The sequence below is a fragment of the Loxodonta africana genome, chromosome 14, assembly GCF_030014295.1.
Source record: "Loxodonta africana isolate mLoxAfr1 chromosome 14, mLoxAfr1.hap2, whole genome shotgun sequence".
In the NCBI taxonomy this organism is placed as follows: Eukaryota; Metazoa; Chordata; class Mammalia; order Proboscidea; family Elephantidae; genus Loxodonta; species Loxodonta africana.
This window is the reverse complement of record NC_087355.1, coordinates 59,574,411-59,696,306: the sequence shown is the minus strand read 5'-3', so window position 1 is coordinate 59,696,306 and position 121,896 is coordinate 59,574,411. Positions and strand designations below refer to the sequence as shown.

Below are 121,896 nucleotides of genomic sequence, written 5' to 3'. Positions count from 1 at the left end.
CCTTAGAGGCAAGGATGGTGAGACTGTGTCTTACATACTTTGGACATGTTGTCAGGAGGGATCAGTCCCTGGAGAAGGACATCATGCTTGGCAGAGTACAGGGTCAGTGGAAAAGAGGAAGACTCCCAACAAGGTGGATTCAAACAGTGGCTACAACAATGGGCTGAAGCGTAACGATTGTAAAGATGGCGCAGGACTGGGCAGTGTTTCGTTCTGTTGTGCACAGGGTTGCTATGAGTCAGAACTGACTCGACGGCACCTAACAACAACAACAACAAGCTGAGTACAAGACAGAGGCTTCTGGAATAATGCTTTGGCAATAATCTAGTTCTTGATAGGAGTGCTCATTATACAGGTGTGCTCATTTACCAAAACCTTGACTTAACCTGTCAAGAGGAGTGCTCAGAATTTTTTTTTTTTTTTTAATATTCCAGGAATTACTGGGTGAGGCAGTTAACTCACTCAATTGCTACCACAAAGCTTGGTGGTTCGAGTCCACCCAGAAGGGCATTGAAAGAAAGGCTTGGTGATCTACTTTTGAAAAATCAACTACTGAAAACCCTATGGAGCACAATTCTGCTCTGACACACATGGGGTCACCATGAGTTGGAATCAACTTGATGGCAACTGGTTTATTTTTTGATTTTTACTTAATGGCTCTAATCTTGTCAAAGCCCGACTTTGATACAAGTAGTTGCCCAGAAGAACAAATTCTCAAAAGTATCCCCACAGCAAAAAATTTTAGTGTAAGAAGGTGTACAGTAATTGAAAAGCCATTTATTATCACTTAATTCTAAAAAAAAAAAATTTTTTTTTTTTTTTTTTTTTAATTCTACTGATCCCAGGAACAGGGCCCAAACACTTGGATATGGTAAGAATGGCACCAGCTCCTGTACTCAGAACTATTTTATGAGCAGCATTGCACCATGAGTGTGGATTCTACCTGCCTTCATTCATAGTCTTTCTTCATCATTGTCATCATAAGCCAACATTCATTGAATGTCCACAGGGGTTTGGCACTACATAATGCTCTTTTTATACTTTTTTTTTTTAAAACAAAGTGACATAACAATATGGAAAACAAAAATATGAGTATTATTTCCTTTTTAAAATGCTCTTGATGAGAAAGGAACATAATGACAGGTGAACACTGAGAATTATTTTTTTCTTTCACTCTTTATTAAGAATTTACTGTGCTTTTTTTTTATAATAAAGTAGTTTAAGTAGAACTATTTCAGTAATTGTCTATGATATTTAAATGAATTCATTGGTGAATTACTGAACTGGCTTCAGAAAATGATCCCCGCAAAACAGCATCTACATCTTACTGTAGCTTCCTCTTAATTTATACCAGAAGCATTATGAAGTTACATTTTTTTTACATTGTTTTAAATAAATAACACTTTCATTTTAAAAAGCATGGTTAGCCTTAATTAGAATTGGGCATATCAAAATGTTACACAATTCAGTTACAGAAGGCCCCAGAGAGGACCAAAATACAGGCTTCAAGCGCACCCTGGTGGTGGGTAACCAGAATACCAAAAATAATTATAAAGTCTGGAATAAGTAGGCACATTCCAAATTTTTCTGTTGCTTTTTATTCATTCGTTTAAAAGTAATTTATCAAGTACTTACTGTGTTAGGCATTGAGGATCAAAAGATGAATGTCATGGAGTTCATAGAGTGAGGGCAAAAATATCTACCGATAACCTCAAACCTACCTGCTAAATGCTGTTATAGTGACATTAATTCTACTCAAATCCTGATCATCTTTATTTTTGTAGATATTCTTATGATAATTGATATTACTTAGAAACTCCTGAAGGAGCAGCCATTTTCCATATAAGTGTAATTCATGATAATTTATGTATAATCTAGAAAATACTCAGTGACTGTTCTTTCAAGCAATGACAGGAATCCATTTATATACAATCTGTATTGCTTTTGCAGATTACCGTGTTAATAGTGTTTATAGTTTTACTTATTCTAATTCCTGCTAGCTCAGCATTATTTGCTCTATTATGCAAATGAGGAAACTGACGCAGAAGAAAATCTTACCTGGTAATTCAGTGTAATAGATTGTCTCATTCGCCTCTGTTGGTTTTCTTGGTAGACTCATCCAATGAGTTTTGTGTGGCTTCTAATGGTAAATATGAGGGATTTGATGAAGTCACTAAGTAATACGAGATAACCACTTTCAAGAAGGGTTAACACACAGACACACACACACAGGATCATTTCTAACATTAGCTACTAGGCAGCTGTCACAATTCTCTTCAGGTGGATGGAGCCTTTTATCAAGTTATGAAAAGATCCATATCCAGTTCCCAATCTTCATCATCACCCAGGCCCTGGCTTGGCACTGCTCAACCAAACGATACACTTGTAATGCCAAAGCAAAGTGATTACATAAATGATTTAGTTGGATCTTCTTTAATTCTATACAAGAGCTTACATTAATCCTAATTAGTATTTTACTCACCTAGCAGTCTTGTAACAGTAATCTCTTACTGAATTTCCAACATTAAGTATGAAAAGTGCAAAATATTTTAAAATATGTATCCCTAGTTCACATAAATCAAAGCTGTGAGTCATTATGTTCATAAAGGTGGTTTATTTGAAAGATATTAATGGTTCTATATGCAAACTCCAAGACATTTCCATGATGTCAAAAAAACTTAAAGGTGATGGGGGGAGGTGTGAGTTCCAAGCACTATCATTTTTACTTTAAATTGCTATGCAGTATTTTCAATTCATCTATTTTTTGTTGCATTTCAAAATAGGTTCATCAATAACTCAATTTTTCATTTTCTTTTCTTTTGAGGTATTAAACTATCATCTCCACAAGCAACTTGTTGGTTTGCTTCCATGTATGGTACCATGAAATAAGAACTACCAATTTCTAACACTATCATGTAAAATTGTTTCCTTTTTGATAATGAGCAGAATTAGGTCATTGCTTAATATTAGATGAAGTGAAACACAGTCTTTTGGTAGGTTTTGTGATTGTGTCTACTTCAGGTTCAAAACTTCAATTAAGCCCATGGCACAAACACTACTTAAAAAATTTAAATTCAGCAGAAAGATAAAACAGTGACCAAAAAATTAATGTTAAGGCCTTCACTCAACTACATCAAACTACTGTTACTTTTGTGCTCCCATAGCTTATTCACTGGTTTATCCATGCATTCCCTTACCCATTTATCCACAAAGTATTTCTCAGCGAATACTGAGAGACTAGATGGAGTACTGGGAATATAAAGTCTAAAAAGTCATTTCCTGTCCTCTCCAGGAGATGCAGGAAAGTTTAAGAACCACTGTGCTAGTCAAATTAGGCACAGGTGCTTCTTAATGAAAACCCAAAGAGGGGACTCTAAACCAGACAGAGGAGTGTCACGATGTTTTAGTAACTCTAGCTGAGTTTTGAAGAGTTAAACAGGCATTAGACAAATGGGCATAAAGGGTTTTCTAAGTTGGATTTTCAAAGGTATTTAGGGAACAATCTGATACTTTTGGGCCCTTTAAACTAACTGAAAAAATAAAGTCAGATCAAGAGGGGCCTAGTTGTTCAGTTTGAGTTTTATCCTTTGAACTAAGAAGAGTCATTGAGAAACTTCAAGTAGGGAACACAATGACCTGATTTGAATTTTAGTGAGGTCACTTAGGCAATAGTATGGAAGAGGTATGGGATTAGAGTAAGGAAATATTAGGAGCATAATGCAATCATCCAGGCTGGAACTAAGGCAATTAAGGAAGGTAGTGGACAATTTATAGCCTTTCTACATTCAAAGTGATTCTCAACCAGCAGTAATCAACTAGAAGCTTGTCAGAAATGCAGAATCCTGTGCCACAGAACTTACCTTCAGAATCAGCATTTTAACAAGCTTCTCCGGTAATCTGTATGCATGTCTAGGAGGTATCATTCACCGATAAGGAATACAGCAGGGGCAGATGTTGGGGAGAAAAATCACTATTTTAGGTATATTCAGTTTGAAGTGCTCGTGGGACATCCAAGGAAGCAGATCCATAACAGTTGGGTATATGGGTTTGGAGGTTGGGTTGAAGTTTGGTTTGGAGACGTAGTTTAGCTTTTGTCAACCTGCTGGTATTTGAAGCCATGGTGTGACCCAAGTCTCCCGGGATTTATCCAGGAAAAGTGTATCCAGTTAAGTCTGTTGAAGGCCCAGGTGGGAGCCCTAGAAACACCATTATTTAAGTCCCATATGGAAAAGGTGCTCCATAAGACACAGAAGGAACTTGTAGTGGCAGAAGAAATAATGCGAAGAGTGAGAAGTTCCAAGTGTCAGGATGGTCACATTCTTTTTCCAGCAGAGGTCACATAAGGATAGGAGTCCATCAGATTTGACAATCTTGATGTTAGAGTAATGCTAATGCGAGAATAATGGAGATTATTTTCCACTAACTTCTTTCTTGACCATAGGATGCCCATGGGGATGGAATGGAAAGATTGTGCTTTCAAAGTTCATTTCAGAGTAGAATACATGGGAGGAGCCTGGTGTGGAGCCGATGTGCAAATGTTCAGTCTTCTATTAGATGGTAAATTCTTTGAGGCACAAATGGAAGGCACATAAAGATGAGGAGGACCCAGTCCTAACCCTCAGAGTTTATAACAAAATAAGAAATAAGACAAATGACTGTAGTACAAGATGTGGCATTATGTTATAAAATTATGGGAATTCAAAGGAGAAATAAACCATATCCAGACAATTAGAAAAGGCTGCTTATTTGTTTGTGTTCTCCTAAGTTTTTAACACAGACTTACACATACTAAATATATACTTAAACTCTACTGTTGACTTCTTCTGTCAAGAAATCTGGTGAATTAGTAATAAAGACAAAGTCCTGTTTATTCCAAAATCCAGGCAACTTCAAACTCATTCATGAGATATTTATTAAAATAATACATTTAGGGAAAAAAATCAATACAATGTATACATCATTACTGAAAACTGTATACCATCATACAAAAAAGGATTTTATTTTGGGAAACTGATTTCTAATTTATGGCAAGTTTCACTTTCAGAAATAAAACCACAGAACAACATGATCTAATTCAATCTTAAAGGCTGGCATGCTGAGCAAGGAATGTTCTTATTCTTTGTAGGAGCTCCTTCTTTACACTGTCAGGTACCAGGGCTGAAATATAAAAAATAAAAATAGACGAGTAAGAAGATTCCAAAGAATAGATGTCAATTTGAGATTTGAAATTTTATTCAGGATTACCAATGAAAAAATTTCATAAATAACTCTCATGCTTCAATAAAAAATAGGTAAACATATCTGGAAAAAATTGTATATATGTAATACATTATTATAATGACTTATCCAATACCTAAAGATACTGCACTTTGGTGAGAAGAAAGGCATGGAAAAATTCATTAAACTAAGAGTGAAGAAGGCCTTTTTAAACACAGGGGTTGGAACAAATTGCTTTAAATTTGACTCAAACTCAACAACTTAACCTTGGTCTAAATCACGATACAAAAGTCAAAAGACAAAAACTGGGGAAAAGCTCTTATAAAAAAGAGTCATCTCTCTACTATACAATACAGTTTCTTGAAATTGATAGAAAAAGACCAGCAGGCCAATAGAAAACCGAGCAACAGATATGAAGACAATTCAAAGATTAAAAAAAAAAAATGTTCTTGAACATATGAGACAGTCAACCTCAAATGAGAAATGAAAATTGAAACCACACCAAGATAGCATATTTTACCAATCACATTAGCTAAAATCTGAGGGGTTTGATAATATACTGTCATCAAGACTCAGGGAAAACAGGCACTCACATACTAGCCTGTGGGAGTGTTAAGTTGGCACAATATTTTTTGGAAGGTAATTTGGCAATATTTTATTGAAATAACAAATACACATACTCTGTGACTGGCAAAGATGCACAGCCAACTGTAACAGTAGTTATATTTGCTTTATTTTTACTTTTCGAATTTTGAACCAACCATGCGATTATATTCTCTATTCGGAATATACCCGTTGCCATCGAGTTGATTCCGACTCACAGTGACCCTACAGGATAGAGAACTACCCCATAGGGTTTCCAAGGAGCGGCTGGTGGGTTGGAAATGCTGACTTTTTGGTTAGCAGCTGAGCTCTTAACCACTGTGCCACGAGGGATCCCTATTCAGAACAGTAAACTAAAAATGTAAAAACAACAAAAACCCCAAAACCCCTGCATTTTGAAATTTTAATTAACAATGAATGTCAATTAAAAGATCTATACTATTGTTTCTCTTTTTCTGGCTACTAAAAAATAAAACAATGGGGGATTAACTAAAATTCTAATGCATTTGCTTATATATTCATGGGGGAAATGGAGCATTTCAGATGTATTTCAACACTTTTATAAAGAATTACATGTTAAGTACACAAATTAAACAATATGGATACCCTCCTTTATAAATGTTTAGTTAAAGCCTGTCTAGAAATTAAGACTTCATACCCAATTTAAACCCTCTGGAAATGTCATCAATTCACACATTAAAAATACTTTTAATCAAAACTATGGTGATGGAGAACAGATCAGTTGCCTTGGAGTTGGCAGCAGGGTATTACTATAAACAGATATCTTAGAGGGAGTTTTTTGTTTTTTTCTGGAGTGATAGAACTCTCCTGTACCTTGATTGTAGTGGTAACTTCATGAATCTATACCTGTTGCCATTTAGTTGAGAGACCTTATAGGACAGGATAGAACTCCCCCATAGGGTTTCCAAAGAGCAGCTTTTGGTTAGCAGCCCAGCTCTTAACCACTGCACGACCAGGGGTCCTGAATCTATACAGGTGCTAAAATTCATACAATTGTCCGTTAAAAAAAAAAAAAGTTTTACTCTACTGAAATTAATAAAAAAAAATATGGCTACTCTTGACAATTAAAAGACTAAAAACACAAAGAAACATATTTATTTTTACTTCTTTTTCATTTACCCATGTTATGGATTGAACTTAATCCCCTAAAAATATGTGTTGTGAATCCCAACTCTTATAAGGAATGGGTTTTCTTTTCCAGGTTAATAAGGCAGTATTAGTGCAGTGAGTGGTTTAAGTTAATCTCCTTTTGAGATAGAAAAGAGCAGATTAAGCAGGCAAAGAAGCAAGCAGAAATAGGGGGAGACAGATACTACACCACATAAAGATCACTGAGTACCTCTTATGCAAAAACTAAAATCACAGCCAAGGAAAAGCCGCTGAAAAAAGACCAAGACCCTCCCACAGTCTCTACAGAAACGGAAAGCCTTCTCCTAGCGCCAGTACCTTGAATTCAGACTTCTAGCTACCTAACTGTGAGAAAGTAAATTTGTTCGTTAAAGTCAACCACTTGCGGTATTTCTGTTGTAAGAGCACTAGATAACTAAGACAGCCCATTCTCTAGCAGGGTAGTTATGAGACTGAAATATCTAAGATATAAGTGTTGAAGGAGAAGCAAAGAAAAATTCCTAACTTGAATAACCAGTTCCCGAATATTGTTACCTGGTTAAGTATAATTTACAAAAGAAAACTACAAAAAGAAATTAGAGGTAATTATTTTTAAACGTAAATTCTTAAGGGGAACAAGAAATACAAAGTTTTGTTTATTCTCCTTAGACATACCTGAAGTCTTGTTTTCCAGCTATAATAACCTCCATTGCCAACAGGCCTAACCAGATGGTTGAAAAGACCATGGGATTCTGTAGCTTCTTCCCAGCTGGTAGCAGTTCAAGGATCACAAGTGTTCTACAGTAATAATTTTCAAATTTACTTGAAACTGAAAACTCATTGTACCATTTCTGAAGGAGCCCTGGTGGTGTAGTTGTCAAGCACTTGGCTATCAACCTAAAGGTGGGCAGTTCGAAACCACCAGCTGCTCTGAGGGAGAAAGATGTGGCATTCTGCTTCCATAAAGATCACAGCCTTGGAAATCCTATGGGGCAGTTCTATTGTCCTACAGGATGGCTATGAGTTGGGATCGACTTGACAGCAGTGGGTTGGTTTATCATTTCTGTGCAAGAAAACAATTTAATTTACTTGCTTCTACTTACAACTACATGAAAGAACTTACCAAAACAAATGGAAATAATGGCTATCAAATTCTTCATTAGACATTCAAGAAGAGGGTTTGTTTTATTCCGAATAAGGAAAGAGATAGCAGAGGAAACGCTCTGGAATTGGAGTAAAACTTTGAACTATTAAATATTCAAATGGTTTGGAGTCAGGCTGTATCTGATAAAGTTAATCCTAGCTTCAGATAATATCTGCCTCTACAAAATTGTGTATTTAAAAAATTTTCCATCTTAACAACAATATCAACTTGTATTTGCATAGTGTTTTACGGAACAAAAATATACCTATTATTTCATTTGTTACTCAAGACCATGCTACAGAAGCAGGCTGGCAATTACAACTCTTCCTAAAAAAAAAAAAATTTTCTTCCTATATGAGGAAATACAAGTACCCAAATAATTCTGGAAAGGGGCTTTTACTTAAAGAAAATCTGAACAAGGAAAAAAAAAAAAAAAAATCACATCTTTAGCCCATGTTTCCTTTAACGCAATTTACATTCCGTACCTCTGCCTTTTGGAGTGATTTCAGCCACCAAGTCATCAACAGTAACGTGCTCTAGTCCTTTTTCTTTAATTACCTCTTATGCAAAAGCAAAAAACAAATCATATCATTTAAAATCATTATCTGTAAGAAAGATTTTCATAGAGGAAGGGTTAAGATCATGTTTTTAGAGTATAGACTGGTCCTCAAAAAAAAAGAGGATGCTTTTGTTACTTTCTAATGAAGATTATTTCATTCAATCTTATAAACACATTTCATATTCTCCAGATCAAACAAATAAAAGCCCATTAATTTCTCAGCTAAATAATGTGTAACTTAACAAATAATTGTAATGCTTAGAATGAATTTGAACTGTAATGTTCAAATTTAACATTTGGAAATGCTATAATAGGGCAGATCTTATTTCACTATAATCTTACTAGGTCTCAACTGTATTAAGGGACAAAAAGCTATTATTTGAGTCTAACATAATTTCATAGGCAAAAATTAAAATGTGGAACAATTCCTTTGTTCTTTTCTCTAGGCTAGGCCAAAAGACTAGAAGAGAGAAGGAAATTAACATTTACTGGACATCTATTATGTGCAGGGTCTTTTACATAATTTAACCTTCACAATAACCTAATGGACTATGTATTTTTCCCACTTCACAGGGAAAATGAGGTGACAAGCTTAAAGATCAAATAACTTATCCAAACGCCAGTTGAAATTAGCTCTAGTTCTTTACCAGTTAAGGTTGGCATGACTCCAAAGTCTGTGCTTTTACTCATTTACCACATTAACTCCTCAAGGTCAATGTCAGAAGCCGTCTTTATCATCATTTTTATTTGCAAACACCATTACAATACAATGAAAATCCATGAAAAATATCCAGAATTCTATCATGCCAAGCAAGAGCTGAGCCAGAAAGTAAGGAGGCTCATTCTATCATTCTACATTTTAAAAAATTAATGTAATTCTCAGAGTTTTTAATGAAATTTTCAAAGCAACACTTTTAAAGACAAGAGAGATAAAATCTGCCAACCGTAAAGTGCTCGATTTGTTATTACGTTAAAACATATTAAAAATACCAATGTTTCACTGTGAGTAGGCACACTGAAAAATATGGGATTCCATATATTGAGACAGAAAATCATATGCAAGCACTCTTGCCTCATTTATTTTAAGAAACATACAAAGGAAATAATTAACTAATAATTAGGAATTAGATAAATATATCACAGAAGAAAGAAAACCATTACTACAAAATTCAATTTCCTACTTGTTTAAATTTATGCTTGCGCACTGGATAGGAGATAAAAAACTATTATTATTATTATTTTGAGTGAACCCCAAACCAACCCAGTTTAGAGCAATGGAACTAGTTTTTTAGCTTCTCAATTAAAGTGATTACCTTTACAGTGTGCTTTCAATTGATCCTTCCAGCCACATTCAATTAATTTTGCTCTCAGCAATTCTTTGAGGCTGTTGAAAAAGAAGTTTTCAAATTAGACTACAATAATGTACATCTTAGAGATGTATGGAGCAGAAGTTTCAACTGTTTAACTAAAAATCCTGTGCCTTCCAGTCACAAAACTTTAACTTGATTCTATCACAAAACAGTGTTTTGACCTATGTTCTGGGCCTCATTTTCATCATCAGTAAAACTAAATGAATTGGACGGGCTACAGTAATTCTCAAGAAGCTCTACTTTTTGATCTTCTGACCCACTTGTCTACTTCCCTTCACCAACAGAAATATATAATCGTGGGTCTTCTACAACTTTTATAGGGTATTAGTTGAGGCTGGAAGAGTTGGACCTCTGAAATATTCAAAGTCCAAAACATATTCTTTGACCACAAATTCTTACCCTCTTAGTTCTATTACTTTCTCACTGTATCTCTCTCTAACCTCACAGGCATGCCCCTGGCTTTATTCCAGGCCATCAAGTCCTTCTAAATTATACACTGTGGTATTTCATTGGTTCTAAGACTGTTTTTTCCCACATTTTAACAATTCACTAGTTGGCATGCCTATAATAATTTAACTGGACTGTCTTCTCTTTTTCTGAGTGGCAAATAGTGGTTTATTACACCTGATGGCATCATGAATGCAATCAAATATTTTCTTGTCAGTACTTTATCCTTTTGCCTTATCCACCCTTATAAAGCCCCAATTCTCAATCTTAAGCTACCCAGTTTCTTTGCTTACACACACCACGTCCCAAACCGAACTAATTCTCTTTCCCTGCAAAGCTGCTTCTCTTCTGATATTCTTAGACATACACTATGTGTTATTTCCATCTCCGTTATTTAAATTGGTCTTCCCATCTTAGGATCAAAACCCAACTCTTGATTCTTTTTCAATCTCAGAATGGAAACTCCTGTCTTCTGGTTCCTGGGGCTAGAAACCTTGACAGCATCCTTCCCTCTTGTGTTAATATCACATATCCAATCCAACAGTAAATCCTACTGACTCCAGTTTTAAAATATATACCTAGAATCCAAATGGAAACTCTGGTGGCATACTGGTTAAGAGCTACGGCTGCTAACCAAAAGGTCAGCAGTTCGAATCCACCAGGTGCTCCTCGGAAACCGTATAAGGCAGTTCTACCCTGTCCTATAGGGTCGCTATGAGTTGGAATCGACTCGTTGACAATGGGTTAGAATCCAAATGTTTCCCGCCACATATGCCATTACTACCTTAGTTCATGCCACCATCTTCTCTTGCCTGGACTGTTCCCACAGCCTCCCAGTTTGTCACCTTATTTCCTCCCCTGTACACTCAATGCTCTCTCCATTGCCTGAAAACCTCTAGTGATTTCCGATCTACACAGAATAAAATTCCAAGTTTTTACTACAGCCTCAAAGACCCTACATGATCTGCTCCTGCATCAGCTATGCCTGTAACTTTGCCTCCTCTTCCCTTTTAACCCAGTCTCATTAGCTTTCATCTGTTCCTCAAAAATGCCAGGTAAGCTCCTGCCTCAGGCACGATTTTGACTCTTGCAGGGGTCCTACTACTCCCTCACATCCCCTCATTTCTCATCACTGAAGCCTTCCTATCCAAAATAACACTCCATCATTCTCTGCTTAATTTTTACTCTAGCACTTAACATTACCTGACATATTACACATTTATTGTTTCCTCCCATTCGAATGTAAGCTCTATTAAAGCACAGACTTCATTTTGTTCACTACTATATATCTTTTTTTTTTTTTTTTTTTAAATATATCTAGCACTTCGATAAGACAAGCCATATGGTAGCTCAGTAACTATGAGCTGCATGAATGAAAAAAACAAACAAAAACTGGGAAACAAATGATCTCCTATACTCATCACTATCGGCAGTATTATCAATACCCGAGACAATTGTTCTAGATGTTTTCTTCCTCATATGGAGGGCTGCTGCTCCTACTTTTTTTTCTTCTTTTTAGGTCTCCATTCTACTTTTGCTCATCTTTAACCTGATAATCTTCTTATTTCTCGGCCACCTATCTTGGCCCCTTCAAGTCTGTTCTCCATACTGCCAGAATTAGATTTCTAAGGTGTAAATATGACCTAGACATCCCTTTTCTTAAAATCTTTTAAAGACTCCCACCACTGAAAGATAAAGTCTGCAGCATTTTTTTTTTTTTTTTGATTGGGCTTTTTTTTTTTTTAGGTGAAAGTTTACAGAGCAAATTAGTTTCCCGTATGATAGTTTGTACACGAGGTATTTCATGACCTTGGTTTCATTTCCCACAATGTATCAGCACTCTCCCCATTTCCCCCCTGGTTTCCCCATTTTCTTTTGCCCTCATTATCTACCCCTTCCTACCTTCTCTTCTTATAACTGATTGTTCTAAGGAGTATTTGCCTGTCTGGTGTTATTGTTTACCTTAAGTGCCTGTCTACTGTTTGGCTGGGGGATGGTCTCTGAGAAAGGCTTCATTTCCAGGTCAGAAGGGTGTCTTAGGGCCATACTCTTGGGGGTTCCTCCAGTCTCTGTCAGACCAGCAAGCCTGGCATTTTTTTGAGTTTGGTTTTTTGTTTTAAAATTTTCTCCTGCCCTGTCCAGGACCCCCTGTTGTGATCTCAGCAGAGCAGTTGGTAGTGGTAGCCAGGCACCATCTAGTTCTCTGGTCTTGGGGTCATGTAGCCTGTGGTTCATGTGGTCCATTGGTCCTTTGGGCTAATTGCTCCCTTGGGTCTTTGGTCTCCTTCACTCCCCCTCACTCCAGATGGGAAGAGACCCATAGTTGTATCTTAGATGGCTGCTCGCAAGCTTTTAAGACTCCAGATGCTCCTCACGAAAGTAGGATGCAAAACACTGATTTTATGTACTGTGTTCTGTCAACTGACATAGACTCCCCTGAATCTACAGTCCTTTGTCTTCTAGCCTAGAACTTCATTCTGAGAGGCGTTTGGTCATGTCTAAGAGGTTTCCGATTTCACCCCTGCGTGTTCTGTATGAGCCACACCTACAATCATGTACATAAAAATATCTACCATCAAACCTATATTTGCTGCTGGGTGTGCTCCCTTACATTCCACACCTCTTAGCATATCTATCTACCCATTTGTCCATTCATAAATTATCGTTTGTTATTACTATTGCTGCAGGATCGTCTAAGTTATAAAAAAAAGTTATGGTAGTTATCCTTTATTCTTATGTTCCCCTCTGTGTCAGCAACATACGTTTTTGAAAATCCCATCACCCACTTTCCTGCTCCTTCTTTGAGGGGAAGGGAACTCCACCATTCTAGTGTAATCTGGGTAGGGTTCTAAGGATGGAAATGTGACCCAGGCAGGGCTAACCATAGCTGACCTATTACCTAAGTGGAATGGCAGTCAGGCTAGTCCTTTGCTGAAGCTACTGGGAAGACGTTACTCTGAGACGGGAGTACATAAATTTTGAACTGCCGTTGGCCATCTCTGCCGCTTTGTGGGTAGAGTCTGATTGAGAATAAAGTCAACACAGAGAAAAGCAGAGCTGAGAGAGAAAAAGAAACACATTCTTGGCCACAATTTTTGTGTGCCTGAATCCGGTGGCATCTTCAGTATTTTCAGGCCCTGAACTTTTCAGTTACATTTTTTTTTTTTTTTTTTTCAGTTACATTAGCTTAAACATTTCTGTTGGTTAAGCCAGTTTCTGTCAGAATTTAAGTTGTTTCTGTCACTTTGAGTTAAAGAATATGGACTCATACAAAATTCATACTCCTTTACATGGTACCAAAAAACCTCTCTAAAATCTGACCCTGTCCACTGTTCTAGCCAGTTTCCCAGAATATTACCCTGTTGTTACCTAACCTCTGTGGCTGTGCAGATTCTGTTCCACCTGCCTAGAATGTCTTCTCCTCTTTATTGGCCCAGAGAACTGTTAATCCTCCTGCCCCAGCTGAATTGTCTCTTTTACTATACTATGACACCATGCCTCATCATCCTAACTACCAGATAGAGTTGAAGGATCCCTCCTGTCCCTTTCTTGATTCCCTAGTCTCTCCTTTGTACTTCCCAACTTCCTTATTCTTCAAATATCTACTTGGCCAAATATGTGCCAGGCATAGCATTAGATGCTGGATATACAATGGTGTTTCTAATCTCAGGAATATGTTCTACTGGAGAATGCAAACTAGCAAAATAGGTGATTACAATATAATGTGATTAAAAGCTATGACAGATCGAATAATGAATAGATTCCTAGAAGAGGTGATATCTGAATTAAGATATGAAAGATGAACTGGAGGAAACAAAAGATGAAGGGAAAAAACAAAAGTGCTTCAGAGAGTACGATTAGTGCATGCTGGCTGCTCAGAGGCTAAGAGTATGCGGTTATCGAAACTGAATCTGTCATGTCTCCATTAAACCTAGGTAATATTCTCTCTTCAGAATGTTATTTGAATATGTACTTTTCATCTCCATTAGATTATACATTTTTTGAGGGAGAGTAATCTCTTTCTACACAATTCTCTCTCTTTCAAATCCTACAATACTGAACAGACCTAAATTCTCTTTTATAGATGTGAGGAATGGAAGAGTTCGGTAATCTCAATTATCTGTTATTATTTCTGCTGACATTAGTTTCTTTGCTTGATATTTAGAGTCCTAGATTACTATAATTTAAAGATGGTAAAATATAATTTATTAACACAGTCTATTACTTACCGTTCTCGTTCTCCAGTTTCTATCAACTTTTGGTTAATTGCTGCTCTCATCTGCGCATCTTTGTTCATCTTGCTAACCTGGACATCAACATTTATTTTCAGATATAGAACACTTACACAGGATTTTGTTCTAAATCCACTAGGCAAGCATCCTAACAAATTCAACATTCTGTCTACCAACTGAAGGGGGCTACATTTCAACAATACGTGTCAATATCATTACTCTTAATATTATTTACTGCATCCCAGGAAGTCATACTGATGAACCCCCGTTACAATTTTCTCCCCATGTACCCTCTGTTAATGAGTCTTTGGATAATAATAATAACATCTATTAAGAACTTACACGCCTGATACTGGGCTAAGCACTTTGAGTTTTTTAATCTCATTTAACTCCCAGAATGACTGTTAGGTAAGTATTACTAACAATTCGTATTTTACAGATGAGGAAACTGAGGCGCAGAGTTAGAAAGTGGTGAAGGCAGGATCTGAATTCAGGCACTTTGACCCTGGAAGCCCCAAAACACTTTAACTGCACATCACAAGGGACAGCTAATCATTTATGCACCTTAACTGCATTCGAAATTTTGGGAAAGCCAGACAACTTTTTTTGTGCCATACAACTTGCAAATCAATAAAAGATCACTGTTAGTGGAAAATGAAATTGCCAGGTAAGGCTCTAAAAGCTTTCCTTTTTGCTAGGATGCATCCAGATTTAGATTTAACTAACTGCTAAACTAGCTGGAGATGATAGGGGGAAAACAAATCCCAAACGAATTCCTAACTTAGAAAATGTTTAATTTTCAATTAATACAAAACCAAAGCAAAACAGACAACCAAAAACAAAATGATATAGAAAGGAGAAGATCAGATTTTGAAAAAATTCAAGACGTTGAAAAGTTTGGATTAAAAAAACCTAAAATAAGCTAACATTTCCCCACTTAATCTGTCACTAACTTGAGACTACTTTTGTTTTGTCTCTCACTTCACCTATGTGAAAACTCAGACTGGCAAGGAATTTTCAGAGCTGAATTTTTTTTTTTTTTTCCAGGAGGGCGGCGAAACGGAGGAGTTAAGAAAGAACCAGGGAATGTTTACTGTTGTAGGAGGCTAACGTTTTCAAAACACTAAGGTCTAGTCAGTGCCACTGCTAGAATACTGTACTTATTTCGCCCTAGCCCCTTAAACACGGAGAGTGACCTTGGACAAGTCACTTAATTCTTAAAGGCCTCAGTTTTCTCACTGGTAAAACGAGGGCGCTAGTGGATACCTCTGATCCCTCCCAGTTCAGACATTCTTTGGAAAAACAGAATAGGGCGGAGACAGCGGGAGAGGCGGGAGGGGAGGAGCCAGAAAACAAAGCGGGGACTGGCTTCAGGCCAACTCCGGTAGCACGCCCTATCGGAGAGCCCTACAGGCCCGCAAGCGCGGGTCGGGGAAGCTAACGAAAGACAGCACATCGAAAGGAGCCTGGGCTGGGCCCGGGTCCCGGCCCTGAGGACCACGGGCATAGCTCACCACCATCACCGCGGGCGAGGGCCGTCCCTTCCCAGCGACGAAATGACCCTTGCGCTGACGACCGTTACCTACCACACTCTTCGGCTGCCCAGACTTAGACCCTCAGTAGCTCGGGCACCTAAGCACACAGAAAGCTAGAACACGCATTTCCGGGGAGGAGCCTAACCTCCCTGCCTATAATATGAAAATTGAACCAGCGCGGGCCGCCTCCTGGTCGCTCAGCCCTCTGGTTAAGCGAGTCCAGACCTTTTTGTCGCGCAGGCGTTAGGCCCCTTAAAAACTACATAGGCCAGCATGCAACAGGGTCAACTTTCTCATGGGCACTACATTTCCCAGAAGTCACTCTGCACCGCAGTGTTTTCTGGGGTGGGAGCCACGCTGTATAGCAGCCTCGGTGAGACGAGTGAAGCGCGGAGCTTTCGACAAGATCTTTATTAATTTTTACGCTGGGTACTTGGCAGGGGATGGAAGTGGCGGCTAATTGCTCTCTGCGGGTGAAGAGACCTTTGTTGGATCCCCGCTTCGAGGGTTACAAGCTCTCCCTCGAACCGTTGCCTTGTTACCAGCTGGAACTCGACGCAGGTGGGAAGCGACGGCACCCCCTTGCATTCCGTTCCTCTCCCCTTTCGGCTGCCATCTACTCGACCCTTTCTGCATTTTCTTCTTTTCCTGAAGTCTGATCCGGGCGATTAATGCGACCGTGGCTTTTCTTACGACCTGTCTGGCCGGGGGTAGATCCAGGGTGGCCGCCCCTGGAAAAGGACGTCCATCCCGGAACTCCGTGAGATCCGACTTCCCGCGGCCCTTGAGGAGAGGGACTCTGGGTCGCCCTCTGCTCGGCCGCTCGGGTTCCGCTGCCCAGCACGCGGGCGCTGCCTGGGCTTCGGTTGCTTCTCGGTCCCTGGTCCGGCCCTTGCTACGGGGAAAGCTGAGGACATGCCATCCTCCGGGAGCATCCTCTGTAGACGTGTGTGTTGAGGGACCACACTTCCTTGGAGAACCCCCAGCTCCTGTTTCCTCTGACGGAGACCCCTGACTTAGAAACTCCATTCCATTTCAGAGCGTTTTCACTTACGTGGGTCCTGTCAGACTAAGGACTCCGTCGTAGAGAACGTGTATAGAAAAATTTGAGGAAAAGTTAATTTAGTACCCACTTTCTACGACTTGTTTTGTTTGTCTGAATATCTTGTTTGCCAGGATATTCTCACCCTTTTCCTTACCTTTACGGTGTAGAAAACAGGGCACTTTGGTTAATGATAATGGCCCGTAGAACTGCATTTTTAATACTCCTGTCCCCTGGTGATTCTGATGCATGTGGTCGGTGGATCACAGCTTGGGAAATACTGATCTAGAGCTTATTAGTAGACATTAGGGTAGAGTATTAAATGAGTGTTTGATTATTAATTAATTTATTAAACTCAGAAACATTTATCAAAGCCTTGTTTTGTGGTTCCATATTGATATCAAAATGAGTAAGGCACAGCCTATATATAAAAGTGCTATTGGAAGAAAAGTGTGTGAGTAATTTTAAAACGTATAGAAAGGCAGTGTAGGGATATGTACAAAATGGTAACACCTGAGAATCTTTGCTAAACCAGCAGAAGAATCTGGGAAAGCTTCCTGGAGGAGTTAATATCTAAGTTGAGCTTTAATTGATAACATCGGGTCCCCATGAGTCGGAATCAACTTGAGGGCAATTAACAACAGCAGGGGTTGACCAGATTAAGATAAGATGGGCTTGATTTTTCTTTTCAATCCCCTCTTCCATTCTCTCTCCCCTATCTGTATTTTTTCCAGTCTCCCCATCTCACTAAATGGTACCACCATGTTTAGTGAGCCAATGCTGCAGTAAAAAAAGTCCCCAAAACTCAGTGGCTCAAAACAATAAGCAGTCAGCTACATGGTTCTTCTGGTTTTGGCTGGGCACATCCATGCATCGTTGGTCAGTCGTGAGTCTGGTAAGCAGTTTGGTACATCTTAGCTGACCTTCTCATATCATTGGGAGATGACTGGCTATAGGCTTGTTTAAGATTATCTCTGATGGTGTCTGCATGATTCTTTTCCATGTGGTCTCTCATTCTTCAATAAGCTAGCGCAGGCTTGTTTTCCTGATGGTAGTAGGATTCCAGGAGTTAAGTGGCCAGTTTTCAGGTTGCTGTATCAGACAAGTTTATTATTGTCTCGTTGACCAAAGGAAGTTATTTACATAATGAAACCTAGAGGCAGTGTGGGAAGGTCATACCAAGTGGCATAGATCCAGAAAGGCATCAAAATTGGGACTATTAGTGCAAGTCTGTGTGGTTACTCAAGCTGTAGTCATCTTGGGACGTTTCTTCTTTTTAGCCTCCATCTAATCTGTCAACAAGTCCAGTCAATTCTAGACTGACTTCTCCATGCCTTCACTCTAGTCCAAATCATGGCTGTTTTTTTTTACCTGAAGATAGCCTCCTGAATAGTCTTCCTGCTTTCACCTTTGGGTTCCATCATTTGGTTATCCCTAAGACAGCACTTACACAGTTTTTAATTCTATATTTATTTGATATTTTTCCTTCGCTAAACTGTCAGCTCCATGAAGACAGTGATGTTTTTCTTTTGCTCACTAAGCCCCTGGTGCCTGGCACATAGTAAAAATCACCAGTTGCCATCAAGTCATTTTTGATTCATGGCAGCCCCGTGTATCGGTATGCAATAAATTAAGTGAATAAGGTCAAGGAAAAGAAGGAGTGTTATTATCGTAGAGGTCACTTCATTCATGGTAAAGCATGAGCAAAGGGGGAAAGGGAAAGAATTAGCAAGTTGTGTGCAGGACCCTATTCGAGTCCTGTATTGCTGGAGCAAAAAATCTGAAGAAGGTGAGAGATGAGTGAGGGCCTGGTTGTCATTTGGACTTTATCCTCTAAGTCAGTGTTTCCCGGGCTTTTTCATTGACTGTTACAATAAAAAAATAAAACTCATCTATCGGATATGGGGCCACCATGGGTCAGAATCCACTTGATGGCAACAGGTTTGGTATCTTTTGTCATAGATTTGCCAACTGGTTTAATTTGCTAAATGGAGATGTTTCTTAAAACTTTAATATACTCACTTATCCTTTCGTAAAAGGATATTTCAACACCAAAAAAGGAGGAAGTGAAATCTCAAAATAAACAACAGTTCCCTAAATTGAATATATTAACTTTACAAAAATTCACTAACTTTTCCTTTGCGCCCCTCATTTCATCAGTGTTGGTCTTAGAGTTTGTGTTTGGGATGCACAACTGGAAGTGATTGGGTGCCATTTAAAAGTTTTAAGTATTAAAAGGAAATGAACAGATTTACTCTCATGTCTGGTTTGGGTCTGAAAGATGAGGGGAATGGAGACAAGACAGGTTTGGAGACTTTTGTGATAGTTCATGTAAGGTGTATTCATTAACAATTACTTGAGGATGAAAAATTAATAGGTTAATTATTTTTAAAACTCATTTCTAAAGATTTCATACCATACCAGTTGCCATTAAGTCGTTTCCAGCTCACGGTGACCCCATGTATGCCAGAGTAGAACTATGCTCCCTAGGGTTTTCGCCGCTGTGACCTTTAGGCCGCCAGGCCTTTCTTCCAATTTCTAAAGATAATGAGGTATAATTGAGGAGTTCTTCCTGAAAATTTGATTTCTTTTTCCCTAACCCAAGGAGTTTGCTTTAATTTAGCCAACTGTTAGTGGTCACCTCTGGTGTGTGAAGCACTTAACGCTTATTATTTGAAACTTAGGTTGTGATGATGAATATATGATCTCCGGTTGCAAAGAACTTGGAGCACTGAGGTTTATTCTGTTGCCTTAAACGTTGTCTTTAGTCGCCATTGAGTCTGCTCCATCTCATGGTCACCTTTTGTGTAAAAGAATGAGATGTTTGCCAGTCCCGTGCCATCTTCATGATTGTTGGTATGTTTGAGTCTATTGTTGTGGCTGTTTTGTCAGTCCATTTCATGGAGGGTTTTTCTCACTTTTGTTGACCCTGTACTTTACTTTAAATAACGTTATTCACTTGCTCTGCCCAGGTGGTGCAATGGTCAAGCACTTGGCTGCTAATGCAAAGGTCAACAGTTCGATAGCACCAGTGATTTACAGGAGACCTGGTGATCTGCTTCTGTAAAGATTACAGTCTAAAGAACTCTGCGGGGCAGTTCTACTCTGTCATATAAGGTTGCTATGAATTGGAATTGACTGAGGGCACACAACAACTTTTCTTTTTGCTTGTATTGTTTCCAAGAAATCTGATGTCATTCTCATCTTTGTTCCTTTGTACATAGCATAACTTTTTCCTCTGGCTGCTTTTAAGAGTTTTTTCTTTTATATTGGTTTTATGCAGTTTGATTATGTTGTGCCTTGGTGTGGTTTTCATCTTGTGCTTGAGGTTTATTGAGTTTCTTGGATCTGTGAGTTTATAGTTTTCATTAAGTTTGCAAAGTTCTTCACCAGTACTTTTTCTAACATATATTTTCTCTCTATCCTTTGAGGACTCCAAGTACTCATTTTTAGATCACAGGAAGTTGTCCATCTCACCAATGTTCTTTTAATATATTTTTTCATTTTTTTTCCCCCTGTTTTATGTTGGATAGTTTCTGTTTTCATGCCTTTAGTTTCATTAATCTTCCTTTGCAGTGTCTAATGTACTGTTAAGCACATCCAGTGTTTTTTTAATCTTAGACATTGTAGTTTTCATCTCTGCAAGTTTGATTTCAATCTTTTTTTACATCGCTCACGTCTCTACTTATCATTTCCTCCTCCCTGTGCTGTGACCTGAAACTCGCTCAAGGCAGTAAGTTGGGGCAGTGGTAGGGTTCGCCTTGTTTTTTTCTCATTTCTTGAGGACTGCTATCCTTTGTTGTCTGGTGTCTAGTGTTTTGAACTGTTGTTTCATGTAATTTTGTCTAGCTTATTATATATATATATATATATATATATATATACGTTTTTTGGTTGTTTCAGGTAAGAGGATGAATCTGGCCCCTTTTACTCCATCTTGGCTAGAAGCCGAAGTTGTTCATTATATATTTTTCAGTGAAAAATAAACTAATTTTTATAGAACAGTAAAACTAAAAACAAAATTGAAGTGGATACAGGAGGGGATGAATGGTGAGAAAATAGGAGTGTGGACTGCTTTTTAGAGAAGTTTGAGAAGTACAAGGTAGGAGAAGGCTCTGCTTTGAGTGCAGGGCAGAGAGGAGGAATCATTTTTTCCTTTATTTGCTTTGTGAGTGGGGAGATTCTCATCATACTTAAGTGGAAGAGAAAGGGCAAGTACGCAGGATATCTTAGATGGGTGTTTGCAAGCTTTTAAGACCACAGACACTGTTCTCCTCACTAGGATGTAGACATGAACTTTGTGAACTATATTATGCCAATTGAGTTGTCCATGAGACTAAGGTCCTAAGCCTTCAATCCCTGAAAACCAATATCCCAGGCGTTTGGTTATGCCTGAGAAGTATTTGTAACTGTGTCCTCTGGGGATATATATGCGTGTACACACATACCTGTATGTACATACAGATACTTCTGTCTTTTCACACACATCTGTATCTGTACCTTCCTGTATGCATGTATGCCTGTATGTAGACATATGTCACCACACACTCGTTTTTTGTTTGTTACCAGTGTTGCCAAATTATATATGTCGTATTCTTTAGCACAGGCATACTTTTCTTTTTTGCATTTCTTAGTGATCTTTTACAGGTAGTCCCTGCCTTAGAATGTAATCAAGTTACGACAAGCTGCATTTACAACTCTGTGTTTTGTTTTGTGCATCATACAATTGGTAAGTCTGCCTTTGTCTGGCAGCTCCGTTGAAACCTGTCCACTGTGGGTGACCCTGTTGGTATTTGAAATACTGGTGGCATAGCTTCCTCTGCCTTTCTCAAGCTTAAAGAACTGAAGAAAAATTCAAGCCTAGAGTTGCAGTATTGAAAAAAATTGAATAATGCAGGAAACATCAAAAGAACATGGAAGGATATACAGAGTTACTGTACCAAAAAGAATTGGTCAGCGTTCAACCAAGCGTATGATCAAGAACTGATGGTACTGAAGGAAGAAGTCCAAGCTGCACTGAAGGCTTTGGTGAAAAACAAGGCTTCAGGAATTGATGGAATACCAGTTGAGATATTTCAACAAACAAATGAAATGCCGGAAGTGTTCACTCATCCGTGCCAAGAAATTTGGAAGACAGCTCCCTGGGCATCCAACTGAAAGAGATCCATATGTGTGCCCATTCCAAAGAAAGATGATCCAATGGAATGAGGAAATTATTGAACAATATCATTAATACCACATGCACGTAAAATTATTCTAAAGATAATTAAAAAATGGTTGCAGCAGTATATCGACAGTGAACTATCAGAAATTCAAGCTGGATTCAGAAGAGGACGTGGAATGAAGGATATTACTGATGTCAGATGGATCTTGGCTGAAAGTTGAGAATATGAGAAAGATGTTTGCCTGTGTTATATTGATTATGCAATGGCATTTAACTGTGTGGATCATAACAAATTATGGATACAATTGTGAAGAATGGGAATTCTAGAACACTTAATTGTGCTCATGTGGAACTTGTACATGGAGCAAGAGGCAGTTGTTTGAACACAACAAAGGGGTACTGCATGGTTTAAAATCAGGAAAGGTGTGTGTTAGGGTTGTAGCTGGTGAAAATTTAGGCTGTAGTTAAGAGTTGAGGGAGGGATGAACCACGTAACTATGTTACATAGAGTTTACCATAAAACTCATATCTACTCTTATGGAGGAAAATATGGGAAATGTGTTACAGATCCTGAAAAGTGCTTCCAGAGGCATTGTATAAAAGAGTTTAGTGGGGGCAGCGCTCCAAACTCTCTGGCCTTGTCTCTGTTCCACATGTCCTGCTTCAGGACTTGTTATGCAAACTTGTACTCTTATTTTTTAACATCTTCATTTGCAAATAGCAAGCTCAGCAACTAGATGAAAAGAAGACAACTTCTAGAAAATACCTGGTAAAGTTAATGTTCTTTACCTCCGTCTCCCTTTTTTCTTACTAGAGTACTTTGCATACATAAGTATTAGAATGAACCATATTTAAGTCCTGTCAGAAGAGTTTTCTATGATCAATTTCACATGGTTTAACATAACAGTGTATTTTGAAAGGACAGGAAGCAGTAATGAATACCTTTGTTAGCACCTTTAGTACAGAGACCGTGCCTCTCAACCAACGCCAAGTACAGTATCTGGCACATAGTAGACTTGCTAAAAATATTTTGTGAATGAAAAAAACTAGGTTTCTGAGGTTGCGTATGTGTTTGGAAGGATTTTAGGTAACACTTAGGAAGATTCCCTTTTAGTCAAGTCCTAAGTTCTTTTTAAAAGACTAAGAAGGATCTTTCAGTAAAGCTCTTTTATTTTCAATGCAAGATAACATTAAATAATAAAATATCAACTGCACCAGTTTCTCAGACCTCTTTACGTTCCTCTTCTTCAACTGTCCCAGTGAGTCAGGCAGAGATTTGAGCTCCTCTGTCCTCAACCCCCTTTCTTAGTGGTTAACCCTCCATTAGACAGTGTTCCGCTGCTATTTATAAGGTTTTCACTGGCTAATGCTTTTCAGAAGTAGACTGCCAGGTCCTTTGTCCTAATCTCTCTTAGTCTGGAAGCTCACCTGAAACCTGTCCTCCATGGATGACCCTGCTGGTATCTGAATACTGGTGGCATAGTTTCCAGCATCACAGCAACATGTAAGCCCCCACAGTATGACAAACTGGCAGACACGTGGGGTTGTCTGTCATACGCCTACAAGGAAGACTGGTTAATACGACTGTTATTCAAATTGACACACCAACCACTAAGGCCAAAGATGAAGAAATACAAGATTTTTATCAGATGCTGCAGTCTGAAATTGATTGAATGTGCAGTCAGGATGCGTTGGCAATTACTAGTGATTGGAATGTGAAAGTTGGAAGCAAAGAAGAAGGATCAGTAGTTGGAAAATATGGCCTTGGTGATTGAAACAATGCTGGAGATCGAATGATAAAATTTTGCAAGACCAACGACTTCTTCATTGCAAATACCTTTTTTCACCAACATAAACGGCGACTATACATATGGACCTCGCCCGATGGAACACACATGAATCAAACTGACTACATCTGTGGAAAGAAACAATGGAAAAGCTCAATATCATCAGTCAGAACAAGGCCAGGGGCTGACTGTGGAACAGACCATCAATTGCTCATATGCAAGTTAAAGCTGAAACTGAAGAAAATCCGAGCAAGTCCACGAGAGCCAAAATACGACCTTGAATATATGCCACCTGAATTTAGAGACCGTCTCAAGAATAGATTTGATGCATTGAACACTAGTGACTGAAGACCAGACAAGTTGTGGAATGACATCAAGGGCATCATACATGAAGAAAGCAAGAGGTCGTTGAAAAGACAGGAAAGAAAGAAAAGACCAAGATGGATGTCAGAGGAGACTCTGAAACTTGCTCTTGAACGTCAAGCAACTAAAGCGAAAGGGAGAAATGATGAAGTAAAAGAATTGCACAGAAGATTTCAAAGGGTGGCTCAAGAAGACAGAGAATTACAATGACGTGTGCAAAGAGCTGGAGATAGAAAACCAAAAGGGAAGAGCACACTCGTCATTTCTCAAGCTGAAAGAACTGAGGAAGAAATTCAAGCCTTGAGTTGCCATAGTGAAGGATTCTCTGGGGAATATATTAAACGACACAGGAAGCATTGAAAGAAGATGGAAGGAATACACAGAGTCATTATTCCAAAAAGAATTAGCCAGTGTTCAACCATTTCAAGATCAGGAACTGATGGTACTAAAGGAAGAAGTCCCGGCTGCTCTAAAGGGATTGGTGGAAAACAAGGCTCCAGGAATTGATGGAATATCAATTGAGATGTTTCCACAAACAGATGCAGCGCTGGAGGTGCTTACTCGTCTATGCCAAGAAATATGGAAGACAGCTTCCTGGCCAGCTGACTGGAGGAGATCCATATTTACGCCTATTCCCAAGAAAGGTGATCCAACCAAATGAGGAAATTATGGAACATTATCATTAATATCGCATGCAAGCAAAATTTTGCTGAAGATCATTCGAAAACGGCTGCAGCAGTGTATCGACAGGGAACTGCCAAAAATTCAGGCTGGTTTCAGAAGAGGACATGGAACCAGGGATATCATTGCTGATGTCAGATGCATCCTGGCTGAAAGCAGCGAATACCAGAAGGATGTTTACCTGTGTTTCATTGACTGTGCAAAGGCATTCGACTGTGTGCATCATAACAAATTATGAATAATTTGAAAGAATGAGAATTCCAGAACACCTGATTGTGCTCATGAGAAACCTTTACATAGATCAAGAGGCAGTTGTTCGGACAGAACAAGGGGATACTGATTGGTTTAAAGTCAGGAAAGTTGCGCATCAGGTTGCATCATTTGACCATACCTATTCAATCTGTATGCTGAGCAAATTCGAGAAGCTGGACTATATGAAGAAGAATGGGGCGTCAGGATTGGAAGAAGACTCATTAACAACCTGCGTTATGCAGATGATACAACCTTGCTTGCTGAAAGTGAGGATGACTTGAAGCACTTACTAATGAAGATCAAAGACCACAGCCTTCAGTATGGATTGCACCTTAACATAAAGAAAACAAAAATCCTCACAATTGGACCAATAAGCAATATCATGATAAATAGAGAAAAGATCGAAGTTGTCAAGGATTTCATTTTACTTGGATCCACAATCAACAGCCATGGAAGCAGCAGTCAAGAGATCAAACAATGCATTGCATTTGGGTAAATCTGCCACACAGGACCTCTTTAAAGTGTTGAAAAGCAAAGACGTCACTTTGAAGACTAAGGTATGCCTGACCCAAGCCATGTTATTTTCAATTGCATCATGTGCATGTGAAAGCTGGACAATGAGTAAGGAAGACTGAAGAAGAATTGATGCCTTTGAATTGTGGTGTTGGCAAAGAATAATCGAATATACCATGGACTGCCAAAAGAACGAACAAATCAGTCTTGAAAGAAGTGCAACCAGAATGCTTCTTAGGAGCAGGGATGGCGAGACTGCACCGTACACACTTTGGACATGTTGTCAGGAGGAATCAGTCCTTGGAGAGGGACATCATGCTTGGCAAAGTAGAGGGCCAGTGGAAAGGAGGAAGACCCTCAACAAGGTGGATTGACACGGTGGCTACAATAATAAGCTCGAGCATAACTATGATTGTAAGGGTGGTGCAGGACCGGGCAGTGTTTTGTTCTGTTTTGCACAGGGTGTCTATGAGTCGGAACCAACTTGACAGCACCTAACAACAACAACAACCTTTGTCAAATTCTGGACACTGCTTTTCTCCTTTAAGTTGCTCTGCCTCCCCCTTTTGTACTCAAAATGATTGACATGGTAAAACAATTATAACTTTTCCTTTCTTGTTTGAAGCCAGAGAGAAAGCCTTTTTTTGTTCACTTAAACAGAGCTATTGCAAAATAGTAAGCGTGCAAAACACCTTATGTGCATTTATGTGTTCTGATAACATATACATATACATTATCTTGTGGGAATGCAACGTCCTAAGCCCTACTATGGAAACCCTGGTGGTGTAGTGGTTAAGTGCTACGGCTGCTAACCAAAGGATTGGCGGTTCAAATCCACCAGGCGCTCCTTGGAAACCCTATGGGGGCAGTTCTACTCTGTCCTGTAGGGTCGCTATGAGTCGGAATTGACTCGACGGCACTGGGTTTTTTCTGGGTAAGTCCTACTATATCGTGGTCTCCTAAGTAGAGTTTTCTAGATTCATTTGTTCAGAGGTAAGGCGTAATAAGGCAAATGGCTAAGAAGTCTCTGGCTGGTTCACCATTGCCCAGGAATCATTGGCACAAATATGAAGAAAGTAGGTTTGTTGTATCTGTTTGAATATTGGAGTCGTGGTGGTACAGTGGTAAAGAGGTTGGCTGCTAACCAAAAGGTTGGCAGTTTGAATCTACCAGCCACTCCTTGGAACCCCTATGGGGCAGTTCTGCTCTGCCCTGTAGGGTTGCTGTGAGTCGGAATTGACTCCACAGCCGTGGGCTTGTCCAAATATTACACGTTGCGTTATGATGTGACCATGTGTATTTCCTGCAGTGTATAATTTCATCCACACAGTGGTGCTAGAAAACCAAGAGTTGATCGTTGTTTTTCTCCTGAATAGTGGAGTGTGTAAAACTGCTCATTTATAAACACTTTCTGGAGTTATATTTTGACAATTTCAACTTCCATGAAATCCACTGTAAAATTACAATGATTTTACATTTAAAATGTCTTCAGACTTCAGTCATCCTTTACCTAGGACTGCGGCTTCCTAATGGATCTTCGTGGATTTTGCCCTGCTCTGCTTTACTCTGTTTCCATGGTATAAAATAGTCATAAGAATTATTTTATAAGTTTAAATCTGAGTTTTACCCTCCTGCTTAAAACTCTTAAATGGTTTCTTACTGCTTTATCAGCAAAGAAAATAAAAACAAGGCTTTTAATGACCCAACTCCTGCCCCATTCTCTTAGCCACATTTTTCTACAGCTTTTTCTTATACAATTCTCCTTACTCTGCATTTCAGCCAGACTGGCCTTGTTTTGGTTTCTTGAACATGAGTTTTTCTTCCTACTTTTGCCTGCTTTTCCTTCTGCCTGGAATAGGTAGGGGAGTTTAGGTATATTTCTTCTTAACTCTTCCTTATCCTTTGTATATTGGATGAAACTTTGAAAAGCTTTCCTTAATCCCTGTAAGTAGACCAGCTCCCTAAGTTATGTGTTCTCATGGTACCCATAGTTTTTCTTTATAGCACTTACCACAATTTTTAATTATATATTTGTGTGATTATTTGGCTAATGTCCATGTCCTCACTGGATTATAAGCACCAGGAAAGTATTTCTGTGTTCTTTGTTCACTGTTGTATCTTTGGTGCCTGTTGAAATATTTGTTGAATAAATGAATGAATATCAAGTCAGCCAGGACTTATGGAGGCAGGCAATGGAGGCAGGAACAGGGAATTCTCCTGGGAAAAGGAGAAAATAGTTGTGATCAGAATACAGTAAGGTGAGCTTTATATTAAGGCAAGGTATTGGTCCAGTGTGATTCACATATATATTTCCTGTTAGGGTAGAAATTAATTCTACTTCATGGCAGTCCTGACCTATGTTGTTGTTGTTAGGTGCCGTCGAGTCGGTTCCAACTCATAGTGACCCTGTGCACAACAGAACGAAACACTGCCCTGTCCTGAGCCATCCTTAAAATCGTTGTTATGCTTGAGCTCATTGTTGCAGCCACTGTGTCAGTCCACCTTGTTGAGGGTCTTCCTCTTTTCCGCTGACCCAGTACTCTGCCAAGCATGATGTCCTTCTCCAGGGACTGATTCCTCCTGACAACATGTCCAAAGTATGTACAGACGCAGTCTAGCCAGCCTTGCCTCTAAGGAGCATTCTTGCCGCACTTCTTCCAAGACAGATTTGTTCGTTCTTTTGGCAGTCCATGGTATATTCAATATTCTTCGCCAGCACCACAATTCAAAGGCTTCAAGCCTTCTTCGGTCTTCCTTATTCATTGTCCAGCTTTCACATGCATATGATGCGATTGAAAATACCATGGCTTGGGTCAGGCACACCTTAGTCTTCAAGGTGACATCTTTGCTCTTCAACACTTTGAAGAGGTCCTTTGTAGCAGATTTCCCCAATGCAGTGCATCTTTTGATTTCTTGACTGCTGCTTCCATGGCTGTTGATTGTGGATCTAAGTAAAATGAAATCCTTGACAACTTCAGTCTTTTCTCCATTTATCAGGATGTTGCTCATTGGTCCAGTTGTGAGGATTTTTGTTTTCTTTATGTTGAGTCTTAATCCATACTGAAGGCTGTGGTCTTTGATCTTCATTAATAAGTGCTTCCAGTCCTCTTCACTTTCAGCAAGCAAGGTTGTGTCATCTGCATAACGTAGGTTCTTAAGGAGTCTTCCACCAATCCTGATGCCCTGTTCTTCTTCCACCTTCTCGTATTATTCGTTCAGCATACAGATTAAAAGGAATGGTGAAAGAACACAACCCTGACGCATACCTTTCCTGACTTTAAACCAGTCAGTATTCCCTTGTTCTGTCCAAACAGCTGCCTCTTGATCTATGTTAAGGTTCCTCACGAGCACAATGAAGTGTTCTGGAATTCCCATTCTTCGCAGTGTTATCCATAGTTTGTTATGATCCACACAGTCGAATGCCTTTGCATGGTCAATAAAACACAGGTAAACATCATTCTGGTATTCTCTGCTTTTAGCCAGGATCCATCTGACACAGCAATAATATCCTTGGTTCCACATCCTCTTCTGAAACTGGCCTGAATTTCTGGCAGTTCCCTGTCGATATACTGCTGCAGCCGTTTTTGAATGATCTTCAGCAAAATTTTGCTTGCATGTGATATTAGTGATATTGTTCTATAATTTCCACATTTGGTTGGATCACCTTTCTTGGGAATAGGCATAAATATGGGTCTTTTCCAGTCAGCTGACCAGGAAGCTGTCTTCCATATTTCTTGGCATAGACGAGTGAGCACCTCCAGTGCTGCATCTGTTTGTGGAAACATCTCAATTGATATTCCATCAATTCCTGGAGCCTTGTTTTTCGCCAATGCCTTCAGAGCAGCTTGGACTTCTTCCTTCAGTACCATCGGTTCTTAATATACCACCTCGTGAAATGGTTGAATAGCGACTAATTCTTTTTGGTATAATGACTGTATTCCTTCCATCTTCTTTTGATGCTTCTTGTATCATTTAATATTTTCCCCATAGAATCCTTCACTATTGCAACTCGAGGCTTGAGTTTTTTCTTCAGTTCTTTCAGCTTGAGAAACGCCAAGTGTGTTCTTCCCTTTTGGTTTTTCATCTCCAGCACTTTGCACGTGTCAGTATAATACTTTTCTTGAGAGGCCCTTTGAAATCTTCTGTTCAATTCTTTTACTTCATCAGTTCTTCCTTTTGCTTTAGCTGCTCAATGCTCAAGAGCAAGTTTCAGAGTCTCCTCTGACATCCATCTTGGTCTTTTCTTTCTTTTCTGTCTTTTCAATGACCTCTTGCTTTCTTCATGTATGATGCCCTTGATGTCATTCCACAACTTGTCTGGTCTTCAGTCACTAGTGTTCAATGCATCAAATCTATTCTTGAGATGGTCTCTAAATTCATTTGGGATATATTCAAGGTCATATTTTGGCTCTCGTGGACTTGGTCTGATTTTCTTCAGTTTCAGCTTGAACTTGCATATGAGCAGTTGACGGTCATGTTCTGACTGATGATATTGAGCTTTTCCATTGTCTTTTTCCATAGATGTAGTCAATTTGATTCATGTGTGTTCCATCGGGCGAGGTCCATGTGTATAGTCGCCGTTTATGTTGGTGAAAGAAGGTATTTGCCATGAAGAAGTCGTTGGTCTTGCGAAATCCTATCTTTCGATCTCCAGCATTGTTTCTATCACCAAGGCCATATTTTCCAACTACTGATCCTTCTTCTTTGCTTCCAACTTTCACATTCTAATTGCCAGTAATTATCAATACATCTTGATTGCATGTTCGATCAATTTCAGACTGCAGCAGCTGATCAAAATCTTCTATTTCTTCAGCTCTGGCCCTAGTGGTTGATGCGTAAATTTGAATAATAGTTGTATTAACTTGTCTTCCTTTTAAAAAAAAAAATCAAAATCTTCTATTTCTTCAGCTCTGGCCCTAGTGGTTGATGCGTAAATTTGAATAATAGTTGTATTAACTTGTCTTCCTTTTAGGCGTATGGATATTATCCTATCACTGACAGCGTTGTACTTCACAATAGATCTTGAAATGAATGCAACACGATTCCTCTTCAAGTTGTCATTCCCAGCATAGTAGACTATATGATTGTCTGATTCAGAATGGCCAATACCAGTCCATTTCAGCTCACTAATGCCTAGGATATCGATGTTTATACGTTCCATTTTCATTTTTGATGATTTCCAGTTTTCCTAGATTCATACTTTGTACATTCCAGGTTCCGATTATTAATGGATATTTGCAGCTGTTTTTTCTCACTTTGAGTCTGTTGGTTTGTCATAGTGTGGGGGCTTGTGTTTTGCTGTGATGCTGGAAGCTATGCCACCGGTATTCAGATACTATCTGGGTCGCCCATAGAGGACAGGTTTCAGCTGAGCTTCCAGACTAAGACAGACTAGGAAGAAGGACCCAGCAGTCTACTTCTGAAAAGAATTAGCCAGTGAAAACCTTATGAATAGCAGTTCTGAGCTATAAGGGTTGCTATCTGAATGGAACCAAAACCAAACCAAACCCATTGCCATCAAGTCAATTTGAACTCATAGTGACCCCGTGGGTCAGAATAGAGCTGCCCCATAGAGTTTCCAAGGAGTGCCTCATGGATTCAAACTGCCGACCTTTTGGTTAGCAGCCATAGCTCTTAACCACTACACCACCAGGATTTCCTCTGAGTGGAAGGACAGGAAAAATAGAAGGCAGGGAACACATTTGGCAGATGAGAAGCAACTTGCTATAGTAGAAGGGGTACTGTTCTGTAAGTCAGACCAAACTACCAAACCCATTGCCACTGAGTCGATTTTATAGGACAGAACGGAACTGCCCTATAGGGTTTCCAAGACTGTAATCTTTATGGAAGCAGACTTCCACATCTTTCTACCTTGGACTGGCTGGTGGGTTCAAACAGCCAACCTTTCAGAGACCTTTCCTATTCTAGCTATGATATTACTTTGTTCTGTATCCTTGAGAAAGATGTGCTGTAACATTGGAGAAGTCACCATTTGGATTAACAAGACAATAAACCACATCCTCTGTTTCTTAATATGTGAGAAGAATGAATGAGATACGAAAAACCCGTTGAGTCGATTCCGACTTGTAGCAACCTTATAGGACAGAGTAGAACTGCCCCATAGAGTTCCCAAGGAGCGCCTGGTGGATTTGAACTGCCGACCTTTTGGTTAGCAGCTGAAACACTTAACCACTACGCCACCAGGGTTTCCAAGAATGAGATAGTAGAGGTAAAATTCTTAAGAAATACAAAAAGCCCCCAAACCCATTGCCATTGAGTTGATTCCGACCTGTAGTGACCCTGTAGGACGGAGCAGAACTGCCCCACAGGATTCCCAGGGAGCTCCTGGTGAATTTGAACTGCCAGCCTTTTGGTTAGTGGCTGTAGCACTTAACCACTATGCCATCAGGGCTTCCACTAAGAAGTATAAAGACCCTTTATAAAGTGGGCTTTATTTTTGCCCAGAAGAAAAGAAATCCTTCATTCTAAGAGTTATTGTGTTTATTCATAATTTTAGGGAAAGCTTAACTAAAAGGGAAAAGAAGGTTATGACCTGAAAAGTCCTATCTCCTATGGCCATTAGAGTTTAAGCTCTATAAGGGCAGACCCATATCAGTTTTACTCAGTTTATCCTCCACACAGTGCCTGCTAGGTACCCAGAAATGATTGTTGAGTGCGTGATAAAATGAATGCACTGAAGGCTTTTGTGTGTTGGCGTTCTGTGGTTTCTTTAGCCTTGTAGGTAATTCTGCAGAAACAACCTGAGGTAAAACTCTTGATGTTTATTTTTCTTACATTTCAGCTGTGGCAGAAGTAAAACTTCGAGATGATCAGTATACACTGGAACACATGCATGCTTTTGGGATGTATAATTACCTACACTGTGATTCCTGGCACCAAGACAGCGTCTACTACATTGATAACCTTGGAAGAATTATGAATTTAAAAGTGATGCTGGTAAGAAAAAATAGAGCAATAGAATTTTCCTGTAAAATTGATCTTTAATTTTTCCCTTTGAATCTGAGGTTCAGAGAGTTGAGTATACAGCTAGGATATGGAATGCTATCATTAGTCTATATTAAGGCTCTATTTTTGTTTAGTTTAATTTTAATTATTCCTTTTTTTTCCTGTTATTTACACTTAGTTTATTTTCCTCCACTTCCACTAATGGGCAACCACTGTAATGTGTTTTATGTCAGTAGTGATATAACTCTTCAGGTTGGCTTTTCCTGTGTGAGTCTTATTCCCAACTATGATAGTGGATTTGTCTATTTTTTCTTCTAATTTTTGCTTCGTGTGTTTTTAACTGTGTTAATTAGATGCAAACATTTAGGATTGTTTTGTCTGCCATAGTTGATCCTTTTAACATTATGAAATGTCCCTCTTTATCTCTGGGAATACTTTTTGTCTTGAAATATACTTTGCCTGATATAAATCTAGTCATACTGGCTTTTTAAAAAATTAGCGTTTGTTTTTTTCCATCCTTTTCCTTTCAGCCACCACTCAGTGATGTTATGTGTTTAGTGTGTTTCTCTTGTAAAGAGCATATATTTGGGTCTTGTTTTTAATCCAGTGTGACAATCTTTTGTCTTTTAATTGAAGGGCATAAATCATTTATCTTTAATGTAATTACTGATATCATTGGATTTATATTACCATCTTAATCTTCTCAATTTGTTCCATCTATTCCGTGTTCCTTTGTGTCTCAGTTCCTGCTTTTTTTTTTTTTTTAAGATTCCATTTAGTTTTCTTTTTTGACTTTTTATCTAAACTTGTTTATATTCTTTTTAAATATAAATGTGTAGATCGTAGCATCCATTCTTAATTTATCACGCCCTAATTTTAATTACTATTATACTACCTATCAGTATAAGAACCTTACCTTGTAAAATTTCTTTTATCTCCCCTCTTGGCTTTTGAGCTATTTTTTAAAATGTATTTCACTTCTTCATATATTGTAAACTCCACAATACATTGTTAATATTTGCTTTAAACAGTCAGTAGTCTGTTAATAGCATCCTAACTACTCTCTGCTCCTGCCAGACCTCTTCTACATTGTATCTACTGAGCATTCTGTCTAATTTGCCTGTCTAATCTTCCTCCTTTCTGCTTAAATTTCTTTAACATTTCCTTTTTGAAAAAATCCAAACTTTTTAATATGTAATTTTTAGAATAGGCAATACATTCATGTGCTGTATAATCAATTTGCATCGTGAGCTTATGAAGTCAGTATTTTTTAAAAAAATTCCTGTCTAGTATTTTGTAATGCAAACATTTCTCTTGCATTTTGAGCGTATTTCAATTTATATATTTATATTGTAATAGTGCTCCTCAGAAGGAGCCCTGGTGGTGCGATGGTTAAGCGCTTGGCTGCTAACTGAAAGGTTGGTGGTTCATAAAGACTGCTGCCTGGGAAAACAAATGGGGCAGTTATCTTCTGTCCTATGGGTCACCATGAGTTAGAATCGACACAACAACACACACACACACACACACACACACACACACTAAAGAAGGTATTGAGAGAAATCTCCTGAACCCCATCCTCTGCCTGTCCAGTGTCCAGTACTCATACTCTCTGCAGTTTATTTGTTCCTTTTTTCCTTCCAGAGGCTGTTTTTTCCTTTCATTCTTTCTTTTTTGGCAAGTGTATGAAGAAAATGACATATATTGTTAAAATACAAGCTTCATCTTGGCATATACAGTTTATAATGTCTCTCTTTCCAACCTTTTCTTTCATTTCTTTCCGTACTTGGACACTATAGTACAGCAATTCCAAAGTGTTGATGGCTCCTGACGCGTGCCCTGTACCCTGTTGCCTTTGGGCCTTTTCCCAGGTGATTAATTTAACCTGGAACGCACTCCCTCTTTCTGTCACTTCAGGCCCACTTAACCATTTCTTCATCTAGGATGTTTGCCTTGACATCTTTCTGCTCCCCCTCCAAAAAAGAAAAAACCAAACCTGTTGCAGTTGGGTCTTTTCCGACTCATAGCAACCCTATTCTATAGGACAGAGTAGAACTGCCCCATAGAGTTTCCAAGGAGCACTTGGTGGATTTGAACTGCAGACCTTTTGGTTAGCAGCTGTAGCTCTTAACTACTAGGCCACTTTTGTTCTTTGTTTGATTCTCAATTCTGTATGGGCTGTGAATTTTTTCTACATAGGGTTAGAGAGCACATATTTTATGCTTTGCTGACTAGATGTCAAACTACTCAGTTTTGCTTTTGTAGTGTGAAAGTAGCCGTAGATATAATACATAGACAAATGGTCATAACTGTGTTCCAATAAACTATTTACAAAAATTGATGATGTTGTTAGGCACCATTGAGCCTGTTCCGAATCATAGTGACCCTGTGTACAACAGAACGAAGCACTGCACAGTCCTGCGCCATCCTCACAATCGTTATGTTTGAGCCCAGTGTTGTGGCCACCTTGTCAGTCCATCTCATGGAGGGCCTTCCTCTTTTTCTCTGACCCTCTACCAAGCATGATGTCCTTCTCCAGGAACTGACCCCTCCTGATAACATGTCCAAAGTATGTGAGATGAAGTCTTGCCATCCTTGCTTCTACGGAGCATTCTGCCTATACTGCTTCCAAGACAGATTTGTCAGTTCTTCTGGCAGTCCCCGATATATATATTCAGTATTCATCACCAACACCATAATTCAAAGGCGTCAGTTCTTCTTCAGTCTTTCTTTTTCATTGCCCAGCTTTAGCATGCATATGAGGTGATTGAAACACCATGGCTTGGGTCAGGTGCCCTTTAGTCTTCAGGGTGACATCTTTGCATTTTAACACTTTAAAGTTTAACTTTAAAGTTCTCTTGCATCAGATTTACAAAACCTGATAGTGGGTTGGATTTGGCTCATGGGCTGTAGATTGTCAATCTCTGCTCTAGGCTACGTTTTTCTTAAATTTTAGCATCCAGCAGAAGGCTTGATCAGTATGTTTGTTGAATGGATAAGAGCTTGTTCTTACTCTCTGGAGTTAACCTTGCATTCTTGATAGGATCTTCCTCTTATTATCTCTTTTTCCTGGTAATGATAAATCTTTCTCCAGGTGGCTCCAAACACCTAAGCAAATCAGTGGGCAAATTCTTTTTCTTGCTGGAATAGAGGCAATTGGACCTGATCTTTCGTCCCCTTAAGTCTCAGTTTCTTTTTTGTTGTCGTTAAAAGGATGCACTACTTTAAATTACCATTTGATCCAAAGATGTGTATAAGCCAGCTAAAGTAATAGAACATACATGTTTATTTTTGGCTATGCTCTTTACTAAAATGGAACCCTGATGGCACAGTGTTTAAGAGCTAATCGAATGTTGTGCGGTTCGAATCCACCAGCGGCTCCTTGGAAACCCTTTGGGACAGGTCTACTCTGTCCTTCAGGGTCGCTATGAATCGAAATGGACTTGAAAGCGTTGGATTTTAGATTTATGCTCTTTTTGCTCTTACCAAATAGATTTTGATGTATACTGTGTGTGTGGATGAAAGTTTTCCTTTAATTAATCTTTATTATTTAATGAGGCTATTAACAGCATGTGTTGTACCGTAAAGTTTGCTAGTAAAATTTCTCTGACTCAGGAAAACAGAAGACATTATGGTAGATCTGAAATTTTTAGTTTTCGTAGTACCACGTTCATAATCTCATTTTGCTCACCCATGGATTATCTTGTGGCAAATGTGATGCGGTTCCAGTGCCCATTGTTAGGGAGAATATGTCATTAGTAGAAGGGGCACTGGGCATTTTAGTTAGACCTGCCAGGTAAGTTCATTTTAGCATGTTTATTATTGTAGGGCACTGTGACATACACTGTAGCACTTATCATATGTTATACGTTTTAGATGCCTAGATGAGTATATAGATCACTGTTTCATGGTAATATTTGAAAGCTGTCAAACAAGATACAGTGAACTCTCCATGTATCCTTGACTTTAGTTCCCTCATGTAAAATAAGAATATAATGATAACATTTTTGGAAAGTTAAAGTTCTGTGAAGATGCCTTGAAAAGTAGAAGGCTTTATGCTAGTATATAGAGATACTATTAGTATAAGCCTTGTCACCTTATGAAAGACAAATGCTGGCTGACCGTTGCCACACTTACCCCTTCTTTAAGAGCAGTTGAACTATACAAGAATAAATCATAGTTATACCAGCCAGCCTTTATTGAGTGCTGCATAGGCCATATCAAGAAATATTCTAAATGCTTTATATGTATTTACTATTCAATCTTCACAACAACCCTATGGGGCATATGGTATTATTATCTGCATTTCACAGATGAGGAAACTGAGGCACAGAGATGTTAGTAACTTATCTAAGTCAAACAGCTAGTAAGTGGTGATACCTGCACTTGAACTGGCCTAGTTCCAGAGTGCCACAATATCCTCCTGATTCACCTTGTTACTGGCTGATAGAGACAGACAACTTAGTAGGATAAAAAATGCTATGTAGTATTCTCCTAGCAGACCAAAGTACCATTTGGACCGAACACACATTTTTAAAAAATCAGCTTAAATTTTTATTCTGAGTGTTAAATGTTGTATCTTCCTTTAAGATTAAAATTAAACTGAGTTAGTTTATATTTGAAACTTTTGCTGTTATACAGCAAAAGGTATGGACTAAGTAGCATACAAACGAAGATTTATTTCCTCAGTGGTATGCTGATAAATGTTGAAAAACAAGCTCTCTAGGATTAAAAAAAAAGCCCTGATTTGTAGAATTTGCCAATTTCTATGGTTTAAATGCTCCCACCATGGTCATTTTGAAGAAACTACTTGCAAAATTCCTGCAAATTTAACTTTTGACTTTCACACGTGTATAGGAATTGGTTTTAGCACATCTCTTTGTTTGGTAAAAGTAAATAATACAAAGTCTGAGAAAGGAGAACCTAAAGAAGGAAAGGTGCCTTTTATCTCATTTGGTGAAGGATGGTCAGTTTTTTGTTTTAGTGCTTTTTTTTTTTTTAAGTCTCCTCCCCCATTTCTTTAAGAAGAAAAAATGAAATAAAGTTAAGAATAGGGAGATAGAAATTCTTTCTCACCAGGAATTCTTTTCTAGAGAAAATAGAATCCTTTGGTCTTAAACATTAAAAAAAAAAAAAAAAAATTAGAGGCAATCTAATAGTCAATCAACTAAATATCTTTTATGATAAACCCAATTGTCTTGGTTATCTAGTGCTGCTATAACAGAAATACCACAAGTGGATGGCTTCAGAAAAAAGTCGTTTATTCTCTCACAGTAAGGTAGGCTAGAAGTCCAAATTCAGGGTGTTAGCTCCAGGGGAAGGCTTTCTCTGTCGGCTCTGGAGGAAGGTCCTTGTCATCAGTCTTCCCCTGGTCGAGGAGCTTCTCTGCGCAGGAACCTTGGGTCCAAAGGACCGCTTTGCTACCAGCTTTGCGTTCTTGGTACAAGGTCCTCCCTCTCAGCTGGCTTCTCTTTCTTTTTATCTTTTGTAAGGTAAAAGGTGGTGCAGGCCACACACCAGGGAAACTCCCTTTATATTGGATCAGGGATGTAACCTGAGCAAGGGTATTACATTCTACCCTAATCCTCTTTAACATAATCTGATCTTGCCTCATTAACCACAGGCAGAGATTAGGATTTACAACATATAGGAAAATTATATTAATCACAAAATGGAGGATAACCACACAACGCTGGGAATCATGGCCTAAGTTGTCACATATTCTGGGGGGACACAATTCAAGTTGTCACATATTCTGGGGGGACACAATTCAATCTTTGACACCAGTGTCTGCAATTAAAAATTTGAACACTAACGGAAGATTTGATGCTATTAAGGAATTACTATTCCTTTTAAATAGGAAGGAAACCCTGGTGGCGTAGTGGTTAAGTGCTACGGCTGCTAACCAAGAGGTGGGCAGTTCGAATCCGCCAGGTGCTCATTGGAAACTTTATGGGGTAGTTCTACTCTGCCCTGTAGGATCGCCGAGTTGGAATCAACTCGTCGGCAGTGGGTTTGGTTTGGTTAAATAGGAAAATGGCATTGTGGGTTTCGAAAAAGTTCTTTTAGAGGTATATACCAAAATATTTACAAATGGAATGACTGGGATTTGCTTCATAATGTAGGTTTGAGTATAGATATGACAAGATTGATCCTGACTTGATAATTGTTAAAACTGTTGTTGGTTATATGGGGCTTGATTGTATTATTCTCTCTACTTTGCTATGTATCTGAGATTTTTCATATAAAAAAAAAAAACTGCAAAAGAAAAACTAGCCCAATCTCCTCCCTCAGGGGCATTCCAGTCTCTTGAATCGACAGAAGTGTTTGTTTTAGTAGCAGTTCTTTATGGTGTACTTTTATGTCTATATAGTTTTAGACCTCACTGTGTCATGAACAGACTAGTTAAGTGACCTTGGGCAAATGACTTCCTCTTTTTGGGCCCCATGTCTTCATAAGAAACTCAAGAGTGATGTCTGTAAAACCCCTAGGCCCTAGAGGATTCCTTGGAGCTGAACTCAGAGGCCACTGCACAGGCAGAGAAGGTCTACCCTCCACCCGCTAACTTCAGTAGAATTCAGCTCTACAGCAGTATGAAATTTCTTTTACAAGAAGGGCTCCTTGGCAAAAATAAGCTTGACAGTTGGATAAGAATATGTCTAAGACTCCTTCTAGCACTTTATTATGCTATTACCTAAATTTCTGTGTTATTCTATGAATGGTGATATTAATTTGAATTTTTTATAACAGTTCTTTTGCTATTTCTTCTAACTAGTTGTAGCATTTCCCCAATTCCAGCCTTTGAATTAGCTGGCAGATAACGTTTACAGACTAGAGGCCAAGGACTTGGTCAATCTACAGGTTGTGTTGTTTTTCTGAAATAAACATTTTGACCCTAAGATATAAATTGTATAATTGTTTGCCATCAGAGTTGCCCAAAGTTTTTATGTAGTGATCTTTAGAATCGTACTCTTACTTAGTTAATTTCAGTGGGGAAGAAGAAAATAAAGTTGTCTTGACAAAATTAAAGAGAGAAATAAGTAGCTAATGCGTGTATTGTGCTTCCTTTATCTTTCTTATAACCCTGCTGCTTTTTGAATAGATGATTCAGACTACTTAAATTAACTGCCTCATTTGGTCTTTGTTCTCTGAATAATTTCAAAGCATTTTATATCATGTACTTACAACAATTTGGCTTATTAGTGGCATCTACGTATCCTTTAAAAATTTTCACCCTTATTCATCAATGAAATCTCATTTCTTTGACCATTTTCTTTTTTCTTTAAAAAATTTTCAGTAAAATGGAAATAATTTGCTTTTATGGAAACATTTTCAGTAAAGCCTGGTAGTAGTAGTTTCAATAAATGTCTTGTTTTTTCTTCTTTGGGAGGAATGTTTGATTAGATGTCTCTTGAAAGTGCATCAACAAAAGTTTTATTTGTTTTAATTTACTGTTTTTTCTACAAGTTGCCTTCTTTCCTAGTTCTAATAATTCTTATCCCTGAACTCTTTTGGTACTTCATAATATTATGTATTTAGCAATTAGATTATAAAGTCCTTCAATTTAGTTGAAAAGACATAGTCTAAACCAAAACCAAACCCATTGTCATCGAGTTGATTCTGACTCATAGCGACCCCTATAGCACACAGTAGAGCTGCCCCATAGAGTTTCTAAGGAGCGCCTGGTAGGTTTCAAACCACTGACCTTTTGGTTAGCACCTGTAGCACTTAACCACAAAAATGTATTAGACTCTAGGAAAAAAGACCTACCATATACTTTTTTTTTTCTCCAAATGATAGTCGACACTGTATGGTTGAGTGAGGATCCCTGGCCTTAGAATATTGGTTTTTGTAGGTCTTGTCTCCTGGGCTGCCAAAGGTCACCAGAGAGAAATCCTTCAGTTTCTTCTCTGAGAGGTATAAAGCCTGACTCCTGCTGTCTGGGATCTAAGCAGGGGAAGAGTTTGTGGTCTCAATATGTGGGCTTTCACTGAATCCCTATTTTCTTTTAATACAGTTCGTTACCCCTGTGCTCAGCAGAACCTAATGTCCCCAAATCCAAAGTTAGCCTGCTTCAAACTTTCAAGACAGTAGTCTCCAGTTTGTTGCTAGGATGGTGAATTTGTATTAATTTTGGGAAAATTGGCATTTTTATGCCTTTTTTCGCCACCAGTAGCCATGCTATGTCTTCCCATTTATTCAGATCTTCTTTAGTCCTTAAGTAAATTTTTAAGTTTTCTGGTGATCTTATGCTCTTTTTCTTAAATTTATTTTTGGGTATTTTATAGTTTCCGTCTCTGTTATAGAAGAAGTAATAGTTTTTGCTCTTCCTTTATCTAGGTGCTTATTGATCAAAGAAAAGCTCTTCTATAAATAGCTGTTCTATAAAATTATCAAATTATCATTTGATAATTCAGTGGTTTCTTTAGATAGACTCTGACTCATGACAACTCTGTACAACAGAATGAAATATTGCCTGGTCTTGCTTTATCTGCAAAATATTTATGAAAAATGGAAATAACATTCCCCCATCATTTCATTTTTGTCTTTTTGAAATTACTAGATAGACGCTCTGAGACAGTGCCTAATAATAATTGGAATTGTAGACATGCCTGTTTAGTTCTTGATTTTAATTATAATGGCTATTAAATTTTACTTAAAATATTTTTGGCTTTTGGTAAGTAGCTTTTATTATTTTAAAGTTGTTTCCTTCTGTTCCTGTTTCTACTTAATTTATCACTGTCATAAGTTAGATTGATATAGTTCTTAAATTCCTTAATTTCATAAATTCTTAGGTAAGCTCTTTTTGATGAAAGTATATTATTCTTTTGATATAGTGCCGGATTCCATTTGCTGACATTTTATTTAGTATATTTGCATTTGTGTTCACAAAATGAGATCAGTCTATAATAGTTTTGTTTTTGGTATCTATTAGATTTTGGCTAAAGTTTTGCTGACTTCCTTAAGTGAATCGGGGAGCTTATTTTTCTGCGGGCTGGAATAATTTAAATAAGATTGGAATGATCTTTTCTTTATATGTTAGATAAAGCTCTTTTTTGTGGTGGTGGTGTTAGCTGCCACTGAGTTGGTTCCAACTCATAGCCACCCTATAGAACAGAGTAGAACTACCTTATAGGGTTTCCAAGGAGCTGCTGGTGAATTTAACTGCTGATCTTTATGTTAGCAGCTGAGCTCTTAACCACTACGCCACCAGGGCTATTAACTCTTTTAGATGGTAGTTCTCTAATCACCTATTTATTCTATGGTAACTAGTTTATTCATACTGTTTCTTGGATAATTTTGTAATATATATATTTTGCTAGGAAATCATTTCCTGTTAAGCTGTAAAATTTGTTGCAGTAAAGCTACATGTATTATGCTGTTAAGATTGTTGACTTTTACCTTGTATCTTTTTCCTTAATCAGTTTTTGGAGGGTTCTATTTATATATTTTTTAAGAACTGTGTTTGGAGTTTTTTTAGTGTATTTTCTGTTTAGTTCAGATTTTGTCTTTGGTTTTCAAACTGTTTGTACGTCAGAATCCTTTGGCGTTCTTCATTAAAACAAAAGCAAGTTATAGGGTAACCAGTCTCAAAGATTGATTCAGTCTGTCAGGGTTGGTCATAGCCCAGAATCTTCCATATTATCAATCACCACAGATGATCTTGCTTGTTGTACAGTGACCAAGTTTTGAGAAGCTCTGCACCTGTGATACAGAAGAAAATGACACTTCTTTTAATACCTTTTTTTCTGATCAGCAACCAAGGAAATCAGCCTACTCTTTGAGCTTCTGTGTTGGGGTAGGTGGAGAGTCTTGGCTACTAACTAGACATTGACTTTTTGGTAGCAGAAAACAGCTGTTCTGTATCCATTTGACTGTCTGAATTTTTCTTTGAGTAAATGCAAACATGCACAGATCCCAGAGAGGCACTTTCCTGTGCCTGGTGTACAACCAAATCTTGTGCCTGGTGTACAACCCTTATTGTATCAAGTGCTCTAACCATTGCACCACCAGGGCTCCACATACCTAAATATTATCTGTGGACAAAGTAAAGGCTGTAGGGCCCAAGTCCCTAAGTCACTTGGCCTTCAGATTTTGTCAGGAGCCAGCAGGTGGCAGCAGTTCAGCATGCAATTTTATAGAGGCTTTTTACTTTTTTTTTTTGCACTTAATGTTTATTGCGTTATTAATTATATTGTTGAGTTAGTTGTATTCTTGAGTTAATATTTTAAAATGGGTATTTTTAAAAGAAACATTTAATATAGTGCCCAAAAAAGAGTTACTGGAAAATATGTATTTTGTGTGCGAGTGTCTACCACTAAAGAGGGTCTAGAGTAGAATGACCTATAAAAATATATTAACAAAAGGTCTGATCTCTAAAATCTACAAGAAAATCCAACACCTCTACAACAAAAAGACAAATTATCCAATTAAAAAAGGGCAAAGGAAATGAACAGACACTTCACCAAAGAAGACGTTCAGTTGTCCAACAGACACGTGAAGAAGTACTCACGATCTCTAGCCACTAGTGAAATGCAAATCAAAACCACAGTGAGATACCATTTCACCCCAGTATTACTGGCATGAATCAATAAAACAGGAAATAACAAATGTTGGAGAGACTGTAGAGAGACCGGAAATCCTATGCACTGCTGGTGTGAATGCAAAATGATACAACCATTTTGGAAATCAACATGGCGTTTCCTTAGAAAGCTAGAAATGGAAATACCATATGATACAGCAATCCCATTCCTAGGAGTATATCCTTCAGAGTCATCACACGAATAGACATATGCATACCCATGTTCAGTGTAGCATTGTTCACAGTAGCAAAAAGATGGAAACAACCTAGATGCCCATCGACAGATGAATGGATAAATAAACTGTGAAACATACACAGTGGAGTATTATGCAACGATAAAGAATAATGATGAATCTGTGAAGCATCTCATAACATGGATGAATCTGAAGGCCATTATGCTGAGTGAAATAAGACAATCACAAAAAGACAAATATTGTATGAGACCACAACTGTAAAAACTCATGAGAAAGTTTACATGCAAAAAGAAACAATCTTTGATGGTTACCAGGGAGGGGAAGGGTAGGGATGGAAAAATACCGTCAATAAGGGGAAACTTTGGTGAAGAGTAAGACTGTACACAGTACAGGGGAAGTGAGCACAACCTGTACAAGGCAAGATCATGGTAGTTCCATAGACACAGCCAAACTCCCTGAGGGACCAAATTGCTGGGCTGAAGGCTGTGGGGACCATGGTCTCAGGGAACATCTAGCTCAATTGGCATAACATAGTTTATAAAGAATATGTTCTACATTCTACTTTGGTGAGTAGCATTTGTGGCCTTAAAAGCCTGTGAGCAGCCATCTAAGATACTCCACTGGCCTCACACCTTCGGGAGCAAAGAATGAAGAAAACTAAAGATGGAAGGGAAAGATTAGTCCAAAAGACTAATGGACTACATCTACCACAGCCTCCACCAGACCGAGTACAGTAATACTAGGTGGTGCCCAGCTACCATCACTGACTGTTCTGACAGGGATCACAATAGAGAATCCTGGACAGAGCTGGAGAAAAATGTAGAACAAAATTCTAACTCAAAAAGAAAGACCAGACTTGATGACCTGACAGAGACTGGAGAAACCTGAGAGTATGGCCCCTGGACACCCTTTCAGCTCAGTAATGAGGTCACTCCTGAGGGTTATCCTTCAACCGCAGATTGAACAGGCCTGTGGAACAAAACAAGACTAAAGTGGCACACTAGCCCTGGGGCAGGGACTGAAAGGCAGGAAGGAACAGGAAAGCTGGTAATAGGGAACCCAGGGTTGAGATAGGAGAGTGTTGACATGTCATGGAGTTGTTAACCAGTGTCATAGAACAGTGTGTGCTAACTGATGAGAAACTAGTTTGTTCTGTAAACTTTCATCTGAAGTACAATAAAATCTTTCTATATATATGCATAAACATAGTCATATCCAAGTACTACAGTAAGAATATGTTTTTTTAATCTTTTTATACTTGTGTGTTTTTTAATTTATCCATGAACTCTTATTCCGTTCTTTTTTTTTTTTTTTAATTGTGCTTTAGGTGAAAGTTTACAGAGCAAGTTAGTTTCTTGTTAAACAATTAATACACATATGTTTTGTGACATTGTTTGCCAACCCCAGGACGTGTCAACACTCTTCCCTTCTTGACCTTGAATTCCCCATTTTCATTCATCCAGTTTTCCTTTTTCCTCCTGCCTTCTCGTCCTTGCCCCTGGGCTGGTGTGCCCATTTAGTCTCATATACGTGGTTGAGCTACATGTGTTACTGTTTGTTTTATACGCCTGTCTAATCTTAGGCAAAAGGGAGAACCTCAGGAGTGTCTTCAGTACTGAGTTAAAAGGGTCTCCGGGGGCCATACTCTTGGGGTTTCTCTCATCTGTGTCAGACCGGTAAGTCTGGTCTTTTTTTGTCAGATAGAATTTTGTTTTACATTTTTCTCTTCCTCAAACCGGGACTCTCTATTGTGATCCCTGTCAGAGCAGTTGGTGGTAGTAGCTGGGCATCATCTAGTTGTTCTGGACTCAGTCTGGTGGAGGTTGTGGTAGTTGTGGTTCCTTAGTCCTTTGGACTAATCTTTCCCTTATGTCTTTGGTTTATTCATTCTTCTTTGCTCCAAATGGGGTGGGATCAGTAGATGTATCTTAGATGGCCATTCACAAGCTTTTAAGACCCCAGACCCTATTCACCCAAGTAGCATGTAGAACATTTTTTTTATAAACTGTTAAGTCAGTTGAGCTAGATGTCCCCCAAGACCATGATGCCCAGCCCTCAGCCCAGTAATTCGGTCCCTCAGAGAGTTTGCATGTGTCTATGAATCTTCTATGACTTTTTCTTGGTCAAGTTGTACTGATTTCCTTCTTATTGTGTACTCTCTTATCCTTCGCCAAAGTCGCCACTTGGCTCTTGTCTAGTTAGTGTTTTTCCCTCACCACTGCTTTCCTCCCTCATACCCGTCAAAGATCCTTTCTTCTGTGTGTAAACCTTTTCCTGAATTTTTATAATAGTGGTCTCATACAGTATTTATCATTTTGTGACTTATTTCACTCAGCATAGTGCCCTCCAGATTTATCCACATTGTGAGGTGTTTCACAGATGCATCGTTGTTCTTTATTGTTGCGTAGTATTCCATTGTGTGTATGTACCATAGCTTGTTTATGCATTCATCTGTTGATGGGCATCTAGGTTGTTTCCATCTTTTTGCTATTGTGAATAATGCTGCAATGAACAGGGGTGTGCGTATGCTTAGTCCTGTGATGGCTTTTATTTCTCCAGGGTATATTCCTAGGAGTGGGATTGCTGGATCGTATGGTATTTCTACTTCTAGCTTTTTAAGGAAGCGCTGTATCATTTTCCAAAGTGGTTGTACCATTTTACATTCCCATCAGCAGTGCATAAGGGTTCCAATTTCCCTGCAGCCTCTCCAACATGTGTTTTTTTCTTCTTTTTTTTTTTTTTTTGATTAGTGCTAGTGATGTTGGGGTGAGATGGTATCTCGTTGTAGTTTTGACTTGCATTTGTCTGATGACTAGTAATCTCGAGCATTTCCTCATGTGTCTGTTAGCCACCTGAATGGCTTTGGTGAAGTGTCTGTTCATATCCTTTGTGCATTTCTTAATTAGATTATTTTGTCGTAGAAGTGTTAGATTTTCCTATAGATTTTAGAGATTAGACCTTTGTCAGATATGTCATAGCCAAAATTTTTTTCTCAGTATGTAGATTTTCTTTTTACCCTTTTGTTGAAGTCTTTTGATGAGCATAAGTGTTTAGTTTTTAGGAGATCCCATTTATTTAGCTTAACTGCTAGTGTTTGTGTATTGTTAGTTATGGTTTGTATCCTGTTTATGCCATATATCAGCATTTTTTTCTTCCATGATCTTTGTAGTTTTTGGTTTTATATTTAGGTCTTTGATCCATTTTGAATTGGTTTATGTATACGGTGTGGGCATTCTATTTTTAAGTAAATTTAGCTTGTGGGCTTATCAGCTCTAATTTTAGGGAAATGTCATTTGGGAGGAAGAGTGCTTAGGAAGTAGAAAATACCTAAGGAAAGCAAAAATATGGTTTTATATAATTTTATGGCTAATCTTTAAAATAATGTGTTTAACTTTTTAATATTCCCTAATTTTTAAAATTATTCCCTGGTTATTTCTATCATGCTTTTTTTTTTTTTTTTTTCATTTACCTGAAAAATTAGTTTGTTTCAGAGGGTCATCTCGTGATGCCTCTGTAATTTGTAGATGAACATCCAAAGTGGGAGTGGGATGGGGAGGTGGTATTGTATTCCACTTGTAAGCATATTTGGGAGACTGTGTTATGGAGTGGCAGGTTACAACTGCTTTTTAGTCCAGCTCAGTCGTATGCCATTATGTCCATCTGTAGGCCAAAATCTAACTTATTTTTTTACAGGTAAGGGTTTATTAATAGGAAGTAAATTACTTATCTAGTTAAAGAAAAAACAAGGGCAGGGCCAAGATGGCGGACTAGGTGGACGCTACCGCGGATCCCTCTTGCAACAAAGACTCGGAAAAACAAGTGAATCGATCACATACATAACAATCTACGAACTCTGAACAACAAACACAGACTTAGAGACAGAACAAACAAATACGGGCAGACAGCGATCGTTTTCAGAACTAGGAGCCAGCGTACCAGGCAGGTGACCTTTGGAGCCCGAGCTGGGGCAGAGCCCAGGGGGGGCAGACGGCACAGACAAGGGGCCCAGCCCTACCCCCCCGAACCCATCCCGGGAGGGAGTCTAGCTGGTTGGCGCAGGCGGTGTAGCGGCGCAGCCGGTGGGAGAAGCACCCGGGAGGCAGTGACTGATCTTGGAACGGGGAGAGCAGCGTCCCAGCCGGGGAGCCGTCCCGCCGGGAGTTTGGCAGGAAGCGGGCGTGGCGCGAGCATGGGGATCAGCTATACTTCCCTAAAGCAATGCCGGAGGGGGGCCCAGACGTTCGTGCGGGGGGCGCCCACCCACTTTGCGCGTGGGGCGTGGCGCACCGGAGGGAGAAATCCCCGGGAGGAAGTGACAGGTCTTGGAGCGGGGAGAGCAGCGTCCCAGCTGGGGAGCCGTCCCGCTGGGAATTTGGCGAGAGCGGGCGGGGCGTGAGCATGGGGATCAGTTATATTCCCCTGAATTGACCCAGGGGGCGGGCCCACCAGGTCGTGCGGGCGACGCCCACCCAGTTCACGGGATCGGCGTGGCGCACCGGAGGGAGAAGTCCCTGGGAGGAAGTGACTGGTCTCGGAGCGGGGAGAACAGCGTCCCAGCCGGGGAGCCATCCTGCTGGGACTTTGGCACGCGCGGGCGGGGCGTGAGCGCGGGGTCCAGTTATATTCCCCTGAATAGACCCCGGGGGCGGACCCAGCCGTTCCTGCGGGAGACGCCCACCCAGTTCGCGCGAGCGGTGCGGCGCACCGGAGGGAGAAGTCCCCGGGAGGAAGTGACTGGTCTTGGAGCGGGGAGAGCAGCATCCCAGCCGGGGAGCCGTACCGCTGGGAATTTGGCGAGAGCGGGCGGGTTGTGAGCACGGGGATCAGTTATATTCCCCTGAATAGACCCCGGGGGCGGACCCAGCCGTTCCTGCGGGCAACGCCCACCCAGTTCGCGCGAGCGGTGCGGCGCACCGGAGGGAGGAGTCCCCGGGAGGAAGTGACTGGTCTCGGAGCGGAGAGAGTAGCGTCCCAGCCGGGGAGACGTCCCGCCGGGATTTTGGCGGACGGGGGCGGAGCGTGAACGCGGGGATCAGCTCTATATTCTGTGGTGCTACACTCCTAGCTCTCTGATCCCTCCCCCACCCTCCCCAGGCGGCTCCATTAATATCCGAATACCCTGAGCCAGAGGGAGAATTCAGATAGGGATCTGACTGCATTTTTTTTTAGCTGATTACCTGGAAAATCTAGTTTCCCAGTGATGCCTCGGAGACAGCAGTCCATATCAAACCACATAAAGAAACAGACCATGACAGCTTCTACAACCCCCCAAACAAAAGAATCAAAATCTTTCCCAAATGAAGATACAATCCTGGAATTATCAGATACAGAATATAAAAAACTAATTTACAGAATGCTTAATGATATCACAAATGAAATTAGGATAACTGCAGAAAAAGCCAAGGAACACACTGATAAAACTGTTGAAGAACTCAAGAAGATTATTCAAGAACATAGTGGAAAAATTAATAAGTTGCAAGAATCCATAGAGAGACAGCATGTAGAAATCCAAAAGATTAACAATAAAATTACAGAATTAGACAACGCGGTAGAAAGTCAGAGGAGCAGACTCGAGCAATTAGAATGTAGACTGGGACTTCTGGAGGACCAGGGAATCAACACCAACATAGCTGAAAAAAAAATCAGATAAAAGAATTAAAAAAAATGAAGAAACCCTAAGAATCATGTGGGACTCTATCAAGAAGGATAACTTGCGAGTGATTGGAGTCCCAGAACAGGGAGGGGGGACAGAAAAGACAGAGAAAATAGTTGAAGAACTCCTGACACAAAACTTCCCTGACATCATGAAAGACGAAAGGATATCTATCCAAGATGCTCATCGAACCCCATTTAAGATTGATCCAAAAAGAAAAACACCAAGACATATTATCATCAAACTCACCAAAACCAAAGACAAACAGAAAATTTTAAAAGCAGCCAGGGAGAAAAGAAAGGTTTCCTTCAAGGGAGAATCAATAAGAATAAGTTCAGACTACTCAGCAGAAACCATGCAGGCAGGAAGGGAATGGGACGATGTATACAGAGCACCGAAGGAGAAAAACTGCCAACCAAGGATCATATATCCAGCAAAACTCTCTCTGAAATATGAAGGAGAAATTAAGATATTTACAGATAAACACAAGTTTAGAGAATTTGCAAAAACTAAACCAAGACTGCAAGAAATGCTAAAGGAGATTGTTTGGCCTGATGACCAATAATATCAGGTACCAGCACAATACAAGGTTACGAAACAGAACATCCTGATATCAACACAACTCAAATAGGGAAAGCACAAAAACAAACAAATTAAAATTAATTCTAAAAAATAAATAAATAAACAATATAATACACATAACAGGAAATCATGGAAATCAATAGATAAACGATCACAATAATCAAAAAGAGGGACTAAATATAGGAGGCATTGAACTGCCAGATGGAGAGTCAGTGATACAAGGCGATATAGAACGATACAAGTTAGGTTTTTACTTAGAAAAATAGGGGTAAATAATAAGGTAACCACAAAAAGGAATATCAATTCTATAACTCAAGAAAAAAGCCAAGAAAAACGTAACGACTCAACAAACATAAAGTTAAACATTATGAAAATGAGGATCTCACAATCTACTAAGGAAAATGTCTCAGCACAAAAAAGTATGTGGAAAAATGAAATGGCCAGCAACACACATGAAAAGGCATCAAAATGACAGCACTAAAAACTTATTTATCTATAATTACGCTGAATATAAATGGACTAAATGCACCAATAAAGAGACAGAGAGTCACGGACTGGATAAAGAAACACGATCCATCTATATGCTGCCTACAAGAGACACACCTTAGACTTAGAGACACAAATAAACTAAAACTCAAAGGATGGAAAAAAATATATCAAGCAAATAATAAGCAAAAAAGAAGAGGAGTAGCAATATTAATTTCTGACAAAATAGACTTTAGACTTAAATCGGCCACAAAGGATAAAGAAGGACACTATATAATGATAAAAGGGACAATTGATCAGGAAGACATAACCATATTAAATATTTACGCACCCAATGACAGGGCTGCAAGATACATTAATCAAATTTTAACAGAATTGAAAAGTGAGATAGACACTTCCACATTTATAGTAGGAGACTTCAACACACCACTTTCGGAGAAGGACAGGACATCCAGTAAGAAGCTCAATAGAGACACGGAAGACCTACTTAAAACAATCAAGCAACTTGACCTCATAGACTTATACAGAACTCTCCACCCAACTGCTGCAAAATATACTTTTTTTTCTAGTGCACATGGAACATTCTCTAGAATAGACCACATATTAGGTCACAAAACAAATCTGTGCAGAATCCAAAACATCGAAATATTACAAAGCATCTTCTCAGACCACAAGGCAATGAAGCTAGAAATCAATAACAGAAAAACTAGGGAAAAGAAATCAAATACTTGGAAAATGAACAATACCCTCCTGAAAAAAGACTGGGTTATAGAAGACATCAAGGAGGGAATAAGGAAATTCTTAGAAAGCAACGAGAATGAAAATACTTGCCTATCAAAACCTCTGGGACACAGCAAAAGCAGTGCTCAGAGGCCAATTTATATTGATAAATGCACACATACAAAAAGAAGAAAGAGCCAAAATTAGAGAACTGTCCCGACAACTTGAACAAATAGAAAGTGAGCAACAAAAGAACCCATCAGGCACCAGAAGAAAACAAATAATAAAAATTAGAGCTGAACTAAATGAATTAGAGAACAGAAAAACAATTGAAAGAATTAACAAAGCCAAAAGCTGGTTCTTGGAAAAAATTAACAAAATTGATAAACCATTGGCTAGACTGACTAAAGAAAAACAGGAAAGGAAACAAATAACCCAAATAAGAAATGAGAAGGACCACATCACAACAGAGCCAAATGAAATTAAAAGAATCATTTCAGATTACTACGTAAAATTATACTCTAACAAATTTGAAAACCTAGAAGAAATGGATAAATTCTTGGAAAATTACTACCTACCTAAACTAACACATTCAGAAGTAGAACAACTAAATAGACCCATAACAAAAAAAGAGATTGAAATGGTAATCAAAAAACTTCCAACAAAAAAAAGTCCTGGCCCAGATGGCTTCACTGCAGAGTTCTACCAAACCTTCAGAGAAGACCTAACACCACTACTATTGAAGGTATTTCAAAGCATAGAAAAAGACGGAATACTACCCAACTCATTCTATGAAGCTACCATCTCCCTGATACCAAAACCAGGTAAAGACATTACAAAAAAAGAAAATTTGAGACCTATATCCCTCATGAACATAGATGCAAAAATCCTCAACAAAATTCTAACCAATAGAATCCAACAACACATCAAAAAAATAATTCACCCTGATCAAGTGGGATTTATACCAGGTATGCAAGGCTGGTTTAATATCAGAAAAACCATTAATGTAATCCATCACATAAATAAAACAAAAGATAAAAACCATATGATCTTATCAATAGGTGCAGAAAAGGCATTTGACAAAGTTCAACACCTATTTATGATAAAAACTCTTACCAAAATAGGAATTGAAGGAAAATTCCTCAACATAATAAAGGGCATCTATGCAAAGCCAACAGCCAATATCACTCTAAATGGAGAGAACCTGAAAGCATTTCCCTTGAGAACGGGAACCAGACAAGGATGCCCTTTATCACCACTCTTATTCAACATCATACTTGAAGTCCTAGCCAGGGCAATTGGGCTAGACAAAGAAATAAAGGGTATCCAGATTGGCAAGGAGGAAGTAAAGCTATCGGTATTTGCAGATGACATGATCGTATACACAGAAAACCCTAAGGAATCCTCCAGAAAACTACTGAAACTAATAGAAGAGTTTGGAAGAGTCTCAGGTTATAAAATAAACATACAAAAATCACTTGGATTCCTCTACATCAACTAAAAAGAACACCGAAGAGGAAATCACCAAATCAATACCATTCACAGTAGCCCCCAAGAAGATAAAATACTTAGGAATAAATCTTACCAAGGATGTAAAAGACCTATACAAAGAAAACTATAAAACTCTGCTACAAGAAATTCAAAAGGACATACTTAAGTGGAAAAACATACCCTGCTCATGGATAGGAAGACTTAACATAGTAAAAATGTCTATTCTACCAAAAGCCATCTATACATATAACGCACTTCCAATTCAAATACCAATGTCATATTTTAAGGGTATAGAGAAACAAATCACTAATTTCATATGGAAGGGAAAGAACCCCCGGATAAGCAAAGCATTACTGAAAAAGAAGAAGAAAGTGGGAGGCCTCACTCTACCTGATTTCAGAACCTGTTATACAGCCACAGTAGTCAAAACAGCCTGGTACTGGTACAACAACAGGTACATAGACCAATGGAACAGAATTGAGAACCCAGATATAAATCCATCCATGTATGAGCAGCTGATATTTGACAAAGGACCAGTGTCAGTCAATTGGGGAAATGATAGTCTTTTTAACAAATGATGCTGGCATAACTGGATATCCATTTGCAAAAGAATGAAACAGGACCCATATCTCACCCCATGCACAAAAACTAACTCCAAGTGGATCAAAGACCTAAACATAAAGACTAAAACGATAAAGATCATGGAAGAAAAAATAGGGACAACCCTAGGAGCCCTAATACAGGGCATAAACAGAATACAAAACATTACCAAAAACGATGAAGAGAAACCAGGTAACTGGGAGCTCCTAAAAATCAAACACCTATGCTCATCTAAAGACTTCACCAAAAGAGTAAAAAGACCACCTACAGACTGGGAAAGAATATTCAGCTATGACATCTCAGACCAGCGCCTGATCTGTAAAATCTACATGATTCTGTCAAAACTCAACCACAAAAAGACAAACAACCCAATCAAGAAGTGGGCAAAGGATATGAACACACATTTCACTAAAGAAGATATTCAGGCAGCCAACAGATACATGAGAAAATGCTCCCGTTCATTAGCCATTAGAGAAATGCAAATTAAAACTACGATGAGATTCCATCTCACACCAACTAGACTGGCATTAATCCAAAAAACACAAAATAATAAATGTTGGAGAGGCTGCGGAGAGATTGGAACTCTCATACACTGCTGGTGGGATTGTAAAATGGTACAACCACTTTGGAAATCCATCTGGCGTTATCTTAAACAGTTAGAAATAGAACTACCATACAACCCAGAAATCCCATTCCTCGGAATATACCCTAGAGATACAAGAGCCTTCACACAAACAGATATATGCACACCCATGTTTTTTGCAGCTCTGTTTACAATAGCAAAAAGCTGGAAGCAACCAAGATGTCCGTCAACGGATGAATGGGTAAATAAATTGTGGTATATTCACACAATGGAATACTACGCATCAATAAAGAACAGTGACGAATCTCTGAAACATTTCATAACATGGAGGAATCTGGAAGGCATTATGCTGAGTGAAATGAGTCAGAGGCAAAAGGACAAATATTGTATAAGATCAGTATTATAAGATCTTGAGAAATAGAAAAAACGGAGAACAACACATACTTTTGTGGTTACAAAGGGGGGAGGGAGGGAGGGAGGGAGGGAGGGAGAGGGTTTTTTATTGATCAATCAGTAGATAAGAACTGCTTTGGGCGAAGGGAAAGACAACACTCAATACAAGGAAGGTCAGCCTAATTGGACTGGACTAAAAGCAAAGAGATTTCCGGGATAAAATGAAAGCTTCAAAGGTCAGCGGAGCAGGGGCTGGGGTCTGGGGAACATGGTTTGAGGGGACTTCTAAGTCAATGGGCAAAATAATTCTATTATGAAAACATTCTGCATCCCACTTTGAAATGTGGCGTCTGGGGTCCTAAATGCCAACAAGCGGCCATCTAAGATACATCAATTGGTCTCAACCCACCTGGAGCAAGGGCAAAGGAAGAACACCAAGGTCACACGACAACTAAGAACCCAAGAGACAGAAAGGGCCACGTGAACCAGAGACCTACATTATCCTGAGACCGGAAGAACTAGTTGGTGCCCGGCCACAATCGATGTCTGCCCTGTTAGGGAGCACAACAGACAACTCCTGAGGGAGCAGGAGACCAATGGGATACAGACCCCAAATTCTCATAAAAAGACCATACCTAATGGTATGACTGCGACTAGAGGAATCCCAGAGACAATGCTCCCCAGAACTTCTGATGGCACAGGACAGGAACCATCCCCGAAGACAACTCATCAGGCGTGAAAAGGACTGGTCAGCGGGGGGGAGAGAGATGCTGATGAAGAGTGAGCTAATTAAATCAGGTGGACACTGGAGAGTGTGTTGGCAACTCTTGACGGGAGGGAGGATGGGAAGATAGAGAGAGAGGGAAGATGGCAAAATTGGCACGAAACGAGAGACTGAAAGGGCTGACTGAATAGGGGGAGAGCAAGTGGGAAAAGGGAGTAAGATGTATGTAAACCTACATGTGACAGACTGATTGGAATGGTAAATGTTCACTTGAAGCTTAATAAAAATTAATTAAAAAAAAAAAAGAGAAAACAAAAGGGAAGTATACATTCTTAGAACTGTGTGTGCATTATTGAAAGCTTTATGTTACATGGAGACATGACTCAAACTACAATGAACTAAAACTTTTTTTCTAAAAGCTTTGGCAAAAAAAAGGAAAAGGAAGGTTTTTATATTGTCTTTTTATAGGGTCGCTATGAGTTGCAATCGACTTGACAGCACTGGGTTGGTTTCCAGATAAAGTTATTGGTTATTAGTGATAAAAGCCTTTCTCAGGAAAAAGATCAGATCCTTTTAAAAGGACAAAAATTTTGTACTTCAGTGTTTAATAAATTGGTAAATGGTATGCTTATCTAATATTGTTTGAAACTTTTTTTAACTAGAGTAGCCCTTTCTATAAATGTATGTGTATTAGAAATCTACTCTGTTAATTTTAAGCTTGTCTGCTAGTAGCTGCTGCTAAAAGGCCCCAAAACCACTGTTCAGAGATTTTTTTCATGAATATACAGTTTATGTATTAGTATTTGTTTATGATTTATTTATAATGTCATTTATATACAATACGTTAACATTATAATTTTTATATTACATTTTATTGATCAGAAAACCAAAATCGAATCCACTGCATTTGAGTTGATCCAAACTCATAATAATCCTATAGGACAGAGTAGAACTGCCCCCTAGGGTTTCCAAGGCTGTAAATCTTTATGAAAACTGACTGCTATATCTTTTTCTAGAGGCAGGAGCAGCTGATAGGTTCGAACCACTCATTGACTTTTCAGTTAGTGGCCGGACACTTTAACCACTGTGCCACCCACTGTAGAATATGTTAGCCTGAAGAAAAACTGGATATGGTAGTTGAGTTCATAGTCTTTTTTAGTGTGTTCTAGAAATTACAATGAAATCTGAGGTACATTTGTTTAGAAAAACTTGGGAAGTGGTCTGTTTTTAAGAAAATGTGGAATAGGAGAAAGAAGATCAACTTTTAAGAGTGAGGTTGACCAGGATTTAAATCTTGCCTCTTCCACTTTCTAGCAGTGGCATTTCAGGCAAATTATATTACATTCTTGAGCCTCTCTATCTTGTTAAAGTGGGCATAATAATTTCACCTTCATAGAGTTTGGTGACAATTAGATGGTAAAATGTCAAAGCAGTTTATTTAATGCAATACTTGTAGATTATAGTCATTCAGTAACTGTTCCATTCATCAATGAAGTTTTAATTCTTTGCAAACCAGCTTTGAAATGTTACCTCAGAATGGTTTTCAACAGCCTTGAACATAGTTACATTAATCTTTCTTGTGAGGAAGAAGAAAATGATTGGGTGAGACCTGAATATTATAAATGCTAGTAATATAAGGCAGTATTATGATAGAAAACCATCAGTGGAGTTTATTCAAAAATAATTTAATGCTCTAATTTAGGATTTATGGAATAAAGTATTTTATTGCCTATTTTATGAGTCAGAATCTACTCGACGGCAATGGATTTGGTTTGATATACCAAAAAGAGCCCCTAACCCTTTGCCGTCGAGTGGATTTCGAATCATAGCGGCTCTGTAGGACAGAGTTGAACTGCCTGTAGGGCTTCCAAGGAGTACCTGGTATATTCAAACTCCTGAATTTTTGGTTAGCAGCCAAACTCTTAACCACTGCCACCAGGGTTTCCAGGACATTGTATAGAGTTTATTTGAATTTTATTAACATGTGCATAGGTCTAAAGAACTCCAAAAGGAGCCCTGGTAACTCAGTGGTTAAGTGATCTGGCTGTTAACCTGAAAGGTTGGCAGTTTGAACCCACCAGCCACTCTGCAGGAGAAAAGACCTGGTGATCTGCTCCCATAAACATTAGAACCTAGGAAAACTTACAGGGCAGTTCTGCTCTGTCCTATAGGATCCCTATGAGTCGGATTCTGCTCAACGGCACACAGCAACAACTAACAGTCCAGGAGTGGGGGATGAAATGCGTGTGTCAAGGATTATGCTTTTCCAGTAGGAAAGCCTGTTAAACTGAAAACTAACATTTAAATTAAAAAAATGTTGAATTTATTGTACTTTAGTACATGAGTTTATTTCCTGAATTTTAGGTATTTTATATATTTTCCTCTAAAACATTTTAAATGATGCAAACTAGATTATAACTTTAAGTTATAAGGACATAGACATAAAAATTTGTTCTCAAAAACACAAGTTAGCAGTAATCTTTATGCAACAAAAGAATGAAAACTAGATTACTACATGTATTAGCTAGTTATTTCTGTGTCACAAATTACTCCACAAATTGGAGACTTGAAACAATAAACATTATCTCATACCATTTCTATGGGTCAGAAATCTGGGAGTGGCTCAGCTGGGTGGTACTTGCTCGGGGTTGCTCATGAGGTTTTAATCAGTGTGTCAACCAAGACTGCAGTCATCTGAAGGCTTAACTAGGGCTGAAGGATACACTTCCAAAATAATTCCCTCACAAGGTGCCGATTATTGGCAGAGGCCTCAGTTCTTTCCCATATGGGCCTCTCCATGGTCTCCGTAAGTGTCCTCACACATGATACAGAGCATGCAATCCAAGAGAGAGGGCAGTGTGAAACATAAAATGTGTTTTAATGACCTAGTCTTACAAGTCACATACCGTCATTTCTGCCATATTTTGTTAGACGTGAGTCAGAGTACAGCCCACACTGAAAGGGAGGGGGATTAGCCTCCATCTCTTGAAAAGAGGATTGTCAAAGAATTTGTGGACATATTTTCAAACCAGTACACTGCATGTATTTTTTTATGTGTGTTTGGAGCCAGGAAAGGGAAGGATTAATTCGTAATGTTTGGCTTCTTTATAGGACACTGCCTTAGGAAAACCACGGGAGGTGTTTCGACTTCCTGCAGATTTGACTGTGTACGACAGTCGCCTTTGTGCATCTATTCATTTTACGTCTTCTACCTGGGTCACCTTATCAGATGGGACTGGAAGATTGTATCTCATTGCAACAGATGAACGTGGAAATAACACTTCTGAAAAATGGGAGGTGAGGATGTTTTAAAAATTGTTTTAGACGTCTTAAGCAAAGTCCAGAAAGTATATATAAGTTAGAACTCACTTATTTTTAAATAGGAGCCCTGGTGGCACAATGGTTAAGCGCCTGCCTGCTAATCGAAAGGTCGATGGTTTGAAGCCACCAGCTGCCCCACGGAGAAAGATGTGACAGTCTGCTTCCGTAAAGATTTACAGCACTGGAAACCCCATTGAGCAGTTCTGCCATGTTCTATGGGGTCACTCTGAGTCGAAATCCACGCAACGGCAATGGATTTGGTTTGGCTTTTGGTATTTTGAAATAACACTTTTCAAGGATAGATTAAGTGTGATCTCTTGGTTTTCATGATATATGAAGTTTTAAATCTCTTTTTCTTTAGTTAAATTATATATATATGTATCTTTTACAAGACTGATATGTTGATTGTGGATCCATTCCTGTTTTGATCTGTGATCGTCGCAGTTACCAAGAATTGCATTCATTTATTTAGCAAATACTTGCTGAGTGGTTTTTATGTTAAAACAATGCCCGAAGCATTGACATTGACTTCCTGAAGAGCTGACCAAAGAATTACATTGGGATAGTTTTTCTCTTCTACCTTCATGCTAGATTTGCTAGTGTGTTTACATTAGTCAGATGGTTTACCAGAATATTCTCTACTTAGAAAAATGTATTAAATGTAAATATAGTTATATACCAAAGTCTAAGATGACATTTTTTTTTTTAATTAAATTTAAATCTGGAGAGGAGGTTAGGATTTTAAGAGTAATAAGAAATTGCTTTCTTCATGAGCTACAGTTTTTGAAAGTAGAAAATAATACTGGGTTGATAATTGAAGAATTTATTTCTTTCAGCTTTGAATTATACTATTAAGTATATTTTTATACTGCTACATTCTAAATTTCAGCAGGTAGCCTTTAGCTCTGGGTGTATAAAGCGTTAAAGACTAAATAGATTTACATCTCATAAAATATTTTTTCCAGATCAACAAATGTCCGTAAAAACAGGCTTAAATTATTTGAGAAAAACCAGTAAGGCCTTAGGAGCAAATGGTTTACCTATCTTACTAAAATTACACTGAGTGGGTTACCTATCCTACTCAATTGTAGTATGTTCAAAAAACTGAGCAGAAAAAACCTACAGTAAACCAGAACAACAATAACTTGTGTACAGAAGCTGTTTGCACTCCTAGCTTCCAATAAGTATTATCTGGACACTGATATTTTCTGCTGTGGCCTCTAGTAATAACTTTATTTTTTTTAGTAAGGCAATGTGGTCATAACACAGCTACCTGAAAAGGTTGGAAGAGGTTTTGAGATTGACTGGGAGAAGAGAGATGAATAAGAATTTACCTATTATCAAGCTGAGTGGATTCTCTTGGCTTTACAGGTAGAATAGCAAAGACAGACTGACCCAGGTCACCTTCAGCGTAAAAGTAATACCACACATTCCACCAGAAGGAGATTCATGTGGGTTTATAATTCTTTTTGCTTCTCCTGTATGTATCTCCTTGTCACTTATTAGGTCTCCAATATATATTTTTTTATTCAGTGAAAAGTTTAAGTCTACTTTATGCTGTCCTCATTATACACTGCAGTAATGAAATAAGCGTGTCTCTGGTGTTTTCAGTTAGCAATTTTGACTGGACATTGGGGTTAGTGAGGTGAGAAGAATATTGCAGAATATTGATCGCTTTAGGAGAAACAACTTAGGTGAGTTTCTGGAGTTTTGGAGGAATTGGTCTTTTTTTTTTTTTGATCTAATAGAGAGAGCTAGAGGTGGGAGTAATTGGGGGACATGATAGGTTAAAAGGGGGCCAAGGGTGGTGGCGATGACCGAAATGTAGAAATGTGCTTTCCAAATATGTTGCCTCTAATGTGATGGTGCTGTATATTAACAGTATCACAGTTCAGATACTGACCTTGTTCAGAAGACTGGAAAATTCAGCATAATAAGTTTTATAAGTCCAGGCATCTACTCGGATTTCATTCCAGTCTCTCTTATTCAGGTGAGAGAGAAGGAAAAAGAGGAAACAAACCTGGCAATACTTTTTGATTCTCACTTGCCCTTCCTCTTCTTTGTCTCTCATAACCCATTGGTGTAGAGTTGATTCAGACTCGTCATGACACTATTAGACAGAATAGAACTGCCCCATACGATTTCCAAGGCCATAATCTTTATGGAAGCAGACTGCCGTATCTTTCTCCCATGGAGTAACTGGTGGGTTCGAACCACCGACCTTTTGGTTCACAGTTGGGCACTTAACCACTGCACCACCAGGGCTCGGCTCCTTTTTATCTCCCATAGTCTCCCCAAAAGCAAAACCCAATCAACCAACCGAAAACCTGTCTTCGTCTGTCATCCCTGTTATCAGTAGTGGAGGGTTGTTTATTTTTTCTTTCTGCTTATGGAAACCTTTAGAATAGATTCCAGAGATTTACTATTTGAATAATTTTGGCAGAAGTTCCCAAACACATAGGCAAATAGATGACTTTAAAGTAAACTTTTCATTACAAGTCTTTCAAGAGGGAGCAGGTAAGAGGGAATTTAAATACACATTTAAAAAAGAGAGAGATGCTGTTTCTAATAAGGTGTTTTTTCAACTATTCATTTTTCTCTAGTTATTTATTTGAAAAATCTTGTTTACAAGTCTCAAAAATCCTATTTAGCATTCATGCTAATGAAATATCTATTGCTTTAGATTGTGTTCTTGGTATAAAAAAGAATTTTATAGGATTTTGTGTAACTGTGTGTATGCTACTTAGATTTACTTTTTTTAAAGCAACTTCAGGATTGTGTTCTAAATAGCATGTGTTGAGTTATGTCTTTTGAAGGCAAATGGGCCCTTTTGTTTTTGAGAAAATAAAGTTTAACAGTGATTTGCTCTGCAGTTCCTTTGACTCTTAATTCTGTAAACAAGTCAAAAAACAACATAAAACCAATAGAGAAAAAGCATGTACATAAGCATGCACACATAAACACCCACACAGTTTCCAGAAAGGAAGAGGGAGAAAGCAGAACTAGATCATATATGAGTCAGGGGAAGAGTTGGAGAATGAATGTTGACCAGCTCCTGTGTCTTCACTTCTACTTCTCATTCTCCTTTAGATACTTTTTCATGCCCTGGTGTTTTCTTTGTTTTTAAGCCAAGAGTACTGATCATTTTTCTGTTATCCAAATAGATATTTTTTAAAAGCTTTCTTAAGGGACATTACTCAGTGTTGCCACCTTTATCCAAAGGCTTTTTTTTTTTCTTTTTTTAATTTTTGTATTCCTTATATATTCACATTGATTGTTGGATTGTTAGAATTCTGTTGTATTCCCTCTACATTCATGCAATATGTACATTTTTGTGTTTGTAATCTTTTTTTGTAGATCATGTTTAATGAAGAACTTGGGAGTCCTTTTATCATAATTCACAGTATCTCATTGCTAAAAGATGAAGAACATTCAATAGCTACCCTTCTTCTTCGAATAGAAAAGGAGGAATTGGATATGAAAGGAAGTGGTTTCTATGTTTCTTTGGAATGGGTCACTATCAGTAGGAAAAATAAAGGTAAAATATAAAAGAATTCTGACTCTTTCTGTGGTGGTTGTCCTCATTTCATAGGTTTTAAAATGCAAGGCTGTCTCTAAATGTTGTTGGCACTTTCTTGGTCATTATATTATGATTCTAGGACCTGCCAGCTGATGAACTGAGTGATTTCTGTAGTTAAGTTCTCAGGTATGGATAACAGAAAAAAATAGTAGTGTGCCTTCATAGTCAGTTGTATGTTTTGTATAAAAAGAGATATTATTACATAGTTTTTGAAGAATTTAAAATGTATATATTAATATATACAAATATTCTTACACAAGAATTTATATATATATAAATTAAATTAACCATAAATTACAGTTCAATTTAATATAAATACTTAGTTGGAAATGAGTACCTTTATTTCATTAAATCACAACTGTGATTTTTTTAAAGTCGAACTGAACTTTGTTGTTTACTTCTACCCTCAGGAAGATTGTTATTTTTTCTCATTCAGAGTGCTTCCAGGTGTAGAAAAGTCCTGACCTGCAGAAAAGTCTGTTTGAAGCTGTCTGTCTAGCTTCTAACTTGGGCACTTTTCTCCTCTATTAATTAGGATTCCCTTAATAGTGTGGACTTGTTCTTTGCCAGTGCTTAGTTCTTACTGACTCACTATGTGTATTTTTTCTGTAGTCAAGAACTAAGGGAGCTTGTTTCCATGATGGCTTTTCTCTTTGTCTCAGCAATTTTTATTAACTTATTTATTACTTTATTTGTTTATTACTTATTTGACTTGACAATTTTAAATTATTATTTATCCCTATGGAAAAATATTTTATTTACACTAGCTGCAAGTTTACAATCTGACAAAGGCTCTTAGTAGATGTTTCCTAATAGACCTCTCTATGTTATTTTAAAACTGTCCTTCCCTCCCTTTCTGTCTCTCTATATGGCAGAATAGTTTTTAACTAAGCTGAACAAATCTCTCATATTTGTTCTTTGAAGTATTTAATATGATTTGTTTGTTCTTTTTCCCCCAGTGTAGATGTTTTATCTCTTGAGGAGCAGAGTAACAAACTTTTAGATTAGGGGTTGGCAAACTTTTTCTGTAAAAGGCCAGATGGTAAATACTTCAGGCTTTGTGGACTATATGATCTCTGTCACAACTACTCAACTGTGCCAGTGTGGCACAAAAGCAGCCATTGATGACACAAAAATGAGTGAGCATCACTGTGTTTCAATAATGCTGTATTTGTAGACACTGAAATTGGAATTTCATATCATTTTACATGTAATTAAGTATTTATTCTTTGGATTTTTTTTCCAACCATTTAAAAATGTAAAATTCATTCTTAGTTTTCAGGCCGTACAAAAAAAGGCAGAGATTCTGATTGGGGCCACAGGCCATAATTTGTTGAACCCTGCTTTAGATAATATAAGGAGTCCCTGGGTGGTACAAACAGTTAAGGACTTGACTTCGAGTTGAAAGGTTGGCAGTTCGAACCCACCCAGAGGTGCCTTGAAAGATGGGCGTAGTGATCTTCCGAAAGGTCACAGCTTTGAAAACCCTGCACACATGGGGTCGCTATAAGGGAATTGACTCAACAGCAACTAACAATAAAAAAATACGCTTTAGCTAATAGAAACTTTAATCTTTTTGTTAAGGTGTGCACTGTAACATCTTAAAAAGAGAAATCTTCGTGCACATTCCTCCTCTCTTTCTCCAGGACACTTGACCTCAGTCCACAATAACTTTCATTAGATTACCTCAGAACACAAAGACTCTGTTGTAGCTCCGTCACCTCCATTCTCTTCATCTTCGCTTCCTTGGTTCAACTGGTTTCTCCCAAGGTTATAACTGTAGAAACATTAATTTTCTGTGGATAACATTATCTTTCTTTACTCAATGTCTAGTTTTTCCCTGCCACGCTCCTGTATTACTAATATAGTTGTTCTACTCTTCCTTTTTCAAATTAACCTAACAGAGCAGTGTTTTCTAAGCTATGTTTAGTGGAACACTTGACAAATTATATTTTGTGATAAAGTAAGTTTGAAATGTGGAATACAAGGTTCCCATTAAACATTATGCATATTGAAATTTCTGAGCCCCCCCCCCCAAAAAAAATTGCAGCATCTCACAGCCTTATTTTACAATGGAATTCATTTTTTGAGACGCATCTGTTATTTTTTGTTCCACACATGTTGGCAATAGCCACGCTAGAAAATAAAAGTGTCAAATTTTGGGCTCTTTAAAGATAGATAGGACTGTTTGCCCTGCATGTACGGTCTCTTACGTAGGGAGAAAGTATGGGAGTTTTTAGTTCAGTCATGAAATTCCAAGCCTATTCTTAAATATTTATGAAATGAATGAATGTAGGTGAGGATTTAGAGTTAAAAGAATGATAGAGACGAACAGGCTGTATTATTACTGTATTATTATATAGAACTCATATGACACTGAGTTGTAATTTTTGACTATTCAATATGAAATTTACAAGTCAGTCCACTTTAACAGAGTAACAGAGTGTAAGTAAAGGTATGAATGGACTCACCTGAAATGTTTGAGTATTTTTTAAAAGAAAAAATAACCAATTTTCACAGGAGAATAAAATCATTTAATGTACCTAATCAGCTGAAATATGTGAATACTTTTAAGGAAAAAGTAACCTATTTTCATAGGAGAATAAATTCAGTTAATGTACCTAAAACTTTTAGGATCCAATTAATTGTTTATATCTCTAAATGTTTAAGTGCCATTATTTGATGACAATAGGCATGTAGATTTCTGAGTGTGTATGAAACTCATTTTTATTATGAACATATTTCATTTTAAGAAAACACCTAATCAATGCCTAGAACAGGCAGAAAAGTAGTCCACAGCACACTTTTCCCTTTATGTTCAATTTGTGGCTTTTGCCAGAAGATGTATCTTCTATACATACCTGCTGGGAAGCTGGATAGGCTGTTGTCAAGGAAAAGCTGATACTCCAGTTCAGCCCATCACTTTCAAAGCCTAGAGTACTGCTGTTCAATAGAACCTTCTGGAGATGGATGTGTTTTCTAAGTGTGCCGTTCAGTACGGTAGCTGCTAGCCATTTGTGGCTTTTGAGCATTTGAATTGTGGCTAGTGTGATTGAGGAACTGAATTCTTAATTTTACTTAAATACGTACTTACAGCTGCTAGTTCCTACAGTATTGGATGGCACAACTTAAAGCAAGCAAATTTCATCAGACCCAATATTTAAAAATAAGAACTTATTTTCACAGTTCAAGTTGTAAAGTTTTTATTCTTATGAAAAGATTATAAATAGTGTGCCTTTTAATGCTAAATTTAAAGTATTTCATTTTAATTAACATGAATATACAGATATTTTCATAATAAAGTTATTTCTAATATTTTGTTCAAAAATGCTTTATTTTCCCGCAGATAATAAAAAATATGAAATAATTAAGCGTGACGTTCTCCGTGGAAAGTCAGTGCCACATTATGCTGCTCTTGAGCCCAGTGGAAATGGTCTAATGATTGTTTCTTACAAGTCCTTCCAGTTTGTTCAAACTGGTCAGGATCTTGAAGAAAATAAGGATGAAAACATGTCAGAAAAAATCAAAGGTAATATTACTTATCATCTTCATAGAGCTTGTGTATATGTATGTGCATACATATTTATGTCTGTTTTATCTTCCCGGTTAGGTTATGGGTTCTACCAGGGCAAGATTTAGATGCTTCTTTTTTTTTCCTTTATGTTTCCCAGAAGAGTGTTTTGTAAACTATACCAAGTACATAGTGTGACCGATTTAATAATTTTGTAATTGCAAAAATGTTTTTTAAAAATCTGCACATTAACTTACCTAGTTCTATGTTTAATAAATGTTTATTGAATAAATAATGTCTGTGTGCTGAAGGTGTTTATTTGAGAAGCCAGTATGTTATTGGTATTGATGGGAAGTTTATGATTTTTAATTCTTTAAAATAAGCTAAACTTGACTTATTATTGGTATATACTAAGGGAGATGTTCTACCTCTCATATTAAAAGAAGTTAGAATCACTAGTTTTTCACTTTGTTGAATGAACGAATGGAGATCGTGTTTTACGATGAAAAGAATAACAAATGTCTTTTAAAAGAAATTTTTATTTGTAAAGAAAGAATATATTTTACTTAAAGCTGTTCAAGAAGAGAATATCCCTCCTTAATCATTATTGTTCATATTTATGATGTTTATAGGCAGAGAAAAGTATACTTAACTGCAATTTTTACAATATTTAACAATTGTACATATTACTCATTGAATCAACTTTTTTCTTAAACTATTTGTTTAACATTTAATTTCTATATTTTTATAGATTTTTTAAATAAATTATTTGAAAAATATTGCAAATGTTAATATAATAACACTTGAAAAGTATTTTCCCTAGGCTTATAAATATATACACCTCTGAATACAAAGGAGTTGTGCTTGGCAGTCTTTTATTTAGTCTCTCAACACCTGTTTCTTCCTCATATGTGATGTGTTTTTGATTAGATTATCTCTAAGATTCCTTTCTGAAAAAATGCCAGGATTCTCTTAATTATAATGTTAAACTCTCCTAAGAATAGCTGTTCATGATTCTAGATCACTTGCCCTTTAGAACACCTTTGGTGAGCAACTATGAAAGAATGTCTTAATCCTTAGAATTGTTCTGCTAGTGTAGGACTGTGTAATTCTAAGACATACTAGGTAGGATACAACGTGTGTTTAAAACACTAAGTACCAGTGCAGGTGTTGTCTTTCCTTGTTGAACTCTAACATTATATCTTGCATCCTTCTTGAATTCATTATTATGACCATTCTCTTGATATAAAGTCCTAATGCCCTACAGTTTTGTTTTCCCGCCACTGAACAGCCCTCGCTTGATTTCTTTTACCCAGTTTCTATTGGGGAGTTTCTTTTATCTTTTGTTTTGTTGTAGGATTTTCACAAAAATAATGGCAAAAAGTTGTAATTTTAAAAAATTATGGATAGTTTGTTAATAAGTATGCTTTTTTAAAACACTCATTCTAAGTATATATTAGTTTCATTTTCTGTAAACCTCAAGAAACTGTATTGTCTATTAGCTATTTGGTATTGTCGTAATAATAAAAACAAAAACAAAAAAACAATGCGTTGCTGTCGAGTCAGTTCTGACTCATAGCGACCCTATAGGACAGAGTAGAACTGCCCCATAGAATTTCCAGTGAAAGCCTGGTAGATTTGAACTGCTGACCTTTTGGTTAGCACTTAACCACTACGCCACCAGGGTTTCCAATAATAATATAATTAGTAATACTTTCTTTAAAGACCAAAATCTATTTCTAAAGGCATAGGAAGGAACTCAAATCAACCAACAGTCGAGAAAATTGTTTAAGGCATTTGTATACTTCTGAAGGAGCCCTGGTTGTGCAATGGCTAAGCGCTCGGCTGCCAACCAGATCAGCACTTTGAACTCACCGAGTTCTCCATGGGAGAAAGATGTGGCAATCTGTTTCCGTAAAGAGTACAGCCTTGAAACTCTGTGGGGCAGTTCTGCTCTCTCCTATAAGGTCGCTATGAGTCGGAATCAACTTGGCAGTAATGAGTTTGAATTTTTTGGGTTTACTTTTGGGGGAAGGATTAAAAAAACAAAATCTCTTTAGTGCTTCCATGGCTTTTAGTTTATACTAAAAGCTTATGAGATATTTCCGACTCCTCCCACTTCCATTATTTGACAAAAGTTATTATATTTAAACTGCTCTGCTATCTGTTACAGAAGAAAGATGAATAAACCAAATCACTTGCCCATATGGAGCTTATAGTTGTCAATCTTCTGAGCTGTTTTTCAAACTTTTACTCTTAAGTTTACATTAAAAGTACTTGTAATGGCAGTGGAGAAAGGATCTGATAGGCCATTCAATCAGTGTGATACCCCCAAAATAACAATTTTATCCTAAAAATTTATGTAGATTTTATATTCATTTTTATACTGGGATCATGTTTGTTAAAGTAATTTTTTTTTTTTTAACTTCAAGTAAAAGTGACCATTCAGGAAAATACATTATAGTTATATCTTTGAGAATATCAAGAACCCCCGAAGTTTCTATATAAAACAGCATGCAAATGATTTTAAAAAATAACAAACAAAGCCACATTTAGCGAGAGTTTATAATATATTTAAGTATCAGGATTAGTATTAAATGTTTTATATGCATTTGCTCACTTAAATGTCAACAATTCTATGAGATGTGAATATCCTACTATCCTATTTTATAGGTTAGGAAAATGAGGCTCAGAGATTAAAGCTGCTTATCAAAGTTAATAAATAGTTAAGCCAGGATTCAGCTCAAGACTGGCAAACCCTGGAGCCTTTATCCCTAGCCACTATGTTTTATTTTTACCCAAGAAGAGGGTAGACAAACCAATGTTTATGGATGCTATTTAGCAAATATTTATTTCTTTTACATTTTAAACCTTGTTTCCTTATTGCCATAGTTACAGTATGATGAATTAAAAAATATTTCTTTAGTAGCTTGCTTTCTGAGAGATAGGCCAAGGAGATACAGAGATGAAGGGAGATTATTTTACTTAGGAGTTAGACTGAATATGCTGACAGCCGTTGAATTTCCTGCGATATTGCTTACATGCAGCAAACTTGTTGGGTGGGATAGTCAACAGCTATATGTTACAAGGAAAATGCGTCTTTGTGTGTGTATGTATATCCTACCAAATATATCATCTCCTGTATCACAGTTACATTGCCTTAATGGTGGCAAATCAAAATGGTGAAAGTTTTGTTATCAGACAGTTTACGACATATTTGGTATTCTTTCAAATTTGGAATCCACTGTGTGGGTGTGGGTGTGTGTGTGTGTGTACAGGAGAAGGAGAAGAACAGAAGGATGAAGATTAGGGAGGAAGGAGAAGAATGAGAGTAAAGGATTGCTGTCAGTATTTTTTGGGTGCTTTATCTTGTGGAGCATTAGCTAAGACAGGAAGAGGAAAACGTTGAATGCAGTTGCTACAACTCTTAAAGTGAAAATTCACTGGAAAGATCTGTGTGTATTTATTATTATTATTTATTAGCTGATTACTAGAAAATATGCTAATATTCTTTGAGATAAGTGTTCGTATGTTAGGTTTTTGTGTTCCAGTCTCATTTCTTGCTACATAAAGCGTTTTTCTTTTCCCAGTAGAACCTCTGTATTACTGGCAACAGACTGAAGATGATTTGACAGTAACAACCCAGCTTCCAGAAGGCACTTCCAAGGAGGACATTCAAGTCCAGTTTTTGCCTGATCACATGAGCATTGTGCTGAAGGGTCAGCTGTTTTTGGAAGGAAAGCTCTATTCATCTATTGATCGTGAAAGTAGTACATATATAATTAAAGAAAATAACGGGTATTTTTATAGTTTTATTTATATTTAAATTTTTGTTTATTTTTTTTCCTCCTTTCCACAGTGATTACATCAAAGGTGAATTACAGTAGTTTTGTTTTTTTGTATTGCTGATTATTTCTTTAAGATAGATGCTTAAATGTGGAATTATTGGGTCAAAGGAGACATGGTAGTATAGTGGTTAAGCACTATGGCTGCTAACCAAAAGGTCAGCGGTTCAAATCCACTAGCTGTTCCTTAGAAACTGTATAGGGGAAGTTCTGCTCTGTCCTAACGGGTCACTGTGATTCAGAATCGACTCAAAGGCAACAGATTATTGGATCAAAGAGCATAATTGTGGTAAAGGTTAAAGTTACCATTATAATGATTGCTTTTGGTATATAATAGTGCTTTGTATTACCCACTCTGAATATAATAGTAACAATAATGGTAATAATAATTGCAAATTTGATAGGTAAAAAATATATATCTTAATTTTTAAGCTTTTTAGTTAGAATATCTTTTTTCTTTAATTTGCTGACTAGATAATACCTTCTCATTATTGAAAGATTTTAAAATATATAAAAGTATACACTGAGAAGCCTCCCTCCAGTCACGCATCCTCTCACCCTCCACAACCATTATTATTACTTTCCTTCCAGAGGTATTTTATGCATATCAAATAGTATATATAGTCCTTTTTGCATTTAAGACATACTGTCCACAGTTATACAGCTTGCTTTTGTTTACTTCCAACAATAAATTTTAGAGATTTTTCCATAAAGAATACATGAAGATTAAAATTTTTTATAGCTTCATAGCATTTTGCTGTATCAACTGCACTATTATTTAAAAAATCAGTTCTCTATTATACATTTAGATGTTTTCAGTCTTTTAGTACAGTAACTTTATATCAGTATAATTTCAAATGTGTTGGAATATATTTGAAGAAAAAATTCCTAGAGGTGGAATAATTGAAATGTCTTTGAAAATTGTGGAGGATAGATACTTTTTCTTCTGTATATGGCCATTTATGTATTTTTTGTGAATTCTGTGTTCAGGACACACACACATAAAACAGTAAACATAAAAGAAAAAATTATGAAGTTTATCAAAACAAAAAATTTCTGCACATCAAACCTGAATGCTACTCTGCAATAAAAAAGAATGAACTACTGGTATATAGACAACAATGTAAATGAATGAAACACGTGGGGTGAAAAAGGCCAGATCCCAAAAAAAAAAAGAAATTATGTGGTTTATGATTCCACATGTATAAAATTCTAAAGCTGGTAGAGCTCATCTATGGTGATACAAATCAGAATAGTAGGGACTATCTCCCTACACTATCTCCCTACTTCTAGGGTGCAGGGAATTGACTGTAAAAGGGCACAAAGGAACTTTCTGGAGTAGTGAAAATGTTCAGTAGCTTCATTGGGTTACACAGGTATGCATTTGTGATTCTTAGTGAGTTCTGCCTTTAAAATCTGAGAATTTTATCATTTGTAAGTTATAACTCAGTAAACGGAGTGTATAAAAAAAGGTAAACAAAAGTTTTCTCTTAAAGTTACTTCACAAAAAATATTATCTTCCACTCTCACTGCTATGCCCCTTTGTAAATCTGTTGTCCCAGATACTTTGCTTCCCAATCATTGGTATTAATGAGATGAGTTTCTTTCATAATAGATCAAGCCTAAGTAATTATTGATTAATTGATGGGTTTATTAATAGTATTAGGCACTCAATTTAAAAATGATCAAATTTGGTCAGAAAATGGGTGTTTGGTTGATTTATAATAATAGAATAAAGATCTTCTGACCACCAGGTTAATGTTGCATGAAGGAAAACAGATATTTTTTATGCTGACTATAGTTCTTGAGTAGTAGTAGTATGACCCATGTGAGTCTTTAATAAAAGTCTAAATTGTAGGTGTCTAAGAAATGTATGTCTAGTTCAAAAAAAATTTTAAGCTTTAAAAGCTGGTATCCTGAATTCATTTTATTATTGGAGATGTGTCATGACTTAGTTACATTTTTAAATATATCAGGTTAAAAACTCAGTTATTTGAAAGAATCTTTAAAAAATATATCTGCACATATTTAATCATATTTTAGAAATGTGTGAGATTTGAGGGCATCTAGAACATATTGTTAAATGGAAGTTATCAAGCAGTAATCCAGAAAAAGTTGAGGGAAATAGATGGACCTCATGAAAATACTTTCAGCATTTAAAACATGAACCTAGACCAGAATTATTTTCCCACGAAATCTGAGGTGCTTGATTAGTACTTTATGTTACAGAAGATAATTACAGTGATGTGTAGGTGGTATTGTTAGTTTAAAAACACATGATTTTCTGTACTTGATTGTTCAGGTCTCTATTTTTCCAATAATTAATGTTTCCTTTTTTTTTTTATCTAACTTTAGAATGATTTCTTAACGAATCTGAAGTTTATTGTGTATGACGTTATGTGTTCCTTTTTGCTTGGGTGTTGTTGTTGTTAGATGCTGTCAAGTCGGTTCCGACTCATAGGGGCCCCATGCAAAACAGAACAATCCTGCGACATCCTCGCAATCATTGCCACGTTTGAGCCCACCATTGCAGCCACTGTGTCAGTCCACCTTGTTGAGAGTCTTTCTCTTTTCTGCTAACCCTGTACTTTACCAGTCATGATGTCCTTCTCCAGGGACTGGTACCTTCTGACAACATGTCCAAAGTATGTAAGATGTAATCGTGCCATCCTTGCTTCTAAGGAACGTTCTGGTTGTACTTCTTCCAAAACAGATTTGTTCGTTCTTTTGGCAGTCCATGGTATATTCAGTATTCTTCGCCAACATCATAATTCAAAGGTGTCAGTTCTTCAGTCTTCCTTATTCATTGTCCAACTTTCACATGCATGTGATGCAATTGAAAATACCATGGCTTGGGTCAGGTGCACCTTAGTCTTCAAGGTGACATCTTTGCCTTTCAGCACTTTAAAGAAGTCCTTTGCGGCAGATTTGCCCAGTGCAATGTGTCTTTGGATTTCTTGACTGCGGCTTCCATGGGTGTTGAGTCCGTGTGGATCCAAGTAAAATTAAACCCTTGACAACTTCAGTCTTTTCTCTGTTTATCATGGTATTGCTTATTTGTCCAGTTGTGAGGATTTTTTGTTTTCTTTATGTTGAGGTGTAATCCATACTGAAGGTTGTGGTCTCTGATCTTCATCAGTAAGTGCTTCAAGTCCTTTTCACTTTCAGCAAGCAACACTGAGTCATCTATATAATGCAGGTTGTAAATGAGTCTTCCTCCAATCCTGATGTCCCATTCTTCTTCATATAGTTCAGCTTCTCGGATTATTTGCTCAGCATACAGGTTGAATAGGTATGGTGAAAGGATACAACCCTGACGCATACCTTTTCTGACTTTAAACCAAGCAGTATCCCCTCATTCTGTCTGAATAACTGCCCCTTGATCTATGTACAGGTTCCTCATCAGCACAGGTGTTCTGGAATTCCCATTCTTAACAACGTTATCCATAATTTGTTATCATGCACACAGTGGAATACCTTTGCATAGTCAATAAAACACAGGTAAACATCCTTCTGGTCTTCTCTGCTTTCAGCCAGGATCCGTCTGACATCAGGAATGATATCCCTGGTACCACGTCCTCTTCTGAATTTGGCCTGAATTTCTGGCAGTTCCCTATTGATATACTGCTGCAGCCGCTTTTGAAAGATCTTCAGCAAAATTTTGCTTGCGTGTGATATTAATGATATTGTTCTATAATTTCCGCATTCGGTTGGATCCCCTTTCTTGGGAATAGGCATAAATATGGATCTTTTCCAGTCAGTTGGCCAGGAAGCTGTCTTCCATATTTCTTGGCATAGACGAATGAGCACGTCCAGCACTGCATCCGTTTGTTGAAGCAGATAGTAGGACAATATTTTTAAAATGTGGAAATGCAGTCATGCTAAAAGGATTGTATAACTGAAATCATATGAACTCTTTCTAACCTTTTTAGTTAGCAACTGACTAAAGATAGTATTTTTACCGTCTGGTCACTAGGTAAAAATTCCTTAATAGCTGTTTACGTATACATTTACAGAGGGACAGAGTAGTGCAGTACTTGGAACCAGACTGCCTTACTAGCTTGTGACCTTGAAAAGTTTCTTAACCTCTCAGTGCCTTTTTTTCTTACCTGTATAATGGAGATAATGTTGTTGTTACGTGTCGTTGAGTTGGTTCCGACTCATCGTGACCCTGTGTATGATAGAACAAAACACTGCCTGGTCCTGTGCCATTCTCACAGTCATTATTCTTAAGCCCATGTTGCAGCCACTGTGTTGAGGGTCTTCCTCTTTTTTGCTGACCCTCTACTTTACCAACCATGGTGTCCTTCTCCAGGGACTGGTCCCTCCTGATAATATGTCCAAAGTATATGAGACGAAGTCTCGCCATCCTTGCTTTTAAGGAGCGTTCTGGGTATACTTCTTCCAAGACAGATTTGTTCCTTCTTCTGACAGTCCATGGTATATTCATTGTTCTTTGCCAACACCATAATTCAAAGGCATCATAATAGTACATACCTTATTTGGTTTTGGTGAACATTAAATGAGTTAGAACAGGTAAAGTACTTAAGAGAGCATCTGGCATATAGTTAGTATTAGGCAAATATAAGCTGCCTTTGTTGTCATTATCACCTACTATTGTTACTGTTGTTATCATCAAGATTAAATTTTTCCTTAATAAATATAACTGAATTTGAGCGTTATCAATTGTGGTGACAATTTTCAATGCTAATGATAGGACCTCATATTACCTAAGATTTTATTCTGTATAGTCTCTTAAAATAAGTAGTTTTCAGGAAATTTTAAAATAGTATAATTAATTCATGAGGTGGTGAAAATAACAGCCTTGAAAAAGAATAGCTGATAAGTTTGAATGTTCTATTTGATAATTATGATTATGATAATTATAATAGTTATTATTATATTCTTGCAATTGTTTGCTTGCAGTTGTGTTTCAGGGCATGGGCTAGTATGGTTCATGTGTAGAGAATGGCACACGGACAAGTTTGCTTCGCTCTGTAGAGCACTTACCCCTACCACCACCCCACTTTTCTTTGTGTCACAGCGAGGGCTGCTTCTGAAAACAGCTTGGTTGGGTTTGGCTTCCGATTCAAGGGGAACATGGGCCCAACTTTTTATTCTCCTATGTCCATAGTCGGCCCTGGCTCAGCGCTCTCCCTTTCCTGCTGCATCAGTTCTTGATGGCCGTTCCTTGACAGGCCGTTTTTAGTGCAATTTGTAATTTGTGTTTAACAGCTTAAATGCACAGCCTTAGGTTTTAAATAAATTAGTAGAGACCACATTTAATTTCTTTTTTCAGTTCTTTTAAAGTGTATAATTTAAAACTTTGTATTGCTTTAACCTGCCTGCTCTTTAGATTAATAATCAAATAGTATGGCTACTCGTCTGTGAAAATAAAGTTAATTGTTTGTCCCCTACAGGAACAGGTACCCTTAGCTACAGGTCCATTCCAGTTAACTTTGTATGACCCCTCTTACCTGACCCACTCCCCTAAAATGTCTCATAGATCTGTGATGCTTGCATTTCCATATTACTTAAATTCTGCAACACAGCACACACCTGGGCTACACAATACTTTTTCTGGTTGGTATCACTTTTTCCAGTCATTACCCTCTTCAAGTCATCCTTCACATTCATACTAAAAGATTTTTCAAAAACTATATTTATAATGGTCTTTTGAAAAATTTCTGGTGGTAGCTTCCTTGTTTACTTATTAAATACAAGTTCTTTAGCCTTGGATTAAAGGTTTTCTATCACATGCAAAGGTAAAATAAACAAGATGTTTAGTAAAACATCCTCTGGGACAACAGAGGGGCAGTTCCTGTGGAAGATATTTTTTGTATATTAGATTGTATAATTTGCATATTTGCTTAATGTAACATCACTTTTTTCATTTAAACTTCTAGCTTGGAAATTTCTTTGATTAAGAAGAATGAAGGCCAGACATGGCCAGAGCTAATAGTTGGAGATAAACAAGGGGAATTCATAAGGGACTCAGCCCAGTGTGCTGCAATAGCTGAACGTTTAATGCATTTGACCTCTGAAGAACTGGTAAGCAATCAAAGTAGTTGTGCGACTTTCCAAGGGTCCTGAAGTATGGTGTATGAGGATTATGCCATGTTTTTCAAACTTTAGTTTGCTTGTTTTAAAAGTCATAGGTACTACTGACCTGATGTTTGAACATGGCTTAAAGTATTCATTCCTTACACCCTGAGATTATATACATAAATGTGTGGGTATGTGTGTATGTATATATGTATGTATATGTCAGTCAGCACATGTATAGTATTTGTTTTATTGCTATCTTGAATTATAGTAATGAGGAAGACTGTATGAAGAATTAGTATACAGTAGAATTAATTGCATCCTAAGATAGAAAAGATTAGAATATTGAAAGTAAATGTCTGCCAAAATAAAACGTGACCAAAATTGAGAAACCAAGTTTCATGTTTGCCAGCGACAATTGGAAATTTCAGCAATAACTGGAATTCATTGATTTTATAGCCCTGTTGTCACAGCAAACCATGCAGGCTACCTTGCCCTTAAGCATTCATTTAGCAAATTGCAGTAGGCTCTGGGGATATAATAATAGTGTATTAATGGGGTCTGTTTTGTGGTTGTAGATAATTGCTGCTAATTACCTTTTAAACGTGATGGTTTCAAATGAATATTGATACTTTTGAAAAAGTTATATATACTAGAATACCCGTGTGTCTGTTACATTTTGAAAAAACATAATCATGTCATCTGCACATAAAGGCAATTTTTTTTTCTGAAAAGTGCACAAATCATAACTATACACCTTTGCATATTTAAAAAAAAAAAAAAACACTCTACTACACAGATCAAGAAATAAAATATTACTAGCACCCCAGAAGTCTGTCATTTCTGCTTCTAGGTTTCTCCCTACCTCCAAAGGTAACCACTATTACCTTTCATCACCGTGGATTAGTTTTGCCTGTTTTTTTTTTTTTATATAAGTAATATCATACTAATAGAGTCCTGGTGGCACAGTGGTTAAGAGCTTGACTGCTAACCAAAAAGGTCGGCAGTTCGAATCTACCAGCTGCTCCTTGGAAACCATATGGGACAGTTCTGCTCTGTCCTGTAGGGTCGCTATGACTCGGAATTGACTCTGTGGCAGTAGGTTTGTTTTTTTGTTTGTTTAATATCATACTTTGTACTTACGGTAGACTGCTGCTTTGGTGGCCCCTGAGGAGCCATGCTTCCTGGAGTGTTTGTGTAAGATCGGTATTTTCTCTGTCACAATGTCTCGGGGCTTGGCCATGTGACCAGCTTTGTCTGATGAGACATTAGCAAGCATGATAGAAATGGAGAAGTCTTGATAAACACTTGTACATTGTGGCTTGATACCTTCACTGTTCCTTCATGCTATGCCATCATGCTATGGAGAAGCCCAAGTCCACTTGGAGAGACCCATATGGAAGAAAATTGGGTCCCTGGACAACAGTCGCAGCTAAGCTCTGAGCTGGAGACCTGCATGAACTGCGGCCCTTTGAGTGAAGCCATTTGAACCTTCCAGCTGTTCATGTGCCCCATTTCATATCACATGAAGCAGAGGAACTGGCTGGTCAAACCTCAAAATTATAAGAAATAATAAATCGTCATTGTTTTAAGCTATTAAGTTGTGGGGTGACTTTACACAGCAAAGAATAACTGAAACAAATGGTACCAAGAGATGGGATGGGGGTGCTGTAATGGAAAACTGAAATGTACCATTGACTTTTGGGACTGGGCATAGGTGGTAGCTAGAAGGGCTGTATTAGCTTCCCATTGCTGCTGTAACATTACCACACAGAGGCTTAGACAACACAGTTTAAATGAATTCAAACCCATTGTGTTATTAAAGAATAGAAAAAGTCTAATTAGAGATCAGAGCCATAAATATTTTTTCCTTAACTTTAAGGGATTATCTGCTAGGGCTAAAGCAAATTATACTTTTAAAGGATACATGTGAAATTCAAATTAAAGCATAATTTCTGTAATAAAACTAGTATGTTTCTTCAAAGAAATTTGACAAGATTATACTGTATCAACTATAAAAATGATAATAAACTCAGTCTTCATGATAGCACAACCTGTGATAACACAAATCCTGGATAATTTGTCTCTTGATTCCTCTTCTCTGCCCAGCCCCCATTCTCAAATGGGGAAAGGTTAAAATTTTTTTCTGAGTAGAGTATGTGTATGTATGTGAGGGGAGGATGGCTAGGATCATGGAGGAATAGGCGTGACTGAGGTGAAAGCCTTTCAGAGAACTGTGTCTCTGGGAAAGGGGAATGTGGAGGGTGTGTTCTTTATTCACCTGGACATATCTCCTTGATGAATCTGACAAATGGGCACCAATTAACTGGGAGATGGTTAGAATTGTTTTCTCTTCCAGCCACAGCAACAAAAATTGTCCCCATTGATACTTAAGCTGTAACGGTCAGCAGCACCAGGTGGCTCCATATCCCAGCTGAGGCATGGACAGATTTTTGATTACAAAGATGTCCCAGAAATCCCAACCATTTAGTTTCACAGACTCTCTGAGGTCATTTCATTCAATTCCCAGTAACATGACTCTATTTTGCCAAACTAGATATGTGGACATTTGGTCAATTGTTTTACGATTGTATTTCTGGCATATACACGTATGTGTATAATTTATTAATTGTGATCTTTTTTCTCTGTGAGGCATATATATCCTTGTATTTAAGCAGTGGAGCATATTGAAATTGCTTTTATGATTCTATTTTATTGCCACTTTTGGTGTATTAGCTATATCTCTATGTTTTTTGTTTGTGTGAATGTGTGTATGTTTATATTTATGTTTAGTGGTTCTTGAGTTTACAGTAATGTTTTCAACTTATCACTTGCTAGGCTTCAAATAATATATCACTTCAATTATAATTTAAGAACTGATTTGCTTGAGATTCTTTGGGTTTCTTAGATCTGTGGGGTTACAGTTGCATCAAATGTGAAAAATTTTCAGCCGTTACTTCTTGAAATTTTTTTTCTGTTTTCTCTTTCAATTACCAACTTGTTAGACCATTTAATATTGCTGTGCAGTTAACTAGGTTTTTTTTTTTTATTGTTGTTGTTTTTTGTTTTCAGTCTCCATTGCTGTGCAGTTAACTAGGTTTTTTTTTTTTATTGTTGTTGTTTTTTGTTTTCAGTCTCCATTGCTGTGCAGTTAACTAGGTTTTTTTTTTATTGTTGTTGTTTTTTGTTTTCAGTCTCCACTTCTTTTTGGATAGTCTATTGCTGTGTCTTCAAGCTCACTGTCTTCTGCAATGTCTAATCAGCTGTCAAGTCCCATCTTTTTTGATTTTCATTTGAAATATTATGTTTTCATATCTCGAAGCTTAATTTTATATATGTATTTTCTATTTTATCATCATGTTCATGGTTTATATCTTTGAGCATATGAAAATGCATTGATAATAGCTATTTTAATGTCCATTTTTGCCATTTCTGCTGTTTTTGATGATGTTTTCACTGGCTGTGGGTCTGAAATTAGTTTTTAATTATTGTTGTAATCTCAACATTTCTAATATAAAAACCCATTTCTTTATCATCATTTATTAACTCATTTATTTTCTGGTTTAAGAATCCAAATCCAGATAAAGAAAAGCCTCCCTGTAACGCTCAAGAGCTAGAAGAATGTGATATTTTCTTTGAAGAGAGTTCCAGTTTATGCCGATTTGATGGCAATACATTAAAAACTACTCATGTGGTAAGTTCTTGTTAATGGTATTTCTAAAAAAAGTTTTTAAATAAATTTAAGCTACTCAGATGAGATAACTGAAAGACCAAATACATGTTTCGTGAAGATACCTTGGATTGTAGTGTGGTGGCTTGATTGACAGTTATTTACTCTGTAAGGCCCTTGGGTAGCACAAACAATTTGTGCTTGTCTCATAACCTAAATGTTGGAGGTTCAAACCCACCCAGTGGTACCATGGCAGAAAAGCCTGGCAATCTGCCTCTGTCAATATTACAACCAAGAAAACCCTATGGAGCAGTTCTACTCTGTAACACATGCGGTCTCCATGAGTTGAAATCAACTCAATGGCAATGAGTTCTGTTTTTTGATACTCAGTAAAGTAGCATATTTCTCTAACCCCTCCCTCCAGTAAACCAATACTGGTATTGAATTGTTACTACTGCATATTAATACCTTTCAATTGGCTTCTTTTCATGCCGTTTTCTTTTTGTATATAATTGTGATCTTGCAATTTGTATGATTTTAAAATCAGCTTTTTTCATTCAACATTAAAACATAAACATTTTCTCGTTATTCGATTATGTTTTAGTAATTGGATAATACTATGAAGTTATTACTGTGTATGTGTCTGTGTATGTGTTTAGTGGTTATTGTAGAGATTACAGTATATATTTTTAACAAGTTTTTTTTAAATTGCTTCATTCATGACAATGTTTTGTAAAAAATCCCTTTGTTATAGGAATCCTTTTCTCTATTCAGGGGTATTTATGAAATAAAGAGTTATAGAAGTCAAATTAATGAGTCATAAAGTAAAAGTCTTTTTGTTTGATCTTTTCTTCCTTGAAGCCACTGGAAGGGTTCAAACTGCCAACCTTTCCATTAGCAGCTTAGTGCTTAACGGTTTACGCCACTAGGGCTCCTTTTTGTCATTCATACAGATGTTTTTTTTTCCCCCTCAATTGTTGTTGATCTTTTTTGAAAAATAAGGCTGCTTGGAGTTGAGAGCTAGGAGTCTGAGGTGAGTTTGAATTCCAGCTTTACCACTTTTAATTTCTGTGAGTTTGAGCAAGTCACTTGACTGCCCTAAGCCTCAGGCTCCTCAGCTGTAAGACAGCAACGGTAATATCCATCTGCAGGCACTTGTTGGGAAGATTATTGAGTTACTGCATTTGCCTGATAGTAACAGCTCAGTAAATAGTAATTATTAAGGATTTCTTATGTATATTTTTGCACATACTGAAGGTTTTAATTTTTACATAACCAGGAGCCAGTAAGTACTCTAAGGAGTAGCAGAAGGGGACCAAAATAAAACCCTTATAATTGATAAATTACAGTATGAGAGCCAAGTGCACCTGTTCACAAAACCCTAGAATTTGACAGATTTAGCCACAGTCAAAGGCAATGCTGAACCAGTTTAGCATTCGCTTAGGACTCTAGCTCCTTGGAAGAAAAAGTGATAGAACTGAGCAGAATACGCCCAGTTAGATACCAACCCTTACAAACCAGTGGTCGCTTTATTCCCTAGGGATATATAGAAGCTGGAGTATCATACCAGTGCATCTTTTCTGCATAGTGTCATAGATGGAGATATCGGAGCGAGGGAGAAATACAATATAGTGAACAAGGACATCCTGCCAACTTTGAAGAAACTCTGGATCTATAGAACTGTCTGTGTTTCATTTTCCTCATGTTATAGGTAGATTAGACCAGGATCAGGTAGATGAAGGTTAGATGAGATCAGAGAAAGAGCCAGCAGTAGAAACTAGATCTGCAGATTTCTAGTATTCTTTTCCATACTTTTCCCTGAACCACCAGGATCATAAGCTGCAGTTTGGAAGTCCAAAGCCAGTACAGTCAGTTCTCTGCTTCTGAAAAAAATGTGTTCCTAAGAAACATTAATGGTAGACTTCTATCTTATAAGCAGTTTCTAGCCTCAGAGTTAAGAAATATATAAGCAACTCCTCACTGCACCATAGTTTTTAGAGACAGTATTTATGAAACATTTCCATCATTTTGTACATATTTTTTTTTAACCACAGTTGAATGTTCAATCTGGTGTAAGTCTAAATAGTATGTGATTAAAACTAATGATTCTTATCTTTGTCTCAGTTGGATTAAATTTGAGACCAAGTTTCTTTTTCAGAATTAATAGCACTTTCTTTTTTATTATTAGTTGTTTTCGTAAATATTGGCAAGATACAGTAAAATAAAAATGCACCAACATTGCTGTTCTGGTATAAATGGAGTGGGTGAAAATGGAACAGCTTCCAACAGATAAGTAAATAAGCCCATCTGCTTTTTAAAGGCAGATTTGGTGTTTCAGAATAGTATGTGAAAGTCAAGGTCTGCTTGATCAAAATAGCTTTTTTAGTCAAAAGTAGCCAACTTGTCATTGGAGGGAGAAGATGGAGAGGACTGTAATTTGGCTGTTTCATTGATACTTTCACTTTAGGAACCAAACCAAACTTCTTTATTACCTGTCTTGTTCTCTAAATCTTACCTTTTAAGTATTTCTAAAATACTAACTTCAAGTTCCTTCTTCTTTTTGATTTTATCTTTCATGACAAATTGAAATTTACCTGTACACGGAAAGGTCAGTATATGTCCTTGTAGTTTGGGAAAAAGTAGTATAACACAAAGGTCAAAACTCTATATTGTAATTGACAGATTTTCTAAAATATAAAATTCTCTGAAAGAAATGGAAATTGGGGTTAGACTTTGGCCTTTGGAAAATAAAATGTTAAATGAATATATGAAGCAGCACAATAAAAGAGAGAAATATTAAATATCAGCCTTGAAGAAAAAATAGTAAGATGTGGTCCCTGGGTTGTAAATCTCAGATCAGAAGGCAGATACAATTGTAGAGTAATTATTTTTGTCTCTACCTAGAGCTGTGCTGTCCAGAACAGCCAGTAGGCACGTTTGGTAGTTATCGATTGCTTAAAACTGTGACTGGTCTGAATGGAGATGTGCTGTAAGTGGAAAATACACATCTAGATTTAAAGACAATATGAAAAAATGTATATAAATTATTAATAAATGTTTATATTGATTTTATGTTGAAATGATAATTGTTTAGATATGATTGGATTAAATAAAATATATTAAGTTTTCCTGTTTCTTTTTAGATTTTAATGTGGCTACTAAATATTTAATATTTTGTATGAGGCTGGCATTATATTTTTGTTGTGCAACAGTGACCTGTAGTGTTCAAATGAAATAGAAAAAGACTTCAGCAATCACAAAGTGACAGGATAATTAAAAATATCAAATTGCAGTAGATTTCTCAGATCAGATGATATTCATCAGATGCTGCTCCAGTGACTGAAACAGCTAAAAAGAATATTTGCAACTTATAAATAAGCTCATTGAGATGAGAAGCAGATGAGTTACAAACAGATAATTTTGAGTTAATATTATCAAAGGTAGAAAAGGCATGTACTGTACATACTAATTTTTGCAAAAAAATGATAAGGACAGGATCAGAAATTATATTGGAAGAAAATATAGTTAGAAAGTATCTAAACCAGTGCTTCTTAACTTTTTGGTCTCAGTACTGTATACTTTTAAGCTCCTTGGGGTCCTTCATATGTGTGTGTGTGTGTGTATAATTTACCATATGATAACTTTAGTGAAGGGTAAGACAGTACACAATACTGGGGAAGCCAGCACAACTTGACCAAGGCAAGGTCACGGAAGCTTCATAGATACATCCAGATTCCTGGACGGACTGAATTACTGGGCTGAGGGCTGAGGACTATGGTCTCAGAGGACATCTAGCTTAATTGGCATAACATAGTTTATAAAGAAAATGTTCTACATCCCACTTTTGTAAGTAGCATCTGGAGTCTTAAATGTTTGTGAGCAACCATCAAAGATACTCCACTGGTCCCACCCTGTCTGGAGCAAAGAAGAAGGAAGAAGACCAAAGACACAAGGGAAAGATTAGTTCAAAGAACTAATGGACCACAACTACCACAACCTCCACCAGACTGAGTCCAGCACAACTAGATGGTGCCTGGCTACCACCACCAACTGTTCTGACAGGGATCACAATAGAGGGTCCTGGACAGAATGGGGGAAAAAATGTAGAACAAAATTCTAACTCACAGAAAAAGACCAGACTTAACTGGTCTGACAGAGACTGGAGAACCCCCAAGAGTATGGCCCCTGGACACCCTTTTAACTCAGTAAAACAGAAAAAAAAAAAAAAAGAAAAATTTTTTTACCATATTAGAATTAAAACTAAGAAATTAAAAAAATACTAAAAAAAAACAAAAAAAAAAAAAACCAGTTTCATAGAGTCGATTCCGACTCGTAGCGACACTAGTTTATTTAAAAATAACCTAATATGTATTAACATAAATAACAAGTGCATTTTCCAAAGCAAAAAAAAAAAAAAAAAAAAAAACTGGCAACTAAAGTGACAATGTTTTACATTTTTGCAAATTCCTTAAATGTCTGGATTAATAGAATACAGTTAAAGTCTCATATCTGGTTCTGTGTTTAATCTGTTGTAATATGGTATTTTGGTTGAAGTATATGAAAAATTTTCAGCCTCATTTAGATGTATAATTGGAAAATGGAGAAATATTTAAATATTGTTTTCAGATATGGTGTTTTGATATTATACCAAAATTGAACAAGTGGTAATTTCTTAAACATGAGTTGCAATGTGGAATGTGAGACCATATCAGCAAATTTATCATACTATTCCTTTAAAATCCATTGGTCTTTCAGACTCTTTGTTGTTGTGTGCTGTTGAGATGGTTGCAACTCATAGCAGCCCTGTAGGACAGAGTAGAACTGTTCCATAAGGCTTCCTAGGCTGAAATCTTTATGGGGCAGATTGTCATGTCTTTTCTCCCATGGAGACACTGGTGGGTTTGAACTGCTGACCTTTTGGTTAGCAGCTGAGTGTTTAACCATTGTGCCACCAGAACATCTCAGACACTTTGAATGGGTATTTTATCCATGCGTGATGTTGGTCATTTGGAAATGTTAAATGTTAGTTCTCTGAGTTATGCAGATTTGCTAAATGTTGATTCATTTTATTATTCAATATTTAAAACCACATTTGTTAGTATTGCCACCCATCTCACAAGAAACAGCTTTAAGGATCAGGAAGCTGCCGTCCTCACAGTGATGGATACACATTTTCCAGAATTCAGAAGCTCATATTTTATCATTGGCAACAAATACCCTTAAGTTCTCTTGAATTGACAGGCTCGCTTCATTAACTTTTGAGAAAATGTTTGCAAAATACAGAATTTTGAATAACCATAGTTTGTCAGTTGTTGTTTTAAGATGATATTCCAAGTTTAGGAAGTGACTGTTTTAGTGCTTACACCTCAAACAATTTCAAAAAGCGCTTTACGTTGAGACAACCACGGTACTTCAAGATGCTGCACAGGTGCTTTGTGCGTGCTTCCCAGTTAGTCGCACAGAGTAGTAAAAAGACAGACACTCAAGAGTCAAGATTTAATCAAAATAATACTGCTTTCTTAAGGATATTTTTAAAGTGAAACTGGCATTGCCTTTACTGCTAGTATGTAGCAGGGAAGAATCCAATGACTATTGTTAGTATAGCGTGGTTTGGGGCTGCTGCCATGGTTTGAACTATGACTTAACAATTTTACCTTCTCTTGTTTTTGTACTACCTATACAAATTTATACACAGTAAAAAAGGCAAATTAAGTCCTTGCATGTCACCCTTAAGAATGGCTCATCTAAAACATGAGTTCAGCTATTGCACATGCCATTAACTGTTTACATAGCGTGGCACTAATTTACCTGTTTACAAATTACAGAAGAACACGTGTCCATACTTCTTGAAATACTAATATATTCCACCGAATGAATAATTTAAAAGAATCAGCACAAAGCTAGTTCCTATGAGGCAGAGAGAGATTAAAGATGTCCCAAATGTCCAGCTTTTCCAGATTGCTGTACCACTCCATCATCTCTTAACATCAATTCCTCCTCCCCTCCTCAGTAGCCTCCCTTCCATCTTTAGGTTCTGTAATTCACTGCAGTGTCTCACAGAACTCATGAACCATGTCAAGGAAATGGCTCACACGGTTGTGGAGGCTGGCAAGTCCCGCATCCATGGGTCAGGCTTAGGCTTATCCTGACTCACATGGCTGCAGGGGCCGATGAACCCAAATCAGCAAGCTAGATGACAGGCTGCTGACTCACAAAGCTGCAGAAGCAGGTGTATCAGGTGAGTTGGTAGTCTGGCCCATGGGGCAGTAGAAGCTGGCGAATCCCAGAATCTACAGGTCAGATGGCATGCCACTGGGTCAAGTTCCAAGAACCAGAGGTCAAACAATGCGTTGAACACAGCATCCAGATGCCGAGAGAGAGCCCCACCAGAGCAGACACATATAAGAGAGCCCCACCAGAGCAGACACATATGTACCTTGAATGCAGGCCCAGGGAAGGGCGTGACTTGAGTAAGAGTGGGACTCAAGTCCTGCAAGGTTGTAACTCAGGATAGTACCCAACATTAATCCTGCCTCATTAACTCACAGAGATTAGGATTTGCAACACATAAAATAGGGGATGATTAGATCACAAAATGGAGGACAGCCACACAATACTGAGAATCATGGCCTAGCCAAACCAACAGATAACCCCAACCATCACAAGTTTCATATACCCTATTTGTATAAAAAAAAAAATAGGTCCTCTCAATCATTGTGTGTGAGTCAAAGGGCCATATTAAGTAATTCATTGCACCATATTCACCAAATACGATTACCCCTAATGGATTTCTATTTCCCATAATTTTGGAAATTATAAATAGCAGCATTAAATATATTCTTGCATATTTTCTTCATTATGTTGAATTTTTGACCTCGGACTAAAGTGCCTGATTTATTGGAGCAGTTCATCGGTCACCACTTTTACTGCAGCTGAACTAAAATTGAGCAAATATATATTGAGTACTTTAAATATGGAGATATGTTGGTAATCAAAACAGTCTCTATTTTTAAAGATTGTACAGCTAAATGTGGAAAACAGGCAAGTAAATACATGTTTATAATTTTAATTATTGTGTGTGTTAGGTACGGAGAGAGGGTTGTATCAGACAAGTTGAAACTTGTGTAATAACCCAGAGATTATGGTTCTTTTTGAAATATTACAGCTAATTTGGCATGGCTAGAGTATAGAGCCCTTAAAGCAGGGAAGTGAAGGTATATACTTAATATTTTTTGTGTTTCCAGTTTAATGTGTGTGAATTGATATGTGAGATATGTGAGTTTTATATTGAGCATCTTTGACTCGTTTTGATGTATGTATGTTGACAAATTTTATCTGCTTGTGTAGGAGTCCTTCCTGCTGGCACAAGTGGTTAAGCGGTTGGCTGCTGGCCAAAAAGGTTGAGAGTTCGAATCCACCATCTGCTCCTGGGAAACCCTGTGGGGCAGTTCTGCTCTATCTTAGAGGGTTGCTGTGAGTCAGGATTGACTCGATGGCAATGGGTTTGGGTTTTTTGGTAGGAGCTTCTGTTTTATTCATAACCTGCTTTTCAGTTCCTTACATAGCATGTGATTTGATTGTGGTTCATATTGTAGACATTTCCCATTAACTCTCTCGTTACCATTTGCTTTTTTCCTCCTATTTTAATGACATTTTAAATGTTTATATATTTGAGTTGGTCGACGTTTAACTTTCTTCTGTTTCTTTTGAGCTTAATGTTCTTAGAGTATTATTACCCTTGTAGAGACTTGATAAGTATTCATACTATTTTCTGTTTATATCTGTAATCTATTTTTTGTATGACTAATTTATTTGAGATTTATTTGTCCATTTCATCTATATTAAGAACTTTGTTGATGAATGGATACTCAAACAAAAATGCAAGTCAGGATTTGATAAGACTTCTTTTTAGTTACTTCAGACATCAATTTTAAACACACTGTGCATGAACAGCTTATCGACACAACTGATCAAAAAAGAATATGGACTGTGTTTTATAATATCTGGATTACCAGATCTGATGTAATGCCCAACCAGGGACGTGCTCTTGTGGTACATAATAACTAGTATAAAATGGAGTTTGGGAGAGCATGCAGTGTGGTGATTAATGTGTGGGCTTTGGAGGCAAAACTGAATTTAAATCCCAGCCACCACTTACTAGCTTTTTAACTGAAATTCCTTAACCTGTTGAGTTTTAGTGTTCTCGTCTATAAAATGGGATTGTATTCCTACTTCTCAGGTAGTGAAAGTTAAACAAGGTAGTAGATATAACTTAGCTCAGTACTTTATGCATAGTAAACATGGAGAAAATCATTCTAGCAATTAACTGTGTGTGTTCAGAATATTAATTTGGAATGAAAGTTTCTTGTCAAAGTTTCTTTTCAACCTGGCTTCCTTAGATTCACTTTATTTCTGAATAGATAGAACCTGTTTTTAATGTTATTTTTTAATTTAATTTGGTAATTGCAGTGATTAAAGTACTTAAATATCTTTACTTTGACATTTAATCTTTATAAGTCTTTAATTGCTAAAGCTCTACAAAAAGAAAAAAAAAACGCTGCCGTTGAGTCGATTCTGACTCATAACAACCCTGTAGGACAGAATAGAATGGCCCCAGAGTTTCCAAGGCTATAAATCTTTAAGGAAGCAGACTGCCACATCTTTCGCACACGGAGTGCTGGTAGATTTGAACCGCTGACCTTTTCAGTTAGCAGCCTACCACTTAACCGCTGCGCCACCAGGGCCCCTAAAATTCTACAAAGAAAATCAGTTAACTACTTGAAATTCATGTTTAAAGTTTTTCTCTAAAGAATATTTTACTCTAAACGTAGCCTTTATTAGTACTTCAAAGATAAATATAACCTTTTCTGTAATAAACACGGCAGTGAAAGGAATGTGGAATTATATTTTATTGTCCAAAGGGTTTATGGGTTCAAGAGGTTTTTTTTTTGCAAAGCAGTAAGATACTTATTTGGCATTAACAAGGAATGAGTTTTCCAAATAAGTGAACTGTCTAAATAATTCTTTCCCTTTTATGTGCCAAAATTATATTTAAGGCCCTCTTTTTTTTTTTTTTTGGTAGAACCTTGCTAAAATTTATTGTTTCCCCAACGTCTTATATAGAGCATTCTGAAGAGAAAGTAACATTTTATTGAAGGTCATTGGTGTGAACATTAATAACTATGTCGTACATTTCTGTGTGAATACCGTTAGGGACATTTGAAGTTAAGTGGGGCTCTTTGCTCCTACGCTAAGTTAAAAATTTCTGGTTTTCTGTGGTTTGTTTCTGTTCTTTCCAGTGCTGATAGCTACTGTCTGCCATTTCTCTCCTTTGGCAGTGTGTGTGCCCCAAGCAACCATTCTTTTCCTCCTTTATTATTTGCTGCTCCATTTGGCTTTCGTCTACCAAGTTGTAGCCAAAACCGATTATTTTACTTTGTAACTAAATTCCACCTTTTTTCGTGATCTTAATTTTGACTTTCTTTTCTTTTAGACAGAATCCTCTGATGTGTGAACTTTTAGAGGAAACAGATATTTAGTCTTGTGAGGTAGGCAGTGTGTTAGTTTTCTACTACTGCAACAAGTTACCACCAGCTTAGTTGCTTAAAACAACATAAAATTATCTTCTTACAGTTCTGGAGGTTGGAAGTCCTAAAATTAGGTTGTCAGGGCAGCATTCCTTCTGGAGACTCTAGGGGAGAATCCATTTCCTTGCCTTTCTGGTTTCTAGAGTCTGCCCACATTTCTTGACTGTGACCCCATCATCCATCTTCAATGCCGACACTGTAGCATCTTCTAGTTTGTCTCTCTGCCCTTCTACTTTCGTTGTCACATCATCTTCTGTGTCTGTGGCCCACCTGTCTCCCCCTTATAAAGGCTCTGTTATTACTTTAGGATAATCTTCCCATTTCAAGATTCTTAATTTAATCATATCTACGAAGTCCCTTTTGCCATTTAAGCTAACATATTCACAGTTTCCAGGAGATAAGGACATGGACGTCTTTGAAGGTCTTTATTCAGCCTACCATAGGTGCTTTACATGTATGGTAATAATCCTAATATAGTATGACAGTTTAATAGTAGTAATATACATGGTGCTGGGAGTTCTCAGAGTTCAGACATCTCATGTAACTATATGAAAGTAGGATATCTGGAGCAACTGATGGTTGAACTGGGTGTTAGAGGATGAGTAGGAATAAATCAGGCAAAGAAAGACACGAGGATTTCAGGCAGAAAGAATGTCACGTTGAAGGTATAGCAAAGGCAAACCATGTGATGTTGCTGTTTTTATAATTAATAGTACTTTGACATAATCACAGTAATGGGTGTGAATGTACAGTGCAAAGAGAAGGAACATCTAAGGTGGAGTAAGGGGTTCATATTAAGAGACTTCTCTTCCATCTTCTTATTTTAATGGCTGATTTCCCTTGGTAGTTAGCCTTTCACTTGGCACAGGATCCTGTTGTTCTTTTCACAACGACTGTCTACTCAAGGTGGGAGGATCAGAGATCAGCCAGTTTCATTATTAATACTTTAGAAGACACTTGGTTTTTGAGAATGAATGAGTAAATTAATTTTTAGCTACATATTATTTCAACTTGTATTTCAGGTTTCGTTTCTTTTTTTGGTGAAAGCTCTTGGTAAGCAAATGAGAGTATTGGGTTGGGGGTACAGGGAAGAGGGCTGAAGCAATTTTGAGTCCATCAAACTTATAATAAAAGGCCACCTGGCTAGTTGTGACTCTGAAACTAAACTTCATGTAGCTGGTGATAATCAGGAGAAAGGGAAGAGCAGAAATAGTTGGTGATCTTTGTGTGCCTACCTGTTCCCATTCTGTAGGGGACAAGTAGGGGACTGGTCCTAACAGAAGCCCCATTCCCAGGTATTGCTGGGGTAGTAGAAACTGGATTCTTCTGTCACTGACCTGTCCTGTGGCCAGTAGTTTATGCTGGCACATCTGAACCAACAAATAATTATGCTGGAGAGCCACTTCACAGCTTTCCCTGTTGAATATAGGTCAAGTCCTCACCTCTTAACCCAACATTTTATGATTTTCCACTGTGCTCTGAAACTCTTGGAATCAGTTCAGTATTTGTCAAGTACTATACACATTTTGTTTTCTACAACATTTGATGGATTTGTGTTGATATTTAGCAAGACTTTTGTAGCTGTGATAATATTTCTAATGAGGAATATCATTGCAGCCTGCCTTCACTGAAAGGGGTATTTCAATAGATGGAATCCAATTATGAGTCTCAATGATTTTACTTTAAAATAAATTCCTTTAGCTATCAATATTGCAATAACAATTATTGACGTACTCATTACTGACATAGATAATTTAATTAAACAATATACCAATGTGACAACTAACTGGTAAACATCTGGGTTTGAATCTCAGCACTCTGATTTTTCTAACTGTATAGCCTAGAACAAGTTACTCAAGCTTTCCAAGTCTGCTTGTTCATTTATTAAATAAAGATAATAACAACCTCATAGGGTTATTGAGATTAATATTTATAACATTATGTACTTGGCATATGTAATGTGCTCATAAATCTTAGTAGTGTTTATTTTTCTTGATAATTGTTAGTGTAAGTTAACATTAAAACCAAAACACCACACACATTGCCATCAAGTCGGTTCTGACTCATAGCAACCCTATAGGACAGAGTAGAACTGCCCCATAGGGTTTCCACGGAGCTGCTGGTGGATTTGAACAGCTGACCTTTTGGTTCACAGCTGAGCTCTTAACCACTGCGTCACCAGGGCTCTAAGTCAACATTAGCAAACTTTATATTTGTATTCTGTGGTTTAAAAAAGTTTTGCTTATAAAATTGATGGCTCATATTATGTTCTAGACTGGTTACTAACAATTGAGAGGTAGCATAGCATAGTGGTTAAGAATGTGGACTTTGGGTTTGAGTCCCAGCTCCACCAGGCTGAAATCAGGTAAGTTACTTAAATGCTTTGTGCATCACTTCCCTTATCTGTAAACTGAACATAACAATAGCATATTCCTCCCAGGAGTGTTAATCAGATAAGGTATAGATATATAAAGAGTTTAGAACAGTGGCTGAAACGTAGTACCATATGTCACTAATATTAATTCATTGTTGAGTAAGTTACTAATTTTTTATTTTTTACTTTTTAGGTGAACCTTGGAAGTAATGAGTACCTTTTCTCCGTTGTAGTGGATCCTAAAGAAATGCCCTGCTTCTGTTTGCGCCATGATGTTGATGCCCTTCTCTGGCAGCCGCACTCTAGCAAACAAGATGACATGTGGGAGCACATTGCAACTTTCAATGCTTTAGGTACAAAGCAAGCTCTTTGACAGTGTTTTTCTATTATATCAGAAATTGCAGTCATCATTTTTTTAAAGTTCATTTCTTTTTTTTTAATTTGATCTGTCCTGATTTCATTTAAATTGATTTGCACTATAATTTGGTTGCTACTACTATAGTAGATGAATGGTGCACTGTTGGAATAATCGGACTGATCTGTTAGTACTTATCAACTCAGTAGAAATCAAAATGTTCCTCTAATCACATGACTCATTTTAATCACTCATTTGCTTATTCTAATTTAGCTATAAAAAACCAAAAACAAAACCCATTGCCCTTGAGTCGATTCTGACTCATAGCCACCCTAAAGAACAGAGTAGAACTGCCCCATAGGGTTTCCAAGATTGTAATCTTTATGGGAGCAGACTGTCACATCTTTCTCCTGTGGAGCAGCTGGTGGATTCAAACTGCCAATCTTTTGGTTAGCAGCTGAGCAATTAACCACTGCGCCACCAGGGCTCGTGGTAATTTACCTATACAGTGTTAGAATATGAACAAGGGATTCGACAATACCCTACATGGAACTTGTATTCAGATTTTTTCAGAATAATCTTCAAAAACATCAAAGAATAAGCTATAAGGTAATGCACTTTTGGAAACATCTTTCATGGAAGTTTAGTGTGGAGAGCTATTATAAGAAAACAGTGGAAAGTGGTGATAAGCAGAAATTTATTCTCTAAGATATGAGGGGAAATACCAATGTTAAAATTAGGGCTTGAAAATGTTTTAAACTACATAATTGTAGACTTATACAATAATTGATTTTATGTCAAAATACATTAACGTGTGGGAGAATTTTTTTTACATGAATTAGCCACAGTTACAGCATTCCTCAAAAAGGTTATTTTAAACCAGCTGCAGGAAGTAAAATTTTGTATTTTAATGGCTTTATACGCACAACCCTAATTGAAGAGTAGCTTTGTCAGTTTATCCCCTATAGTTGAATAATACAGGTTTGTTAAACTGGTTAATTCAGAACCCAAATGGATTTTTATGACCTGAAATAGAAAGTTTGATTGAAGAATTTAACCACATAATTTCCAGCCTCTTGACTGCAATTCCTATTTTTTTATTGTTTCCTCTTTGTTTAGTAAGAGGAAAGTTGTACCATGTAATTTTTATATACTCAGATCCTCCATTTGTATCCTCCAGTTCCCCACTGTAGAGGAGTTTACTATACTTGAGATTAAATTAAGTCAGCATTGCATTAAATATGTAATCTTAAGATATCATATACGTTATTAATTTTGTCAAAATCATCCTGGAGAGCTAATTCTGAGCTGCTCAAATAACTGTCTACACCCTCTTCACTTTCCCCTCCTCAAACCCTGCTTAACATTAAAACACCAGTATTGATCTGCCTGGGCTGTGGTTCCTTTGCTCATTCATTGTTTGGTGAGCTCTCAATTGATATTATTTTATATGTATTTATATATTTTTTTTAATCTCACATGTTATAGCCTTCAGTAACTGTGTCCCAGTTTGAAAATCCTAATTTATATTTCAGAAGATAAATGTCCTCTTATCTGTAAACATACTTTAAAACATGTACATGAATAAAAAGACAAGATTAGAATATTTTTCAAAGTTTGGTTTTCAAGAGGTATTCTAATTCAGTTTTTAAAATTAGGTACTTGAATTTTCTTTTGAGCTTGTGGTAATTTCAGGGTTCTACTTCTGGAAGCATACAACAAAATCCTGTTGCTGTATTGTTATTGGTGTATAAAAATACTACTAACTTTATAGGAATAATGAGAGATTGCGTTGTAAATATTGGTTCCTTCAAAAGGATGGGGCCTGCATTACGAGCACATTCCTGAAATAGCTGTGATGGTATTCTATAAACATTTTCCCATTTATTTGATAGGAGAAAGGAAAAAAGATTATGTAATGTCATATCATCATCATCATCATGAAACAAAAAACCATTTACACAGTCAACTAGTGAAAATCTTTTTTGTATGAAAGTAGATTTAAATTTTCTTTAAAAGTTTTCCCAAAGATCATAAATACCCCCTTAGGGAAATACAGATTAACGTGGTGCTTAATTAACTATATGACCATGTATAGATGCACATTTTCATGTGAACTTAAATATTAAATTGACGTTTAAAGATATTTTGGCATGTTCTTAGCGTTTTTACTTAAAATATTTAGTGTTTTAAGTATTCATAGAAATTAAGTGGAGGTATATTGTGCTTTCCTTGGGAGATCGAAGCCGTCCCTCTATTTTGTACTTTAGGGATTGAAGCTGCATTTTTGGACCATTTGGGAGAGGTGCATTGTGGCTAATCATTAATAGTTCAGAACTCAACCATTGTGAATTTATGGCATTTATTTGAATCAAGCATTTTAATTTGTAATAAAAATTAGGAAATGTTAATTTAGTATTTTTCACCTTCTGTTCAATATATATATATTTTTTCCTTTGTCTTGTATTTCTTGGTAGGCTACGTCCAAGCATCAAAGAGAGACAAGAAGTTTTTTGCCTGTGCTCCAAATTACTCCTATTCGGCACTCTGCGAGTGCCTTCGTCGAGTATTCATCTATCGTCAGCCCACTCCCATGTCCACTGTACTTTACAACAGAAAGGAAGGCAGGCAAGTAGGGCAGGTTGCTAAGCAGCAAGTAGCAAGCCTGGAGACCAGCGATCCTATTTTAGGCTTTCAAGCAACGAACGAGAGATTATTTGTTCTCACTACCAAAAACCTCTTTTTAATAAAGATAAATACAGAGAATTAGTTACTCCAACATGTTAGCTTCTCTGTACTGAAAAAGTATTCAGTGGTAGCTAGAAGGCTGGGCAGTAATACTGTAATCTGTTAAACTTTGATGTATTAAATAAAAATATCCCGTATAATCTTTTTATTTTTTTAAAGCACATTGGAAATCTGTTCAAGGGATTCTGATTCTGTAAAAGCTGCACTAGGCTGTGGAATGAAGATGCAGATTTAGAGAAAATTTGCTTCCGTAAAAATGTAAAGATAATATTAACGAGTATAATTATTTTTAAAAAAACAGAGGCTAAAATCTCATCTTTTATATGAAAGATATATTCATTGTTTTAAAAAATAAAAATATTTATTGTTTATTCCTTCTGTATTGGTATAGGGCTGCATTCTATACCCATGGACTGTATAGGATTACAGTTAAAATAAAGCTAATTAAAAGACTTGAATATTTCAAGTCAAGAAAAAAAAAATACCGTACCTATTAATCATTGTAACTTTGTTCACTTTATTTTCTGTATGAAATAATTTCTTTGGATATGGTGCATCAGTATCTTTACTGTTACATGTTTTTAAAAATCTTATAAATATTTACTTAAATGGATTGAATGGCTGAGGTAGAGGGGAAACTACAAGAGGCGTACAGCAGGTCTAATAGCCTTAAAGTTTGCTGAGAAACCTTAATTGTTTCTCAGATTAACTGTTGCTTTACTTAATTTTTATCCATTTGCTCCGCCAAAGACAGAGAGGGGGAGAGAGCAATAACTAAGGTTTCATAAAGTGTTGCTGTTTATTGCTGCAAAACTCAGTGGTTTGAAACAACGGCATTTTATTATTTCTCACAATTTAATGGATTGGCTGGCCAGTTCTGGGTTGAATGACAGCTTGTCTCTGCTCTACATGACCTCACATCCTCCAATAGGCTAGACTGGGCTTCTTACCAAGATAGAGGAAATACTCCAAGAGGGCAAGCCCTAGTGTGCAAGAGCTTTACAAGCCTCTGTTTCCACCATATTTGCTAATGTCCCATTGGACAAAGCAATCACATGGCCAAGCCATTGAGGAAGGGGACTGTGTTAATAGGAGGTCTGATTCATTGAGGAACATTAGTATGGCAGGATACCACACAAAGGATTATGGTTCATCTTTACAGTTTGAACAAAATAATCCTGTAAATTAAGTAAATGATACATTAAGTATTTTTTGTGCCGAATGTTAGCTTCTCATATTACCTCCCCAGATTTCTTTTGGGTTGCGTTTACCTGGAAAATGCTTTACTTTTTATGTCATTTTTAGTCAGTATAAACCTTAAGTTGGATTTTGTGTTTGAATAAGATAGTTAAGACCTTAATTTAAGAGGCAGAAAATGTAGAAAAGAGATACAGGTTAGAGACTGTTTATTCCCAGCATATCTCTCTCACCTCTCAGGGCAAGTATTTGACTGAATTAAATTTAGGAAAAGAAGGAAAAATAAATTTGAGAGTCAGAAGAAGAGGAAAAAGATGGGGGATATCTGCATGTTCCAAACCCTTTGTCAGAATGCAACTAGAAGTAACTAGGATGCAAGAGGAAAAGGTGGGAAAGATGATCCTGAGATATGATAGTGACAACTGGAAGTACTGCATTACTACTAGGAAGGAGATAGACTTAAATATTGAGCATCATGAGGTCACGAGTATAGAAAAAAAGATATTTGGTTGAACCAAAAAACAGTGATATTTCCAGAACTTTTTAGTGTCATTGTAAAAGAAGCATCATGAAAAAGAAGAACATTTACCCAGCCAACTAGTGAAAATCTTTTTTGTGTGAAAGCAGATTTAAATTTTCTTAAAAAGTTTTCCCAAAGATTGTAAATACCCCCTTAGGGAAATGCAAATTAATGTGGTGCTTAATTAACTATGTTACTACATATATATATGCACATTTTCAGACAGTATCAGTTTTCTTTATATATGGTGACTCTTAATATGATTAATGTTGAACTGAAAACTCTCAGGAGAATTAGTCTTAAATATTGTTTCATATTGACCTATGGTAAGAAAGTCCTAACGAGTCTTGAGCAATCATTTTAAGCTGTGCTTTCTTGAGATGCTTCCAGAATTCCACAGATGTTTAATTCAGTTTAAACAATGTTCTAAACTATTGTTAAAGAATAAGCACACATTTAGTATACTTCTGTAAGAGCTATGAGTGTAGTTACTTGTATTTTCGTTGATTTTTGCAATGAGTTATAAAGAGGAACTTATAAAATATTTGATAGTAATGAAGTGTTATATGTCCTGCATATTAAAATTTATTTAACAATATTCTTTCAGCATGTTTATTAAGCATCAGTTCCTGTTGACCAAACAAAACCCATTGCCATCGAGTTGATTCCAACTCATAGTGACCCTATAGCATGAGTTATATACCGTAATATAATGTTTTCCATGCTAAGGATTATGCAGTTGAGACAGATAGGGTTAACTGCTGGCAAAACAAAAGAGCTGTTAAAAGATTACCATCTAGAAGTTGGGAAAACAAGAACCACACCCTGTCAACATAAGTTTTAAACAACCTATGAATTATTACTTCCTTCTTAGTGTTTTTCTAGTCCCTTCCCCCTTTACAGGCTCCGTGTGCTCAGAAGAACAAAGTGTGACTGCTGTTTAACCTTTCATAGCCCACCAAAGAGGGCAGTGAGTGCAGTGCTGAAGATCAGTGCACTTGCGCCGTATCCTATAATAAGTGATATCAAAGGCTGCAGAGAGGACTCCATCTTGAATATCAGCGGGTTCCATCTTGGATTCCAGATATGTGTGCCACCTAATTAGTATGCACTGCCATTCTGAGAAGTACCTGTCCCTTGAAGGAAATCCACTAAATACTGTTGTCTCCACCGAACCCATATAAGCCCTAGCCTTGCTTCCCTTTTGAAGTCAGTCTTTTGGAGAGGCATAAGCCCCCACTGTCTCCTTTTACTTGTCTCAAGTAAAACCTGTTAGAGCTGAACCCAAAATTGTCTCCTCTGTGTATTCTTAACAAGAGAAAGACAAGGATCCATTGAGTCCAGAGAGCCTCTGTTCCCTCGGCAGTAACACAATGGATAGGAAACATTCTAATGAGTTTCAGGTATATTTTCCTTTTGTGAAATACAAAGGGGTAGGTGGAGTCACTGGTTCTATTGCTAAAAAGGAAGTTTAATCAAGAATGGAACCTTGGAGAAAACTATATGCAATAGGCAGGTAGAAGAGTTGCCAATTAGAAGGGTCAAAAGAGGATAAGAGCATTTTAAGAAATTAAGAATGGTGAGTCGGAATTGACTCGACGGTAATGGGGAAACAGTATTAATGTTCTGAAATAATAACAAGTAACATTCCCACATGGAAAGGAAATTACCATACAGGTTAAACCATCATTGTGCAGGTATGCTTTATTTGTGATTGTCTACAGAGATAGGAAAAAGGACAAATGGTAAGTTTACCTATGACCAGTAATACAGTAAAACTAGTATCGTACTAGTCATTGGTGATTACTGGAAGAATATTTTAATTCTTAGTACTAATCATGTCTTAAAAAAAAAATACAATAAAACTAGTATCGTACTAGTCATTGGTGATTACTGGAAGAGTATTTTAATTCTTAGTACTAATCATGTCTTACTTAGCATATAATAGTAGTTGAACCAGTAAAAATTAAACCTAGTGAAGGTTAGAGTAATTATAAGGAAACCTAGTGGTGCAGTGTTAAGTGCTCGGCTGCTATCCCAGACTTTGGCAATTCAAACCCACCACTTGCTCTGTGGGAGAAAGATGGGGCAGCCTGCTTTTGAAAAGATTTACAGCCTTGGAAGTGCTGTGGGGTGATTCTCTGTCCTATAGGATTGCTATGAGTCAGAATCCACGGCAACAGGTTTGTTTTGGTTTTAGAGGAAATATACCAGTTAGAAGTGAGCCTTTCTAAAATCAGCATAAAAGAATAAATGTACAAAAACAGCTCAAGTCAGAGGTACCCAAACCATCAAGATATATTAGGAAGCACTAATTAAAAGTATGAAATACACATTTTAGTTCTATTTACTTTTTAGAAGAAAATGTTTTCTAATCTCAAAGTTGAAAAATCTTCTTAAAAAACAAAAATATAAGGGAAAAGACTAATGAATTTGGCCATATCAAAATGTAAAATAATCTTTATGACCTAGTTCCATTAATAATGCTAAAAGATAACAGATTGGAAGAAAATATTTGTTGCATACATAGTAGATGAGGTTTAAAATCTGTAATATAAAAAGAACCCCTAGGATTTAATTTAAAAAAAAGAAAAATGGGTAAGAGATATAACAGTCAATTCATAGATAAGGAAATACAGATGGTCAATACACCTTTGAAAAGATGCTCAATCTCCCAGGTAATCAGGGAAATTGGTAAACATTTCAAAGTTTTATTATGAATCTTGGCCAGAGTATGGAAATACCATAAATTACTGTTTATAAGAAGGCTTTGGTCAATTGTTTTTTATAAAAGGCCTGGAAACCCCACTGACATTATTATGTAAGTAATACTTTGTTCCTTTCTCATGAGAAAGATGGAGTTAATAAACTGTAACACTTCAAGTTACATCAAGATTTGTGTGGCCTTTTCAAAATAGATACTCCTATGAAAAGTCTTTTGTTCATAAAATATTTTCTGCTGTTTAAGTTCTCTATTAAAAAAGAAGAGGGAAATACCCCTTAGTGCCTCAAATGAAATAAGAAAGTTAAGATTGGATATCACCTAGGATCCTCAGTTTTTGTCTTGGGGAGGAAATAAAAGAAGCTAACCCTTTGACTTTGTTTTGAACAAGCATCTTAGGTTTAGGTGCAGGCAGGCAATGTTCCCAGAGAGGTCACTTAGGTTGGATTCATTGTTGGCCACATCATTCTGAAACTATTCCACTTGTCTTTTCCTCCACCTGACTAGCCCAGGCATATTTTTACGATGGTCAGAACGGTAGAGGGCAAGCTCAATTGTGGCACAAGCATTTTTCAAGCTTCTGCTGTCACATTTTCTAATACCATATTGGCCAAAGCAAGTCACATGGATGGTCCCAGAGGGAGAGTGGGAGGACCCTGCAGAGTTACATGGCAAAAGACATGGATACAGGGAGAGTGAAGAACTGGGACCATTTTTAAAATCTGTCATGTGTACTGACACTATGTCCTAGCAGTATAGATGTCTAACCTTTTTTTCACCCTTTACTTCACAGTACACAGGAAATTGTAATTGTATGACACATTGGTGCAAAAGGATAAGGCTGCTCGTGGCCAGAGTGACCTTGGCTGTGTTTCAAAGGCTGAAGGGCTCAATATCTAGGCAATTTGTAACCTATTTGCAACACATGTAAAGCCTATTTGGGTGGTTATGCCATCGGGAAGCATGCGAAAGGAGAAATGCATAAGGATATAGAGGGCCAGGGAAAAAAAGGAAGACCTTCAACGAGATGGATTGACACAGTGGCTGTAACAATGAGCTCAAGCATAACAATGATTGTGAGGATGACTCAGGCCCAAGCCATGTTTCATCCTGTAGTATATAGGATCGCTGTGCATCAGAACCAACTTGATGGGACCTAACAACAACAAGTCCAGCATTGTACTAGCAAGAAATTGGAAACAACGTGAAAGTCTGTAAAAAGGTGTGTGCATACGTTAAGATTGTCATCTATAGGTAAGTGATGCACTCATTTTTCAAATACTCAAAATAATTGAAAAAAAATTTAGAAAAATGTACCATAACTACCATTTAGATCCAAAACCTATAATTAATACAATTTCAGGTTTGTGTATATATTTGCCATTGGAACAGATATTTAAATTAAATTTATTGAAGTATAATTTGCATATAATGAACTACAGCTGTTTCACATGTACAATTGAATACACATGTGCGAGTGCCTGTGAACCCACTACCACTATCAAGACAGAAGATTTCCATCATTCCCAAGGGTTTTCATACCCCTTTGCAGTCAATCCCTCCCTCCATGTATGCCATCAGACAACCACAGTTGTGCTTTCTGTCACTACAGATAATGTTTATTGAAACAATTTTTATATTCTCATATTTAAAGGAAATAATGCTATATGAATTGAACTTTAGTATAAGTTGTATGTACTATTAATATATTCACAGGGTTTGGATACAGTCTTCTCAAGGTAAATGTGTTACAATCTAGATGGAAATTTTACCTAAATGTAGTCTGGATTATCTATGAATACCCGTAAGAACCAAACCCATTGCTGTCGAGTCGATTCCAACTCATAGAAACTCTATAGGACAGAATTTCCAAGGAGTGTGTTGTTGGATTCAAACTGCCAACCTTTTGGTTAGCAGCTGTAGCTCTTAACCACTACACCACCAGGGTTTCCATTTATGAATAAGGTAAGATAATTTAGACCTTCTTCCCCTATTTGATATTCAATCTAAGAACACCCTAGTACTGTCATAAACCAGGAATTCAGGGTTTTCTAATGTTAAGGTTATTTGCGGATGTACTGTTTTGTATGTTTTTGGAACAAATAAGAAATGTTAACTTTGGTAAGAGGATTTCAAACTAAACCGTTTATTCTCCGTATTCATTTCCAGCAGCCTATTTTACATAATCACTCTTGAAGGTAAGCCGTGATAGGATAAAACGTAAGCTATGAAGGCTAAATCAACCAGTAAAATAAAAAAGCAAAATGTTATAGCTAATAAACCAACAAAAGAGATAAAATACAATCACAAAAAATAATCTAAAAGATGGCACCCCAAAAAAAAGGAAAACGGAAAAACAGATTGACAAATAGAAAACAGCAACATAATGGACTTAAACAATCATATCAATAATCACATTAAAAGGCAGATACTGTCATGTTGGACAAAAAAAGCAAGACCCGACTGTATGCTGCTTATAAGAAACACACTTTATAAAGACAAAAATAGGTTTAAAGTAATGAAAAAGAATTCAAACAAACAAACAAAAAACCTTGGGGAAAAAAGTGACTTTACAGTGGAGATGCCTGGCAAATGCTACCTCAGCCAGTGGTAATCATGCTGCTAAAACCAAAAACCAAACCCACTGCCATCCAGCTGATTCTGACTCATACTGACTCTATAGAACAGGGTAGAGCTGCTCCCTAGGGTTTCCAAGGAGCAGCTGGTAGATTCAAACTGCCAGCCCTTTAAATGATACTTAGCCTCTCTGTCATCCTCCCGAAAGTCAATAATGCCATTCTAACCGGGAGAAGATATCACACAAATGCAAATTGACGTGCATTCTACAAAATGCCTGACTAGCACTCCTCAAAACTTTTAAGATCATCAAATCCAAGGAAAATCTGAGAAACTATCACAGCCTTTTAGCATGCTGACTAAATGTAATGTATCCTTGACGGGATCCTGCAATAGGGATGGACATTAAAGAAAGACTAGTGAAATCCAAATAAATTGGAGTTTAGATACCAGTATTGTACCAATGTTGGTTTCTTAACAATGACAAAACTACCATAGTAATGTAAGATGTTAACGATAGGTGAAACGGATGGAGGGGTAGGTGGGAGTTCTCTGTAGTGCCTTTGCAACTTCTCTGTAAATCAAACTGTTCTAAAAATCTTTATTTTTTTTAAGCAAAGAATGGAAAAGAATATGTCATGTTAGCACTATTCAAAATAAGGCTGGAGTGGCCATATTAATATCATAGAGTTGATTTCAGAGAAAAGAATATTACCAGGGATAAAGAGGCCATTTCATATTAACACAGGGGTCGGTTATTCAAGAGGACACACCACTCCTAAGTGTGTCCCTAATAACAAAGCTTTAAAATACATGAAGTAAAAACTGATAGAACTGTGATGAAAAATAGACAAATCAACAATTATAGTTGGAGGTTTTAATACTCCTCTGTCAATCACTGATGGAAAAAGTAGACAAAAAGCCAGCAAGGATATAGAACATTTGAATAACACTATCAACAAACTTGACCTAAATGATATTTATAGAACACACTACCAAACAACAGGATGCAAATTCTTCTTAAGTGCAAATGTAATATTTACCAAGATGGACCATATTCTGGGCTATAAAACAAAAATCAAAAAGATGCAAAGTATGTCCTCTGACCCAAATGGAATTAAATTAGAAATCGGTAACAGAATGATACCTGGAAAATCCCCAACTATTTGGAAGCAAAATAACACACTTCTAAATAATCCATTTGTCAAAGAAATCAAAGAGCGTTTAGAAATTGTTTGAACTGAATGGAAATGAAAACACAATCTATTAAAATTTGTGGGATTTCACTAAGGCAGTAGTATTTAGAGGAAAATCCATAGCAGTAAATATTTACATGAGAAAAGAACAAATATTCCAAATCAATGATCTCAACTTCCACGTTTAAGAAACTCGAAAAAGAAGAGCAAACTCTAAGCGGCAGGAAAAAAAAAAAAAAGGAAATAAAGACCAGAGCAGTAATCAATGATCTAGAACCAGAAAACATGAATAACAATGAAACTAGTTTTTTGTAAAGATTGATATAAATGATAAACCTTTAGACAAATTGACAGGAAAAAGAAAAAAAGAGGGAAGATAAAAATTGCCAACATCAGAAATAAGAGAGGTGCAATCACTACAAATTCTACAGATATTAAAAGAATAATATGGGGATATTATCAACAACTTCGAGTGCCTGGGTGGTGTAAACGGTTAACACACTCAGCTACTAACTGAAAGGTTGGTGGTTCAAATCCACTCAGGGGTGCCTCGAAAGGAAGTCCTAGAGGTCTACTTCTGAAAAATCAGCCACTGAAAACCCAGTGGTGCACAGATCTACTCTGACATACACATGGTTGACGTGAATCAGAATAACTTTATTCCAATAAATTGGACTACTCGAAAAAAATGGACATATTCTTTGAAAGACAAACTATCACATTTCATTCAAGAAGGAACGGATCATCTGAATAGCTCTATATTTATTACAGAAATCGAATTTATAGTTTAAAAACTTTCCACCAAGAAAACTCGAGGCCCAGATTGCGTCACAAATGAATACTATCAAATATTCGAAAAATAATATCAATTGTACACCAACTCTTCCTGACAATTGAAGAGTAGGGAATATTCCCAATTTACTCTATGAAGCCAGCTTTACCCAAAACCAACCAAAAACATTACACTAAAAGACAACTACAGACCAGTATTCCACATAAACATAGATGCAACAATTCTTAACATAAGTATAACATAAAGGATATAAAAATGATAATACATCATCACCAGGTGAAGGTTATCTGAGCAGTGCAATGTTAATTTAACATTTGAAAACTACATTAACAGACTAAAATGAAATATGTATCAGTAGATGCAGAAAAATCATTGAACTAAATCCAACATGCTGTATTGCTAAAAACTCTCAGCAAACTAGGAATAAAAGGAACTTTCTCAGTCTGATAAAGGGCATCTACAAAAACACTTCAGATAACATCATACTTAATGAAAGAGACTAAATGCTTTCTCGCATAAGATCAGGAACAAGGCAAGAATGTCTGCTCTCAAAACTTCTACTCACATTGTGTATGAAGTCTTAACCAGCTCAACCAGGTAAGAAAAAAATAAAAGGCATCTAGATTGGCGAAGAATATTGAACATCCCATGGACTCCCTGAGGAACGAACAAGTCTATCTTGGAAGAAGTACAGCCAGAATGCTCCTTAGAAGCAAGGATGGTGAGACTACGTCTCACATACTTTGGACACATTATCAGGAGGGACCAGTCCCTGGAGAAGGACATCATGCTTAGGTAAAGGGTCAGCGAAAAAGAGGGAGACCCTCAATGAGATGGACTGACACAGTGGCTATAACAATGGGCTCAATGCTTGGGGGGATGGCGCAGGACTGGACAGTGTTTCTTTCTGTTGTACATAGGGTCGCTATGAGTTGGAAGCGCCTCAACTGCACCTAACTACAACAGATTGAAAAAGAAGCAAACCTGTCTTTATCTGCAGGCAACATGATCATTTACATAGAAAATCCTTTAAAATTTATGGTAGTTAAGAGCAATCGAAATGATATGTATTACATTATAACTGATGTAAAAAAGCAGTGTGTTCATGGATTTTAATACCATCTCAATCAAAATCCTAGCAGGGTTTTTTTTTTTTTTTGGTAGAAATTGGCAAACTGAATCTAAACTTCACATGGAATTGCAAAGGAGCTAGAAATACGTTTTCACTCCCAAGTGTACATCCAAGAGAATTGGAAGCATACATCCACATAAAAACTTTCTCCCAAATGTTCATAGCAGCATTATTCATAGTAGCTAAAAAGGAGAAACAACCCAAATGTCCATCAACTGATGAGTGGATAAAAATGTGTTATATCTGTACAATGGAATATTATTTGGCAATAAAAAGAAATGAAGTACTAATATATGCTATAACACGTGTGCACCTTGAAAACATTATCAGTGAAAGAAACCAGTTACAATAGACCATATATTGTGTGATTCCATGTAAGTGAGTAGGCAAATCTGTACAGAAAGAAAGTAGATTAATGTCTGCCTACCAAAAAAAAAAACCCGTTGCCATTGAGTCAATTACAGCTCATAGAGGCCCCATAGGACAAGACAGAACTGCCCCATAGGGTTTCCAAGGAACGCCTGGTGGAGTCGAACTGGCAACTTTTTGGTTAGTAGCAGTAGCTTTTAACCACTATGCCATCAGTTTCCAATACTCACCTAGGGCTGGGAAAATGAGCCCTGGTGGCACAGTGGTTAAGAGCTCTGCTGCTAACCAAAAGGTCAGTGGTTCAAATCCACCAGCTGCTCTCGTGGGAGAAAGATGTGGCAGTCTGCTTCCATAAAGATTTACAGTCTTGGAAACCCTATGAGACAGTTCTGCTCCATCCTGTAGGGTCTCTCTGATCAGAATCGACTGAGCAGCAATGGGTTTGGGGTTAGGGTTGGGGAGATGTGGATGGAGAGTGACTGCTAACTGGAATGGGGTTTCTTTTCGGAGTGATGAAAATGTTCTAAAATCGATTGAGGTAATGGATGCAAAACTGATTATACTAAAAATATTGAATTGTACACTTTCAGTGGAGAATTATATCTCAATAAAGCCATTATTAAAAACAACAACATGAGAGAACAGGAACAAAGAGGAAGTCTTTGAAGTCATCTTCCATGTTAAATATGTATGAAATTTTTTTAAATTTATTTTTATTTTTCCTTCAGTTTGTTCAAATGTCTTAATCTCTTACATAAATTGAATTTCATGATAGGGGAAAATTGTTAAGATCAAAATGTTCATATAATTTTATTGGGTGAAAGTGATCAAATAAAGTAGTGATACTCTCTCATCAAAAGTCTCAGATGGAAAACTTCCTGTTATAAGGAGTTATTAAGAGGAAAACATCTTTATTTTTACATTTTTGTTATTTTCTACTCATACTTCATATTTTCTACTCATACTTCATATGAGTCGGAATCGACTCGACGGCAGTGGGTTTTATATTTTATCTAAAACTATGTGAGTCTGTAGGGAATAGTTTAAAACTGTCATCATTTTTGTTCTTGACACATTCACAGTCAGTGAAAACCATCAAAGAACACTCCAAATTTCCACTTTGGGAACATACCCAACCAAACCAAACCCACTGCTGATGAGTCAATTCCAACTCAGAATGACCCTAAAGGATAGAGTAGAAATGTCCCATAAGGTTCCCAAGGCTGTAAATCTTTATGGAAGCAGACTTCCAGCCACATCTTTCTCCAGCGGAGTGCATGGTGAGTTTGAATTGCTGACCTTTTGGTTAGCAGCCAAGCACTTTAACCACTATACCACCAGGGCTCCTAGTTTGGGAACATAGTCTTTAAATCAGTTGTTTAGCTCTTGGTCCTAGAAAGAAAGTGTATCTGCTGACTTCAAGACACCCAAGACTGATATGCCATCTAAATGGTTTTATCCTTACAATAAACTTTTTGATCTGTAAAGTTTTTTCTGAATATCTTATAATTTGAAAATAACATCTCCATTTATTTTGAATCTATCATATATGCATTTTCGGTAATGAATATTTTAGACCAATAGTGAAAACAATCATTGCTTACACATTCAAGGTCTAGTTGGAAATCATTGCAGTGGGCCTTGAAGAGATATCACAGATTATAAGTAAGGAAATAGAGCCTGTAGAGCCCTTGGGGCAGGAGAAAAGCATTAGTGGGAAGGCCCATGTACTAGCATTTCTTATGACCTGGAACTTCTCTCTCTCTCTTCCTTTCTTTCCCCATGGCAGCCACTGCCTTGGCAAGGTTGCCTCCCTTAACCAAGGTACATATAGCTACCATAAACCTGCTAAGAGAAAGCTATCACCACTAATAGAAAAATAATGAGAACATGTTTGACTTCTGGTGTATTAAAATCATTTTCTAAATACACAAAGGACAATTTATATGTTTGTACCTCTGTTAACAAAGACAGTTCTCCATTAACAAAACATTACATGCCAAAACAACTGTAAAAAAAACTAATACAGCTTCTTATAACTGAGGGTTAAGATCTTAGATATTGAATGATGCGTGACATCTTAACAGAGCATGGGGAAGAGCAGTTTGAAAGAGGAGGCTGGGGATCAAAGAGGCCAGATATCATAATTACCTAAACCAAAAAACCAAATCAGTGCCATCGAGTTTATTCCGGCTCATAGCGACCCTATAGGACAGAGTAGAACTGCCCCATAGAGTTTCCGAGGAGCGCCTGGCAGATTCGAACTGCCGACCCTTGGGTTAGCAGCTATAGCACTTAACCACTATGCCACCAGGGTTTCCCATAATTACCTAGTCTGCTTTATTTATCATTTTTCCTCTCCGTGCGGGAAAAAGCTGCTTTCAGGTTTTTATTGTACATATGAATGTGTAGTGATACTCTCTCATCAAAAGTCTCAGATGGAAAACTTCCTGTTATAAGGAGTTATTAGGAGGAAAACATACCCTGGTGGTGTAGTGGTTAAGCGCTACGGCTGCTAACCAAAGGGTCACCAGTTCGAATCTGCCAGGCGCTCCTTGGAAACTCTATGGGGCAGTTCTACTCTGTCCTATAGGGTCGCTATGAGTCGGAATCGGCTGGACAGCAATGGGATCTGGCTTCTGGGTTGAATTCTGTCTACCTATCTATCTATCTATCTATCCACCCATCCATCCATCCATGAATGCATGTATCCATTCACCTATCTACCTACCTCATCTGGATACTGCAATCAGACTGCCTAGGTTCAAATCCTAGTTCTGTCATTTACTAACCATAAGGTTAGGTGACTTTTTAGTTTCTTTCTGCCTGTCTCCTCATCTGTAAAAGGCAGGTAATAATAGCACCCACCATATAGAATTTTGTGGGGGTTAAATGAGTTCATGTGAAATACTTGGAACAATATTTGGCACAAAGTAAGCACCCAATAAATGATAGCTATTATTATTTCATATAAATAATGAAAAATAGGCTCTATTTGGGCAAGCAAGTTATAAAAAGAGAGTGTTTTGGCCTCTATGAAATTCTGAGCTTCTTCAGGGTAGAGAATGCTTTTTTCATCTTTGTATCTACAGGGCTTACCATATTTAAAAAACAAAACAAAACAAAACCCATTGCCGGTGAGTCAATTCTGACCATAACAACCCTATAGGACAGAGTAGAACTGCCCCATAGGGTTTTCAAGGATATGCTGGTGGATTTGAACTGCCGATCTTTTGGTTAGCAGTTGAGCTCTTAACCACTGAGCCACCAGGGCTCCAAATACAGTAGATGCTAAATAAATACTTGATGAATAAATGTTGATGAATAGATCAGCTTCAGACAGAAGGATTAACACTGGAAAAACAGCACAAGAAGCAGGAAATTATAGTAAATGTATGAAATAGCTACTTCCTTAGTTCTTAGTGCAAGAATTCTGCTCAGCAATATTGACCTTTTGGCCTGGATGATCCTTTGTTGTGGGGGACTTTCCTGTGCATTGTAGAATATTTAGCAGCATCTCTGGCCTCTTCCCCACTAGATACAAATAGCACCCTCTCTTGATTGTGACAAACAAAACTATCTCCAGACTTTGCCAAATGGTCCAGGGTGGGGGGTGAGGGCAAAACCACTCTCGATTGAGAAATACTTTGATAGAGTGTTGGGTTTATGAGAGGGAAGTAGGGAGACAATAAAGGTAGAACATTAGGTTGAGTTCAGATTAGTAGGGCCTTAAATGTCAGGTTAAAATGCTCAGAATTTATTTTGAAAACCGTTGGTAACTATGGGAATGTTTAGGGATGAGGGGTAGTGGGATTAAAGCAGAACTTAAAAGAGGTCATCAGTAAAAGAGTGTAGACCACAGAGAAACTGGAAGGAGGAGACCAGCAAGAGAGCCATTATAATAGTCCCTCAAGATTTCATGAGAAACTGAGCTGGAATGACAGTGGTAGTATAGAAGAGGGAACAGATAGAGAATATTAGAGAATGAGGACAAGGACAAGGAAGGGAGACAATATGGACAAATTTCTCCATCATCATTCATTCAGGAGTAGGTACAAGTTGTAGAAGGTATATACTGTTTTTAATTTTTAGACATCTTGTGTTTAAAGACTGGGCCTTTCAAATTTCTTAGAAAATTTTCTACAAGTTAACAGAATTTTCCTTTCGAAAGTTAATTTTGGGATCAGGAAACAAAAGATAGCACCTACTGTGTGCTAGCCACCATTCTCATACTTTACATGTTAACTCTTTTCTCAAAACAACTTTATTGTTATTTTGCAGAAGAGGAAACTGGAACACAGAGAAATTAAGCAAACTGCCTAAGATACACAGCTGGTGAGTGGCACAGCCTGGATTTGAACCAAGGAAGTCTGGAGTCTATACTCTTAGCCACTTTGAAAATCTGCTTTGCCCACACACATAGTGACCTGTCCACAGAGTTTCTGATGGTTGTGGTGGTGATGATGACCACTTTAGTCATATATGTCCCACATCTTTGAAGATTTCAAGGATTTTAGGTAAATGGAGTTTTGAGCGTAATCGTATTTCTTAATCATTGTTTTCTTTTGCTGCTTGGTTAACTTTTCCAGTATTTGTCAGTATTTAATGTCTTCAGAGAGAGAGGCTTTGGGAAAGTGAGTAATTAAAAATATTCAAATCAATGAGAAAACTTGGTTTATGATTTTAGAAGCTCATAATTTCAACACCAGGCTTAGCAGGGTGGGCTCGTATAATTTCCACATCACTGCCTTTGAATTTCTTCCAGATCCATGCCTTTTAATGGTTTCCCAGTGATCTGATGGAGTGATCAACCATGGCTGTGTAGTAATTCCTAATTAGGCCTAAAAGGGTTATTATAGCTTGATACAAAGAGAATGAACATTACCATTCAACTGTGATGTTTCTGAACAACTTTCCTCTAGGCAATACTTCTTTCACAATTCTTTTCTACAAGTTGCGGCTCCTTTTTCTTTCCTCCCCTGCTGCATTTTAGTTCTCTAGGTATAATTTCAACCTCTGTTGAATGCTGTGCTGACAGTACTTGTTGACTTATATAAAGACCTTGTTTTACGAAGGTAGCAGCCAGTTAAGCTTCCTGAACTACTTGGGGTCCATGAATCAACAAACCAGGAAAGCCTGTTGATCTATTTGCCAAGTCTGCCTGCTGAGAAGGCTGTCCCCTGACAGATTTTTGAGATAAGGAGTGGCACAAACCATCTGTTCCTTAGAAAATGTTCAAATGTTCTCACTTTGGTCTTAAGTTTGATAGCAGCGTGAAGTCAAGTAATGCAAACTTTTCGAACTGAGCTGGAATTAGAAACTCAAGTCAGTCCATGGTCAACAAGCATTTATCAAGCACAAAATATGATGGGTTGGGTTGGAGATGTTTTTAATAAATAAGAGAATCTAACATTGCCTTAAGCATTTAAAGCTGTTTAAAGAGAAGCTTTTGGCAATTGTATTCACTTTCTCCAGGAGTTGTATTTAAAGGCATATTAAAACAATAAAAACTACTATATGTTGATACCATTATGCTACTTTCAACCAGTACAACACAACAAACAGCAGTAATATGCTAAATGATAAAAAAAAAAAAAAAAAAAGATAGCATTCTCTAAATAGTGCTGCCTAGTTGGTTTTGTTTATTTTGGACTCCAGAATCTTAGTTGTAATAGGCAACCTACAGAGATTCTTTAACCCTTTCATTACCACTGGGTTAACAGTATACCAGCCACTTTTTATGCCTCTGGACCTCAGACTTAAGGTGTTATTCCGGTTCTAACGCATTTAGCCTCAAGGTAGGTAACTTTTGAAAAGCATAAAGTTCAGCAGACTGAAGTTGGAGCCTCGTTGTTGTGTAGGCTGAGCATTCTATTAGGTGGTGCTTCCAGTATGTGTTAGTTTTGCCGATTTATTTATTTATTTTCACTTATTTCTGTGAGAGAAGTCTTGCAAGAATCATTGTGGTTTTCCCATGTGATAGTTAGGAAATCTTGATTGATTTGTTTTGGTTTTCTGGGTCATATTTGGAAAACCAGAGGTTCCCCATGTAACCTAATGGAAAGCTGCCCGCAATAAATTGTTGACAGAACTGTCATTGGTATATTGTCATACCACAGATCAGTGGTGCCACAATGCCACTCGCCTCATAGTTGGCTTGTATTACCAGATCATATTTCTCAAAATCCATTTACCAATCAAAAATTTAAACACACTCAATTAGTAAGCATACATTCCAATACTGATAACACAGAACATCAAAAACGAACAAACAAAAATTAAGGAGAAAAAAATGTAGTAACAAAATTAGCTCGGTATATTTGCTTTTATATTAGTTTGCTAATACAACAAATTGCTAAAGTAGCAAATTACCACAAATTTTGTGACTTAACACAAATTTATTATCTTACAGTTCTGGAGGTCAGAGTCCAAAATGGGTCTCACTGGGCTAAAATCAAGGTGTCTGCATAGCTGTATTCCTTCTAAGGGAGAATTCATTTCTTTGCCTTTTCTAGAGGCTTTCCTCATTCCTTGGTTCCCAGCCCTCTCCAACCTTCAACAAAACTAAAACCAAACCCCTTGGTCTCATGTTGATTCCAATTCACAGCGACCCTACAGAACAGAATAGAGCTGCCCCATATGATTTCCAAGGGGTGCCTAGTGGATTCAAACTGCCGACCTTTTGGGTAGCAGCTGAGCTCTTAACCACTGTGTCACCAGCCCTGTTTCCCATCTTCAAAGCCAGCAATAATTGGTCATTTGTTCCTTTTTCTAAAAAAAATATTATTATAAAGAAACAACATTGCCTGGAGACTACTAAAGCTTCTGGTGTAGATATTGGTGATTCTGAGAAAAGATTTCCTTATTCTAGACTTTGGGAAAATTTATAGCCTGACAATCGGTTCTCTGTTGGCTCACACTGAAGTAGATTATACCAATTGACATACCTGAGTTTTCTCATTAGAATTACCTGTCAATTTTTTTTTTAATTTTTATTTTTTATGCTGGAGGGGCATCTGATCGGAAAATAGACCAAGATATTTAATATTAGAGAAAATTCACAGTGGCTACATGCTCACTTGTCTTATACAAAAGTGGATAACTTAAGGTGCTGCTGCTTGTGGTGGGGATTATCCAAACAATTATAGAAGAGAATTTCCCAGAGTGAAGAATACAAAGTCTTGCAGTTAAATGGACCCACCTAGTATGCAGCAAAATAAGTGAAAAAAAGGACATTCTCATGAACTTTCTCAACACCAAGATTAAATAATGATCCTAAAAGTTTTCCAAGATAAAAATCAAAAATACACGGTATTAAGAGTCACGCTGACATCATATTTCTTTTCAACTATACTGGAGAAAGGGAATAATGGCAAGATGAATTCAAAATTCTACAGGAAAGTTATTTTCAATCTACAATTTTGTACCCAATGAATTATCAATTTAGTGTGAAGGCAGGATAAATAAATTTCCCTGCATGTAAATTCTCAGAATGTTGAACATTTTCTTTGTAAGGATGTAATACAACAAAATGAAAGAATAAACCAAGAGAGGGAAATACATCAGATGCTAAAACACGGTGGGTTCAAACCAAGAGAGTAAGGTTTTCATGACAGTTGTGTAGTGAAGTTTGAGAGTGAATAGTCCAGTTAGGAAGAGGACAGGTGGCTTTGAAAGGGAGAACCTTAGAAGTGGATTTTATAGAATAAATCTTTGAGATTAAGAAAAAACAAAAAAACTCAGTGTATGTTAAAAAAAAAAGATAATGCGAGGGAGAAAATTGCAAATGTAATCCCCGAACAAAATTTAAAAATTGCAGAAGAAAGTCATGATTAAAATATAATGCAAAGTGGTACATGGCATGAAGTTAAGCAATTGATGGAGGTCATGTTGACCTTAATGTGAGGAATATTTTCCCTTTTAGCAGCATTATGTCAGGCTATTGTTCTCAGAGAGGAAGAAATGCAATTCACACAAACTGCTTGGTTTTTCAATGAACATAACTTACATAATCATAGAACTGTTTATTGGTTCTCACTTGTAAGAGTCAACCTAAGGACAAAACAAGGAAGACTTGGCTACGGCTCCCAGAAAAATGTGTAAAGATTGGCGGGCTTGTCAATATAAAGGTATTCCTGGAAGAGGGTGAAATATAGAAAAAGAAAGAGCAGGGGTGCTAATTTTCTTCTCTCCCAAAGTGAGGAATCAACAGGAGATAATGTTGAAAGTATCTGGAGTGTGCTATTTTAAATTGTCAAAATAACCAAAAGAACAACTGTTACAAAAAAAATAAATAAAGTCACTGAGTTAATTCGGATTGCTGCCTCATGTGTGTCAGAGAAGAATTGTGTTCTATAGTGTTTTCAGTGACTGAGAGAGGAAGAAAGGAAGAAGAGAGAGGGAAGGAGGGAGGGAGGATGGAAGGAGAGAGGGATGGAGGGAGGGATGGAGGGAGGGACAGAAGCAGGGAGAATGGGAAGGAGAGAAGGAAGGAAGGAAGGAAGGCAGGCAGGCAGGCAGGCAGGCAGGCAGGCAGGCATGTTAGAACTGTTGAAAATAAAAATCGTACAAAAGAATAAATGACAAAGGATATGAACGGACCATTTGCAAAAGAGGAAAAGGCTAAACTTGTATATAAAATTTTCGGCCTCCCTAGTAATCAAAGAAATGTAACGATGAATCATTTTGCACTTTACAATTTAGAAAAAATTAAAAAACTTGTTATCATTGTTAATAAGAGTACAGTAAAACAAGAACTTTTTAATTCACTGCCAGAGAGATTTTAAACTTATACAATCCATCTTAGGTTGGGTTCTCTAGAGAAGTAAAACCAGTAAAGTGTATAAATATATAGAGAGATTATATCAAGGAAATGACTCACTCGACTGTAGAGGCTGGAACGCCCCAAGTCTGTGGATCAGGACAGCAGCTTTCTCCTGATTCACATAGCCACAGGGGCTGGTGAACTCAAGATTGGCAGGTCGGAGAACAGGGTTCCTGCTCACAGGCTGTGAAGATCAATGAATTCCAAGATCCGTAGGCAAGACTGAAGGTAAGCTGTTAGCTCAAGTCCGAAGTACTAGAGGTCAGCTGAACAGGAGCCAGCTGCAGGATCCAGCACAGGCAAAAGCCAGAATGTCTGCTTATATTCAGATGCAGACTACATGCCCAAGGAAATTCGCTTTTAACTGATTGGCTACTCACAGCAGATCCCATCATGGGGGTGATCACATATCAAATCTCAACAGGGAAGTGATCAGAACTTTATATAACTGCCAAAACACTGAGAATCATGGCCCATCCAAGTTGACACACAATCTTAATCATCACACAATCTTTCTGAAAAAGCAATTTAATTAGCTATTTGGAGCCCTAGTGGCATAGTGGTTAAGAGCTCAGGCTGCTAATCAAAAGATTGGCGGTTCAAATTTACCAGTACTTCTTAGAAACCCTAGGGGGCAGTTCCACTCTTTCTATAGGGTCGCTATGAGTAGGAATTGACTCGACCCCAATGGGTTTTTATTTGGTTAAGAGTCGTAACGCTTCTCAATTTCTCTACCTCTGTAATTTCATTTCCTTGGAATTTATTCCTAAAGACTAATAAAAAATGCAAACAGGATTATGCATAAAGATGTTCATTGCATTACTCTTTGCAATAATGAAAACTGAAAACAATCTAAATATTCAAATTTAGGGGAGCGATTAAGTAAATTATCTTACATCTATATAATAAAATGCAATGAAGACACTAAAAATCATGTTTTTGAAGAGTTTTTATTCACATGGGAAAATGCTTATGGTCTATAGTGAAGTGAAAAAGGCTGAATATAAAATTGGATATGATTTATTATCTCAAATCTAAAAGTGTATTTTTTAAAAAGACAAATGAAATATGTTAAAAAATACTATGTAATATGGTGACTGTGAAAGACTATGTTCTTTATTAGGAGAATATGTTTAAAATCATTTGGGGTGGAGTTGAAATAGCAAGATGTTCAGGTAACAAAATGATGATTGGTAAGTTTCTCTGTATGGGACGACATGAATTTAAAATTGTTTTTGTATTGTTCCGGAAAGGAATAGGCAAAAAGAAAAGAATAGGGTGAGAATTGAGGGAGAATTAAGAGATGTTGAAAGACCATGAGGTATGTGATATGACTGTGCCACAGGACTCCACCAAATCAGTAGCTTACCCTACTGAACTCAAATGTGTTTGGGGTGTGATTTTCTTGTGATTTTTGTTGTAGAGACCAAAGAAGAGGATGAGTGTCATGCTGTGTGTTCTGTTCACGGTGTGGTATAGGTAGTATGCAAAGAAGGTGGGTCTCAGTGACTAGAAAGGCAGGGATAACATAAACTTCCCAGGAATTAGCTAGTGTCTTTGTGAGGAGGGAGCTGAAGCTTTGAGTTCCACAGGCAACCCAGGTGTTATGGATGAAATTATGTCGCCCCAAAATGTATGTTTCAATTTGGCTGGACCGTGGTTCCCAGTATTGGGTGATTTTCCTATATGTTGTAAATTCTACCTCTATAATGTTAATAAGGGAGAATGGGTGGCAATTGTGTTAGTGAGGCAGGACTCAATCTACAAGATTAGATTGTGTTTTGAGGCAATCTCTTGAGATATAAAAGAGAGAAGCGAGCAGAGAGACAAGAGGACCTCGCATCACCAAGAAAGCAGTGCCAGGAGCAGAGTGCTTCCTTTGGACCCAGGGACTTCATGGAGAAGCTCCTAGTCCAGGGGAAGACTGATGAAAAGGCCGACAGAGAAAACCTTTCCCTGGAGCTGACGCCTTGAATTTGGACTTCTAGCTTGCTCTACCGTGAAGGAGTAAATTTCTTTTCGTTAAAGCCATCGGTTTGTGGTATTCCTGTTACAGCAGCACTAGATGGCTAAGACACCAGGGTTTAAGGAAATTTCACCTCTGTTTGAATTATCTACATGCCCCCTAGGCTATAAACTATGTTAGGCAAGTACTTTGGTTGTAAGTGACGGAAGCCCTTGTTGGAAGGGTGTGAGCTGCATGAGCCAGTGCAGTTTGGGATGTGGGAGTTTGAACCAGGATTTAAACACCATTGGCACGTACTCCTTCCTTCTGGGTCCTCTTTCTTAGTCTATCTCCTTCGTTCTCTCCTGCTGCTCATTGGCGTTCTCTATCTCCTGGTAAGGTGACTATCAGCAGTTTACAGTGTTATATCCTAACAGCTTCGTGACCAGCTTAAGTTGGAAGAATCCCAGCGATGGCTTTAGATAGGCCTGACTTGGTTCATGTGTCCATCTCTTTGCAATCATTGTGGCTGAAGGTTCTCCACTGGCTCAGCTGTTGAGTGGGGATTAGGTCTGTTACCAGGTAAAGGGAGGCCAAATAGAGCCAACAGGAGAATTTTGAGCCTTTTTTTCTTGTCTCCACAACACAAATAAGCAAACAAAAACTCAATGCTAACACTAGTGAGAAGAGTGCAAAAAAAAATCATAAATCAGGAGTTTAAAAAACTCTTAATTGCCTCACTTGTAGCCTTACATTGTAAGAGCGTCTCTCTGTGACTTAGACCATCTCCCTATTTTGTTTCCTAGGAGGGTGTCTGTCTTCCTTTGGACTGTTCTTTACAATGTACAGGCTGGAGAGTCCAGGTGTAAAGCTTAAGTCTGTGCTGGAAAGGCAACAGGGGCTATGGAGCAGGACAGACCTTGGTAAAACTTCCAGATCTTCCCTGTGTGGGCCTTGTGATCTTGGGCAAGTTACTTAATCTCCATGAGCCTCCTTTTTCCTCAACTAAAAAAGAGGGTAATAAGAGGAGGGGAAATAGCTGAAACCATGGACTATCTTTGTCTTTATCAACCCACCAAGCTATGGAGATCAGAAAATGTGGACTTGTGTTCTAAACGCATCCAAGAAGAGGGATTTTCCATGTTTCTTAACTTTATAAACCAATATGAGGTAGTCTTCCATAGGTTAAGAGCTTTCTTATATGGCCCGACAACTGAGAAGGTCATGTAACACACATTTAATAAGCATCTAGAAACTCTTCTAAACAAATGAACAACAAAATCCAATAAACTTCCCTAGCAATTTCAAAGGAGTTTTTGTCCCCCTCAGGACAGCTCACCTTCCCTCCTTCTCCCTGTTGTCATCCTCCATAAAAACTGCTTCTCCTACGCCCTTCTACTTGTCTTCTGGTTCTCTTTTCTGCTGGCAGGGGCTTATCACACAAACTCATCTGTGCTAATGTGTTACATCACCCAGGTAACAGAGCTCACTGTTGACTACCTAGGATAAATCTCCCTCCATATCCAAACTCTGTCCCCTGAGCAGAATTACCTTCTTCTAAAATGCTAGTCTATTTTTCATTAAAATGCTTGCAAATCCATCAGGTTATTAGGTTTATGGCAGCCCTATTAAGCAGAACAATAATGATTTATGTAAGAAGTTAGACTGGAATCTTTCTTTTGTTCAATAAAAAGGGTCACAGCTTACAGAGTTCTTAGGTTTTACAGCCTTGCATTGCAGGAGTGTCTCCCTATGACTTAGATTGTCTCCCTATTTTGTTTTCCAGGAGGGTGTCTGTCCTCCTTGGAATTGTTCTTCAGGATTTACAGGCTGGAAAGTCCAGCTGTGATGTTCAAGACTGTGCTGAGAAAGCAGCAGGGGCTCTGGAGCAGGACGGACCTTGGGAAAATTTCCAGATCTCCACCTTATGGGCCTTGTAACATTTGGCAAGTTACTTAACCTCCATGAGTATTAAGTTTCCTCAACAGTAAAAGGGGGTAATAATACTTACCTTACTGGGTTGTTACAAAAAGTAAATAAGACACTGAACGAACCACCCTGCCAAGCCCTGGTGTTACCTGACTCAGGTCCATTCCTTGCCTTTCTCCTGCTCTGCTCTGTAACACAGGTGGGTAGAACCCTGCAGATCGCATTTCCCAGGCTCCTGGCTTCCAGCTGAAACAGGTCAATGGTGACATTGGTGGAGGATTGGAAGTGTGGGAGAGGAGAAGCAAAGACATTTTCCTCTATGTCTTCTCTATCTTGGGGCCTGTATTTAGTAGCACCGTTTCCTTCATAGCCCTAGAATCTGCTGATCAGTTGTGCCATGGTGTCAGCTTCTACCAGGCGGCCTTGACTTCTGGGCTTTGATTACTCCACGCCCTCTCTCCATCCTTCTGGCCTAAGGTAGTGGTGGCTTCCTGCTTTGATAATCTCTGGCTTGCCTTTCTGTTTCTTGTTTGGCTTCTCAACTATTCCATCTCCTATGTAACAAATTCTCTGAACTAAATTCTCCCATTTTAAATGCTCAAGTGGTTCTTTTCCTGGTTAGTGCCCCGACTGATATAACCACTTAGCATAATAATGATATCTGGTAGATAATTATTTGGATGTGTTAAGAATGCTTAAACTCATGCTATGGGATGATATCTAAATATATTTCATTAATCAATACAGAGAATTAGTCTGTATGATAATCATAAAGCATATAGTAGTATTCTAATAAAACAATTTCTGATTCCTACTTAAAAAAAACAAAACTAAACTCATTGTCATTGAGTTGATTCCAACTCATAGCGACCCTATAGGATAGAGTAGAGCTGCCCGCATAGGATTTCCAAGGAGCAGCTGGTGGATTCCAGCTGCCAACCTTTTGGTTAGCAGCTGACCTCTTAACAGCTATACCATCAGGGCTTCTTTATTCAACATTTCTTGGAATCAAGGCATAATAAGCAGGTGGGCAGAAACATCACAAACATTACTGATTTTAATATAATTAGTTGTCTTAGTTATCTAGTGCTGCTATAACAGCAATATCACAAATGGATGGCTTTAACAAACAGAAATTTATTCTCTCACAGTCTAGTAGGCTAGAAGTCTGAATTCAGGGTGCCAGCTCCAGGGGGGGGGAGGGCTTTGTCAATTCTGTGGGAAGGTCCTTGTCAACCCACTTCCCCTAGTCTAGGAGCTTCTCAGTGCGGGGACCCCAGGTCCAAAGGATGTGCTCCCCTCCCGGTTCTTTATTGTTGGTGATAGGAGGTCCCCCTCCTTTCTGCCTTCTTCTTTTATATCTTAAAAGAGATTGACTCAACATACAACCTAATCCTGTAGGTTGAGTCTTGCCTCATTAACATAACTGACTCTAATCTTGCCTCATTAACATCATAGAGGTTGGGATCTACAGCACATAGGATAATCACATCAGATCACAAAATGGTGGACAACCACACAATACTGCCAATCGTGGCCCAGCCAAGTTAACACACATTTTGGGGAGACACAATTCAATCCGTAACAGTGGTGTTATGTATCATCTCCCTGGATGGAGCACTTCAGAATATTTCATTTTAACCATTGAATGACCAATATTCTGTAGACTTCATCCACTATTGTCACACTGGTATAGAGATGGAAGAACTAACATAGTAACAAGTTCCTGTCTCCCCGTGTTAGTATAGCAAGAACTGATTATCCATCTTCAATTTGCTGGTAGCGGCATCATAGCAATGGCACAGAAAACTAACAGAATGTTCCATTATCATCCCCATAAAACTCTGCTCCACTTGTTCTCAGTTGTTGGCATCGGTGACTGACCATCCAAGCTCCTGAGTCAGCTACCTCAGAGTCATTGTAGAAGCTTCTCATTATCTTACCCTCACATCCAACCCACCTTAGAAAAGCCTTTTAATCTTCAAATTTGAAACAATGGTCTCAGAATGGAGATCATTGACATTTTAGACTGGATAATTCTTTGTTGTGGGGGCTGTCATATGCATTATACAATAGCAGCATCCCTGGCTTCTACTCACCAGATGCCAGTAGCACTTCCCAAGTTGTGACACTAAAAAAATGCCCCCAGATATTGCTAAATGTCTGCTGATTACAAAATCTCTCAGTTAAGAAACACTGATTTAGGCTAGAGTGTAGAGACTTTCAATAGCCTTTTATCTGAGATCTCTTTTCTCTCCCTCTTGTCTGTATGGTTGAGTTTAAACTCAGTAACACAGCATGTGAGAATCTTAGCAGCATATAAAGCCCTTTGCAAACTAACTCCAACCTCTCTGCAGCTTAAGCTCCTGCTCCTATGGAGCAGGCCTCCTATGCTCCAACCACATTAAAAAATGAACTCTGCTAGCACTCCAGGCTCTTCCAGGCCTCTGCACCTTTGCAGATGTGGTTCTTTAAGTCATGAATGCATGGTGTGCACCTCACTTGGCACAGTTCTGCTCGTTCCTAAATGCTCAGGTCAAATGTACCTCTGTTACCCATTCTTGATGTCTCCAGTAACTGTCTCTATTAACTGAGGTCTGTAATTATTCTTAAATGACCCTATGTCCTGGTTACATTTGATTGATCACAAGTTGGGTTATTCCCTGCGATCCTTCCTTCTTAATTTTGGACTTGGGAACAGACCGTATCCTGTTGATTTCTCTCTGATGCCTGAAGCTGGACCATATAAAACTTAACATTTTTGTAAGGGTGAAAATGCATTAGTAAAAACGTGTGTATCTTTCATTTAGAAGCCAAGCTAAAGAAATAGGACATGTGCCAGAAATGATAAAAATAAGGATAATAGAGAGCACCTCTTATCACTGATCTGTGGGTGGCTATATGAGGCATTGGATTAAAAATCATTTTGCAGACACTTAATCCATCTGCAATTGGCTCTTATTTGGCCTTTTCTTTATTGCCCAGATAGCAGGGGATGCTTACAGCTTACCTTTTATTCCTAAAGCCTAATACAGTGCCTGTCTACAATAGGTGTTCAGTGTATGCTCTTGAATGAATAAAAAATTCCAGGGCTCCTGCCAGTTCTATTGCTTGGCCTATTTCAAAAGTAATAGTAACTGTCATTCTATTAGTCAGGGGCCAGTTAAGAAAAAGGAAACTATACCAGGTATTTCAAATAGAGGGGATTTAACACAGGGGAATGGTTACACGAGTGATGGAAAGTGAAAAAAATTTTTCAGGAAGAAGCCATCCCCCCCGCCCCCCACCACACACACACACATGCATGCTGTAAGGGATGGAGAAACAATAAGGCAGAGACAGGGCTGCCTCAGAGCTCAGCACAGAGGCTCAGAGAAATTCATGCTCAGATCTTTGAAGAGAGGCACTGCCAACTATGTCTGCTACTCGTGTCTTTTAGGGGGCATGATGTGATGAGGTGGATTCTACTAGAGCCAGAGAAAAGAAAGTAGAGATGGAAATGGGAGCAACTGCTACTGCTGAAGCAGTTCTGACAGAAACAAGAATGAAGGACAGAGGTTCTCCATTTGTCCGTCCTTCCTGTTTCCCTTCAGCACACTGTTTCTCAGCAAGGTGTGACTTTTGTCTCTCAGGAGACATTTGGCAATATCTGGAGACACTCAGCGTGGGGATGCTAATGGTATTCAAGTGGGTAGAGGACAGGGATGCTGCCTATAATGCGCAGGGCAATCTCCCATAGCTAAAAACTATTAAGTCTCAAATTTCATTAGTGCTGAGGTTGAAAAACCTTGCTTTAGCAAAACCTCACTGAAGGCACATGGCAAAGTGATCTTGGAAGTGTCGTTTTCAGAGCCCTAGTGGTGCAATGGTTAAGCACATGGCTGTTAACCAAAAGGTCAGAGGTTGGAACCCACCATTCACCCCACAGGAGAAAAAGCCCGGAGATCAGTTCCCATAAAGATTACAGCTTAGGAAACCTGTAGGACAGTTCTACTCTGTCATATAGGGTTGCTATGAGTCGGAATCGACTCGATGGCACACAACAGCAACAACAGCCCTAGAATCGCGGAGTGCAGCATGAAAGGTTAGATTTGGAGCTGAGAGACATTAGATAAATGGCTGGCACAAGTATCTGCCTGGGAAAATCTCATTCCTGGATACAGAAAGGATGTAAATGTTCACAGGCTAAATCAAATATGTGGAGAAAGAGAAGGAATATGCCTAATTTTCAAAAACAAATATAAATGGTTTGAGATTTTTCCACAGAGTTCTTGAAATATGGAGGGTATGTTTGGCTTGATTTGACTTGAAATATAGGCTAAGTGGCATACATGGAATTCACTTTGAATCCTTGAATTTTACCTGAAAGTGGAAGCAGTCATCCTCTGTAGGCCTACATATGAAATACAGGGAGATGCTGTTGTCACTGCTGATCAGGAAAGATGCACAGGCATATGAACTACAAATGCCTAATACCTCAGTTAGCATTATCTAAGCATATCTAAAGGTTTCTGTGAATGATATTCCTGGTGGTTCTGATTACTGTTGCTGTATAATAAACTTCCTCATAGCTTAGTGGCTTAAAACAACTTTTTAAAAAATAATATTCATGGAGTCTGAGTATCAGAACTTCAGTCAGGACGTG

The 121,896-nt window shown here is 37.6% G+C and overlaps 2 protein-coding genes across 5 annotated transcripts; one reads left to right on the top strand and one right to left on the bottom strand.

Moving 5' to 3' along the window:
• Window positions 1–4,866: 4,866 nt before the first annotated feature.
• On the bottom strand, window positions 4,867–16,390 carry ENY2 (ENY2 transcription and export complex 2 subunit). 3 transcript variants are annotated; one of them, XM_010588455.3, is made up of 5 exons: window positions 16,287–16,390; window positions 14,698–14,774; window positions 9,965–10,035; window positions 8,578–8,652; window positions 4,867–5,157 (listed from the first exon to the last, which is right to left on the bottom strand). In XM_010588455.3, exons 2-5 carry the CDS (start codon window positions 14,763–14,765, stop codon window positions 5,081–5,083), a joined length of 291 nt encoding a protein of 96 aa, XP_010586757.1. In that variant the 5' UTR covers window positions 14,766–14,774; window positions 16,287–16,390; the 3' UTR covers window positions 4,867–5,080. The 3 variants fall into 3 exon arrangements, with proteins under 3 accessions (XP_010586757.1, XP_010586756.1, XP_064124075.1); XM_010588454.3 differs by having other exon boundaries at window positions 16,215–16,362; XM_064268005.1 differs by lacking the exon at window positions 4,867–5,157 and adding an exon at window positions 7,757–8,011 and having other exon boundaries at window positions 16,215–16,367.
• Window positions 16,391–16,434: 44 nt separating this feature from the next.
• NUDCD1 (NudC domain containing 1) lies at window positions 16,435–104,185 on the top strand. Of its 2 annotated transcripts, none has more exons than XM_023545947.2 (10): window positions 16,435–16,796; window positions 32,840–32,994; window positions 58,123–58,308; window positions 61,690–61,870; window positions 65,259–65,441; window positions 69,014–69,221; window positions 75,175–75,319; window positions 78,882–79,007; window positions 91,138–91,297; window positions 93,777–104,185. In XM_023545947.2, the coding sequence occupies exons 1-10, from the start codon at window positions 16,679–16,681 to the stop codon at window positions 94,067–94,069; spliced, it is 1,755 nt and encodes a 584-aa protein (XP_023401715.1). In that variant the 5' UTR covers window positions 16,435–16,678; the 3' UTR covers window positions 94,070–104,185. The 2 variants fall into 2 exon arrangements, with proteins under 2 accessions (XP_023401715.1, XP_003408486.1); XM_003408438.4 differs by having other exon boundaries at window positions 16,437–16,796; window positions 69,017–69,221; window positions 93,777–104,183.
• Window positions 104,186–121,896: the final 17,711 nt, after the last annotated feature.

Coding starts and splice junctions, on each gene's coding strand:
- NUDCD1 (XM_023545947.2), top strand. CDS start 16,679: ATGGAAGTGGCGGCTAATTGCTCTCTGCGGGTGAAGAGACCTTTGTTG. Junction 16,797..32,839: donor CCAGCTGGAACTCGACGCAG/GTGGGAAGCGAC, acceptor CTTACATTTCAG/CTGTGGCAGAAGTAAAACTT. Junction 32,995..58,122: donor TGAATTTAAAAGTGATGCTG/GTAAGAAAAAAT, acceptor GCTTCTTTATAG/GACACTGCCTTAGGAAAACC.
- ENY2 (XM_010588454.3), bottom strand. Junction 8,653..9,964: donor ATTGAAAGCACACTGTAAAG/GTAATCACTTTA, acceptor CTTTTGCATAAG/AGGTAATTAAAGAAAAAGGA. Junction 5,158..8,577: donor AATCACTCCAAAAGGCAGAG/GTACGGAATGTA, acceptor TTTATATTTCAG/CCCTGGTACCTGACAGTGTA.